Genomic DNA, 134,254 nt, shown 5'->3' with positions numbered 1-134,254 from the left:
AAAACAACACATAATAATTCAAGCCACACCCAAAAAATAAGATCAAAAGCTCATAAAATAAAAACAAAACAGAACAGAACAAAAAAAATCAATTTCTTTCCCATCTCTCATTCTTCTCCCTCCCTCAAACAAACATTCGGATAGTTCTCTTGACTGATTGGTCTATCCAATTTGGCCTCCTTTGTGTGGTGCAGAAATGCTTTGCACATCAAAAGCCTGCTTCTTTTTGGGAGCTCAAACGGATAAGAGTCCTGTGGCTGATTATCCAGCTGGCTGTCTTGTGAAGAGAGACGGTTTGAACTGGATGAATGGAGAGAGAATGAAGAAGAAGAAGAAGAAGAAGAATTTTGATTGTCTTGAGTAACATTGGTATCAGAATCAGAACCAATAACAGACGCTCTATCAAATGAAAAAGAAGGAGAAGGAGAAGGAGACGGAGATGGAGATATTAATGAAGAAGAAGAAGAAGAGAACAGAGGAAGAGATGACAAAGAAGCTGATATGCGCTGGCAGTCGTGGATGAATGTGGATGAGCTGATCAAAGGAAACGGCTGGCCGCTTGTCAAAGGCGAAGACGAAGAGTTTCCACGTGCAGAGAGCGATGACATTCTTTTGTGAGAAGAAGAAGGAGTATTAGCGGAAGAAGAAGAAGTCGAAGATAAAGAAGAAGTGGAAGGAGAAGACGAGGATAATGAGCCCAACGACGAAACATGTGGAGATCCAAGTGGTGAGCGAGACGGCGACTGCTCAATCATCTGCGACTGCATCTGCATCTGAGAGTGCGGATGCTGCTTCTGAATGGCCGAGGCCAGCTGCCTCAGAATTGCTGTCCACTGGCTGAGCCGCGGCGCATCCAGCAGGCAGATGCTGTTAGAGAGCACAATCCCTTCATCTCCATCACTTTCACCATTATTATTATTATTATTATTATTATTATTATCTTTCCTTTCCTTGCTTTTCTTTTCTACGCCCGGAGAATTATTATTCCCTTCCCGCATGGCGCGCCCGTACTCCTTCGCCTCACGGAACCCATTTATCACCACATGCTCTATCTCGTCCTCCATCAGCAAAGGATCTACGAAGAAAAGATATTCCACATGCTTCTTCGCATCCCCTGCATTTGACCCTGCCCCTGCTCCTGTTCCTGTTCCTGCCCCGCCTTCTTCCTTCTCCTCTTCCTCCAGCTGCTTCTGGATATCCCCCACTTTCTGGTCAAACCGCATCCGCAGGTGCTTGTTGTAGATGCGTGTAACAGACGTCACATTCACACTCCGAATCCCAAAGTTCTGTGCAAACCACCCACTTTCTTTCTTCTCTCGCTCTTTCTTCTCCTTCTCCCGCAACAGGTCTCTTTCGCCGTGCTGAGCCTGCTCAAACCGCCGCGTCACCAGCTCCACACACGACTTCACCCACGCGTCGTTCCCTTTGCCTTCCTCCAGCCGAATGTTCCCTCCTGTCTCCAGCTCAATTATCAGATGTCTAATCCTCTCCTTCCGCATCCGCCCCACTTCACTCCCCAACACAGATACTGCTGCACCCACGGCATCCACACGAGGCAACAGAGCATCACTCACCAGCCTATTCAGATCTCGTTGCATTGATAAGCACCGCTGCCGCACCAGCCCCGCTGATGAAGAGGAAGCTGAGGATGTTGATGAAAGTGAGGAGGATGAAGCAGTGGACGATAGAGCATTCCCACCCTGTGCAAACAGAAGCTCATCCCACTCGTCCTTCCACTCTCCTTTCGCCTTCAGAATGTCCTTCACTGTCACAATCCGCCCTTCGCGCTGGCTACGCGTGAGTGCAAAGCGGAGCGGTGTTGATGGTCTTTGGCTTCGTGTTGGTGAAGGAGATGACTGTGGAGTCGGTGACGGAGACGGAGACGGAGATGGAGACGCAGCAGGCTGTGGCTCTCCTGTCTGTGTCTTTGCAGACTGCTCCTCTTCCTTCAAAAGCGATGCGAGGCGAGCCTCTTCCTCGGCTGCTTCTGCAGACAGCTGGCGATCAACAGCGTCAGCCATCCGCCGCTGCATCATCCGCACCACATCCATCACACTCTGTGAGTTCCACTCTGCAGTGCGGTTGGCACAGCCGATGAGATTCGTGGTGTTCCGCTTCAGTGAGTTGATTCTCATGTTGTAGTACATTCGCTTTTTGGCCAAGGTGGACTCGGCAGCTGCATGCTGCTCGGCAGTGACTGGCAGATAATCCATCACGCTCACTTTCTTCCACATGCTGAGAGCACATGTCTGAAAATTCGACAGAAAACACACAGGGCAGCTCCCGTAATGTGGATCAAATAGGTACACTTCTTTCAACACCGGAAGCCTTGAAAGTTTATTGACCTCCAAAAAAGATCCAATTTTGTTTGCTGAAAGGTTAATAATCTCAAGATTGACAAGACTATCAATAACAGTGTCGCTTATAAACTCTATATTATTTTTGGCAAGTGACAAATCTTTCAGTGAAGTCAAGCTTTCAAGACCATTCATAGATGATATTTCTATGTTTAAAACAATTCAATTTTCAACATTCAAAAATGAAAGTCAAAAAGCAAACCGTTCTCCGCAAGCCAAAGGGTTTCTAGCGATGAAAGATTTTCCAAATTTTCAATGACAGATATTCGATTCATGCAACTGATGAAAAATTAATATTAAAAATTGTTCAATATAATGCTGTTATAAAATCTCAGGCATACAGAAACAATTTCTTCAAATTTGACAGTGATGCAAGTCCTTCAATTTTAGTAAGGTGTGGATTGTCGTTGATCCAAAGCGACTCCAAATGAACAAGAGAACTCAAATTCTCAATTCGACGTATATCTTGCTGAATTATAATTAATTCGGTTATATTTGCAAAATAATGAAGACTTTCCATTTTGAAGTATGATCCTTGCATAAAGATCTCCACGCTTTTCATTTGCAAAGCTGCTTTTTGTGCATTTTCATCTGGAGGTATTCCATGAATTTCACAAAGTCGATAAAATGATTCTGGCAAATTTTTCTGTTCTTTATCTTGAATGGAACCTCCTTTTGAAGAATTAAGTGCCATCTTCAAAAAGAAAAACACTCAAAAACAATTTTAAAAGGTGAATGAAAATCTAATGGGTTTCAAAAAAGATCCATCTTTTTTAAGTATTTTAATAAATACTTGTCCAAGTTGATGTATTTTTAATAATAACAAAAAAAAATGATCCATGATGTTCTTTAGGCAATAACTTTTTATTAAAATGAAATGTTCCAGTATTTTAAAGTTCCAAAGTTTCTCCACTATCACCTTTATACTGAAAAAGGCATATAATTTAGCTTAAACAATCATAAAAATAAAAAAAAAAGCAAACCTCAAAATTAACTATTCGCGTACCATCAGGCTGAAGGGTGCTTATGTCATCAATTGATAATACTCTCTTTTTTTGTTTTTTACTGGGATCAAAATTTCCCTTCTTAATGGAAGTTTCCCTCTTTTCTACTTCATTTGCTGTTACAATTCTTGGAAGAGGTTTTTGAGATCTATTTTCTTTACTTTTTTCCTTTGAAATATCCACAGTTTCATCATCTTTTACATGGCGATTGTTCAAAAGCTCAACATCAAGTTCAATTGAAGAGAAAGGTGGAATTCCATCTGGACTTCCCCTTTTCCCATACGCTTTATTTGAAGGAACAATCAAATGCCTTCTTTCGCCTGGGCACATTCCAAGAATTCCCTGATTTCATAATTTCAAATCATCAAATTGTTGACGAGGCAAAAGAAGTCCAAACCTCTTCCAAGCCAGATACAACTTGATTTTTTCCAACTTGCAAAATGAAAGATTCGTCATTCCCTGTTTTAGCAATGAGCTGCTGATTTGCAAAAAGCGAAAGATTATACGCTATCTAACCAATAAACATCATAGAATGCTCTCAAAACATTTTCATTTTAAATGCAAGAAACCTCAATAATATCATTATTCGCAAGCGGATTCTCACACTGTTTAGCCTCGTTAAGATTTGTTATAACCAATTTTGAAGGAGGCTTTCTCTTCAAACCAGCGGAATTTGTTGTTGATTGAGCACACATATGATTGCTTAATAATAAAAACAAAAAAGCATAAAGTAAGTGCATATGTCCTTTATTTGACAAGTTATGCAATTAAGCTAAAAAGATCTTCTCCATAACTCAATTATTATGAAAAATAACTATTTTAATATTCATAAAGATAATTGTAATTTTACAAGTGGCGCTTATCACTTGAAATGGGTGAGTTGGCGTTGCCACTTTTTGCTTCGAAAATAGCAAAAAGTCAATCCGATTGAAGCAGATACATAAAAATGCATAAACAAAAAAATTGATGGAAACTTCATTGGAAATGGTGGAGATAATGAAGGCAATCTGAAGTGAGAAGAGCTCCATGGAATGTATCATTGAATTGCTCAAGAATTTCTTTCGCAGATTTTTTAGTCAACTTTGTGAAAATTTGTTAAATATGTCAAACAAAAGCAAAGAATAATCGTCAAAATGCTATCAATATTATTAATTATGTTGAATCATACCTTTTTCCATATGCACGCAATAAACAGTCCAGTTCGTCCAGTTCCAGAATGACAATGGACGCAAACGCGCTTTCCTTCCTTTATCAACTGAAAAAAAAATATTGTTATAAATCACATTTTCAAATGAAAACAGCACAAAAATAGATGTTTGAAACTTGCAAAAAAATGCTTTTCTTATAAATTGCACACATTTATGATGGCGTTGACAAAACGACCATATTCTTCGTACTCTTGAGGAACGCTCATATCATCCACCACGTAAATATGCATGGGAAAGTTATGACTTTCATAATAAGGCAGAAGTTGCCTATTTGTATGATATTCCAATTCCTAATCAACACGTTAATAATTATGGAAATTGAATAACAAAAATTCATAATAGATAAAAAAATCTTTTAAAGGAGAATATTCAAACTTCTCTATGTGCAAGGCAAGCAATCGTATCAATATGAAGCGATTCAAATTCTTCAAGTATTGATCCAGCTGGGTCAAACATCCGTGACATGGGCATAGGGCAGCGCCATATCGGTTTTTCAATAACGGGCAAAATAATTTCTTGTACTTTTCTTCCAACCTTAAAAATATATTCATTAATAACATGAAAAAAAGAAAATGAAGCAAAATCAAAAGGGAAATGACAACGAATTTTATAAAGTATTTCTTCACAAACTCCCCAATCATCAGTGTTTGGTATCTGACCTTTTTTCAATTCTCTATCTGTTCGAGGTTCCCAGAGAATTGTTTTTGATGGGTCAAAATCATCCAGTACAACATATGTGTATCTAAGATTTGTATCTGGAATCTGCAATTTGATTGTCCAAAGAGCTTTTGCAGTGTAAATCATTCGTCTGAAAAAAACAGCATAAACAAAAGAAAGAGCGAAACGGAAGCAAAAATAAAGTTTACAATGCAGATTCATAAATTTTTAATTTTATAAAAGTATAGAATGAGCCTTTTACTTTAAGAAAATGAGAATGAAATGGTCAAACAATGATGGATTCGGCCGCCAAAATCCAAGTTCCTTTCCTTCTCCTAAAAAAATGAATCAAAAATAAAATATTGTTTTGTTGAAATATAACAGCGAAATGATAATTAAAAATCTTTGGGTAATCGACAATCACTCAAACCAATAACATAGCAATTTTGCCCCCATTTCGATTCAAAACGTAATGAAAACACATATTCTCGCAGCGGTGTTTCCATTTTTATATTTATTGGTGAAGGAAGTTATGAGATAAACTGCCAAGCCCAATGGAAAGCAATGCAAATTGATCTGAAATGTAATTTCTCCATTAAATCATTTCTTCCGAATAGTAATTTTTTTCATCACAAAAATAAAAATCTTTATTATTAAAAAAATTAAAAATATAATTAAATAGGATGTGGTGTGAAAGAAACAACTTCATTCAGTGGAAGAGTAAATTATTTATGTTTGAAAATTTCTAAAGAACCTTAAAGAAGCGAAATGGATGTGTTTGATGTAGAATTTGAGGAAGAAAATGTACAAGAGTTAAAATAAGACTTTAAAAATGTTTAATTAAAAAAAAAAAGAGAGAGAAGTTTAAATGAAGCTCAAAGTTTTTTAAAAGTTTGTCGAAAAACTCAAAAAATATAAAAGAATTACAGATCAATAAAATGATTGTATGAAAATAGCACAATATTCACAAAAAGATTCGTGACATTGCCCCTATTCAATCCTTATTCTCTTCTCTTCTCTTCATCATTCGCAATCTCTTCTTCTTCTTCTTCTCTCTCTCTCTCTCTCTCTCTCTCTTTCTATCTCTTCACTTCTTTGCCTGCTTCCCCTCCTCCTCATTCGCGCCCATCCCTGGCAGATCCAGTGTGAATGACTCGCTGTGCTTCTCTCCTGCCCCTGCTGCCCTTGTAGCCACAGCCTTCGTCGACGGAGACGAAACACGCGGGGCATTCGCACTTGACGGGCTCGGCAGCGGCGCTTTGAGCTGCTGGTCGCTGGAGAGGCGGCGGAGATACGTTGACACTCTCTTCCTTCCGGACGCCAGCACCTCTTCTCCTTCGTCGTCCTCGCCCTTTTTGCCATCAGAGGAGGAGGAAGAAGAGGAAGAAGAAGGAGTGGAAGAAGAAGAAGCACCTCCTTCTTTCTCCTTCGAAGACGAGCCATAAGCCAGCTCCTTCGCTGCCTTCTCAGCTGCCGAGTCGCTCTTCGGCGAAGGCCTTGCCAAGTTCGGCTTGTCCACCTCCATCGCCCTCTGGAACGAGGAAAGCGCTTCTCTAATAGCTGTCTTCCCGCCCAGCAGCAACCCCTTTTGCAGTGTGCCGTCTGAAAAGCCCTTCAAAAGCACAACTGCCTCGTTCTCTTGTCTGAGTGTCTGGAACATGCCACACAGACGAGCAACTGCGTGGATTTTGGTGGTGATCTCCCCACGGCGCGCTGCCAGTGATGTGTCTTTGTCTTCGCCTTCGCCGGGTGCTAAGGGTTAAATAGAAAGATAATGATTTCAATAAAGAAAGAGAAAGAGAAAGAAAATTCAAAATTTATGAGGGAAAGGCATGACGAACAGATATAAGCAAAGAAGAAATTATTGGCATCAAATAATTAAGTCCATTCAAGCAAAGAAATAAACAGTCCATACTTGAGCAGAACTTGAGGATTTCCAGGAGCATAGACGCGATGTTCTCTGCCACGTAAGGGAGAGAGAGATGGAAGACGTCGATGAAGTTGGGCAAGAAATACGGGTGAGGCGAGGCAGAGAACTGTCTGAAGTGGATTTTCTCTTTCTTCACAAGCAGAATGGCAGCCTGGTTTTTGAACGAGTCCACATAATTGGGGCAAGAAAACAGGGTGATGACTGTTGGGAAGGGGTTTGTGCCGGAACGAGGGAACTGCATCTCGAATCCTGTGTCTTTGCATTCGTGGCCACGCACAAGAGCCACAAGAGAGTTGGCTCGGAGAAACTGGCGGACGGCGGTTGCTCTGAAAGACAAAAAAAAAAAAAAAAAAAAAAAAAAGAGAGAGAGAGAGAGAGAGAAAGATGGAAAGGATGAAGAGGAGAAGGATATATTCAATGGATAAATGATTAAACAAGTTAATTTTTAAATAGAAACATTTCAAAATACAAACCCGTAATAATATGAGCAATTTCTTGCAGAATTATCGATGAAAGTGACTGTGTTTGAGGGATCAAGCTCTGCCGGAACTGGATCAGACCACAACATATCTGTCACCATTCCTGTGTCCGGAATCTCTCTGAATCTGTTGATGCCGTTAAGAGCATCAATCTAAAGAAACAAAAGTTAAACGTGAATTGAATAATGTTTAACAAAGAATTATAAAAGAATTCATAAAAAACGCAATCCAACCTTTTTCAACTGAGGTGATATTCCAGCATGAACGCAGAAGAATCTCTTTTCTCCAATTAAAGCAGCAAATGGCATTGTGTCAAACACAGACAAGAAGGCATAGTACACATCACTGTTATATTTGTAAATACCTTGAAAAATAAAAAATAAAAGATTGCAATAAAAATAAATAAGTATAGCAAACATTCACGTTTGAAGTTGAAATGTTCGGTGAGGTGTTTGCTTTCATGGTTCCCCCGAATCATGAAAAAGCTTGTAGGATAGTTAATTTTCAAGGCAAGCATGTGAATAAGAAGTTCACAACCAAAAAATCCACGATCCACATAATCTCCGAGGAATAAATATGAAAACTCAGAAGGATCTCCACCAACTTCAAGCAACTTTAGAAAGTCATAATAAGATCCTTTTAAAACAAATAATAAATTGACAATTTATCATAAGTTTTAAAAAAATAAACACGGCAAAAATAAAATTGCAATTAAGACATGCAGTTGGCAAAGTGAATTGAGTTTTATGAGTAAAGAAGACAGCACAGCTCTGAAAAATACAAAACAAACCATGAAGATCTCCAGCGACTCGGACTTCGCCGCTAATATCAAGCACGTTAGGTTCTGTTCTGAAAATTTGTGCAGCCATATTGACGATAGTTGTAATGTCCGAAATGTTAATTCTACCCTCTCTCACGAAGTGTTCCTTTAATGCAGGGATATTGATTTTATTTGGAGCCATGAACAGGACGGAATGGTCCAAGATATCTTTTGCCGGTTCAGGAACATCCGAGCAAGGACGGCTGATTGTGTCGAATGACTCCCCAATGTCGACTGCAGGAGCAGATATCATGAAAGTTTAAAAAATACAAAAATTATGTACCTATTTTGATCATATAATTAAAAAGAGCAAATGGAAGATGTGGAATTTTTCCAAATGCTTGAAGAGGCTTCAAAAGTTAATAAGTTAGTAAAGTCTGTAATTGCAAGCGCTGAAAGAACTATTGCAGATGGAAGAGAAGGCATCAATCACTTTTTTGAATCTAATTTCTCTAACATTAAATACTTCATAAAAATAGAAATACGAGCTCAAAAAGAATTGTCCCAGCAATTCAAGCCGTTTTTAGGAGAAGGAGCTCAACGAAAACTTCCATCCACAACAAAACACGAACAAATAACTTCTGCCAGTCAAAGGGCAAAGGAGACAGCATCAAGCGATGAAAAGAAGCGGCATCAGAAACAAAAATTTGAGGAATCAAATTTAAGTGATGCTTCATCCTCAGAAGATGCGCTTCCATCGCGATAGATCAAATTTCCATTTCGAACACTTCACAAATCATTTCGCCTAATTCCATAAATGCATCCTCTTCAAATGATGAAAAATATGATTGGATATATTATTATAAAAAATAAAATGAAGAAGCTCTTTTGAAAAGTTCATAAAGAAGAAAGATGAGTGAATATGAATTTTCGAAATGAGGAGATATCAAAAACGATGAGCAACTTCAGTATATGATCATCCTCAAAAGAGAGCACCATCACGAAAAATCATTTCAAAAAAAGCAAATATACGCCTCCTTCTATTTCACTTGCTCAACTGCGAGAATTCTTCCGTTAATAATGATCTGCAGAAATTAATCTTCTTCATTTCTCAACTCATTGTCTCTTTGGTGTCTTCAACTTTCTTTTCTTCGTCAACTTTGCATTTTCTTGTTTTTTATATGTTTCATCTGCTTATTCACCAATGAGGATTATTTTCATAGAAACTGTTAGGGAAACAGCAGCAGAGCAGCCTGGTCGCAGGTGAGGAGATGCATCTTCGCTCGCCCTTTCAATGCCCATCTGATAGAAACTACAGAAATGGATGATAATCATATCCTTCAGCCTCCCAGATACGAATAGGTTACTGTCGTACACAAACTCCAGATCGCATGTTCTGAGGAACGGTCCTCTACCATTGGCAGTGTTGCAACAGAACACCCTCCCTATCATTTCTGGCTCTCTGAAGTATCCATTCACAACAGAGCTTGATTAGATCCGGATTTCACCCACGAGATCTGGTGGTCGCTATGCGTTCGTTGTAGGGTCCACAATCAGAATGGTCCATCCGATTGGGTCAGGTATCCTATTCTGCGCTACAGTAACAGGCCCGCAAATGTATCCAGTTCCAACCAGCTCCGTTGAGTCATCTTCCTCGTCTTCCTCGTCATCATCATCTTCGTCGTCTTCACTCTCATTTTCTTCTGTCTTTTTCTTTTTGTCTGCAACTGCTTTGTCTCCATTGGCCAATGAAACGACTCTATGATCAGAAAGTGCACTTTTGCCGAATATGTAGACTGCCATTCCATGTGATGATGATGCAATAAATGTTGCCTCTATCATCCCAAAGCAAGGTGTAAAGTGCCCTCAAAATCCAAACTTTACAAACCTTTCATTTAAGCGGAACAAAGTCCTTACGATTTCCAGATTTGCTACTATTGAAAAGCATTGTACTAGTTTGAGAGGTTAATTTTCTTCGCTGCGAGCTCCTCGTCTTTCACTTTTCTCAATGCTAAATCGTATCCAAAATTTGGCCCACCGCCAGAATAGGCTTTCGCTACAGAAAGCAGTTTTATCCATCGAATGGGTGCTTTTAAAAAGTCAAGAGACAACATAAGTATGATATAGCCTGCAAAATTTCTGACTGAAAAAATTTTCCAACCAGTCCCATGTCGTGATATTGTGGAAGCCACCCAGCTGTAGAAATTTCAGGATATTCATCGTAAATTTTTTGTTTGAATTTACAAGAGATGTGCCTTTCATTCTCCATTAGATTATCGTAAGTTAATATGACACTTTATGGATCACTTGTTGAACCAGACGTTCATCACGAATATGCAATAGCATGAAAAGTGACAAGAGATTTTTTAAAGTTTCTTTTATGTTTTCTGAAAGTTTGAATTTTTGCATTGTTTTATCATCATCAAACAATATGCAATCATTTACAGAAAAAATGAAAAATAAATAATTTCAGTCATTCTGTTTGTCGAATTTTTAATATTATGAAAAAAAGCAAAAATAATACACTAAGTTCATTTTTTCTGGATAAAAATAATAAATAAATAAATAAATAAACTTAAGAAAACGCCACCAACAACATAAAACATATGTCAGTAGAAATAAAAACGTTGAATCAGCTTTGATTTCTATTGCTGTCTGTTGGAAAAGAATAAGTCTACCAGTCATATAAAAGAGAGGGCTCTTGTCATCAGTAACTTCTTTATGTGACTCCTTTTTTTTTTTTTTCATTTTTCCTCATTTTTTTTTAATTCTGAATGCAACAATATCAAGTTATGCTTGGCTATCATTATGATAAATACCATCAGCAGTTCCTTCATTGTGTATTTCATTTTTTCTGCATCAAGTTTTGCAGCTTCTCTTTCTTTCCTTCTTCTTTTTTTTTTTTATCTTTCTTCCGCATAATTTACCAGAAAGGTTGCACAACGACAAAGAAGTATCTTCATTATCGTTATTGTTACAACCATTTCATTTGTCATTTGATCGATCGCTTTCTTCATTCTGAACCATTTGCATTCTCCTGTCCTCTCTTTGTTGATCAGCTCAAATCATATCCTGACGCTCTTGCTCATTGTCTCCATCTTCTTCTTCCTCTCCTTCTCCTTCTTGATATTCATCTTCCTTCTTTTCCTCTTTCTCTTCATCTTTCTCTTCCATGTCTTCTTCCATGTCTTCTCCATCTCTTCCTTCTTCTTCTTCTCTTTCTCTTTCCCTTACCCTTTCCCTTTCCCTTTCCTCCTGAACATTATTCATTTCATCACGTCTCAAATGGGGGAAATGCTGCCGAATAGCTTGATGATGCACAATAATTCCATGCAGCAAGTTCAGCAGCTGCATCAGCTGGGGAACTCGGTTTCTCCTTTCTGCTTGCCGTTCTCCCAAGTCTTCTTCATCCTCTTGTCCTTCTTCTTGTTCTTCTTCTACTTCTTCTTCTTCAATTGCTTCTTCTTTGTCTTCGTCCTTTAGTTCTCGTTCTTCCACCATTTGCCCTTCTTCCTCGTGTGCTTCCTCAAGTTCGTCTTCTTCCATCTCATCGCCATGAAAGTACTCTCCTTCTCCTTCTCCTTCCATATCTCTTTTAATATCTCTTTCTATATCTCTTTTCATAGCTCTTTCCATAGCTCTTTCCATATCTCCTTCTCTTTCTCTTTCCATATCTCTTTCCATAGCTCTTTCCATGAATCTTTCTCTTTCCTCTTCTGTATACTCTTCTATTTCCTCTTCTCTTTCCATATCTCTTTCCATAGCTCTTTCCTCTTCTCTTTCCTCTTCTCTTTCCTCTTCCATCACATTCTCTGCCCCCACATTCACCATGTCATTCCTTCCCTGTCTATGCTCCGCATGCCTCCAATGCCCTCTCATTCTCCCCCTCTCTTCTTCATCCTCTGCTCTGTTGTTGTTGTCCATCTGGTTGATCACATGCTGCAGCATATCATTCAACACCTGGAACTGCGCCATCATCTGCTCCCCCATCGCCTCCGCCGCATGAAGCTCGGCTTCAATGTTTGCTGCCACATTTCTCACATTGCGTAGAGGCCCTTCAATTCTGGCTCCTCCTCTTTCTCCTCTTTCTCCTCCTCCTCTTTCTCTTTCTCTTTCTCCTCTTTCTCTTTCTTCTTCTTCCCCTTGCCCATCTCCTCCTTCATCTGTAGCTTCCTGCAGCTGCACCATCGGCCGCTGGCACAACGGGCAGCGGATGAAGCCGCTTCGGAACAGTGCGTCTGCACATTTCCGGTGGAAGTAGTGGCCACACGGCGCGCGCCAGCTGGGCTTGCGTGTCGTGAACATGTCTTTGAAGCACACGGGGCAGTTCTTCTTCAGAGCGTCCGGAAGACACGGATGGCCAGCGGCTGTTTCTGCGAACAGGCACACGTTGCATCCGTCGCAGTGGATAACTTCTTCTCGGCTGCCGATTCGGCAAAATCCACCTTAATTTTTTCAAAAACAATATAATAAAACAAAATTTTTTTGAAAATAAAAAAATATCTCTCAGACATTTGTCACAATGAAAAACTTTCATTAATGGATTTCCATTATAAAATCGGCATTTATCACAAAAATGAGTTGCAAATACAATCCCGCAGTGAGCGCATTGCCTTTGGAAAGGTCCAATTTTTTTACATCTATAACACCAAACTTTACTTATTTTATACCGATCTATCTCATGATCAGCAATTTTGTCATGGCAAATTCTGCAAGTGAAAAATCGTTGGCATTCTTCACAGCAAATTTTACATTCTCTGAGGTAATGCTTGCATCCATGAAAAACGCCTCCATCTATTGGATGCCATTCTGATGAAGGCAATCCATGATTATGAGTCAAAGATTCGTTTGAAGGCTCGTTGCTAAGGTGGTTATCATTTTCCGCAGCATCTCCACGCTCATTAGCGTTTTCATCATGAGCTCCTTCATCTTGGATTTGCGCAACATTCTGTGGTTCAATTTCATGAGTTTCTGGATTCGTTTGATGTAACAGCTGAAAACTCTCTTCTGTTTGAAAGTTTTGATCTGCATCTTGTGCTTTCTTGGATGAATCTTCTTTTCCTTCGTGCATTTCCAGCGCAAGTTTTTCTGCAGGCTGATTTGAAGAAGATGCCTTCGCTTCAGCATCAAGAACAAGCTTCACTTCACGAGCTGCATCTTCCTGGGTCAAAAGAGGTTTTCCTTCATCATTTTTAGTTGGTGTTAATTTTGAAATAATATTTCCATTGTCTTTCATCCATGTTACTAGTTTTTTTGAAAAAAAAAAAGAATCATTTTGGAAAGTTAAAAAGTTAATGTGCGCTAAAATAATTTCCAAACATGAAACATATGAAGGTGAAAATTCTTCATTTTCATTATAAGAAAACGATATTGGTGGACGTGAACCTAAAAATGAAGGAGAAATATCAATTGAAAAAAAAGGATTGGACATATAAAAAAAATTATAAAAAGAGATCAAAACAGTCATAAAAAATTCTTTTGTTTGTTTCGAAGTTGTCTGGTGAATCGTTTTTTTGTTAGAAATAAGAAAAAATATCAACAAATAATAATATGAAACTTCCTTTCAAAAAGTATCGTTTCTTATTACAAAACATACTGATTCAAAATAGATTCTTTAAAAAAAAAACAGATTCTGTTTGGGGAAATTTTTTAGCTTCTTTGAAAAAACCACTATTTGTTTCAAACTTTTTATGTAATTAAATCATAATAAGTCTGACATTATAATGGAAATAAATAAAAAACGATTGAATAACAAAAAAACAAAAAAAAAGGAAAAGGAAAAGAAAGGAAAGGAAAAACCGTTCGAAATTATTGACCTTTGCTCAAATTACAATTTGCTATTTATGGGAATAATGATATTGTAACTCAAAAAAGAAAATTAAAAAAAATAGTCAACCAATTCTTTGATAAATAACAGCGTAATAACAATTATATAACAGAATTATCATTAACATTGAATATATTCAAATAGATACGAAAACAATGTGCGCTCTGAAAATTTCAGATAAAAAAAAGAAAGCTAATTCTTCAAAAACTCTTTTAAGCTGAATGTTAATTTCCAATTAATGTTTCGTGAATCCAAAAAATAAGGCTCACATATTACCTGGTGTCAAAAATTAAATGTTGAAGCTCTTCACGTTCGTAGCTTTTTCTGTAATGTATGAAAGTTCCATAATAAATGCTCATTGTCATATCTTCAAATCCTTCTTCCTCAAACATTTCAAATGTCTCTCGTATTAATGTTCTTTTCATTTCTCTGTTTTCTTTAAGACTCTCCAGAAGCAAGCATTTGATAGATGCTATATATTCCAAGCACGTTCGAATTACATTATCATAAAATGAAAATTTCTGGATTTCTCCAATAGCAAAATTGACAGATCCACATCTGATCAAAGCTTCAACATTAACTGATGGAACTCGTGTCATTTCTTCAAAGGTTTGGATGCATCCGATAATTATACTCTTGTTTCTTTCTCTTGCTGCTTTACAAATCTTTGAAAGGCAATCAATCGCCTTGCCATGCTCTTTATTCCATAATTTGTATTGGAAAAAATATATGTAAAGCATATTTACCCATTTGCGAATTACACACTCTTCTTTTGTTTTATTTCCACTTTCTTCAATTTTTTCCCAATCCACGTGCATTGATAATTCTTCCAACTCTTTCACTGCTTCACTTATAAAATTCAGCTCATTCAATATAGCTTTGTCATTTCTCTGACGCCAATGTGCTCTTTCACTAATTAATTCCCAAGCAGATTGATATCCCAGATGTGTCAAATAGCGTTTCCGTTGATGTTGTTTGATAATTTCCTTTATCGGATTTATATGTAGTTCTTCTTCTTCACTCTATAACAAAAGGTCAAGTAATAATAAAAGAAAAGCACAACAGAATATGAATATTCATACATCGTAAATTTTTGTCAAAGCCAACAAAGCCATTTCCACTTCATGTTGTGCTTTTTCACTTTCTTCTTTGTTTGAAGCGGTTTTCAAAATGCATGGTAAGCAAGTTGGGTCTACCTCTGTTGGTATATTATCAATGTAACGAATTAGTAAAATAAAGCACTCACAAAGATCAACCACAAGCTTTTCTTCCTTTTCGTCATTTTTCTTCCATTCCTCGATAACTTTCTTTTTGATTCTTTCTATCAACAAAGATCTATCAAATCTCGCTTTATATACATCGTTCAACGTCTTATAATATCCAATTTGTTTTAGCAATATGATGGCATTTTCCCATGTCAATTTCTTTTCTTCAATCATTGCATCGATTTTGTTAAGCATGTCAATTTTGTAAATAGATTTAAATTCTTCCACATTCATCTTTTTTACCAATGCATTCATTTCTTCGATTTTTGGCTTTTGTTCTTTGATTGAACATTCATTCAGTTCAGAAAGCATTCCTATCCAACGCAAGAAATACAGAAAAAATAAAACTGTTTTTCAAGGAAATAAATCAAACTTGAAAATATTTTTGGTGAATCTATCTTTTGCATTTTGTTTGTGCAAAAAAAAAATAATTCAAAATGGGTCTTCAATACTTGTGAGTATTTTGTTTAGGGACAATTGATTTGATATGCCTAATGAATGTGAAAAGAAAAAACTGATTTATTAAATTGATCATGCCTTTTCTCCAAAATGATTCTGTCATGTTGCTTGTGAAGAATTGTCAAGTAAATATTTTTATTTTGGGTTATTTTTTATCTTTTTTTAATCATGCCTCTTTGTCGAATAACTTTACCTGTCGGAGAGATTTCTTCAAATACAACAATTTTGTATGATTCTGAAACGAGAGATTCGGTTATATTTGATGCAGGTGGAGATATTCGTATGTCGATTTTTGTCAAACTTTTTCTAATTTTGAATCAGCAAAGATTGCCCATGAGATACAGAAAGAGCATTTAAATGTGAAGCACATTTACTGTATGATTGACAACGAATAAAATTTAAATGATTTTTGTTTTATTCTTTATACAACGCAGATACGCATGGACATTATGATCATGTTGACCTCTCTGGACAACTTCAGGAAGTTTGTGGCTGCGAAGTTTCAATACATGAAGCAGATATGTTTTTATATGAGCTATCTCCAAAAATGAAGAAGTCAAGAGGGTTCAGTATTCCAAGCTGTCCTCTACCAAAGGTAATTATTTATTCATTTTGTGTCACTCTTTAAAAATATAATTTCAAATTAGTAGATTTCAACGCACAAAGAAGGTGAAAAAGTTATTGTTGGGGAATACGAAGGGAAAATTATTTTAACTCCTGGGCATAGTCCTGGATCTTGCTGCTTCAGTTTCGATCATTTGCTGATTGCTGGAGATACTTTGTTTAAGAATGGGTTTGATAGCATATTGACATGCCTTTAATATTTATGTGACTTCTTCTCTATGCTTAAATTTCAAAAAAAAAAAAAAAAAGATTTGGTTTGTTGTGATTTCATAGAATAATATTTTTAATTGTTATCAAATGTATTTTTTTCAGGGCGCACAGATCTTCCTGTTTGAAACATTTTAATTTTTTTCGCATATATTTTGTTTTTTTAATGCTGATAATAAATTGGGTTTTATTATCATTATTGCCCAGGGCGGATCAATGGAGCAAATATTTGCATCTCTTCGAAAGTTGTGCACGATCCTTCCTGAAAGCACGGTTGTTGTTACTGGCCATGGAGAGGAGACCACCATTGGAGCAGAAAAGAAAACGCTTGGAATTTTTTGAATTTCTGTCACATTTCACTTGAAGGCCCATTCAGCTTAATGTGTTGCAAAATTGTTGTTTGCATTTTGCGATGCTGAATTTTAGTGCAGATATTTTGAAAATACTAATTCGATTTATCCCTCGAGAAATTTTCTCGATTATGCGCTGTGGTTAATGTTATGAAAAGTATTTCATTTCAATTTTTTTTTTTTTTTCAGTTCATATTTGTTCTTAAACATTTAAATATTTCGTTGTAATGGAAGATCATTCAACTGCATCAGTACCAAAGAATGATCCATTCAATGACAATTTTTGTTTTTTCACAAGCAGACTTTTTCTTTGTTCAGATTATAAAAATTGTAATGTATTTATTTGATTGCATATAACTGTAAATGAGGATAAAATATGGAAAGGAAAAAAACATAAGGTGAAACATAATGATGAAATGGATAGATAACATGAAGTTAAAGAATTACCAAAAAATAAGAGAGAAAGAATAAAAACTTTGAAGAAGAAAATCAACAGAATAGCGAATGGAAGAAAATTAATCACACACATACATAATTTGAAACAAATTCACTTGAAAAATAATTAGCTTCTTTCTTTCTTCTTCCACTTTTCTGTCACTTCCTTCACAGGATCCTTCATCGGCTTGCTCTGCATTGCCAGCAGATATGGCACCCCAACAACCGACGCATCGATCTTCTTCCTCTTCCTCTGCTGCTCCGTCTGCACACGCCGGCCACCCGACGGCGAATGCCCTCTCATTGCCCCTGCTCTCCCTTCACCCCTGAACCCGTCTCCTCCTCCACCTCCGCCTCCTCCTCCTCCACTCCTCTGCTCCTCCTCCATCCTCTCTTCGTCCCATCGCTCGTCCGGCTCCTCTCCATTCATCGCCCGCGAGCGCTTCTGCGTATACGAAATGTCCCTCCCCCACTCGTCATCGTTGTCAATGTCTTTGTTGTTGTCTGCATAATTGCCCATCTCTTCATCGTTCCCGCATTCAACCTCGTCTTCGTCGTCCATACTCACAATCACTGAATCGTATCCATCCAGCTCCGACTCCCGCTCCGCCTTCCACCGCTCAAACAGCTCTTCGTCTCTCCCTTTCGCACTTCTCTTCTTGTCCTCTCTTCTGCCGTATCCTCTCCCTTCCTCCTCTCTCTCTTCATCTCTCATCCCTTCCTTTCTCCTCTCCATCTGCCTCGCTCGTGCAGGCTGCCTCGCTTCATACGCATCCACCGGCTGCAGCCTTCTCCTCACCTCGTCCGCAAACACAATCCCATCCTCCCCATATCCCGACCGAGGCCTCGCCCTCCTCCTTTCTCCCTGCACGCTCTCATACCCCCGCCCACTCCAGTTCCACCCCATCGCTTCTTCTCTCCGCATGCCCGAAACAGCCACAGCCGATCCGCTGGCTGGCCGGCGGTATCCCCTCTCTCCGTACTGATGTGATTGATGTATCTGCTGATGCTGCATTGGAAGATGAGAAGGCGGAGGAAGCTGCTTGTGAAATGAGCCCATCTCAGGCGGCATAGACGACACAGGACCAGCCATTTCCGCTCTCCGTCCTGCAGACACAGCCTTCTGGATCTCCCGTGCAGACCTTTCGACTTCTGCCCTCTCGTCACCACCGCCGAGGATGAGGCGGGACGAGTGCCACCAGCCTGCCCACTCCCACAGATCCAGCAGCTTCAGGCAGTCTCTACTCAGCTCCGCAGCGCGCTGCAGCACACACCCCATCGCGCCCATCCCTGCGCCTTCTGCAGCCATCGACAGCGCCTTCGTCGCCACCACCCGCCGCACCGACAGCAGCCGCAGCAGCTCGCACCGCAGCACAAGCACCTGCCACAGCCACGCCGCCTCGTGCACAAGCGTCTGGTAGCCAAACAGCGTTGGTGCGATCCCAAGCGCTGACTGCGAGTTGCCTGGCTGTTCAGACTCCGCATTGCTCTCAGACCTCTTCTCGTTCTCATTGCTATCACTGTCACTATCACTGCTGCTGCTGCTGCTGCTACTACTACTAGTTTCGGAATCAGAATTAGAATCGCTGCTCTTTTTCGCTTCGTCGTCAAAGTCTTCAGAGTAATCCTGTTTGTTCTCATCGTCATCGCTCTTCTTCTTTTCTTTCTTCGATTTCTTTTCACTTTTTTTGCTGTGCTTCTCCTTTTTCTCCTTCCCTTTCTCTTTCTCTTTCCCGTTCTTCTTCTTCTTCTTCTCTGAAGCAGCAGCCGTGTTAGCCAGCAAGAAGTCAATGTCCAGTGAATTCGGCAGCAGATCTCTCACTCTCTCTCTCCTCCACAGTGGCACCGTCAGCACTGTCCATAGCGCCTTCACCAGCAGCACCACACTGCAGAACTGAGTCTCCAGATACTCCAGCGCCTCAGAGGGAGGGTGGTACACATGCAGCAGAAACAGAGAGAGACGCTGCTGAAGCAGGCTTCGCGTGCATTCAGCGGGGGAGGCGGTGGTGGAGAAGCAGTATGGATCAGGTCGGGAACTGGAGGAGGAGGAGGAAGAAAAAGAAGAAGATGATGATGACGATGAATGACGAGCAGAAGGTGAGGAAATAGTAGGTGATGATGACAATGATGAGGAAGACAAAGAAGAAGGATACATCAGCTCGACTTCTGTGCATTTCTGTTCTGCTGTTTGCTTTGAAGTGTGGCTTTCCTTTGCTCCCTGTTTCTCTTCAGCCTGAGCAGCCTCATCGACTTCCTCAGCCGACGTTACAAAGTCATCAATATCATCCAGCGTTGTCTCCAGCACCCCTTTCCCTTCGTCGTCTCTCTCTTCTCCTTTCCTCTTCTTTCCCGACGCTGACAGCGAGCTACCAGGCCTCCCCCTGCTCTGCCAGCCCATCTCCTCGTCGATCTCTCTGTGTGCCGCACACTCTCTTTCAATCAGCTCTGCCCCGCCTTCCATCCCCTGGATCTCCTTCTCCACAGACGCGGCATTCACAACAGAGTTCTTCAGCACTGCGCTTTGCAGGACAGGGTCAGGAAACACGCCATTGACAATCTCTGGCACGCTGTCCTCCAATGCAGACACCACTGCTTCGAGAGAGCGGTGGCGTGGCGCAGGCGAGTGGGCAGATCGGTCGTTGTGAGAACCAGAGGATGAATAAGAAGACGAGGAAGAAGGAGAAAGTGGAGTGTTGTCTTGTGCTGAATACGGGCGAGCAGTGGCAGACAAGCTGCGTTTTTGTGCCTCGCAGAACGAAGGCAGCACGAACGGCTGCTTCTGCGAGAGGAACGAGAGCACCTGCGCTTTCAGTTGGAGAATCGCCTCTTTGTTCTCTGCGCTGCTCTTTGGCACAGAGTCAAAGGGCAAACTGCACACAACTGTTCCACTTTGCTTTTTGTCTTCTGCTTGTTGTGCTCCGCTTCTCATCTGCGACGGTGAGCCATATGAATGTTGTGAATGCTGTGAATGCTGTGAATATGCCATGCCTCTGCTGTCTTCATCATACCGCTCTCTGCCATCCATCTCACCGTGAGGCAGACGCTGTGCTTGTGACTGTGTCTGCATCGGCTTCTGGACAGGCGAGTACAAATCTCTCCTTCTCATCGATGGCGCAGACTCGTCGCTTCTGTCGCTGATTGAGGGAAGTGTGCTGTATGCATCGCGCTCATAGCCACTCCCTCTGCTGTATCCTCCTCTTTCTCTTTCTCTTTCTCTTTCTCTCTCGTCTGGGTAGATGGGCCGCTCCATCACATTGCTGCCGTACTTCCATCTCTCCTCTCCTCCGTATCTGTCTGAGGGCTCTTCACCTTCCATCATCATGTTGCTGTCTCCATACTCTCTTCTTCCACGTGATCCTCCTCGTCTCCAGTCTCTTTCTCTTTCCATCTCATCCATCATCGCCAGCCGCTGCCTGTATCCATCACGATATCCTTCCCGATACAGCTCCTGTGGCGACATGTTCCTTCTCCCTTCTCCTCCTCCTCCTCCTCTCCCTCCATACCCATTCCCATACCCACCCCCACCACCTCCTCCTCCTCCATAGTACCCTCTCCCCCCCTCCCCCTCTCTCACTCTCTCTGCATACGCCCTCCGCTCGTCCCTGTGGTGGTGTGTGTCTGCCCACCTCGACTGCGCCGTGCCTCTGCTGTCGCCCAGCGCAAACTGCCCGCGCAGCTCCTCGTCTCTCCGTGCCACTGCCTCTCTCCTTCTCTGCATGAGCTCTCTTTGTGAAGGGGACAGGTTATCTCCCATGTTCCGCATCACCGTCCGCTGGAACGACGCCGAGTCGACAAGCGGGCAGTCGTCAGCCTCCAGCGCATTGTACTCCTTCCTCACACGCTCTGACACCGGAGTCACACGGTTGTACCACCCTCCTTCCAGCTTCTTCACTCGCTCTGCTTCTCTGTCCATTCTCCTCTCCTTCTCGCTCTTCACCCGCCCTTCCCCACTTGCTCTTCCTCCGTTGAAGTCTCTGCTTCTCAAGTTTCCTTGCTCCCCTGTTCTGTGTGAAGCACCTGATGTCATCGGGCGCACTTGCGGCTGCCGTGTTGTCATTCTGTGCGAAGACACTGCCCGCCGCTGTGTCTGGACAGCTGAAGAAGGCTGTGAAGAGGTTTGCTGCTTATCTTGTTGCTTATCCTGTTGCTGCTGCTGTGGGTCTTGTTGTGCTGCACTCACTTTCTTTGAAGGAGAGGCAGACTTCTTCTTCTTCTTCTTTATTCCGCCTGGGCGGCTTCCTGCTCGTGACGGCGATCTTCCATATCGTGTTACTCCACCTGCACTCTGACTGGAAGAGCCAGACGCTGTTGAAGAAGAAGAAGAAGAAGAAGAAGCACTTGATGACCCACCAGCAGCTGAAGTTGCAGCTGCAGATGTTTTGGATGCAGCTTTCCCTTTCCCTTTCTTCGCCTTCGGGCGCGGCTTCAGCGGAAACGGGATCTTTTCTGTCTCTTTCTCGTGCTCAAGTGCCTTCTCTGCCTCTTCCTTTGTGCGCGGCGTCTCAAAAAGCGCTGCTTGGCCATCAGCCGCATCGCCACCTCCCTCTTGCTCTGCCTCGTTCTCGTGAATTTCCTCTTCTTTCAGCTGCTCCTGCTTCTCCTTCTCCTGCTGCTGCAGCGCAAGAATCTTCTCTTCTCTCTCTTTCCTCTCTCTTTCCTCTTTCTCTTTCTCTTTCTCTTCTTCTTCCACTTCCTTCGCCCGCTTCCGCGCCTTCTTCTCTTCCTGCAGCTTGCCTATGGACTCTTTGTACTTCGCATCCTTCGCCTTCTTGTTCGCCATAATTGTCGATATCTTCTGCCCTGCCGCTGCATACTCCCTCGTTTTGACCACCATCTCATCCTCTCCTTCTGCGTTTTCGTTGCCTTCTGCCTCAATTTGGCTTCCAACTTGCTCCGCATTCTCACCCGCCGCTTCTTCTGCTTCTGCTTCTGCTTTTTCCTCTTCTGGTGGCTGCTCATAATCGGATCCGTATTCTTGTGCCTCTTGTTCTTGTTCTTGTTCTTGTTCTTGTTCTTGTTCGTTTGCTTGCTCTTCTGGTTGATTCTCTTCGCCTTCGCATCCTTCTTCGGAAGGTGCAACATCTTCTGCTGCTTCTGGTTGTGCTTCTTCTTCAAATGCCTGCTCATCGTATTTTTCTTCTTCATTAGTGGCTTCTCCTTCTGCCTCTCCTTCTCCTCCTCCTTGTTCTTGTTCTTGCTCTGGTTCTTGTTCACCATCAGCCTGTGCTTCTCCTTCTCCTTCTCCTGCTTCTTCAGCCTCAACCACCTCCTCCCCATTCTCTTCTGGCTGTTCTCCTCCTTCCTCTTCATTTGCAATCTCTGCCACTTCTCCTTCTCCTTCTTGTTGTTGTTCTTCTCGTTGTTCTTCTTCTTGCTGTTCTTCTTCTGCCACTTCTTCTGCTGGTGCCTCCTCTTCACCTGAAAATCCCCCAAACGAACGTGTCTTTATTTCGCCTTCTTCGTTTTCGCCTGCCTCTTCTCCTTCCTCTTGTTGTTGTACTTCCTCTTCTTGCTGTTGAACTTCTTCTTCTCCTTCTCCTCCTTCTCCTTCTCCCTCTGCTGCTGCTGGCTCTTCTGTTTCATTTGCCTCGCCTTCCGCTTCTGCCTCGTTTTCAGCTGCTTCTTCTTCAAACTGTTCTTCCTCTCCAACTGCTTCTTCTCCTTCTCCTTCTCCATGTTCTTCTTCTTGTGCTTCAACGTCTTGAACTTCTTCCTCTTGTGCTTCGTACTCCATCTCCTCGTTCCCTCCTGCCCCTTCATTTTCTTCTTGTGGCACGCTTTCTTCTTCTGCAGGCTGCTCCCCTTGTTCTTCTCCACCTCCTTCTTCGTTCTGCTCTTGGACTTCTCCTTCTTCTGCCTGCGCATTTTCTTCATTATCTCCCATCTCTCGTTCTTTCACTTCTTCTTCCTCTTCCACTTGTGTAGGTTCTGCTTCTTGTTCTTCTTCCGGAGTTGCTTCATCATATCCAAACGCATCTCCTTCTCCTTCTTCTCCACCTCCGTCTTCCTGTTCGTTCTGTAAATTTTCTTCATTTTCTTGTGCAGCTGCACCAGATTCGCTTTCTTTTTCTTCTTCTTTTTGATCACTCTCTTCTTGAACCTCTTGCACCTCTTCTGTATTTGTTTCGTTTCCTGAAAATTCAAATGAACGTGTTTTAATTTCTGGTTCCTCATCAACTTCCTCTCTTTCATTCTGCTCTGTTCCTTCATTTATTTCTCCTGTCGAACTTTCAACATTTAATTCAGACATATCTTTTGCAGGACCTTCTTCAACATCTTGCTGCTCGGGAACAGAATCGATTCCATCTTGCACTTCTTCAAGCTGTTCGGTTTGTTCAGGTTGTTGGTCCTGATCTTCAGGTATTTCTGAATTATTTTCCACTATATCGCCTTCAAGATTTGTTTCTTCGGCTTCATGAATTGATCCAGCATCCTGTAAATCTCCAGCTTCTCCTTCGTTTTCTCCACTTATTTGATGATCTTCGTCTGTTTTAGTTTCTTCTTCTCCGGTGCTGTCAGAAATGGCACCATTATTTTCTGCATTCAGATTTTCTTCGTCTTTTCTTTCCATTGAGTCAGACATCTGATAGGCTTCTTCACTTATTTGCTCAACACTGTTATGAAATTGTGTTTCAGCTTCGTTTTCTCCGTTTTCTTCAATTTTTTCTTGTTCCTCATTTAAAATTTCATCACCAATTTTTCCTTCATTCTCCTCTTGTTCAAGCGGTGCATAATCATCTTCTTTCTGTTTTTCCAATTTTTCTTCTTCGTTTTGCTGATCGTTTTCCATCAATATCTTATTTTCTGATTCGTTTTCAGATATTAAACGGTAAAAATGATCATAGAAGCCCATAGCAATATTATATTGTATAAAACAAAAAATCAGTTCAATAATGTTTATTAAAAAAATATCTAAATTGTTGTGTTTCAAATGTTTCATGTCTCTTTTAGGACATATTGCATTTCAGTTATTCCACTTTTTGATGATGTTCGTAATGGTCGAGTGTATCTATTTAGAATTGAAGTTATGTTTTCATCTGGAAGAACAATATCCTGAAGCATTAACCGTAATTCGCTCTCTGACCACTGTGGCTTCATTGAAAATATAAGAGAAAAGCGACGAGAAAGATCAGACGGAAGAGCAGAAATATCGATTCGAAAGATTCGTTTATCCCCTCCAACATCAGAGATTATTGCTTTCCTCTGTAAAGATAAGTTTAGATAGTTTCAAATTATATTAACATTAATATTAATAATTTTATTTTATGAAGAAAAGTGTCTTCTTTTCTCTTGAGCAAACCTTTAAAACTGAGATATCGCTGCAAGCACCGCGCTGCCTCCATCGAGAAAGAAACAACGACAATGAAATTCCCTTTGATTGAAGATTCATTTGTGAATAGCGCAAAGAAAATGGATTGAGACAAGTTTTTTTTTCAAAATAAAAAAAATTGTGAATAGCCAATTCAATTAGAGTTGAGCAAAAAAAGAAAGAAAGATAGAAAGAAAGAAAGAAAGAAAGAAAGAAAGAAAGAAAGAAAGAAGAAAATTTTGATATATCATAATAATAATGGAAAAAATCAAGTAAAATACCCTGAATGGTTGTATTTGCTTCAATATTGCGATTGCGTGTGCAACGTCAATTTTCTCCCAATCCAAAATCCTTTCGTCTTCATTGCTTTCTGAAGGGCTTGAAAAATACAGTATTGTTTGGCGGATTCCAACTTCTGAGATTTCGGGGTTTTCCTAATGATTAATAATTGTTGATTAAATAAATAGGAAAAAAAAACATCAAAAATATCATACTTCAATACATCCCTTGATTGAAATAGATGCTTTTGCATTTCGAATGTTGTTAAAGATTTCGTTTGTTTTATCTCCATCACCAAAATCTGGTTCGAATTCTTCTTCCAATTCTTCCTCTTCTCCTGTTTCTTCAACCGTTTTTGCAACTCCTCTCGCCTCGTCTTCTTCCATTAGCTTATCCTCATATTGTCGCAGCACCATTTCTATTATCATCAGCAATATGGCATAGCGATATTCTTCATCCAGAATTCGCACCTTGCCCCGCAGTTCAAAACATCCCAATCGTTTCATCTCATCCCGAATTTCTTTTTCACTTGCACCGATATCTGTCGAGTCAAATTTAAAAAAAGAAAAGAAAAGAAAAGAAAAGAAAAATCCGTTCAATAAATAAACAAATAATAGAGTGATTTTCAAAAATAGTAACAACAAAATCATTTCCATATGAAATTTAGTGAATACGAAAAGTTGATGGCTAACTTTTAAGAAGAATTTCTTCAGTAATCAAAAGAGCTTCATCAATTTCTGCTTCGAGAAGCTGCTTAGAAGTGGCATATGAAGAAAAAGAAGGCATAAATGGTCGTTTCAACTTCTTGCCAATATTTGTTGTTGATGAAGATGAATGAGGATCATTTAAATAATCAGGAGAGACTTTTCGGAACTGTCCTCGAAAAGCAGTTGGAATAAGAAGTTTAAAAACACTGAAGCATCAATAAATTGAAATAAAAAGCCAAATTATTCAAAGTTTTCAACAATGTGACATTTAAAGCGTACTTTGAAATTGATGGAGCTGTTTTTTTAAGACAAAGATACGATGAATTGGAACCAATTATTGGAAACAGTGGAACTTTCTTTGGATCATCCTGAGTGCATGATTGCAATTTTTCATCATGTGTGGAGTCAGCAAGAAATGATTGATTTGAATGATAAACTTGCTTCATTTCATAAGTCTTTTATGAAACAAAAATGAATATTTATATAAGAAAAATATGACAAATTTCTATCATACGTCAGTTTCTGTGCACATGACTGCCTCTCCTTTCGCATCTTCCTTTATGTAAAATCCGCTGTATTAATGGAAAATAGTTCAAAAATATGTATAATTATACAAAATAAACCCTTCTTTTTCAATCTGTTCCACAATGGAAGGAGTTATTTGTAATAATTTGAATTTCTCTTCACCTTCCGTAAATGATGGATCAAATACCAATGAGTAAGCTTGCTACAAAAAAATGTGAAAATATAAATATTTTTTGTAACTCGTGGATAATTGCTGTTTTTCAAATTTTTAAAGCATACTGATGCTAAAAATGCCATTCCAAATCAAATAAATTTTATTACTATTGGATATATGAAATATTTAACTAAATAATTTTGTATTTGATCACTTTTTCGTATAAAAAATTCATGTGACATCGAATATGATGGTTCAAATTGATCAAAGTATTTATATGCAAAGAATGCTTCCACCAAAAGGTGTTTTGGATTAGTTCTTTTTCTATTATATATTAATTAATTAACGGATGTGTAATGTTTTTTGATATTTTAGACGTTTATTCCACTAACATTACAAACAGTTCTGGTGCTCAAATCACAGCTGTTGTGCAATATGAAGGAATTGATCCAGAACATGCAGAGACCTTAACACTTACAATTCCTGCAGGAGCAACTGTTTCCGCACCAGAAAAATCTGTTAACATGGGTTGGCTTTGTTCATAAAAATATTTTTTTTAACATTTGATATTGTGAATTTTCGACCGAACAGGAACATGGACTGCAGCCAAAGTGATAAAGAAGATCACTGTTGGAGATCGTGTTATTAATGCCCCATTCCCAGGTGTTTCTTCACCGATGAAAGATCTTCCTCTCGTTTTCCCCACAAACTTCTAAATTTGTTGTGAAAGTACCTTGTTACGCGAACATCAGTTCTGTTCAATTGTTACAAAATGAAGAAATATTATTTTTAATTTTAATCAAACATCTAACTTGAGTGAAAACAAATTCCTAAATTTTTATTACATCATTTATCGAATGGCAGAAAATGAATCATTTATAAATCATTAAAGTCTCAGGAACAATATAATCCAATATTTTTTGCAGTTGTAATGTTCATCTTTATAATAAAAATGCAATTAATTTTTCTAATTTTAAACAGAACTCATTTTAAACACATTTTTTATAATTTTTAATTGAAATGAAACTTGAAAAAAAAGTTATTGATAATATTGATAAATTTTCAATTTTTTATGTAAGCAAGGATGGCCGAGTCGGTCTAAGGCGCTAGTTTAAGGTACTAGTATCTTCGGATGCGTGGGTTCGAATCCCACTCCTTGCATTTTAACAAAATTTTTAATATAACCCATATTTTTTTATCACGAAAATGAATAGATGGGGCATAGTTTTTAATTTTGTGAAAAAAACAAAGATATGTTCCATACACAAACTGCTTTCGCTAATTGATGCGTAAGTCATTTTAATTAATTCAAAATGTTGAGCATGCTTCCATTATATTTTTTTTGATCATCAGTTAATAAAAGAATTCAATATTTTAGGATATAACTAAAATGACCTTTCAAAGAATATGAAAAGTTTCAATTTGTTCATGCAGTAACATGAATATGCAGAAAAGTCATGTTTAACCATCATCTGGGAAGCAATTGAAGATTCAACTTTTTTTGATTGCAATTTAAGGAAACTTCATGTTATAGAAACTGATAAATTAATTGAATATTGAGATGTGATATTTTCATTGAATGAACCAGTCACAACCTCTGTTTTTTTTTTTTTTATTGAATTCATTTTCCACGTATTTTCTTTTGTTGTTTCTGTTTCTTATTTCTGGGAATGTTTTTGTTAATTTCTGCATGCATTTTCCTTTTCCGAACTTACACCAACAGTTGCTTCAAGTCAACTTGCTTTTTAGTTTTGCAAAGATCCAACAAGCAAAACAAACTGTTCAAGATCTTTTTATTAGTTCAACAGAAAAAAGCTATCAAACATTGACTTTCAAATTAGAAAAAAATTGAAACAAAAAAGTCATGAGTTCAATTTTTTTATCTTCTATAAAGTATTTGTTAATACATTTAATTACAAAAAAAATAGTGATAAAAATCGAAAAATCTATCAAATGCTTGAAAATTTTTGAATTGTTATAAAATCGAAGCATATAAAGTCTAATTCACTGTTTGCGATTTTCATCTTTTCCACATGCTTAAATATGCCAGAAAAAAATACAATCTATATCATTTTTCTAACTATAACTTGCAATATTTTCATTCTAAAATGCAAAATCGCATTCCAATCTTTCAATTTATAAATTTTTCATCTTTTATCCACTCAAACAGTTTGTTCTTCACTGGCTATTTATAAATCTTCTTCCATTTGAAAATCCTCCTCTTTTTGCAGCATCGTCAAGTGTTCATAAAGCAATGCAAATAATCCTTAATGTTTTTAATCTTCAAAAGTTGATTGATGAAATCTTCGATATGAATTGAGAGATATGGCTTTTTCATTTAACAAATCCTCGACCATGAAAATTCTGTTTCCTTCTTCATCAATTAGAAATGAATAAATGCAATGAACACAAATTGCTCGGCAATTTTCCTCAGGTGCTTGAATAAAAGAACGATGCGACTTTGGATTCTAAAAAGCTTTTTATTCGGTATTTCGCAAATACAAAAGAAAAACTTTCATGTTTTCGTCCATTCTATTAAATAAGTACTTCTATCATATCTTCTTTTCTCATTTCATTTTTCTTTGTCAGTCAATGCGTTTCATTTAATCTTCCAATAAGTTCACTTGAATTTTTGCAAAGGATTATTCATTCGATAGTATTCCTTCCAAACAAAAATTGAGAAATATTCGATTAATCAAAAACTGACAGGCAATCAAATTAACAAATCTGTTCAGATTTCTGTGCTCTTTATGATGTGAGATTGTATCAAAGTTTTCATTTCCAAAAGTTCTCGTTCAGTTTTCTTTTATTGAAAAAGGAGAATGCAATTTATATAGTTAAAAATGAAATTGAAATACACCTTCATCTAATTCAAAGTGACTCAAAGTTGCTTAAGCTTTTTCAACTTCTTCAAAAACTTCATTGTTTTTGTTTTGCTCAATGCAACTTTCACGAAACAGAGAACACTGCCTTACTGTTTTTTCAGGAACACCATCGTCGAGCGAAAGGAAACATTAACCACCAACAACGTGCTGGTTTAATTTTTTTCATATTCATTTTATAATCTTCATCAATCATTTTATCAATTTCATGAAACAATTTTTTTTATTAAAAATATTGAAACTATTTTTTGTTCATTTGATCGAAATATCCATCAATCTCCTCTTTTTTCTGTTTCTGTTCATTTTCATCGAAAGATTCCAGTTAATCAAATATCATGGCAAATGCAGAATATACGCGTACCTAAAGAAAACACTTCATAATCGATACGACAAAGAGTGTTGCTATACTCGATCATTCTATCGTATTTTTATCTTGCGCAAATAGCTTGTTGTATTTTTATGAATAATTTTTTTTTCAAATTTTGAATAAAAAAATGGGAGAAAATATTTTCTGTTTATTTTTTTATTGAAAAAAGTGAATGATATTGTTTAAAAGTATTAATCATCAGACCATTCTGATGCGTCTGCTCCATCATCTGCACCAAAATCAGTGTCTTCATCAGGAAGATCATCCATATCAGGGATTTCTTCCTCTTCGTTCGCCTTTTATGGATCATTTTCGTCTTCCTCATCAACCATTTCGACATTTTCGATGTTCAAATGAATTGCAGATTCAACAAGTTGATTAAAAGTCAGTAATCCCATCGAGCGAACAATGAAAGAAGCAATATATAGTTGAAGAAATCTTGTTCGGATATAAAATCTGTGTAGATACTTCCGAAAGTTTGCCCAAAAACCTTCCACTGTGCTTGCATAGACTGATTTATTTTCCGGATTGACAAAATGTCTCTTATGGCAAACGGTTTTGTAAATAAAACCTTCCTCATCTAGACAATTGTAGGCCTTCCATTCATCGTTGTATATTGTTGTGTGGGGAAAATGTGCTCTTTGATAGCTGCTCGGAGAGTTTCCTTGTTCCTGTTTGGAACAACCACCAAAAAAGATCTTTTGTGACTTTCTTCAGATCTTTCAACACCACCAAAAATCCAAACTTGCTTTTTCCTTTTTCCCCTATTATATTTCCTTCTTCTCCATAACATTTCGTCAATTTCCACCTCCTTCCTCACTCCTCCTATTTTGATGGGATTCTTGAATAGCACATCCACACAAACTTACCTGCAAATATTCTAATAGTATGAAACGGTGTTTCTATCCAGATATAACAAAAGACAAGTTTTCTTAATGCTTAATTACAGCCAAAACAGCAGAAACACATGCATAATCTTATTAATTGTTGTTTTAGCCTTTGATAATGTTGTTCCTTTTAATAAGGATGTTGTTTTTAGGCATTTTTTGCACCTCAAACAATATGCATCGTCTCTTTTGCACAATATTTTTTTCAATTTGCAGTGTTTTCATTCCCCAGTGTCAGGAAGGACCCTATGCTCGAAAATCCACTTCCAAGTGCGTTCCAAATTAGCATACAAGAAATTCATGTTTGAGATCACATCTTTTGTTTCTGGTATCTTTGACATTTTTTTATTTAAGATTTTTGATCTCACCCATTTTTTGAGAAAAAATTGCCAAAATAAAAAATTCATAATTTGTCAACAACTTATTTCCGCAAGGTCAGGTTTGTGTGTATGTTATTTACAATTAATAATAAATCAATTATAAAAGTTTCAGACGAATTTGAGAAGTGCGCGTCTATTCTGCTCATGCCAATATCACCTTAATACACATTCAAACATTGACATTCGAACTTTCAGTTAAACAGTATAAATATTCAAACTTATAAACATTTCTATTGAAAAATCTCATAAATTCGATCATTAGCTTTGCAATCGATAATCATTTGCATATTCACAGCCATGTCAAATAACGAAATTTTGTGAATCATTTTTCGTTAACAAAAAGGAGCAATAAATACAAACGTCTTTGATTAGAATGTAAAAGAAAATGGATATGCAACAACTCATTATTGTTAATTGCTTCACAATTGTTATTGCAAAAGAATGTGTACTGAAACAACTTGGATTGAATGTTAAAAATCAGATAAAGAGTTATCGAGATTCGTTTTGATCTTACCAACAATTTGTTTGAAGATGAAAGTCTTTTTTTCTTTTTCGAAAAAGAATGAGATCCATCAACAGAAATGTTGTTTAATTGATAAGAAAAGAAATGGGGTGAATGAATTTGTAAACGGAAGTATTTTTTCCTTCAAGAAATAAGATGGAGATTGAAAACCAGAACATTTCAAAATCACAAGAAAATTATTGATTGTCGATGATGGAATGTTTATTGAGAATATGTTTTCAGATTCTTCAGAAGTTTATGGACAATAAAATAAATGTTCTTCTGAGAATAAATAATGATTAACAAAAGAAATGAACTTGAGCATGGTCAGCATTCTAGCAGAGTTACAGAAAATCAATACTCAATGCATTGATCGTTTTATAACTTGTTTTATGAAGATATGATTAATAATTCGGAAAAAACTGCAAAGGCCACCTTCAACAGAAAAGAAGGAGATTCAGATGTTTCGTGAAGCTCTCACTTCAGATAATTTTTGAATGCTTCGTTCGGACATATTAAGATTTTTGGTTTCCTAAACAATTAAAATTTCAATAGATAAAAAAGTCAACATTGAATATTGTGAAAGTCACATCTCTTCTGAAACTCTCATTAAAAGTTTTCTTGGATATTTTTTTGACAGCTGAAAACGAAGAAAAAGCAATATTTGAAGCTTCTGTAAAAAAAAATAATAAAGAGATACTCAAATAGTATTATGAAACATTTTCTGAAGATTTATTTGGACGGGCTCAATCTCACATTGAAAATCCACAATCATGTTCATTTGCATTACAAGCATCATTCGAGCACAAAGACAAATAAGTATTGATTGTTCGAGTTCTAGATCACTTGAATCATTTCTTCCTCCTTTAATCAATGTTGCATAAAAAAGAAAGCACTTTTTTACAGTCGTTCATCGAAGCAACTCAATAAGTTGTCTGTATGTTCGGTTTTCTCTGATAAAACTTTTTTCTTTATCAATTTTTCTTTTTCGTTGGTTAATTTTTTTCGGAAAAAAAGTATTGAATGATATCTGTCATGATTTCAACAGACTTATCCAGCACTAATTACCATTCAAATCTGATATCCATGATGGAACAATGAAATCAACACTTTTTTATTATTTGTTTGCACATTTAAACCGAACAGACAATTGTTCAAGATTCAAATCATCAATCTATTGAAACAAATACAATATTTTTTTTTTGAAGATTCCTTCTGTAATTGATGTATGTTCAAATTTTAATAGCTTATTGTTAATTTCTCACTCTTTTCGATTGAAGATCTTTTATAAAAATTGTTCCTTGTTGTTTGTAACTGCGCATGCGTGAGTGAATGATAGTTCAAAAGACAGCGATGAGAAAAGAAGAAAAGTTCGGAGATTCCGATATCGAAAGTTGTATATTTCAGTGATTAATTGTGATAACAAAAATCGGATTGTTGTTGAATATTGTTTTAATTAATATCTTTCATAGGTTGCGTTGAATAGGGTTTTTCATCAAAGTTGATAACAAAACTGTCACTGTTTTATTCAGATAAAAGTTCTGCTTTTCAGTCTGCAATATGGAAGTTTTGTTATTCGAAGTATTTCAAACCCAGTCATTCTTTGCATATCATTTGTTTTCCATTGTATTCACTCTCGCAAAAATAATAGAATATTTCAAGAAAATACATTCGATTATAATTTTATTTGAAATATACCATTATTGATTCATGATTAACACAATTAAAAAAAACGTGTATTCCGACAGGCCTCGCTCAACAAAAAGCAGGCATGCTGCACAGCTGTCAAAAGCTTTGAACGACATGGATTCGGAGGACCCGGAGAGATGCTTAATTCACTTCATCCATCAAGCAAACCTGGAAAACCCTTTCTGGAAGTAATTGAAAGCAATTGCAATAGTGTAAACATTAATTCAAATTGTTGTATTATTATTGTAGAATAACTTCTTTGTTTTTCTGGATTTCTTAATGTATCTGATATTACTGAACAGAAAAAATTAACAAACTACTGGAAAATCTTTCGCAGGTTCTTTCTGTTCTGAATTGGCATGAAAGTGTTTTGGTTCTCGGTTGTGTGTCAAACATTTTTCCCATGGGAAAACTAGAGAAGAGTGATTGGAATGTTACAAAAAGCGAATTCTATTACTCCCAAAAAGCTTTGAAAGATTTTTAAGCGGAAAAAACAGTTTCTTCAAATGAACAAAAAAAGGATAATTGCTTCAATACGAAATAATTGTCTTTTCACTCTCACATTTTTGACTCTTTTCTTGTTTTTTACATACCAAATAAAGCAAGCCAAATTTATATGTTGGCGTGCTGGATGTTGTGCCACAGTTCTTGTTGCAATGGAAACATAAGAAAATGAAAAAATTTGAATGTTCAATTACATTTTTCTGAACAATTCAGAATTTTATCAACATTGTTTTTTTGAACTGACTTAAATCAAAAACTTTTGTATGATAACTTTTTTTGCCTTGAAAAAAAACTCTCGGTGCAACGATCTGAACGAATACCAGTCTTGTGCAATTCCTTATGTGTATGAAAATGATTTTGACTCAAAAAATAAACATGCAGTTGATGTTGATCGAAAAGAAGTCGTCAAAACTTCCTCTCGATCTAAAAATGAAAAGAAAATTATTGAAGATAAAAAAAAGAAACAGTTTTTTCTCCGACAGAGAAAAGACTGATAGAAAAAACAAAAAAGAATTTTTATTCTGAAATGACGAATGAATTAGAAATCAAAATGGCTTATTCTACGTTTCGTAAAAAAAATAAAGAATTTCAAAAAAAAACCAAGAAAAGGACTGATCTTTGTTATATTTGTGAGAGAGGAAATTTTTAAGAGAGGAAAGGGGAAAAAAAATATATTAAAAAGAATAAGAAATGAAATGATGAAGAAAATGAAGAAAAAGAATTAATTGAAAACCATAGAAAAATGGCAAAATGCCAGCGTGATAATTTTTATCACGTGAAAAATAATATGAAACAAAATGAAGTATCCATCATAATGGACTTCAAAGAGAATTGGGCTTTGCCCATGACAAGAAACGAAACTTGCAAAAATTTTTATGAAAAAAAACAAAAATTACACTTGTTTTTTGTTGTTTTAAAAGTTGACAAATTTTATAAACTTGAGAAATTTTGTTTTAATTTCTGAAAAGAAATTTTATCTCATGATTTTTGATTTGTGTTGGAATCATAAAAACAATTTTTAAAATTTGATATTTTCTAAGATGTTTCTTCTTTTCATTTCTTTTGTGATAATGGTCCCCATTTTAGGAACTCACACATATTTCACTTTTTATTATCTAATTCGTCTCCAATTTTTTGCAATAAAATTTGTTCTTTGTCATTTTTCGCAGAGCACCACGGGAAAAGTGAGTGCGATAGTGAATTTGGTCATTTAACTCGTTTTATTTATAATAATTTTAATGATAATGTTTCAATGACTATTGATGATTTAATTTGTTTTTTCAATTCTTATTGCAATTCAAAATATAGTGCCAAATTTTTTATTAATTTTAATATTGATAATATTTCTTTTTCTGATAGTGATACACAGATAACAATGAATGAACAAGATATTCAAACAACTACTCCTGATATGTCATTTCATACCAACTGACAAAGAGAAAATGAAACGAAACATATATTTTTAAGTTTCTGTAAGTTTTTTTTAATTTGATCAATAGTTGGTTGATAACCCGGGAAAAAGTTGACAACCCGGGAAATTTTCTTAATGATCGCCCCCTTAATGTGTTGTAATGAAAAAACAACGAGAGAAATTTAACCTTCGTAGATTTATATCTTTTCTTTCTTCGTCTGAATATAGAAAGTGTTCAACAAGGCAGCAAAGAATCCTGAAAATAATTGAAAAAGAAGGTTTCAGAGCATCAGATGAATTCAAGGCAGGATTGATTTCGAAGAGTGCATACTACAGAGCTGTAAATGCGAAAAATGAACATAGAGACGTCGGAATAAATGGAAGACCCTGGAAAATCAGAAAAAAGTATCGCGATGGAATATAAATGCAAATAAAAAATGATTTACACCATCTTAAAGGAACAACTGCAAAGCAATGTTCAAATGCAGTTTGAATTTTATTATTTCAATTATTTAATTGTTTTTTTAATTATAAATAGGCTAGTTTCATTTCTTCTTCAAAAAAAAACGAAAGTGGAAATAAAAAGGCTGTGAATAAAAAGTGGGGTTATTCTTTTATTTCCAAAATAAAAGGATCTTCATTAAAAAAGCCTACAAAACTTCCAATAAACAGAATCGAACACTCAACAAGGCTCATTTTGCGTCCTTTTTTTGAAGATTTGTAAGATTTATATAAGATGAAGAAATATATTCCTCAATTAATGCTTTATATAGTTGAAACTAATATTTAAAGAGACACAACTGAATCAACGAATATTATTATTCTGCCGGATTGTTCCAGCCCAATTTCTCAAGAAGCACCTCTTCCTCCATCAATTTCTTTGTTTTTACTTATTTCTGCTGACGGGGAGCATTGCAAAACTTCTGTAATTAGCCATTCTACCTTTCTTCCTCAGGAATATGCACAGGCCAACTCCGACAACTTTTTTTCATTTTTTTTTTTAGCTTCAATTAAGAAAGGAATCAATTCTGAATTTTTTTTTGGACTATTCAAATTTGATGTTGTTGATTCAATTGATAGAAGAAGAAAACTGATGGGATTATCAAACTTTCCTGCGTGCCTGCATATGGATGGTTCCACAACCCACACGAGCAAAGATGTTTTGGAGCTGGAATAGGTAAATAGAATCGATATTGTGCTTCCTCCTTCGCACACCTCGCACATTGTCCAGCCATTAGATAAATATGTCAATGCAAACATAAAGATAATTATTTACTCCACTGAAACAGACTTTATGAGAAGCAATGCAGCATCAAACAGATCCAACTTCGTCAAAAAACTCAAAGAAGCATTATCAGAAGCATTAAAGCCATCTACCATCGTTGCATCTTTCAGGGATTCTGGCATTTGGCCCTTAAATCCGGAAATTGTATTGAAAAGCCTCAGTGAAACATCTCTTGTTGAAGGTTGCGAAGCTTCAATCAACAAAACCCACTTTATTGATCACTCGAAGTGCAGAATTTTCACTTTTGATTAATTTATTTCTTTTATTCACACAGAACATTTCAAAATATCCATTTTTTTAACTGTTTGCAATAAAAAAAAATTACACGGGTTATCTACCAACAAAACATTATTTTTTCCAATAAACAAAAATCTTTATTTTAGTTTAAAATTTGATAAATCAAAATAAATCTGAAAGAAACGAAATAGAAGCAAACAATATCTGGGGTGAATTAATCATCTCTGGAATGAAAAAATTTTTATTTTTCACAAAGAAAAATGGAAAAATATAGTCTTCTCCTTAAAGCAGTATTGATTCTCAGAATTAAGGAGAAATAAATTATAGAGAAAGAAAAAGAAAAACCGAAAAGGAAAGGAAAGTTTATTTGGGTAATGGAAAGACCGAAAATTCTTCTTAAATTAAAATGGATAAAAGGACAGGAAAAAGCGTGAAGAAAACAAGAAAGGATAGAATGAATTATTTGTAAGCTTTTCATTATGATTCAACATTATTTAATAATTCTTTTTTTCTGATGACTCTTTAATAGGTGAAGATTCAAACTGCTCCATTGAAAGCGAATCAGGTATGTTAGGTTTGCAAGAAATAATCATTTCTCCAAAGAATTGCTCTATTCATTTTCAAACCATAAATAATTATTCACATTTCAATTCTTTTAATTAAGATAACTCTGAAGGTCAAAATAATACTTCAAATTTGTCTGATTTTTTTATTAATTCAAATTCAGCAATTGACAGCAACTCCACAATGGAGGAAGATTTCTAAATATGGGGAATTATTTTTGAAACCATATTTTCTCTGTCAAAATTTTCGATACAAAAATTTCACTTGAAAAAATTTTATTTTTTCGTTGAAAAGTGAAAAGGCATATTCAAAACATATTATTCTTTATTTTAGCAGATTCATATATTTGATGAAAATTTGTAAAAAATAAATTGTTTGAATTCATTATCTCATCCCAATGACAACCAACTTTTGAAAAATCAACTCCCCTAAAAAAATTATGATTTCAAAAACAATCACCCATATTTATAACTTTTTTTTTAAAAAGTCCATTTTTTAAAGTCTTGCTTTTGCATGATAACTGTTTTTTTCAGTTTGAGGACTAAACCGAATCCTTCCTATTTTTATTCAAATCTTTTTTGGATAAAAATTTGCAGGCCTTGGGTCCAGATTCAGTTTCCCAGTAGACTAACTTAAAATGAATTGTATAAAAAAATACATGTGAATAATTTCACATAATATCAAAACTAAGTGAATATACCAAAAAATTTATCATCACAATTAATTGTTTTTTTTATGATCAAAATTTTTTTTCTATAATTTTTCATTTTCAATTTTTATTTTATTATTATTGTATTTGCTTTTTCGATTTTCTTTATGATTTATCAATTGATTCTTTTCAATTATTTGTTATTTCAATTCTATTCATTAGGCGTAATATTATGGGTGGAACAAAAGTCAGAAAGAGCGAAATACTGTCCCAGATGGGAAGATTTTTTCACATTTGAATTATGTTCTTCTCAGTGTTTTTGAATTTTTCTTTAATTCATGAAATTTTTAAATCAACCTGTAAGGTTTTCATTCATTGGAATTAGAATTATAAATTCTGGATGACTTGAAAAGGGTCATCCAGTTGATTGAACTTTTTTGTTGTTGACACTTATTTGTTTTTGCTTGCTCACGAAATATCTGCGTCACATCGAAAATAGTGACCTTACATCAGTCAGTGAAAGTCACTTCTATTTTGTTTTAATTTTTTTTTTTTTCATTTTTTTTTTGTCAGAAATAAACTTTTTTTAAATTATAATTCAATCCAAATTGAAGATTTCCGATATTTAAGAATTCAACAAAATAAATTAAAAATATCAATTTTCATCACCAAAACTTATTTGAATATTTCTTCATTTCGATTTTATTTTTCCTCTTTGAGAAAATTCACATCATGCACCTCTCATATTCAAACAATTTATTTGTGAATGTTTTTGAAGATAGATTTTCTGTTTCAAATAGTAATAAAAATTCAATTTTAAGATGCAAATAGTTTTCGTGATTTTTTATTGTAAACAAGTTTCTTCTATATTTGATGCAATTTTCATGATTTCAATATTGTTTTTTCATAATATTAACAAAACAAAATTTCTTCTTTTTTATTAACAATAGTTTAATTTAACAAAAAATCATTTTATATATTATGATGAAAATAACAGACTCCGAAGAATTATCATCCATGAGTATGAACAATAACTGTTATTAATTAATATGCTTCAAAAAAAAACCACAGACACAGCAGATATCCTAGCAACCCTCACTCTGTTTCTTCCACTCCTTCCTCTTCATCTTCCACTTCTGCTTCCGCTTCCTCCGCTTTATCTTCCACTTTTTCTTTCCCTTCTCCTCTCCTCCCCCCTCCACCTCTATCTCCTCTCTCTTCTGACCTTTCATCCTCTCCCTTTTTTCTTCATCACTTCCTTCTTTCTCATTGCTTTGATATTTTTCCTCACCTTTTCTTCCTCCTTCCTTTTTTCTTTCATTTCCATCGTGAATCTCCTTTGCTTCCTTACCGCCTTCTTCTCCATCTCTGCCTTCAACACCTTCTCTCTCCGCTTTGCTCTTCCACTCTGTCACTGCTGCCTCCTTGTTCAGTACCAGAGCACTCATCAGCATCACTCACTCTGCCCCCTCTGCACCGCACAATTGCATCCACTAAAGCTCCCACTCCTGCATCTGTCGGTTTTGCCCCAGAACGTTTTCCCCAGACTCCACAAGTCGCTGCACTGCACCCTGCATTCATCACCACCACAATCACACCCACTGTACTCATCTCAATAAACAGGATGATTGGCCACCAACACAGCTCAAGCAGATCTGCCTCCCACCTGCCCCTTCATTTTTCCCCTCCAACATTATCGCTCCTGTGGCGTTGAACCTTCCTCTTCCTCTTCCTCCTCCACTTCTCTCCCTTCTTCACCTTCACCTCATCCCCCCTCCTCCACCTCCTCTTCCACACCTCTCTTCTCCACCACCTCCCGCCCGAACCTCCCATTCCCCCGCAGCTAGGTGATCTGCCCTGTTATATCAAAACATAGTGTCACAATCCGTTCTCCTCTATTGGACCCGCACGCAAGTATTGGGAAGTGCAGACAGTACTGCACAGCTCTCTCCACACGAATTACAGATGCTTCTTTTTCCCACTGATCTACCTTACAGCTCTGCACTGGAAGAAAGGATTCACATGTTGCACCCTGCACTCTTCCCCTTCACACGCCCTCTCGGCCCAGGATCGCATACGGCTCGCTCTTGCTCTGTTCTGCCCACCTCATCACGCACTCCTCAATCATCAACATCAACTTTTTTCGCATCCCTGGCTTTCAGCTTCCATTCGTTAATATCAGAGGACACTCTTCCACATGATAAACCTTCTCCGCTTCGTTGTCCAGATTATCCTCCACAACCACCAGCGTCCCACACGTCCGCAGCTCTATCATGCCATTTGCTGTAGAAGATGCAAACACCTCCTTCCCCCGAACAGCCAACTTCTTCTGACGCTCAGGCTCCAAAATTCAACAACTGTTTATGTTTTGATAAGCATCTCGTTCGTTTGCTGTGCGTTTTTGTGAAAAACCAGCTCTTATAATCCAAATGAATTAGAAAAAAAATATATAAAAAATATATATGGGTGATTGTTTATGAAATCATATATTATTTCGGAGAATGTGTAATTTTCTAATTCGCAGTTATTTGCAAAAGAATTTACAAATTAGCGTTTCATGCTTTCAATTAATTGTCTTTCAAATGCACGTTGTCATAGAAAGACAGAGAAATGCATTTAAGATTTTGAACAAAATGCAAAAATGATTTCTAAAAAGTTACGTCAAATTTTTTATTCGAAATTATTGTTAGAAAAAATATGAAATCAAAAAGAATGAACCACATATAAAAAAATCATATTCAAACAATAATTGTTTGACTTTGAACAGTTTTAAACTTTATAAAAGAATATTTTGCATTTGAAAAAACACAAATTTTTGAAAAAAATAAACAATTAATTTATATTACGTCAGTGTCAGGTGGTGACGTTAGTGCCGTGATATTTATACCACAAAAAATAATCACGACACAACCCATTGTGCAAATAAAATATGAAAATGAATTTCAAATAAATTAAAATTAATATTGTGAAACTCTTAATCATATTTCTTCAATTTTTATAACACATCAATAAATTTTTGTAATTTTTATTTCTGGCAAAAGAAGTATTTAATAAATAAGGAAATAAAAAATTCTCTGTCAAGTTACGTCACTTCAAAAATGTTTACGTTAAAAGGCATGTGACGCAGATGCTTAATAATAACCATAAAAAGGGAAAAATTCCTATTGTGAAATAAAAAGTGGAAAAAAATACTGAATCCATTTTTACAATAAAACGATCACTTGATAAAAACATTCAAAAATTTAATAGCGCATCTTAAACAAAAATTCCAAATACTTATCAAAAAAGTTTTAAACCATCATGGGGATGTAGATCAATTGGTAGATCGTTCGCTTAGCATGCGAGAGGCACTGGGATCAAAGCCCGGCATCTCCAATTTTTTATTAATGAAAAAATGTTTTTTTGATCAAATAAATAAAAATATGAGTGAACAAAAACTGAAATGAGCATGACGTGAAGTTGCAATTAAAGATTTAGCACATGCATATTCATTTTGTTGAATGTGATGAATTTGCTTTCACTTTTCCGGATGTTAGCTGAATTGTATTTAATAAAAAAATTTTAAGAAACATGAATGCTAAAATAATAAATGAAAAAATATTGAACCTTTTCAAATCTTTCTTCTATTGAAGAAAGCATTTTATCAAGGTCTTCCATCATCTTACTTTCTTCATTCAGAAACGTATCATCTGAAGCAATTTTTCTCTTATAAAAACAAAACAAACAAAAAAAAAAAAATAAAATAAAAATTAAATAAAAACATGAAAATCATGATTTCAAAGTTAAAAAATAGAATACTAAATAAAAACCTTTTCATCTTCCGTCATTCTTCCTATCTTTTTTTCGAGTATTCTGTCAAGTTCTTCATCATCCATCATTGAGAAATCAATTTCATTTGTTTCCATCGGATGAGACGCTGCATCTTCAATTTCATTTTCTTTCATTTCAATGGCTGCATCAAATTTCTCTTCAGGCTTCTCTTCGGCTTCCACTTTTTCTTGAAAATTAATTCAATAAAAGTCAACATATTTAAAAGTTTAGAAATACTTATTTCCTTCTCTAATTCACTTTCATCAATATAAGGAAGAACTTCCACTACTCCATCTTCGGGATCTATTACAAGAGAATATGATAGCACTTATAACCAAATCACACGAATTGTTTAATATCATTTTGTTTAAATAACAAATTTGGAAAACATTTTGCGTCTTCTTCTGTTTCACCACTTTCCGATTTAGGGATATACTTAACCATATAACAGTGTTGAGTTGGTGATACTGAAACTTTTTGTTGGACTTTTATTTCATAATCTCTAAAAAATTTGGTCTTTAACTTGCAATATCGAAAAAAAGAAAAGTAACACACAAAAAATCTTTGCCTTTTTCTTTTAGCCATTTTGTAACATATGCTTTAGCGACAGAGTCATTCATTGCGTTTGAATCAAATTATATTTGTATCTTTGATCTCTCACTTAATTTATTTACTGACCTAAGAAAACAAAAAGATATGACATCATTGTCAACAGTCTCAGTTCATCAAGGACCTTCAGAAATTGGATATGAATTTATTGACAAAATAACAAATGAAGAAAAAAGTGTTGATGCTACAGTACACCAGGCAATAATCACAACAGAACTTCAATCAATTTTATCTCAAACACGGAAACTTGCTGAAACTTTTGTTTGAACAATTAACATTTAGCATGACTTTTTTTTATTCACCTTCCTTTTTTAGGATTCAGCATGCAATTCAATTAATGAAAAAATCAATCATATTACACGATTTATTGATTCAGCTGATTTTCGACTTTCAGGTCTTCGCGAAGAAATTCCATTTTACGAAGAATCAATATTTCGAAGTAGTTTTTATGGATTAAGTCATTGCCATGGTATTGTTATTTTATTTTATTTTATTTTTTTTTTCTGGATAGTTGTTTTCCTTTTAAAATTTTTTTCATGTAGTAACAACCATCAAACTTTTGGAAGAGGATAAATCGAATTACTTTAATTCGGCAGATAGATTACCAGAAGTTCAAAATCTTTTGGACGTTGCTGACGCAACACCTGATATTAGTAAATTGAATCGATACGTATCATCATTACCAGATTCAGAAATAAATAATAACATTCGTTCTTTTGCTTTAAATTATACAAATCCTAATTGCTGTATTCAAAGATGGATAAATTCGTTTCGCACACATCTTGGTTCTTCTTTTACTTTTAACAATTCCTCGAACCAAATTGATGCAACCAAAGCAGATTCTGTTTTAAAGTCTTCTTCTTCTTCTACCACTTCTTCTCAATCCAAAAGCGAAGAGAATAACGATATATTTATTTCTACACTCGCAGAAAATCCATTACAATTTTCTGTTATTCCAAAGCCTACCAGAGCATCTGTGTCTTCAGCACTTGTTCAACCTCACGAACTGTATTCTGAATCATCCCTTACATCTTCAACTATTGGCAACCTTTGTAACGCATATCAAAGCACAAAATTGGCTGTTCAAGATGATGATGGGCAACTTCTTTATGAAAAGTAATCAAAAATCGAACTTTGTTATATTTTTCTTTTTTGTTTTATAATAGTATTTTTGGATTTTTCTCACATCATTTTTTTATTACAAAATTTCATAAGTATTTCGTTATAAAATTTTCAATTTATGTTGTCATATATCAAGCTTCTGTGCATTTTTCATAGTATTTTTTTTTTATTTATTGCTTTCATAACACCATGCATTATATGTTTCAATATACAGAATTTTTTTTAAATGCAAATTAATAGTTTAACATATTGTTTGAGCTTAGAATGAAATCAAGATTTATTTATTATCACTCCAACAATCTTATGGGTGTGATTTTACTAAACAAATAAAAAATTTTTTTATTTCAATTTTCCACATCTATCCGTTCTGCTGTATTATTACAAATGAAAATTTTTGTTCATGTTCGCGATAAAGTTATTCTTGTCCAGTGTGGACCAGGAACCCAATCAATCCGCTGGCTTGGAGGTTTTTCACATTATTTTTAAGATTATTGGAAAAAAATTACACTTTAATAAAATCTTGTCGTTCATTTTTAACTGTAATTTGCTGTTGCGCTTTTAATTTGATGTTATAGATGTTGGACGTTTGATAATTATAAGTAAATACTAATTTTAAAAATTGTTGTCTTTTTTTCTGTCCGTGCAAAAAACAGTTGCTCGTTTCGATTCTTCATCGGGAATAGATCTTGGAGTTCCAAGGTTTGCTTGTTGTACAAATTTAGAATTTCTATTTTCTTTTAAGAGGCTTAAAGCGAGATAGTGGAGAGGTGTTAGACCTGAATGGAATCATAAAGGATATTCTGCAGGAAGATGAGCATGTTTGGGTAATATTAAGTGGTTTGTTATTTTCGTAATAACAAATTTATAATTGTGTAAATTTTTTATTTTCTTCTTTAATCTTCACAGAAGACGAGGACAAATGATGAATAAGCTCGTATTTTAACTAAACTTTTACGATTATACAACATTTCGTTTCTTATAAGATTTTTTTCATTTATATTTTGCATTAAATGAAGTGAGAAAGAAGAAAAGATAAGCTAAGGATTTTTCTGTGAATGTGCTATTTGAAAGACTATGCCTTTTATTTACACTTCTCTTTTTTCTGGTCTATAAACTCCCACAACAACAGCATGATCTCTTTCATAAGGTTCCAAAGTGAGTTGTTCAAGAGGTTTAAGACCTCTTTTTGCAAGTTCTTTTCTTTCTCTCTCAAATACAACTGGCGCTGGTGATACAGAATCAATGCATGATGCTTTAATTGATATCACATAGTGTCCTCCATTCTTCAAAAAGTATTGGGCATTAATATCAACAATACGCGCTTGATCTGGCTGTGCAACGTCTGCAAAGATGGTATCAACAACCGGAACAATCATTCTATATTTGTGTGGATGCCTTGCATCTTCAATGATTGGAATAATGTTTGTTCTCTTTTGTGCCAGTCCAAGAAGATCACGTCCAACACGATGTGCAAATTCCACAGCATACACAACACCAGTCTAAATTAAAGTTTTCGAAAAATAGAAAACAAAGTTTACAGATGTATTTCAAAAAGTTAGAGATAGTTAAAAATTAAAGCGTATGTATAAATTCAAATTCAAATTGAAAAGAAATTTGGCAAACTGGTCCAACAAGATCCGAACAATGTGATACAGTTGTTCCTGATGCTGCACCAAGGTATAGTAACTTTGTACCAGGTTCAATAAAAATATTTCCAATTCCTCCAATAATCGCTGCACCAAGCTTTGAACGATAAGGATTCCAAACACGATATTCAACTTTGTCACCAGGCGCTGCCGCTGCATTTTCAACATCCTTTAATTTTATAAAAATAATATTTCAAAATCAGATAAATGCTGACTCCTAAAATTTCATACGTCTGCTGATATTCGTTTTTCACCATAAACAGTTTGACCAGGAAGAAGGTTTTTAGTAACAAGCTGATCTTCTTTTCCACGTGCTATATAAATTCCTTTAAATCTTTCATGTGAAACAACTCTAACTTTTGATCCTCCTCCTCCGCGTGCTCCACCTCTTCCTCCGCCTCTTCCTCCTCCACGTCCCCCTCGAGCCCCTCTCCCACCTCCTCGCCCACCTCCTCTTCCACCGCTTCCACCTCTTCCCCTTCCTCCAAATCCTCCTCCCCGGCCACCACTACCACCACGGCCTCCTCCACCACCAAAGCTAGGCTTTTGGACTCCAAAGCCAGAAGATCCGCCTGTTTCAAAAAAATATTGAATTTCAAAAGATCATATGCATTCATATTAAATAAATAATCATAAGAATAATTCCAAAAAATTATATGAAGCGTACGAGATGACATTTTATGATTTTTCACTCCAATTATGGCATATCTCCCATATAACATAAATAAATTAGAATTAATTTTTATTTCTAAAATAAATAAAAATTGAATTACTATTGAAAATAGCAAACAAATATTGATATAATACTGCTAAAGTGAATGAGCCAAAGGAAATTATTCAATGAATCACTTACAAGAGTTGTTATTGCTGTAATTGCTCAAGGAGCAGGATTTGAAAAAATAGATAAATCGGCTTTAGATGTTATTTCTGCGATTGGGCTACATTGTATATATTTAATTTTTTTTTGCTTTTAAAGTGAAATATTCTCGTTAAACTTTTTTAATATAATTGCTTTCAAAATTTTAAAACAATTTATGATATTTAAAAGACCTATCATTTCTTGGAAGAACCATTGCGAGATTGACAAGTTTTGCTTCTCGACAGCAAAGTAATCTCATGGATGTTGTTGTAGCTTTTAAAGAAATAGGAATTACAATTAGTGATCTAATTCTATTTCGTGCAAAAGCAATTTCAACTGACCTTGTCTTTCCTGCTGGTATATTTACTATTGTGTCCTTATTTTCAAATGCATTCTCTTTTCTCCAGCTCTTCCCCAGATATCACTTTCCACTTCATTTCCAGAATTCAGTTCACAAACAACACCTCATTCATTTCTGTACCCTTTCATTTCACAACAACTTACTTCTAATTCTTCGAACCAAACACCATTTGATCAATTTCCAAGTTCAGTAATTTCATTAATTCATCCTCATCATCCAAGTGTTCCAAAATACTTTCCAGCTTATCCTCCAATATATACTTATGAATGGACAGCCGTTTGATTATTAATATTTTGTGGCGTATTTTTTGAAAATGCATTAATAATGAATATTTTATTATTATTATTATTATTTTGACAAATGACAGACATACCCTAAGCGTCTAACGCGAGCTAAAGATATCAGAAGAGTACACACTGAAACGAAGAGGCAATTAGAGAATTCTCTAAACACACTAACGCAACTTGCAGACAGCGGAGGTTTGCGCAAATTGCAAACTTATTATTCATTCATACATTCATTTATTTCCCCCTATTTGCTTTAACATTTTGAAACAATTTTAATTTTTTGTTTCTTTTATTCTTTTTGATTATCTTTGAAACGATTGAAATGTTAATGATGAAATTTTTATTTCTCACATTTTTTCCCCCTACCAGATCAATTTGACGATGCATTCGCTCCAGTTGGAGACGAAGAGCTGAGCGACGAGGAAGCGATGGGAGGAGGAGAAGAAGAGGATGTCGAGCAACAAGGTCCAAAGGACGAGGAAGATGAAGAAGAAAGGATTCGCATGAGCATGGGGATGGGGGTTGGGGAAGGAGTTGGAGAGGCAGTTGGAGAAGGGATGGGAATGGAGATGGACATTGACATGGGAGAAGAAGGGCGGACTTTTGATGAAGACGACGAGCAGCACGGGAAAGACGGCTCTGCTGCTGATGCAGAGCGGAGAGGGCTGGACGAGCTTCCAACTGCGTCTGACAGGGATCTTGAAGGAGATGGTGAGCAAAGTGCTGATCTTTCTGATGGTGTGAGCTATGAGCCTCCGCGCGTGCAGATGGAGCAACCGGGCGAAGGAGAAGATGAGGATGATGATCTATTTAGCAATCCTTATTCGTTGTGAAAACTTTACGTTTATTTAGTTTTGACAAATACATTTGATGCTTTTATTTGCATTTCAATATTCAAAAAAATAATCAAAATAAAAATTTCAGCCTACCTTTAAATTGAAACTTTCAATTTTCTCCTATTTTAAGTTGTGATTGTGTACCATTCATTTTCCAATGAACAATTACAAAATAAATTGCAATTTTTTGAAAAACGATGTCACCAAGCTTGGTTTGATTGAAAAAGACAAAATTGTTAAAAATAAATTCGATATTCTTTTCTTCTCGACATTTTATTCCTTTCTTTGTTAAACTACACGATATCTTCCAGCTCTTCTGTGTACTTATTTCACGGAAATTTTGTTTCCAGTCAACATTTCGATTTTCTTCTTTTTCTCAAAAGAAAGAAAGAAAGAAAAGAAATAATAATTGTGAATATTTTGTGTACATAAAATTCAAAAGAATAAATATTCGAAAATATATTACACGGAGAAATATCCCCACAACAGTAAAATTGAGTCAAATAACTTTCAACCAATATTATAAGTTAATCAAAATCTCATAGAAGATTAAAAGAACTCAAATAAATCACATAAATTTGAAAAATAATAAAACTATAGAAAATTTTTCATGCTTTCTTATATGAGAAAAAAGAAGAAAAATAAATTTGAATAAAGCCGAAGAAAACATGTGAGGAGTGAATTAAAAAAATGAAAACTCTTGTTATAATTCGGTTCCAAAATACATTAAAGGAAAATATTTATCAATTTTAAAACATTTATTCAAATAACATATACATAGTCAATTGTGGAACCTCACGAAATTTCTTGAAAATAAAGCAAGGTTAAAACAGGATTAAAACATGAACAGAAATTTCAAACATAAGTGCAAAGAATATACTTGCTTCAGATCAATGATTTATATCCTTGATTTCATTGTATCGCATGCGCTTTTTAAATCTAACCATACATATAATCGTCACAGACACCATCACTACAATGACAACAGCAAAAGCGCTCACAGAAACAATAATTGCAATAAGCTGTGCTCTCGTCAATTTCTTTGGATTGTTCTCGTTTGGATTGTCCTTCTTCTGTTTCACCAAAATCGCACTTGCTGTTCGCTTCTTTTCTCCATTAATAATTCCACTTGGATAAGTCAAGCGGCAGACAACTGATGTGTAATCATCAACTTCAAGCAAAGATGGAGGAATCCTCACTTTCATTTCTGTCTCATTCACATATTCATTAACGGGGCAATCTGTCCATCTCATTTCTTCCCCTTTCTTTTTTTTGGTCACTTCAAACGTCAGTTCACAAGGAAACAGATACGATCCATGCACAACTGCTTCGACTTCTTTCTCATTTTCATTTTTGTCTTGACGTTCATTTTTATTGCTCGTTTCCTCTTTTTTCAGCGTAACATTCTTCAATATGGGAGAAAAGAAATATGAATCCATGTTCTCAGCAGCTGTTCCAGTTGCTTTTACATTAGATAGCATTCCAAATGGTTTTCCATCCAATCCATCACTTCCGACAGACAACGATTCCACTCGAATCCATTTATATTCTCTTCCATCGAATCGAATATTATGTTGCAAAGATGGATGCTTCTCCCAATCTGCTTCAATTGGATGGTTGTTTTTGAAACTGCAGTTGTACAAATTCAATATACAAAAAGAAGAAAATATGACTCCATCACTGATGCCAATAAACGAGCTGTCATTTATATCTATTGAATTCGCATTACTAAGAAAAACAAGCCCCGAATCCCACGAACATAACAGATTGTTCTCTTCATTTCTCTGATTCAAATGTTCCTCGTTTGAAACATTCCGAAAAGCTCTGAGGACTTTAGCTGTCTCATCGCTTCCACGCTGACTGTTTTGAGTGGCATTTTTGTTTCTTCCGTAAATAACAAGTTGTGAAAATTTATGAGAAGTGCGTTCATATTCAATTAGCTTATACGGAAGCAACTTTCCTTCCCCTCCAAGCACGTTTTCACCTTTTAAGCCAGTGTACCAAGGTCGAAAAACAACGTCAACAATACGAACATCATTTCTTCCATATAATACACTTAGCGCATCTCCTTCAATGGCATCTGGATATTCAATATCCAAATGAAAAAAGTAATAAAAGGTATTTTTGCCTCCAAGCACTGCACTCGATTTTCCAGCCTTCAAATTTGCGCCAATTCGAAGAGTTCCCCTGCTTTGGTCGCTTGCTTCCAAAAGCATTGAAAAAGAATCATTCATCGAAGAAAAGAAAGTTATTTGACAGCCAGAAAAAGGTTCATTTACAAGTACTTTTCCAATGATATATAAAGACATGCGATTTCTCCACGTTTCATGTTTGGCTATGCCATTCAGTTGAGTACAAGGTTCTTCTTTTCGCCCACACGTTTTCTCATTGCTTGCTTTTTCGCCTCCGACGTAGATGTTTTCTGAATGGTATGGCAATATATTTTCTTTGTCTGCCATTAGGTCAATTATTTTTATATCTTTCCTATCTTCAAGCAATATGTAATTCTGCTTCCCGTAAATCCCTTCCATCTCGAAATAAAACTGATCTTCATTGATCTGCTCTCTTCCTGTTGGAAATGACAAGTAAACAATTTCTCCTTTATCAGCTGTACAATCAGAAAATAATACATTTTTAAACGTTAAATCCAATGATCCTGTTGCTTCGTCAGCTGCTTGAATAAATATTGCTCCTCCTTTTGTCTCATCGTTAAGCTGAAGATACTGAGGATTTGCATTTGCATTTGCATTTGCACTTTTACTGGAACAATTCGAAAAATAAACTTTGCGAAATAAGCAAGTATGCCCGCTGTTCCTAATTTCCAAATATATTGCTCCTCCCAATCTGTGCTCCATCGACCAGCAATTTGAAAATTTGCAATCTTCAAATTTTGCAGATTGGCATCCTCCCGTGACAGTTATTACTGATTGGCTTTCGCTTTTCGTGGAAATTGTATCCATAGTTAATGCTTGTATATCAACTAATTGAGAAGCTTCTGCGAATATCAATGCATTCGAAGATAAAAAATGTGAAATCTCAACGCTCTGAAACATCAATTCACCAGATTTGCATTCAATAAGCACGCAGCTCAGTTCATTCACAGTCTCTAAATTGCTGATATTCGTATTTTCCAATTTCGTTTGTGAACCTTCTCCTTCCACAACAATTAATCCTTGATTTCTTCCGCTTTCTCGTTTTGTATCCACGCAAATATCGGCATAGCCATTGTATAAAAACCCTTTGCCTTTAACGCAAAACAAGGCGTCACCATTTTTCACTTTCTTTTCGTTCAAAGCTGTTTTGATACTAATTATACTTTTGTCTCCATTATCAAGTTTGATGTGACGCCCATCAATTATTATTGGCTCGATATCGAATCTATTGCAATCTTCGGTCGTGTGAATCTGTAACATTCCTTCGGGCTTGCAGTGCTCCACTGCCTTTTTTATTGTTTTACATGGAATATTCCCTGATAGGCCACATTCTTCGCTGTCAATCCCGTTTTCTCCATCCACTTCAACTTTATTTTCACTGTTGCTTTGAATTGCTTTAAATGCAATTTTAGAATGACCTTCAGTAAAACCTTTCTCGTTCTCTTTTCGCCAGCTGAAATCGTTCAAATTATTAAAAGAGTTTGAATTGACCAAGTCTATAAAATCCCTTTTGTTCCTCTGATCCATGCTATCTTCAGCTTCTTTAATAATTTCCTTTTGATCTCGTACACATGCTATGGCATCTGGATTCGGATTATCAATTCCTTCAGGAGCACTGCAAATATTCTCTGCGAAAAACGCATCCTCTTTTGCCCTGATTGCTTGAATTTCTTCGCCTTCTTTCTTATCAATGCAATTAATATCGTAGAAGCAGCAAAGCACGCTCGCAAATAAAAACATAACGCAATACAAGGGAATGAAAATTTTATTTTTCGATCTTAACCATATATTTATTTCTGATGGACAAATTGATAGACTTTTCAAACTTTGCTGTAATACATATAGAGAAACATATCAAAAGAAGGATGAAAAACAAGACAACTATTAACATATGATTTTTGTTATTTTTACGTTGTTTTTTTTATTTCTCAAGTTTTGGACAAAGATTGATAAATAAAAGATTTTGAAATCAATCCAAATTGAAAAATCAGAAATGTGAACAAATCAGTTCGCTTCAACAATGATTTATTATATTTATCCGAATATGTATTCGTGGGTTTCATTTATTTTGAAAAAGTTAGTGTGTCATTTAAAATAAAAGAAAAATTCTTTCTTATGCTGACTTTTTTTGAATTGATGCTTTTTGGTTGTCGTAATCTATTTTGTTGAACAATTTATTCTTTAAATGAAAATCGAAAAGATTGAAAATAACATATTGATTCATTTTAATTCGTTTGTAAAATGGTATTTACAGTTTTGTTTGACAAATTATTAAAAAGTGAGAATCAAAAAAAATTAAATTAAACTAAATTAAATAAAATTAAATAATATGCAATTTTGAGTAAAAACATATAATGAGTTTTATTTTCTCAAACAATCACAAATTAATCAGAAATATTCAATGATAATGAATAATTATTACTTCCTTTAAAAAACTCTAAAGTCTCATGAAAGCTGGAGATGTAATCTTCGTATCCTTCTTCTTCCATCTTTTCACATACTTTTCTTTTCGTTGCCTTTCTTTCTTCTTCTTCCATTTCATCATCTCCCTTTTCTTTCAAATTTTCTGCAACATTCAAAAAGAATAGCAAGTCATCATATGCCATTCTATCATTCACTGTTGGTCTATGAAATCCCTCCAAAAAAGTATCAACAGCTCCACTTTTCAATAAGCCTTCGACACTCACAGCTTTGCAATTAGCTGTATTTGACAATGATTCAATGCATTCCTTGCAAATTCCTCTGGATTTATCCTTTGCCGCTCGAAATACATGAACAATTCTGTTGATAAGTTCAACAGATTCTTCACTCCACAATTTACAGTGGCGAAAATAACGATTCAATATTCTTAGCCATTTCTTGATAATAAACGCTTCTTTCCCTTCTTTTCCTCTTTCTTCTCTTATCTTCCAGTTCACACTTTTTGTCTGCTCACCCAGTTCTCTCACTGATTCTCTCACAAAATGCAGCTCATTCACAATAACTTCGTTCAATTTTTCATTTATGAAAAGCCTGCTAATCAAAAACTTCCAAGCCGATCGAAACGCAAGTCGTGTCAAATTGCGATGCTCCTGATGGTATTTGATTATTTCTGTTATCTTATTCAAATACAGCTCTTGTTCAACATCCTATTGGAAAAAAATGATTGAAAACAATCCAATTACATCAAAAGTGTAACATTAACGCTCAAACATGATATTTATTTATCCAGCTCAAAGCCAACAAAGCCATTTCCACGTCTTTTTGTGCTCCTTTGCTTTCCTCCTTGTTCATCGCAACTGCCAGAAGACAAGTCACACAGAGTGGAAACAATCTCGAATAAATCTTTCCGTTAAGCAAAAGAGTGCATTCGCAAAGATTGATCAAAAGCTTTTCATTCTTTTCTTCTTTTTTCTTCTCTTCTTCAATTATCTTCTTCTCGAATATTTTGATCAACGAAGATTTCTCGAAGCAATCAATCCAAATCCCTTTCAGCGCTTTGCAAAATCCAACATGCTTCAGCAACAAAAATTGCGTTTCCTAATGCAAGTTTCTTTTTTTTTTTTTTATCATATCATAAATTTTGCTGAACATTTCAAGATTGAGAACAAAACGCAACTCAAAACTATTCATTCCATCAGCTATTTCATTCGTTTCTTTGATTTTCTGTTTTTGCTCGGCTTCAGTGAATTGTTCCAACTGCGAGAGTTTCTCTTAAAAATTGATAGAACGCAGTGAGACAGGTTTGCTCCGAAATAATGAGTATTGTTCACGATTAATGGGCGGTTTAAGTGAAAACTTCGCCCTCCCAAAATGACGTGGGAAAAAGGGCGAGATGAAAATATAGACAAAAACATTTAGACAAAAATAAGTGTATTTTGAATTGTCCGCATCACTTCACCGCCGACTTCGCCTTTTTGCCTTGGTCACGAAGACCAGAGGGCAGGGGACATTGCCCCTCGGAGCTTTCTCCTGCAGTCAGTGCAGGGATCCGGTGAGGCGAGTATTCTGATCGGAGCAGAAAGAAAAACCACTCTCGCTTCCGCGAGGCGTGGAAAAGAAAACTGCATGTTATGCGCTCTGCCTCCTGCTCTTCTGCTGCATCAGCAGAGCAACCCCAATCATCACACACTGCATATTAAATATTCAATTCTTCTCTGTAAAAACAATAATAATCTTATAAAGGAGTAGGATCATGCTTGAACTTTTTATTTGTTTCCATGTTTCTCAAAAAAGGTTCTAGGTGCACATTAATATATTCGGGCGGTTGATCTTTTCCTCTATCCTTCTATATCTCGCCCTTTTTCTCGTCATATTCCTCCAAATATGTTTCTCTCTGACGCACCCAGCCGCTCTGAGTCTCTCCATCCGCGTTAGTATTATTTCGGAGCAAATCCTGCCTCACTGCGTTCTATCAATTCGCAAAAGAGCGAATATCCGAACGCAAGGAGCAGGTTTGCTCCTCAATAATGAGTTTTGAAATCCCTTTTTAAATATTTATTCTTACTTAATTTTTTATTTATTTATTTATATATAATGATCTTAAACCCTCCTGCCTAGCACGTCATCGTGCGGCGGATGTGTTGAGAGCCTGCGGATGAAGGTGCGGCCATTGTCTCTGCTCCCTTTATTTCTTGAGGTGTTTCCGAGGTGTTCTCGACCGGGAATTCGTTCCTCTTGAGTTCTTTATTATATAACCTTGACTTCTTTCTCCATTCTTCCTCCTGTCTGTGCCCTTCTTTCTCTGTGAGGCAGTGCGTCTGCTTCCAGTCAGTTCGCTTCCGCTGCTGGGAATTATGAGGGATGTTCTCCGACACTCGAGTGATCGGAATAAGTTGTGTTGTGATTGAGTTCTTTCTCTCAACTTTCTCTCTTCTCAGCTCAGGAAGTCTTGTCTCTTTAAATTCTTCCCTTTTCTCATATCTTCATCTCCCCCAGCTTCTGATATATGTATATATATATATACATATTTGATACAATATTTCATCTCTGAATTTGCATTCTCGATTCACATATCCTTCATTCCTCCACTTATATCCAACTTTTCTTCTTCTCCGCGAGGGGGTTCTTGAAAGTCGATCGTCAACAGGATCCATTTCATATCTTGAACAAGAAAAATGTTTTAAATTTTCTGTCCACTCTTGATCCTTGCTCCCCTCTTGCGTGTATCTTTCTCGCTTTCCAATCTCAACATTTTCTTCTTGATATGTGTATTATAACTTTATGTCTAATCGAGAGCGCGGTCAAATGATCGTGTATTTCATACTCTTTTTGAATAGCTTCTAACTCTTCTTTTATTCTCTGCATATTTGCAGGCTCACCTTCTTTAATATCAACCGCACGTGTTCATCTTTTTAAAATAATCCTGGAAAAATCCAACTCACGTTGGAGCGTTTCTTCTGTATCGATGAGTGAGTTTGAATGTTTGTTAATATCGATTTTTATTGTCTTCCTTAATGTTATCTTTATCTGCACTTCAATTAATGCTGCCTTCTCTTTCAATATAGAACACTACCTTCTCAAACTCTCCAGCTCAGCTGGCTCAAACGTTACAAAATTTCTGTGAGGATAGGGGCTCTCCTCTGTGATGCTTGCGTGTCTATTGAGTTAAATGTGGTGTTTTCCACATTTTGTTAAAATTGTTAATTCCAACATTGATCAATATTGTTTTCCACTTCTCGGCATATCTCTAACGTGAGTTTAGGAGAAGAATCAATATCTTTCTCATTCGTCTCAAATTCTCTGAAAATGTAAATAGACTCGAATACTTTTCGTTCAGCTTTATTGATCTCTCCACTTGAAAAATTCGTATTCGATTGGTTCCCAATAAATTCTGCCATAATTCACTTGGCATCTTTTTCAATGAGGGGGTCAGTATCACCAGAACTTTGCTTGTTCAAGAATTGTAAATCTTCGCAGAGCTCTCCCTGAATCTCTTTCACTATTTGGGTTACTCAATATTACTGCTGATATGTCCTTCGCTCCAACGTATTCTCTCCATGCTTGAAAAGGTTTCCTTCTTATATATTTTCCTCTCCAGTCTAACACTAATTATTTTTCATGGGGGAAAATTCTAGTCATCATTTCTCACCTCTTTAGAGATCAATCCGATGTTTCTCAATAATGGACTAGTTCAATCTCGTAAATAAACAATTCTATCTTTCTCTTCCTTTTTAAAGAGGATAGTTTACAAATAATTCCGCTGGGCACCGGAGCAATGGTGTCTTCAATAATATCTAGTCTTCTCGGTGCTAATGTTTGACATGTCTCTGCGACTTTTTACACTCTCAGTGCATAGTCCCGCTTCTTCTAAGTCTAGCTGAGTGCGTCTATCGGCATTTTTGCTGAGATATGCGAAGTCTTCTTTGATATATTTCAGCTGCACTATTCAGCTTTTTTTCTGTATCCGCCTCTCGCGGTCTTCCGCGGTCACATGCTCTATCTTCTCCTCGCGATTCTTCGCGGATTTCACTTCTTCAATCTTCTGGAAAAGTTTCGCTGTTTCTATATCTGCACATATCTCGTAATTATGCACTGTTTCTTATAGTATTATCAAATCGCCATTTCTCTCAATTTCTTTCTCTCCTTTTCTCACAGCAAACTCGGTTCTCTCTTCATATTAACTCTTTCGATCATCAGTTTTTTGTTGCTCCACTATTATCTCGCGACAATCCACAAATTTCTTTTTTCTCTCAGTCCAGTAATATTTAGCGGTTTCCCTTATGTGATAATTTCTCTTATAATGAAACGTATCATTTCGAATTATAAATTAATAATATTTCACTTATTCAGTTTTAATATTGTTTCGTAATACAGCTTGTCAATATTTCCTTTGCAAAGCCAATCGATTTTCAGAGATTTCTATCTCTATTATCATCTCGCTGCGAAGCGCGGTTCTCTGCTATCTCTCCTCTCATAGTCTTGGTATTGAACGCGGTCTCTCTCTCCTCTCTTAATCTCGTGGTAAAGCACGACTTTCTATTCTCTCTCTTTTCTCATTATCTCAAGATCCAACTCGGTTTGATTCTTTGTTACTCTCTCCCGAATATGCACAGCTTCATTTCAAATAATTATCTTGTAACTGTAATGAAATTATCCTTTTATTAAAACATTGCTGTAATATATGTATCGATTATTACAAATATCCTTGCATTATATAAATATAAATATTTCGTCACTGTATTTATCAGTATCTCGCGTAACTGCGCAGCTCTTTTCACAATAAATCTTCTTTTCATATCAAGCAGATTCTCTATTTATCCCTCTCTCGCTTCAATTCTCTGCACCTCCTTTATTTAATCAAATCATGATCTCGCGGTAAAGTGCGGCTCTCTCTTCTCTCTCTGTCTCGCTGCAAAGCGCGGCTCTCTCTTCTCTCTCTGTCTCGCGGCAAAGCGCGGCTCTCTCTTCTCTCTCTGTCTCGCGGCAAAATGCGGCTCTTTCTTTTCTCTCTGTCTATCTTAGTCTAACGATTAAACACGATTATGTTCATTGTAATTATTTCGATACAATGCTTTGTCTCATTTTAATTATATATATTCAAATTGTAATCAAATTATTATTGCTATATAATCACTTCTGAATTAATTCACATCTCGCGGCTATGCGCGGATCTTCTTCCTTACAAATTCTATCAATATTCTGTTGTTTCTCGTTGGTTTTGTTTAAATTTGAATTCCACAGCATTATATGAATATATCTCTTCTATATTATATATATTTATTATATTGTTTCGAAATTTCATTAGATAGGAAATTCTTTCTCCAAAATAATCTCTCTGCAATTTGTGGATCTATCTCTTAAAATTCTTGCGATGTCAAGCACTTTCTTAATATATAGATATCTTGCTTCAATATATTGTTCTTATTCCTAATAAATAAACAAAATAATGTGTAGTTGTATTCTTTTTTAAAGCCTATAGAATATCATATCTTCATTTTGTTTAAACATCTCTCGATTTTTTATAGTTTCTGTTTGGACAATTGTCTCGCTGCACAATGTGGCTCTAATTCCAATAATTAACTCACAGATTTTTATAGCTTCTGTTCTTGATAAAATCTCTTCACAATGTGCAGCTTGCCGTTCGACATCTTCGGCTGTGCACTCTCTTCCATTCCGGATGATAAATTTCATGCTTACATCCTGGTAAATTTTTCACTAAAATATTCCACTTTGACCAGTGTTAAATTTTGATCTAATTCACTTCCATCGCCGTCTCTGTGTTCTATTGTAACAGGTTGTTGCTTCATTTTCATTCCGGACAATTTGGATCAACTTTGAATTTGAGTATTGGCGAAGTTAGATCTTAAACCGCCCATAAATCGTGAACAATACTCATTATTGAGGAGCAAACCTGCTCCTTGCGTTCGGATATTCGCTCTATTGCGAATTGGGGAAAAAATATCATAAACAATCATCTGCTCGGAAACATAGACAAGCCAACAAAAGTTTGTTCATCTGAAGGTGACTGCGAAATTGCAAAATGAATCCAAAGCAATTAATAAATTCATTTTCAGGATTACCGTGTAATATTCGAATCAAAAGAATTAAAAACACCAAATTAAAAAATTTAAATAACACAGGATTCTAAGCCTCTCTTGTCTTCAATGATTTTTGCATCAAAACAAGAAAATCTTTGAATTAAAAAAACTCCTTTTTGAACAATTAAATAAGGGAGATGAACCTATAATTTTATAAGTGAAGATTTTTTATTGGAGCTGTGCTACAGCCGGAGCATGTTTGAGTTGCTTATGTGCATAGCCACAGGTGCACTCATGCGAGTTATAACGCTGCAAAAGAGCAGGGATTTTTACAACAGATGGAGGAGCGAGTGGCTGTTTGCATTGATTGCTTGTGAAAAGAGAAGTCGTGGAGGAAATTGCATGAAATTTGAACGAAGTGAAAAATTGCAAAATGTGTGGCATATCGTCAAATGCTATATTTTGAATGAAAAATAACTCAAGCAAGATGCAGAAAAAGCGAGCAAAATGCCAGAAAGATTGAATCGCATAGCTTGTTCATTTCGAGGGAAATTTGTTTCACTTGACATACCTTTTGAGCAGGACTTGCATAATATGATTTTTTTGGGGGGGAAGGTTGGTTTCGTGGAAAAGGAAAGGGAATTGAGGGGTTGGACAATGGAGGAAGCGAGTTGAACGAAGCACTCAACAGGCCTCAATTACAATCGCATTTGCATTTCTTTCGAAGTCCATTAGAAAAACTATCAGCAAAGACATGGTATTGAATAAGTCTTTGAAAAGGAGTTAATTTCTTGTTAATTTGGAGAATTTGTATTTTCATATGATATAATGATAGGTTTCACAATGGATTCTGTGCTTTCGATGATGTTCTTTGCCAGCTATTTATAATCCAGTTGTCCGTTTATTAATGTGGCGAGATGCAATTTTGGAGAACAAGAAAGCCAGATGAGTTGATAATTACCAATCAATTGGTGATGTGAAAATATTTCTAGTCGAAAAAGAAGGTTTGACTTTTTTTGTTTCGTCCATTTTTCTTTAAAGGTGCTCTTTCGATGAATACAAATTGGCTATGAACAGGAATGCCACGGAGAAAGAGAAGCCTTCTTGACATTTTTCAAAAGAACCGGAAGTTTTGAGATTATTCTTGATTGGATCGCATTCAACCATGATATTCGTGATATCTACCGTCTGTCTTGAATGATGCATTGCATGACAATGCTTGACATGATCTTGAAAAAGAAGAAGCAGTTTGTTTGGAATATTTGTTGAGAGTGTCTTGTTGAAGCAACTTTTTTGTCGGGGCTGATGATCTGGCTGGGCATTCAAATTAAGAAATCATCTGACTTTTCGTGTTTCTTATCTTTTTTCTTTGTCACTTCTATGAATTGTTTGATGGAAACAGCCGTTTTGATACCTTTATGGAAAAATTCGCAATTTCTGGTGAAGTCACAGAATTTGAGTTGGAGTTGGAGTGCTTCAAAGAGGAGAAGAGAAAGGTGGGAAGATACAAAGATGGACTGGAATACAAGGGAAAATCGTTGTGTAAAAGGAAAGCAGACTGAAGAAAAAGAAAAGAAAGAGAAGAAAGAGAAGAAAGAGAAGAAAGAAGAGAAAGAAGAGAAAGAAGAGAAAGAGAAGAAAGAAGAGAAAGAGAAGAAAGAGAAGAAAATGTTTGGATAAATTTTTGTATTCCAATTACCAAAAGAGATCAACGAAACCGAGAATTTGAATTGAGAAAAAATGAAGAAATCGATATGAAGAAAAAGAAGCAGAAGATAAAACTAAAGCATGGAAAACAAAGCGAAGAGGGATATTTCTCCGTTGCCTCTAATTCTCCGGAGATGTTTTTGGATGTTAACACGTGGGATTTTGAGGATATCAGCAGAAGAAGCATGAAAGATGAAGGAAAATGAGAAGTTAATATTATTTTATCAGTAATATGTGCAAAGAGGGATAGAATTTTGACAGAGAAAAGAGAGATGGAAAAAAGATTATCCTTTAAAAGAGGAGGAAAGAAGGAGGGAAAATGAATGGAGAAGAGTGAAAGGAAGAAAGAAAAGAAAATTGAATTGAAAAATTAAAAGAGAAAAACTAGCAAAACGTTTTTGCATATTTCTATCAACAAAACAACGACTATTTTCACATTAAATTGCATTGCTTCTAACTTTTCTTCTTCGTCATCTTTGCCATCTTCTTCTTCTTTTTCCTCTTCCTCCTCCTCCTAAATCTTCTTGTTCTCCTTCTCTTCTTCATCGCCTTCTTTGATGAACAGCAAAAATAATGTTGATCTTTTCATTTCGTTCAACCAACTTCGAATTCAGCGTCAGACCTTGTCTTTCGTTCCCATTCGGAAGCACAAAAGGAATGTTTGTTCAATCACAGAATATCAGCTGAAATCAAATGAAAACGGAAGCGATTCTTCATTTTGAGCGAAGAAAAGCCGATCGGCTTGAGTGCAACAAAAAAGAAGATTGATTTCCCCCTTTTCATTTTGAGGTTGAAGGAATCGCAGATCCAAACAGAAAGAGCGTTGAAGGTATTGTTTTGTGAAATGGATGGATTCAAAAATAACCATTGGCAGATTTCAGGATGCTATGTGCTTTGAACGGGGTGTCGAGGATGAAAAGAGGATGAAAAGAGGATGAAAAGAGAAAATTCATATTTGAAGGGGAATTGTGTGAGATTACAACACTTATCGGCACAGGCGAGTTGGAATGGAACAGCTGATGAAATGGATGTCTTTGAAGAATATCTGCTGATATGATAGAAGAAAATGCTCTTTGAAGAGACAAAAGCAATGAATGTTTTATTCTCTTGAGCATAGTTTGTATTGGATGAAGAAGTCGAATAAGATGACGAAGTTTTGAAGAAACATTTAATTTGAATCAATGCTGTGATACTTGAAATACAAGTTGTGGCATTTATGCCAGTTGAAAAGAGGATGAAAGCACATGGATTTAACAATGATATGGAAAATATACGAATATAAATAGAAGAAATAATTGTGGAAGTTATTAAAAAATCAGAAAAACAACATCATTTCTGTTGGTTTTTGTGAAAGTTGAATTGAAGGTGAGAGTCTTGGTGGGAGCAAAAGTGGAGCTGAGGAGGGAAACGAAGCCGTTGAGAGGTTATTCGATGGTGGCAGATGGGGTCTGTTGAGACTTGCCACAGGCATCAGCATCACTTCCATCACTTGCAACGATTTTGTTCTGGTTGATGGTTGAAAGCCAATTGCTGCATTCCACGCTCTATTTGACGGAGTTGTTGATCCACGTTGATTGAATGGGGATTGGGTGATGTTGCAATTGAAGAAAACATTATTTTTCCAGCCGTTTATATCACTTTTTCCATCGTAAAATCAGGAGAAAAGCAAATTGTGATCTTTCTTTTTGTTTTGCTGCTTTTATCACACTTTTTTTCCCAAAAGAATTCTATTTGATATTCTTATTGTTTTCATTTCATTTGAGCAATAAAGCGAATTGAGATTCATATTTTCTTTTTTTCAGATTGTTGATGAGGATTTGTATTTCATTTTGGTTTTTTCTTGAAATGAAAAAATGTATCATTATTGCTTCATGACTTCGTTTATTTGCTAAAAAAGAAATCCGTTTTTAATTTCGATGAAACCATAAGCATTTTTCGTGATTTCAATGATTTTTCAAAAAATGCTTTTTTCTCACCAGTTTCGTGATCAAAAAGCGAAACAAAAGAATTACAAAATGAAAACAGTTTGATTATTTAGGCATTGAGACTAACTTTGCGAAAATTCATTTTCGAGGTTGAAAAAGAATGAACATATAATTCATTCTGGAAGAAACACTCTTGAATCTGAATGAACAAAAAATTATAAAAGGAAGACAGCAGCAATGTTAAAATAGTATGTTTCATTTTTTGCTCGACTTTCATTGGGGAATTTTCAGGAATGACTGAAATCAGAAGAAATGAAAAGAACAAAGAAAAAACCTCAAAGGAAGCAAGTGAAGGAGAAAGAAATGCACGAATGACCTTCGTTCTTTCCCTTTTTATTTTTCTTTCCCACGCTTTTCTGCGCAACACAGGATTCACTGCAAAGAAGTTGTGAGGAAGTGCCAAAAGAGCATTTCGGTTCAGAACATTCACGATGCGTTTCTGGAAGCCGCCAAGCCAAAAGATGGTGGTACCAATTGAACAACGTTCCCTCTCCGTGCAGTTAAAATGACAAAGATTGGTTTTACAAGGATATATTCTCACTCGCTGGGTGCTTTTGGAGCTGTTGGCTCTGGAGAGAGTGGAGGAATGGGTGCAGGATAGTGGAAAAGCACAGGAGATGAAGAGGGACGGGAAAGGAAAGAGATGATTGGAATGAGAGGAACGCATTGGACAGGGCGAGAACAGCAGCTAAAGCGAGACAATAACCTTGTTCCACAGCAACAGAAGAATGGGGATGATTATTCTGCCAAGGCAGCCAGAAAAGCAGTTGAAGGAGCTTGCTTTGGGGGAAGAGGTCGAGAACATGAGACGAGCACGAGGGTTGGAGGTCGAGCGAATGATGGGAAACATGGAGGGGACGAAAGAGGCCGAGATCATGTTGAATCAAGTGGAGCGGAGAAAAGCAGAAGAAGAAAAGAAAGGAGCAGATGGATTGGAGAGGAAAAAGGAAGAGTAGTGAGCGAGCGCAAAACCAATGAACAGGAAAGCACGAAAAAGCAGAATAAATAAATGGCGAAAAGGAAAGGAAATGAGGAGATACAGGTTGAAGGTGCTGAAGAGATTTTTGAAGATGAAGAAAGCGAGACAGAATTGATGGCAGACATCAAATATCTGGGAAGAATGAATGATCTGTCTTATGGCCAATGGAGGTTGCAGGGAGAAAGAAAGAAAGAAAGAAAAAAGGCAAAAGATGAAGTTGGTGAATGAATGTCTGGAGATATGAGCGATGAAAATTATTCTCGAATATCCCAGCCTCTTTATCTTGCGTCTTCTCATTCGACTCATCCACAGGGAAACACTTCATAGGCCTCACCATTCATTGAATCGGAACATCTTCCCACAATCAACTGCTCTTCTCAGCCACCAAATCCATCGTTTCAATCACCTTGGTCAAATGAGCAAACCAACTGATTCTTCTCTTTTTGTGAGCTCATCATCGTCATCATCTTCTTCTTCTTCCATTTCAAATTTGAAGAAGGAAAACAATAAAGTTTCTCAGCTGGCTTCTCCATCAAACAGTCATCTCACCCCCTCATCTATTCATTCCACCACCTTGGCATCAATTATTCAATCCTTTTCCGCATCGCCAGCAATAACCTCTATCAAATTCTTTTTTTGGATTGCCTCACAATTTCACGTTTCAGTCTCCTCAAAGGAATTGTGAGAAATTTGAGATGGATGGAAACACGGACTGACAAACACAACTGAATGCTTCATGATGGCCAAATGTGCATCCAAAAAAAAAAAAAAAAAAAAAAAAAAAAAACAAATGAAGTGGGAAGGAAAAAACCGAAGACAAAGAAGGCAGAATTTGCAGCTCATTCATTTTCAGTTGGTTGGCCTGTTTTGCTTTGGGAAGGGAAATCTGGGTAACTGAAGCAAACAAAATGAAGATTGCTGAGAAAGACGAGCCGGTGCATGTTTCTATGATTTGAGAATGCCTCACAAGCACCAGTGTGCTTGAAGAACTGCACGATTCAACGAAATGACTGAAGACAAAGATGAGTTTTAATGAAGTGAGCTGACTGTGCTGAAGAGGCATTGAGGAGGAACTTCATCTTTATGAGGTGACAGAAATCGTCCAACATCATTGGGAACATCGAAACCTCATTCGACTTGCATTTCAATATTCTTGGAAGAAGTTGTTGCAAATGGACTTCCTTTTTACAGAAAGAAAAGAAGAGAATATGAAGAGCAATCAAAATCTGTGGAGCAAACGAGTAAAGAGGAAAAGAAAAAAAGGAAGATTTTTTTTCCAACGAGATGGCTCATATCCTTGGAGTTTTATTTTCGCGACTGTCAATCGATGAACAAAGAATTTGTTTTGCTTTTGGAAAGCAATGAAATGGTGTTCAGAGCAGCAAAGGACAGAAGAAGAGAAAATTGAAGACTTGCTGAACAGCGAAACAGCGGATGCTGTTTTGGAGGAAAATATCCAATTTGATGTAATCAATTGCCTGATTGAAAATTTCCATTTGTGTTTTCAAAGAATATGCATAAGAGTGAAAGAAAAGGTTGTTGATGAAATGGGCAAAGCAAAGCGAAGACAGGCAACAAGAAAGAAAGGCAAAAAGATGGGAGAAGGAAAAGAGGAAGGATTTATGGAATTGGACGATCAAACAATGCTCAAAGAAAGAGAGAAGAAAAGCAGTGTTCACCAAAAAAGTGTTCAAAAGGATTTTTTTTTGCAATTGATGCGTTTGAAGAGATGAATGGCAGAAATGAGGGGAAATGAACATTTTTATTGTTTGGATCGCCTTTGGCAAAAATATATCAGGAGGTTTGAGGAGGGCAATTATTCTTCATTGGGGAATGCTTGAAACAATTCTGAAGAAAACGAGTGATGCGATAAATATACAAATTGTTGTTGATTGATAACTACATACACATTTGAAAAAAGCATGGAAAGGGTGATATGATTTCAAAAGATAAGGAATAAGAAACAAAAAACACCAACATTGAAAATGAAACAACCATTTCAGACATATCATCAATTGCAACACAAGTCCGACTTCCCCAACCCGCATTAATTCAGCCATCAACAAGAATCGTCACAATGGTTGGCATTGACAAACCATTCTATTTCTCCTTTTCCTTCTCATTCTCCTTCGCTTCAACCAAAATATCAGCATAACTTCATCCGCACATTTTTCTTCCCTCAAACGATCATAATCGGCTTTGCTGTGAGTCAAGCGATTCGTCTTCTTCTCCGCTCTTTGCAGCACTTTCGTTGCCTTCCTCTTCGCCTGACTCTTCAAGAGCAATTGCATCAGTCATTGTCAGGATGGCAGCGCCTGGCGGAAAGCACTGAATGAACTCCCTTTTCAGAGCATTGAGGGACATCCTCTCAGAGGCTTTGTCACTCCAGCAAGAGTTCACCACCAAGCTCAAATGAGACTGCTCAATAATCTCTCCTCTTGGCCTCTCTCCATTCACAATTTTCTGTCCAGCAACTTCCGCTTCGTATTCTCCAAACGGAACCTTCAGAGTCAGGCACTCCCACAGCATCATCCCAATCGAGAATGAAACTGTTTCCTTTGTTGCGCCCATCTTCTTGTTGATCAGCAGCTCTGGTGCCTTCCACCTCAGACACTCTTTTTTGTAATAATCATCATCCTCAAAGGCAGATGAGGGCAGGGAATCATCGTCATCGTCATCATCACTGGCAGAAGTGACAACAGTTGATGAAGAAATCAACGATGAATCTGAGTCATCAGACAAAAGCAAATCAGAATGCATCACAATGCAGATGACCATGTGCTCTGAGAACAGAACGATATGAGGACTCAGATTGGAAAGAGAAGAAAGAGGTTTTTCCATCTCGTCAAATGAGTGGAGGGCGAGATTGTCTACCCAAAACAGGATCTGAGCAGCCGTTTGCTCCCTCTCCTCAAAAGTTCCAATTGCCATCTCCTTCTTGGCATTCCTTCCGTGCAACAGCATGAACAGCGAATCACGCAGGTCCACAATCAGTTTCTCGTGAGGGGATGAGCAGGCCATTGCATCCACCAGATTCGACATGGATGAGGTGGTGGGGCACAGATCCTCTCCCCGAACAAAAGTGGATTCAGTGTCTGAAGTGTCTGTGGTTGAAGTGGATGAGATGGATGGTGATGGTGTTCTCTTCCTTGTTTCCTCCTCTTCTTCTTCTTTCTCATCCACCTTCTCCAGCATCCATTTGGGAATCTTGTCTGAGTCTTGGCCAAGGATGTATTCAGTGGAGCCACTCTCACTCAATAAATGCTCTGATGACTCCGAGTGTCCCAAGCTATTCTCATACACCCTCTTCTTTATCCTCTCTTCATTCTTCTTCTCAGCCTCCCTCTCAGCCCTCCTCCACTGCGCCTCAGGCGACATCTCCATCGTCACCATCTCAAATGCCTTCGGATCCTTCTTCACAGTATCTTCCACAATTATCTCCAACTCCTTTGTTCGTCTTTTTTGTTTTCTCCATCGAACAATAAAGGCAACAGCAACAATAAGAACAATCAAGAACAGAACAACAAATATTACTGCGATTATAAGAGCCCAGGACAGATTTGATCCTTTTCCACTTTCAGCAAGTTTTTCATTTCCGCTTGACTGAGATTCACTTTTGTTCTTCAGAATGAATGAATCTGTTGATGAAGGCGAATCGGCTTTTCCAAACAGAAGGCACATTCTCACTTCTGTTTTGTTCTCCATCACTTTCAGCAGTTCCGATGAAATCATTGAATGCACCTCGTTCTCTGATATATAACCATCTTCTGTGATGGTGCTCGAATATGGAAGTTCAACATCCCCTTCTTTCATGTTTAATCTCAGCGATAAACCACACGGAAGAAGCAGTTTCCCAAGGATGACCAATTCCATCTCTCCATTTGGCTGAGTTGAATTCTTGACTTCTTCCAGAACCGGGATGAAAAATGACGATCCTCTTTCACCGGCGATTCCTCCAAATTGGCATCCTTCGTCCAATATCCACAACGATGTGTTTGGCAACATTCCATCTCCCCCTTTCACACTCACAACATCCAATTCACCATTCCCTTCACAAATCGCATTCCTTCTGGCTGATGGATATCCCTCAATCTCAGGGTTGTTGTTCTCAAATTCTCCTTTCTCAATCTTCACACTCCCTCCACTCACCCGCAATCCACCTTCCTTACTCTTCATAGCCGTTGTTTCCCTCATCTCCACATTGCTCTTCTCAACATCAATCAATGACCCATTCCATTTGCATAATCCCTCTTCTTTCATTCTTTCAACTTCTTCATTGATTATCTCTTCATCTTTTTCTCCATCAAACACACATGTCTCAATTCTCGCATCCTTGGATCGTCTTATCTGCATCATTCTTCCCTTTTCCACCGAATTCACACATTTTTCTAACGAGCAGTTCAACACACTCACCTCTTGCTCAGCATCTTCCATCGCAATTACACACCCATTTGACAACAGAGTCACATTCTCAACCACCATTTCTTTTATCTCCACTTTCGCTTTCCCTCCAACACTCACAACATCTCCCTCACATTCGATATTCCATATTCTTGTTTCATCAATTGTCACATTCGATTCTTTATTAAAGAAAAGCAGTGCTGATGTTGAGCGCAAATCCCTGAATGATGTTTCTGATATCTTCAGCTCTCCACTTTCAACACTCATAACTGAATTGTTCAATTTCAGTTCATCGATAGAGGAGATGAATTCACATTTATGGATCTCCATTGACCCGTTCTTCACTTTGATGAGATAACTGTGAGTTGATTCAAATCCATCTTCAAACTGGAAAGAGCATCTCTCCACGAAACATTCATTCACAAACTCCATGATGCAATCCTTCTCAAATGATTTCTCAATCTTGGATTTCAACCTCACAATCGCCTGTGTCTTTTTGAATGGGTTCACAATCAGATCTCCAATCACACATTCCTTTGTCACAGCTCCTTCCCCATCAATTAGAATCGCATTCATCACGCCTTGCTCAATGTGATCAACCACACAATTGATGCTGGAACAAGGATTGGTCTGAGATCCACATCGCCTGTCATCACTCCCTCTCCCACTCACAAACACCTGTGCCGAATAATAGAATGTTGTCAGCGGAATCAGATCAACATCTCCCTCGCTCTCAACATCCCTCCCGCAGATGGAGTTGTTTGAGTTCAACGACTCCTGGTTGTAGTTCAACGCAAACAGCGTTTCGTTGATCTGATGGGCAATCGAGAAGCATTTGATGAATATGTCTTTCCCCACATGTGCCTCATTCATCACAAACAGGATGTTCACAATCTTGAATTTCAGAGGCGGAATCTGAGTTTCATTTCCATAATTGGCATTTGGATCATATCCATCAATATACAGCCCTCCTCCACACCCCGAACCAGTCGAGCACTTGCACATCGAAAATGAGCTGCCATTCACTTTCAAAACTGATTCTTCCCTCTTCAGTGCCACTCTCATTCCTCCACCTTCTGCACTCGAAGCGCTCTTGCAGTTTGTGATTGAGCACTCATCCATCACACACTCCACTCCATGCTCAAACGATCCCACATCAATAACACTCGCTCCAATCCCTTCGTTTGTGATGTTGGCAAATGAACACCCAACAACCCTCAAAACTGGTCTGTTGCCATTTGCATTTGAATGATTATTCACCTTTTCATTCATCTGATTTTCCTCTTCCATCATCGAAATCAAGCTTCTTTCCTTTACATCGGCAAATGAAATGTTCACATTTTGAAGAGTCATCTGGCAAACACTTGGGCTGAAACAGATGAATCCTTTCAACTCAGAGATCAAGCTTAATGAACTCCTTTCAATCACAACACTCCCTCCATTCGCTTTCATCAGGCAATATCCTGCTGTCTCTGTCAATCCTGTCAATGAACCAAATGAACAATCAGCAACCGACAATAATGAACTTGTTCCTGAGGATTCAATAAATACTTCATGATGGGTGGTGATGCTGGGTTTTGTGAATGACACATTCACAAATGACAGACTCACATTCGATGAGATCATTGAACCATCATCCAATTCATTTTCATCTTCATCACTTATCATCACACCTGTTCCTTTCTTTGCTCCATCAACCACCACTTTTGGCTTCTCTAAAATTGATGATGAAGAAGACAAAAATGAAAATGAAATGGAACGTCTCAGCAACCCTGATCCCACAATGACAATATGTGTTTCGCCTTCTTCAAGTGTTGAATATCTCATTGAAATCAGATGATCAATTGATGTGCATGGTGCTTCTGAATACCCACACCCACTGAAGTCTCCTCCTTTCTCTCGAGAAACAAACCCATCCCCACTCCAGTTCCTCCACAAATACACAACCAATGGAATCACATGTCCCTCCTCTCCTGTTGTCTTCCTCTCCCATCCACACAGCTCATCCAACGACCCCAACTCCTCTTCCTTTATCTCCCATTTGAAGTGCTCCTCATTCACAATCTCACTCAGATTCCATCCTGAAACAAACACATTCTTCCCTTTCCAGGCATCGCATCCTTCAAATGTCATTTGTTCAAGCATAAATGATCCCATTTCATCTGGTAGCTTCACAAACATTCCTCCTCCCATTCCTCTCCCCACCTCATCACTCTCGCCTGATGGCACTTCACATCCTTCAAACTTCACTTCCTTCATCTTCAAGCTCCCTCCACTTCCAACAGTTATCATCATCCCTCCTCCTTTCGTCCCACTCCCCCCTGAACACACTGATGACAAATTGCATTCTTCAATATTCACATCCACTCCTTCCTTCATCTTAACATTCAAACATCCTCCTCCAATTCCTCCTTTCACTTCCACTCCACTCATTCGGTTGTTCTTCATTTCGAATTCAACTCCATTTGTGATCACTATTGGAGACTTCCCATTCATTCTCACTCCTCCTTCCATCACAAATCCATTCGCAATCAGCCCTCCTCCCTCAATATTGATCACATTGTATCCAATCATTTCATCATTTGCAAATGTGACTGAACATCTGGTGATTGTGACGATTGCTGATGAGGAATGGATAAATCCACTTCTCCTCCCATTCATTTCTTCATTCAACACAAATGCCAAATTTATCATTTCAAATGGTTTTGTGCACTCAATAAGATTATTTTGATTCATTGATCCTTCATCTCTCACAATCACCTTCATCCATTCTTCTTTCCCAGAAAGACTCACATCAAATGAAGCCACTTTCATTTCATTTTTTATCGATGATTCAGAGGCAACTTCGATTTCATGAATGGTGTTGTTCGCCCTCTTGCTCACACAATAGTCAATCGTCACACACCCAAACTTCTCGAATCCGCAATGGCTGTGATCCAGTGCCCTCTCTCCGCTCCCGTCGACAGTCAGCTTTGAGCCAATTGAGCACAAATACACAAACAGCGGAATCACCTCCTCTTCTTTTCCATTCTCACTCCCACACAACTCCAAAACATCTGAGGGAATGGATGCTGAGTCAAAAAAACCGAATGAGCTTTCATTCACCTTTGATTCCAGCAATATCCCAGAGCTGCAACAAACAAACACATCCTTCCCATATTTTGCTCTGTTTGCAGCATCAACTGAAAAGTGAACGCCAGATTCAATTTTCAGTAAGCTCAGCGTGCTTCCCATCACAATCATCATTCCTCCTCCTCTGCCTCCACTTCCATCCAAACTCATTGCCTCGCATCCATCAATCACACTCGTTCCATTCACAACAGCACTTCCTTCTCCTTTCACACTCACACACACACTCCCTCCTCCTCCACTTCCGCCAAGGCAACTGCACCTCTTTGCAACACACGATTCAATCACAACAATCCCATTCAACCCTTCGCCTCTTTCTGCACCAACCACTCCACTCAGCCATCCTCCGTCTCCATTTCTCTTCTCAACGTTGCTCACATTGCATCCAGTGAAATACACAACATCCACACCTTCGGCAAACTCGATCAGTGAGTGCTCCCCGAATCGCAATGTTTCTTTGACTTCAAATCGCACCAACCTCAGACTCCCTCTCTCCACCTTCGCAAAGGAGTATCCGATCGAGCCGCTCACAGCATTCTCTGACAAATGTGCAACTGAACAGTCAGTGAGTGTGAGGAGTGTGGAGTTGGATGAAATCATAGATGATGCGCCAGACAGAAGACTTGGAATGCAAAACTTGATGTTTTTCATTGAGAATTTGCTCTGCACCTCAATCAGACAAGAAGACTCAAAATTCTCTGGTTTCTTCACCCCAACTTCCATCCCTTTTGTGGCACATGAAATCTCCCATTCAAAGGCATCAGCCATGGCAACCTCTTCAGCAAGCTCATATCCTGAATCCAGCTGGATCTTCTTGTTTGTGTCTGGAAATCGCATCTGGGCAGCATGGGTGATGGTGGCACATGGATAATAATCAAACCCACAAAACCAAGAGTTGTATCCACCCAGCCCATCATTTTCCTTCCCCACATGTGCTGATCCTTCATGTTCATCCAAAAACACATTCAAAGGAAACAGCCCCATTATTGTGTCGCTCCGATCATATCCCACAATCTCATTGTATTTTGAATTGTCATACTGGACATTCAGCTTTTCTGTTGTTATTCCCCAGTTCATTGAATTGCTCCCATTCACAAACAGATAATTACCTCCTAATGATGCTGTACATCCTTCAAAGTCAACTGTATATATTGAGAAGTCGTGTGAGCCATCAGCCAGATACAGCATCATCCCTCCTCCATATCCGCTGCATTTGCATCTGTTGATTGTTGTTGTTGCTTCCATCTGAAACTTGCTTGAAGGTGACGATAAATCAACCTTGATTCCTCCACCACTTCCATTCTTGCACATGCAATCTTCAATTGTTATGTTCGTCACCACAAATGTTTCTCCTTCCTTCACACTCTTTTCCACAACCACTCCATCTCCACTCGTCAACTTCACATTCTTCACAGACAAGTTCGCAAGCACACTCTCTTCTGATGTTGTGGCTGTCAAAAACAATGCAGATGAAGAAGAAGAAGAAGATATATCCGACTCAGAGAACAAGGATTTTGAGATATTCATATTTATGATCTCCACACTAACCATCGACAGCTGTGACAGCGGAACCACAAACACTGATGATGATTGCACATATTCTCCTGTATTTCTCGTGGTTATCACAACATCCTCCAATGAAAGTGACCCACTCCCATCAGATATCACAACCACGCTCAGAGAAGGATTTTCATTTGAGTAGCAATCAACTTTCATGTGCAATAAACCAAGATGACCTGTTGACACGCTGAACAGCGATCCGGTTGATGAAAGGGCTCCTGTTCCAATCGAACTCTCCGTCCTCCCTTTCCCAATGACAGAAATCTTCTTTGTCTCAATCTCGATCGTTGTTGTCTCTCTTGTGTGATCTCCTTCCAGCAGCGTGATTATCAAGCTAATCTGCACCTCACACATATCAAACGCCTTCTTCACTGTCAGACAAGGATATGATTCATTTGCTCCACACAGCTCATATTCATCATTCCCATTCACGGATACATAAATCGTCTTATCTTTCAGCCAATCCTTTTTTGATGTTTGATCATATGTCCAGTCACCTGCATTCACATAATTATATCCGTAACATACTCTCTTGTTATCCGTGTTTGTAGTGTAACAATCATATAACGGATTTTTGGAACTCAAAAAATCATTGTTATAATCCGCATAAACCATGTCGTGACCATATGGATTGGACTCAGTTCTGCATTTGCATTCATGAAACAACAGGAAATAACAATACATTGTTTCATTTTGTGTTGTTGCTCGATTTGGATTAAAATATAATCCTCCACCATATGCAGTTGCTGTGCACGAAATAAATTGAATGCTCCTCATTTTGTATAGTGTTGCAGGAATGTTAGCACAGCGCATACCCCCACCATCATTTCCAGTAACCGAGCATGAAGTGAAAATGCAGTCAAACACACACGCACCCTCCCCTCCTCCATTTTCTGCTCCAATGCATCCTTGCACTGAAACCTGAAAATAATCGAGATCAAGACCTCCTCCAGCACCATTTGCTTTGCAATTTTGGAATTCACATCCACTGATCCGAACACATGTAGAAATCGTCACAGCATATAATCCTCCTCCGTAACGGTTTTGTGCTGAACACGCATTGAACACATCGTTTTCGATATGCACAGATTTGATTGTGTTGCACATGATTCCGCCTCCACGGCTGTATGCAAAGCAATTATTAAACAGACAATTCGAAACTGAAAGTTCTCCAGAATTGAGATTGTGCATGCAGATAGCCCCGCCACTCGATATCCCGTCTGTATTAGAGTCAATTTCTCCAGTCGTCTTCGATTCATTCCACTCACACCAAGTGAACGTATTCGCTATGTTTTCTGTAATGCTTTGTCTCTCTGGCTTCAATGGTGCCTCTGCAGTTCCTTCACAAACAACATTCCTTGTTCGACAACACCCAATGAATGAGATGTTTGAAGCAGACAAGGAAGATGAGGGATTGTTGAGGGAATGAACAATCCCTCCATCATATGCATCGCAAACAGACGTAAATGAGCAGCTGCTCATAAAACAAGTGGTTTGGGTTGACATTGTGGTTGAAGGTAAACATGCCTCATTTGCTGTTGAGATGTTGAAAAAAGTGAGTTTGGAGAGGGATACAAGGGGAATAGAAGGTGAAGAAAGGAATGGGGCTGATGAGACACAAAAAGAAGAGAAGTGGGATTCACTCAAGGAAATAATGGAAGATTTCGAAACACTGTTTTCGGTTTGTTTGGAAGTGAAAAGAGGAGGAAATGTGTTCAATCCTTCTGCATTTGGCATCAGAGAAATGTTCGCAAATGACCCAAAACTCCCTTCCAGTTCAATTGGCTGGGAATGCTGCCCAACAAAAAGGATGCATTCTCTCATTGAAACAACGCTTCCTCCTCTTGCAATAAGCATCCGTTTTGCACCTTTTTCTTTCAACAACAAGCACTTCAGCACAATCGAGGAATTGGAGGATTTCACGCAACACTCAATTTCACTTTCCTGGTTGATATATGTCTTCTTCCCCATTTCCCCTTCATTTTCTGTTTCTTCGTTTTTTTCTTTTTGTTTTTGATCATCTCTTCCAACTGTTTCACTCCTTTTCACTTCATCAACAATTTCAATGCCTTCCATTGCAAATTCGTTCAGAACATCATTTGGAGTGTTTTTGCTGATTTGAAGTGGATTGCTGTTCGTTTCAGTCATTTTTTCATCTTTCATGTTTTCTCCAATCAACTTTGAGTACTCTTTTGTGGCAGCAAGATTCATGCAATGCAAGCAAACCCCGAAAACAAACACTCTCCTTCCAAACAGTATTTTCATTTTGCAACAACGATAACAAGAATTCTTTGATTTTTTTCTGTAGATTATTTAATAATGTGGGTGTATTTTTCTACAGTTTCCCATTATTGTTTTTGATGAATTGCTTTCTTTATTGAATATGGATTCAATAAATTGCCTCTTGAGCGTGTTTAAATATTGAAGAAATCTTTGGATTTGCAATTATTTTTCTGTTCTTTGTTTGTATATAATTATTGCTAATCGATGATAATTGTTCTTTGTGAAAATGTTGTTGAATTATAATTTTGGTGCAAATGAAAACTTGTATTTATCTTTATAATATGTGCGCAACATTTATCTGAACAATTTTTTGAAAAAAAAGTCAAAAACAACTTACCATCGTTCTAAAACCCGGTACTTTTTCTAATACCCGGACTGAACAAAAATATATCACATTTTTATTTCGCAATCATTCCTGAAATTTGTTCATCCATATTCAGATAATCGTTCTCTAAATTCAAACAGTTGGATTTCATTGTATTTTTTCATTTTATGTCAATGATTGCCTAAAAATTGAAGAAACAACGAAATATTTCAAAGAAGACAAACAACAACGTTGCAAATTGTGAAACATGAAGAAATATACTAAGATTGATTATATGGAATTTATTTATGATGAAACATATTTGATCGAATGAATTTCATTTCCTTTTTTAAAATTTCATTATTTTAGTCGAAAGATCAAAACCATAAAGATGACAAACCATTGCGAACTTTCTGCATCAGACCTTCAAAAAAAATTGGCATGTGCTGAAATTAGGAAATTGGGCAGCATTTCAAAGAAAATTTTTGAAATCAAAAAGAATAATGTTGTGTCACCTCATGTGGCAATCGGATCTGGAATAATTTCAAAAGGCTCTTGGTATCGAGGAGTGAATGCACAGAAGAATAACAGAGAAGTGGGAATCAATGGAAGACCTTCCATTATTATAGACTCAATGATTGAAACAATAGAAAACAAAACGCTTGTTATGCTGTCAGAAGGGAAAATTGTTCGAGTAAAAGATATCTACAAAATGGTTTGAAATTAAAATTTCTTATTTCTTTTAATTTTTTTTTATTATTTAGATGAAAGATTATTATGAAGAAAACTCTAAGGAAAAAACAAAAATAAAATTTCCATGTATTTCAGCTGCATATTATTTGATCGATCATAACAAAATACTCAAATCTGCATTATCCAAACCGATGGAACGATCCAAAATGTTGGCACAGTCACCAGATGGTATCCGTAAATGGTTTGATCGATTCAAAAATGTTTTGGATACATTCAATATAGGTGAAAATGGTATATTTAATTTCGATGAAACATCTTTGAGATGCGGAGAAAGCTCATGCAAGCTGTGCGTGTGTTTGAGAAATCAAATTCCTCCGTCACATCCAATTCCCAACAAAACAACAAATTCGACTCTTTGTGTTTGTGTTTGTGCTGATGGATCGTCTTTGCCTTCTTTTCTTCTGTATTCCAGTCGAAAGCTTCCAGTAGAATTTCGAACCCTAACGTCATTCAACATACGTTTTATCTCATCATCTTCGGGATGGATAAATTCATCAATCTTTGAAACGATCATGATTTCCCATTGGATTCCTTCGATTAAAACAAAAATGAAACTCTTAAATATGCCAAAAGCTGTTTTCCTTCTTGATAACCATCCTTCTCACATCAATGAAAAAGTTGAGAAATGCGCAGATAAACAAGGAATAATAATGATGAGATTTCCTCCAAATCTCACTCATCTTCTTCAGCCATGCGACAGCAGCATATTTGCAAGATTTAAAAAGACTTTTAATGACAATTTCAACCCACCGCAACCACATTCTTCCTCTTCGTTTCGAAGTGAATTAGCAAAAGTTCTTCCTGAAGCACTCACTTCTTCAACATCTCCATCAACAATAAAAAGCGCGTTTCAGAAAACTGGTATTTGGCCTGTGATGGTAGCACCTGTTCTGTCAAGAGTTTCTGGTTCACCCATTTCGCAGAGAACAGAAGAAAAATCAAACTGGGACTCGGAGTTGTATGGAAAATTTTCTCCCACAAACAAAAGGATAAAAACAAGAACAAGCCATATGGATCGCAGCAACATGAATCCAGTAGAAAGTGAGGAAACATCTGTTTCAAATTTTCAAGACAGAAAGGATGACAGCATTTCTGTGAAAATTCGCACGAAAAAAGTGAAGCAATCAAGAAATCAGTTAAGGAAATTGCTGAGCAACATAAATGAGCCAAATGAAAAGAGTATGAATTATGAGAAATCATCAAACAAATATGAATTGAGAGAAAGAAAAGTTAAGAAAAAGCGACTTTTAATTTCGTACGATGATGATGCAAACTTTGTGAAGAATTTCAGTACTATTTAGATTTTTACTGTTCAATCCAATTCAATTAACTTCTTGAAAAAGTGTGTGTGTTTTGGCTTTTTCATGATTAAATATAAAGATTGTTATTAATCAGGATGTTTTGATTTTTTATTCTAAAAAGATAATCAAAATTCACTTTAAACTTGAAGAAATTTTGTGTGAATAATCATAGAAGAATATTCCCTAGTTTTAGAAAAAGTACCGGGTTTTAGAACGATGGTATGTAAATACAAAATTCATAAGGTGAGTAATTTATCAAAACACCTTATTTTTTATCGGGATATAAATTTCTGGCCTCAAGAGCACTTTCAGAAAAAAAATAAATAAAAGGAAACATTCAAAATGTTAATACGTGCTATTCCTGAAATTATTTCTTTATTTTTAAATTTCTGTAAATAGATCTAATTTTTTTTCCGTTTATTTTATGATCAAAGATTTGCTCATATTTCAACGAGCTTATTGTTTTGAATGTTCTGAGAATTGTTATTGTTGTTAAACTTAACTTCTTTATGTCATTGATAATAATCATGATCATGAAAAACAATAAGCTCGTTGAAATATGAGCAAATCTTTGATCATAAAATAAACGGAAAAAAAATTAGATCTATTTACAGAAATTTAAAAATAAAGAAATAATTTCAGGAATAGCACGTATTAACATTTTGAATGTTTCCTTTTATTTATTTTTTTTCTGAAAGTGCTCTTGAGGCCAGAAATTTATATCCCGATAAAAAATAAGGTGTTTTGATAAATTACTCACCCTATCACAAGCTTTCACAAAATATTGAATATTCGTTTTTGAAATTTCAATGAAGACTAATCGTTAAATGTTTCTGATTATTTTGGAAATGCTTGAAGAATTTTGACACATCTCACTTTTTTTCTCAAAGTTTTATGCATTTCTTTCTTTTCTTTATTTATTATTGTTGACCGTGAGCAACAAGCCAGGTCATTGAGTCTCATTGGACCAGTAAATGTTTCAATATATAACCAAAATTGCCATTTAGTACGATTTTTTTGTTTCATCTCCAATTGTCAACATTTTATTATTTGCAAAAATATTATTAAAGCAAACTTTCTTTCAAAGAAATTCTCCTTAAATCTCGTTGCTGTTTTTCACTTTTGCTCATCTGTTCGAGTGTGTGTGAGGATCATTTTTTTTTCCATTTTGGGAATACAAAAGTATTTCCTTTTTTGAATATTTGTGTAAAAAGAATTTCCATAATGAAAATTATTCTGAATATTTTTTCTTTTATTTTATTATTTTAATGAATGATAAAAGTACGAATTTAAACGAGGTTTCTTATGCTTTATTCTAATAAATTTATTTATATATAAGAATATATGTGTTGTTTAAATGCCAAAACTTTTTTCTAATTAATATTTTCTTTATTGCAGTTAATACAAAACAATTCACTTCGTTTACGTTATCAAACCTTGAAAATAAATGAACATCAAAATAATGAAGCATTTCATTTTGGAAAATCTTCTTGCTTAGATAATATTATGCAATCAACAACAATTTCGCACAATACTGCATTATCCTTTTCATCACTTCCGTTCAAAATTTCATCGGGGCTTTTACCCAAATCTCCAGATGAATCTTCACCTCCACCTTCATGGTATCAATCTAGAAGTTTTAAAGAAGCCGATGACAACATGCATTCAGGAATAAATGATTTAAAGGCATTTCAGCCTGGAGAAGCAAGTTACGGATCTTCGCAATTGACTCCAATGAGCCCATATATGAAAAGAAAAAATAAAGAACTCCATTCGTCTTGCATATTTGAGGAGCAAATCTCTTACGCATTATTGAATGAGCAGCAACCTAAGTGCTCAAAACGATGCGAGGAGAAGCGTTATTTACAAGATAATTTGCATTCCATACTTAGCTTCAAAAAAGGAAATTTAAAAAATACAGTCAAGCAGCAATCTCATTTCGAAAAATTTTCAAATATTTGTTTTCGTCATATTTCAGAGAAAGACACAAAGCAGAATAAAAGTACTGAGTTACATATTCTTCAAGAAATTAGAGAGGAATTAGCAAATATTATAGATTTTTCTCACAAGCGAAGCACACAATACCATGAACAGAATTTACTTTCTTCAATCTCAAAAAATGATGAAACTCTTATTGAAGAGCTCAAAAACAAAATCGATGGATCTAATGAAAAAAAATCTTTATTTGGAACGTTTCAGCCAAGTTCAGAACGTGGAGAATTAGACTCCTTGACGTCTTCTTCTTCTTCTTCTTCTTCTTCTTCAATTTCTTCACGTTTCTGCGAATCAGTCACAACAGAAGATACAAATTCCTCTTCAGACGCAGTTTCTTCAGAGTTGTCTGAGCCGCAACGAATTATCGAAACGATTTCGAGTTGGAAGCCTGGAACGGTGAAATGCGTGCAGCTTTCAAATGACGTAGAAGTGGAAGTGGATGGGAAAAGACAGTCGAACTGTACCGAAACAAGGAGGCTTTTGATGGAGAATGAGTGGAAGAGGGAGGATGCGATGCTGGTTAATATGAATATGAGTTTGCCTTCTGTTGCTGCTTCGCAAAAGGAAGGAAGCGAAGCAAGCGAAGTAAGCACCTCGAACAGAGAGCATGAAAACGATTGTGAAGGACGAACAGAGCATTCACAGGCAGGAGCAGAGGCGAACAATCCCACTGCTTTCAGGCAAAAAGTGCGGAAAATGCATCGCGAGCTTGCAAGGCATCAAGTGAAAGATGCGAAGAGCTACTTTAAAATATTTGGATTGTGGGTTCGGAAGGCTTGGCTCACTGACGAAGATGAGAAAAGAGTTTGGGACGAGGCAGAAAGGAAACTTAAAATCGGAGTGAGTGAGCAAGGCATTGTGGTGAATGAAAGAAAGAAGGATACACTGGAAGAGCTGAAAGGAGAGTTGGAGAAAGCAGAAGCAGAAGCAGAAGCAGGAGGAGGAAGAGGAGAAGGAGAAGGAGAAGGAGAAGGAGAAGGAGGAAGAGGAGGAGAAAAGAAGATTGGAAAAGAAGAAATAGAAGAGTTAAAGATGAAGATTTTGAGAAAGGAAAAGAAAATTGAGAAGAGCCGGCAATTTGAAGGGTATTCGGACATTGAACGGATGATAATCCATTTGGAACGCGATTTGGAGAAAAAACATCAGCAAAGTTTAGCATGCCGGCAAAAACAGATGGAAACCGAAGATAAAATGGGAGAAAAAGAAAGTTGGATCAAACATGATGATTTCAATAGAGAAATGCAACATTCATTGAATGCTTCAAATTTTGATGGCTTTCATCATTCAAGTGCTTTATGTTCATTTTATGCTTCAGATACTGCTTCTTCCTTGCCAACTAAGAATTCAGATCAAAAGCAAAGCCAAGTTTTCTCTTCCACTTTGCCACAGAATTCTTTGGAAGCATCTTTATATTTGCCATCTTTTCATTCTTTTCCTCCATTTGCGTCAACAAAAATGAGCTTTCATAGCAAAATACATGAAAATCAACAAAATTCCTCGATATTTCCATCATCTTCTGCACATCGCACTGTTGATGAAAGCTTCGCAACGCCTTTGACAGCATATGAGCCATATGCTCCAATACAAACTGGACAATTATTCCCTTTTCATAAAAGCAGTCAATGTAAATCGCAAAGGTTATCTTTATCCACTTTCCATCAGAGGCTGAATATTTCTGAATCAAATCTGCTCTCATTTCCTTTCAGTTCATCGCTTGCAGAGAGCAACGTGCTATTTGAAAAGGAAACTGGATCAAATACAGAAAAACAAAACACACATGATGGTAAACAAAAAATATCAAGTTATTTTTCAAGAGATGTTGAATATGAAAGCAGTAATCTTTCTCCTTCTCCTGTGCTGCTCAATGCGCTTGTGCCAGCTCCGAGTCTGAAAGTGGATAACATCATCAGCGATGCAGCTGAAGTGCTGCCTCGGTTTTATGATTCAGCAACACAAGAAAGGAAGATAAGGAGATATAAAAAGTTCGGAAATGATGTACATAAATTGCTATCTGAGCTAAATCGACCGTTTGATGAAGTGAGAAATTCTGAGAATGTGGTTGTTGGTATTTGCCCAATTTTCTCTTTCTTAAAAGTGAAATCAAAAGAAACTCACTTTGTTTGAAATTTCAAAACGAAATGTAAGTTTATAATTTATTATTTATTGTTGAAATTTAAAAATGTGAATCTTTGTAACTGTTATTCTTGAAATAAAATACGGAGTTTCATTTTTCATTTCTTAATGTTACAATTTAATCGATTTTTTCTTGGAATTTTACGAAATAAATCACATCTGAAAAGATGATTTTTTTGCATTCTTCATTTAGCTAACTCTGTATGTTATTTCTTATAGTTTTCATTCAAATATTCTCAAAATCCAATAATGCCAAAATATTGTATTTACTGAAACATAATAAGCATAGCTAGTCTCGAATTTTTGTGCATACCGGCTTTGATTATTGATTTATTTAGATTAAAAGACAAAAATAAAATATTATGGCTAATGTTGATCGACAATAATTAAAAAATTCACATTCTCTTAAAAGGAGGATTACAACAAAGCAAGCATAAGAGATTCAACTGTGAATTAATAAGAAAACATGAGCATACAAGCTCTTATTCGGTCAAAAGTCTCTGGAAGCAGAGTGAGATATATTACTGATAAATACAATCTTGACTTGACATACATTACAAATCGCATTATTGGTATTGCTAAAATATAAACTTTATTTTTTCTAGTTGTAATATATGATGATATTGTTCTTTTATTTCTTTAACAAAAATTTTTTATGAACAACAATCAATATTCATTCAGCGATGGGTCTGCCTTCAGAAGGAATCGAAGGAATTTACAGAAATAGACTTAGTGAAGTTGCGGAGCTGTTGGAAGAAAAGCATAAAGATCACTATATGGTTATTAATTTATCTCAAAAAGAGTATGATTATTCAAAATTCCAAAACAGAGTTCAAGACTGTGGATTTCCGGATCATCATCCACCGCAATTGCATCAACTATTTATTGTATGCAAAAACATTCATGCATGGATGGAAGGTGATCCAGCAAATGTTATTGCGGTTCATTGCCAGGTATTATCCATTATTTTGTTTAAAACTCGATATTTAATTGTTTTATCATAAACTCAGGCGGGAAAGGGGCGCACTGGAGTTGTAATTTGTTGTTATTTATTGTACTCTGGTGTGTTTTCTTCTGCTCGAGAGGCAATGTATTACTTTGCAATGAAAAGAGCACAAAAACCGATGGGTGGAGTGGCTGTGCCTTCTCAAAGAAGATATGTTGAATACTTCGGAAAGATCATTAACAGGGACGCATATCCGTCTCAGCAGCCAATAAAGGTTCGATTTTGTTTTTGCCAATTTCTTTTTATATTTGAAAAATAATTTTTTGACATGGCTTAAATATTTGAAACATTTAAATTGTGATGCTGACTTAATCTATTTGCCTTTGAACAGATAGCGTCCATCATGTTTGTGACCGTTCCGCTGGCAGATTCGTCTGGCGGGATCTGCCCTTTTTACACAATCAAAGTGCAGAACAAAGTTGTATATGACTCGCGTTTCGATCCAGTGACAAGGCATCCTCTTCCGCAGCCCCCGAGATACTACCAGAAAGGAGACGAAGTGATTAACCTGCACTGCAACGTGGTTGTCAGCGGAGATGTGCTCATCACATTCTATCACTTGCCAAATACTGTGCAAAGCTCATCGTCATCATCTTCTTCTTCGTCTTCGTCGTCTTCTTCTTCTTCTTCATATTCAACGTCATTACAGTCTTCATCTTCTACCCAGCATCCGTCTTTGCCGGCAAACCTCCCATCATATTTCAAGCGAAAAGGCGTCTATCTGTTCCGCTATGGGTTCCATGCCGGAATGCACCACCCACATTCAGTGCTGTCTCTGAAGATGACTGAAGTGGACTGTGCAAAACACATCAAGTTCAAAAAGGGCTTCAGATTGGACACTCTCTTCACACACGTGGGAAAAGAAGATTACGTCCCGAATTACCCGCGCTTTGATTGGGATGTGTGTTGGCATTGTTACTTTAGATTATTTATTTATTTATTGATTTATTTATTTATTTTGGATATTTCTTTTGTGGTTTCTTTTTTACACTTTTAAACCTTTTTTATTTGATCTTTATTTTTCTTTTCTTTTTGAAAAAATCATATTTTGTAAATTGCCTTTTCTGATTAATTCCAATAACAGGTTCTCATCCCTCCAATTTCCTCTGTTTCTTCTCTTTCTTCGCTTCCTTTTGCCAATCAATCAATGCCCTCTTCTCTCATCCCAGTTGCTCCTCCAATCTTCTCATCAACAACATCTTCTTCTTCTTCTGCCTTACAATCTTCTTCTCCAACTTCTTCCACTTCTTCTTCTTCTTCTTCTTCTTCTATTTCCTCTCCTTTATCATCATCTTCTTCTTTCACTTCTTCTTCTTCTTCTTCTTCTTCTTCTATCATCACCACCTCCTCTTCCTCTTCCACCACTCTTTCTCCTTATCTCCCATCCCACACCGTCCTCAAGCCCTTTCCTTCCCACAGAGCCCCCCACTCCTCCCTCGAATTCTTCCCTCTTCCTCTCTCTTCCCTTCTCCTCTCTTCCCTCTCCTTCGCCACGCTTTCTGCCTCTCTCCGCTCGCCCGTCGCGTCGGCTGCTGTTTCTACCTCGTTTGTGGCGGCTGGCTCTGTCTTTGGCGAGGTTGTGGTGGTTGATGCAAAGAACGACGAGACGCTGTTCAGAACAAAGACACACGATAAGTCCAGCATCACTGCACTGGTGTGGGTGGAGAGAGAGGAAGAAGAGGGAGAAAAGGAAGAAACGGAAGGAGAAAGGGAAGGAGAAGGAGAGAAAGAGGAGGAAGATGCAAAAAAAGAAGAGAAATTGCAAAGAGAATATGAAAAGGAAGAATTCAACAAGCAGATGAAGAGCATTTATGAGCTTGCGGCGAAGTTGAAAGAGCCCTTTTCTCCTTCTGTCTCATCTGCACTCACTCCTACCTCTTCTCCCAGTGCATCTCAGTTCTCTTCTTCTTCTTCTTCTCCATCTATTTCTTCTTCTGATTCTTCTTCTGATTCTTCTCCAGCCACAAACAGATTTGAACAGCTTTCTCCGTCTCTTCGTGATGCAAGCCATTCTTCCAATCAGCAAGACACACAAAATTCTTCTTCTGAATCTTCTTCGTTGTCATTGCAGAGCTCTCAAACAAGTTCAGATTCATCTTCAAATGCAACAAATGCGAATGGAAATCAATCACTTCAGTTTTCTTTTCCGGTTCTTCCTTCTGCATCATCATCATCAGAATCATCATCATCATCTTCTTCTTCTTCTTCTTCTTCTCTTTCGCCATCGCTATCATCTCTTTCATTGATATCATCTTCTGTTCCTTCTTCATTTCACTCCACAGACGATTCTGTGACTTCTTCTGAGAATAACATCAACAACCCTCCTCTTTCCTCTTCTTCACATGCACTTCATTCATTTCATCAGCCCTCTTCCACATCAGACATTTCAACTGCTTCCACTTCAGTTTCTCCTTCCACTTCTTCTCCTTCTTCTGGTTATTTTTCATCTTCTTCATACTCTTCTTCCTCTTCCTCTTCTTCCTCTTCCTCTTCTTCCTCTTCTTCCTCTTCTTCCTCTTCTTCCTCTTCTTCCTCTTCTTCCTCTTCTTCCTCCTCCTCCTCCTCCTCTCCAACCTCCAAACAATCTCACCATCTCCACTTTGCCCCCTCAAAGCATCGTCCTCATCTGCTTCTGGTGGGAACAGCCTCAGGTGTTGTGTCTGTGTTTGCATTCCCTTCCTTCACACTCATCCACAGCTGCACTGTCTCTCTCTCGTCTGTCACGTCCCTCAGATGGATAAGAAGAAAGAAGGAGAAGAAGAATGGAAGTGGGGAGGATAAGAAAGAGAAGAAGAAAGGTGGGGAAGAAGAGAAGAATTATAAGATAACAGCCACAGGTGCAGATGATACAGTTGCTGATGCTGATGCTAATGCAAGTGCAGTTGATGCCAGGATCAATTCAAATTCTATGCTCAAAGAAAAATCCGAAGAAGGAGATGAAAAAGAAGAAAAAGGAAATAATGCAAAACAACCGAACGAGAACTCTAACGATTCTGAATCGTCTACCTCTTCTTCAAACAAGCGCCTTGAAGAAGAATTAAAAGCAGCAGAAGAAGGAAGTGACGATGTTATTGTCGTTGGGTGTGATGATGGCGAGGTTATCATTTGGTCTCTGCAGAAAGGAGAGATTCATCAGTTCAGCGCCTCTTCTGAGGCTGTCACAGACATTGCGCTTTCGTCTTCTCCATTTATTGTGGATGAAGCCAATGAAGATGCTGGTAATGTGTGCAATGGGCTGAATGAAGGAAGAAATAGAGAAGGAAATAAATCTATTGCTGCAACTGTAGCTGCAATCAACCAGAATGTCAATGGGAACTGTGGAGTGAATGTGTCTGTAATATCTTCTTTGTCTTCCTTGTCTGCTTTGTCTGATGAGTCTGTTATTTCGCAGATCAGCTCAGCCACTCGGCAGAACATCCTCCCCAGCAGAACAAGCAGCTTTGTCGCAGTCACGCCACACTCAACAGCAAGCGCAGGGTTGAATGCAGATGTCAATTCGAATGAGTTGAGAGTGTCGCGACTGCGAGTGAACAATAACAAGATAGAAGAAGAAGAAGAAAGAGAAGGAGATGTTGGAGATTCACATTCTATTTCTCCTTTTGAGGAAGACGATGAGTATGGCACGTATGAGTGTGTGGATGAGAGCGATGCAGTAATCAAAGAGAGCATTCTGATTGACGAAGATGGCTACAGACTGCTTTCAAGGGACGACTTTGCAGATAGGAGAAGCGTGAAAGTGGAGGTTGAGGAGGAAGAGGAAGAGAAGGAAGAGAAGGAGGAAGGTAAAAAGGAAGGTGATGCAAGTGAAGGGAAGGTGAAAGGAAAAGGAAAAGTAGATGACAAAAGCCATATACCAAAACAAAAGAATGATGAAGATGTGCAAAAAGAAATAAAAAGTGAACGAAACGATGCGAAAGCAGTAAAAGAAGCAAAAGATGCTGAAAATGGAATAAAAGAGAAGGAGATAGAGGAAGAAGGTGAGGAAGAGGAAGAGGAAAGTGAAGAAGTTGAAGAAAGTGAAGAGGAAGAAGAGGAAGAGGAGAAAGAAGAAGAAGAAGATAAAGGTGATGCCGACGAAGGTGAAGACGACGAATATGAAAAGCTGAATGCAGAAGATGGAGAAGAAGAAGAGGAAGACGAAGAAGGAGAATGGGGTGAGGACAACATCAGCTTCGACGGGTGTGACATTGACGATCTGATAGGGATTGTGCAGCTGATGAGCAAGAAGAGCAAGAAAAGAGAGGAGAAAAGAAAGGAGATGGAGCAGAAGCTGAACGAGTCGAAAATCAAAGAGCAGCCTTTGAAGAGAAGCACCTCCAAGCACAAAGATCTGTTTCCTGAGGCTGTTTTCTTTGCGCCGTTTGCTGTGAACACACTGGAGAATGAGAAAGAAGGAGAGAAAGAGAGAGAGAAATGGAAAGGAAAGGGAGAAGGAAAGGGAAAGGAAAGTGGCATTGAAGGCTTCTCTTCATTTAGTCACTACTCTCCTCTTCACCGCTCTGTTTCTCCTTATTCGGCAGCCCATCCATTTCTTGCTCCGCCAGCTGATCCTCAATCATCACTGCCTTCTTTCTTAACATCCTCGCTGCTCGAAAGCAAACCACCACCGCCTCTCAACATTGCTCATCTGATGCACTCATCATCATCATCTTCTTCTTCTTCTTCTTTGTCATCATCATCATTATCGTTGTCTAATGCGATTCCTGTTCCTCCTGTCTCGATGGATTCACCTGCTTCATGTTCTTCTTCCTCCTCCTCCTCATTATCTTCTGCTACTGCTGCTTCTGCTACTGCTTCTGCTTGCTCAATTTCTGTCTCTCCATCATCATCATCATCATCATCTTTTTCTTCTCAGTCTCATCCTCTTCCTCCTCCTCCACTAACCACGCCTGACACATTGACTGATTCATCGTCATCATCATCTTCTTCTTCTTCTTCTCTTAGCTCTTCTTCTCTGTCTTCTTCAACATCCTCAGAATCCTCTTCACTTCAGCATTTTCATTCACAGTCAGCTTCTTCACCTCATTTTAATCCAATTTATCTCCTTTCCATTTCCTCCTCTGGCACAATCTCTCATTTTGCCTTGGACTCTTCTTCTTCTTCTTCTTCTTCTTCTTCTTCCACCAAAATCTCCTCCTCCTCTTCCTCCTCCTCTGCACCTTCTCTTCTTTCCTCCTATTCTCTTATGAATTCCCCTCATCTTCTGTCTCTCGCTGCCTCTTCCACACGCATTGTAGTTGCCTCTGACGATGGCACCCTCCGCTTTCTGAGCAATGAAAAGCTGAAGAAGATAAAGACAGTCCAGACAGAGAACAGAAGCAGCGTGCACTCCATGTTCTGGATCGGAGAAAATCAGTGCTCGGAGAATTATAAGCTTTCGGAGAATTTCGAAAGAGGGAAATCTCGATTGAATTCTCCGGGATCTGCAGATTCGAATGTGTTGTCCTCTCCATCTTCGTCTGTCAGTCACAACTCATTTGACATTCCTGCTCTTCTGTCTTTCAATAAGCCATTGTCGTTTCCACCTGCAAAGATTGAATCAGCATCTACCAATTTGCTTGTGAATTCATCATCTTCTTCTTCTCCGTCTTCTTCTTCTTCTTCTTCGTCTTCGTCTTCTTCCTCGTCTTCTTCTCCAACTACGAATCCTCCTCCTTTATCTTCTCCGTACTCATCTCCTTCTTCTTCTTCTTCTTCTTCTTCTTCTTCTTCTTCTTCTTCTTCTTCTTCTATTTCATCAACAATCTCACCTTCTTCTCTCCTTCTCACAGCCTTTTCTGACGGTATCGGAAGCGGTAAAGCCTCTCTTGTTTTGTGGGATCCACAAGACGGCACGCAGCTCTGTTGGTTTTCTCTGCCTTCCACTGCTGCTTCTTGCTCGTCCTCTTCTCTTTTTGCCCTGGGCGACAAGAGAGGAAAGCTTCATATAATTGATTTCTCCCGTTTTGTCCCTCTTTTCTGTGTTGCAAAGGATTTGTTTCCCCATTGCTTGCCTCAAAGACATGGGAAAATACCTTGTCCTCCTCCTTCTCGTGCTATGTCTCCACCAGTTGTTCGTAAATTGTAAGTTAATAATTGATTAGGACTTCTTTCTTTTGTATATGATTAAGACATTATTTAATGATATATGAGTTGTCTGTAAATATTTTCCAAACTTTTCTGTTTTCTGTTGTGTGTTTATTATTATTGAATTTTTGAAATTTTTGCTGATTTATTCCTGTTGTTTGTTCTCTATTGTAGATGTTCCGTCGGTGAAATCTTTATTAATTAAAAATTTTCAATTTCATTATTTAGTTTTCATTTTTAATAAAAATAATTACAATTCAATTCAGTTTGAAAAAACGCAAGTAAAAAAACATTTTACAAAATTAAAGTTCTTCCTTTTTTGTATCATCATGAAAACATTGAACTCCAACTTTTTTCTTCATCATTGCAATATCTTTCAATTCTCCTGTTTGGTAATACCTTTGAACCTCTTTTGTGGCAATTTATAAATAATAGCACGTTTAAAAATAGATAAAGCAGAAATTTCATTAAACAAAACTAATCTCGAACCTCTAAGACCACCTATGTAACGAGCCTCGCATATAACAGCAGGATACACTTGCCAAACCCCATAGTGTGGTTCCCAATTTTGAAGGAGAGAGCGCAATGTGTATTGAGTGTGCCCCTGAACGACAATATTTATTAAAATCAAACAAAATAAATGCAAACAAGAGATTCAGGATCAACAATCTCGGCCTTCGCTTGAACTTGTTGAAAAAAAGACTTCATAATTTGAACATCTGCTCCCATCGGATTTCCAATAATAAGTGTGTGCTCTTCCATAACCATGTCATCGAATGTTTTATTACCAGTGAACACTAGAGCACAAAAGCAGCTTTGTAGCAAAATGAATATCAAAGAAAACATTTATCCAGAAATTTTTAATAAATTTATGGGTTCAAAAAATTTAAATTAACAATTATCTTCATAGAATCGGCTATTTGTTGCCATAAATGCTGATTCGGGGAACGTTTGTTGCTTGGCTACTCATATTTTATTTAGCACTCGGATCAATTCATGAAAAACTTGATGAAACGGCTGAATTACGATGTTTAAAGACTTTGCAGGAATTGTCATTTTGCAAAGTCCAATTAAATTCAGAAAAATTAAACAAATGCGCGCATGTTGCTCCCTCATTTTATAATTGCATCTCCCCTGATGGACACTCAGAACTTCGTTCGCTGTTTAAAATAAGCAATTCTTCGATTGAACTGAAATATCTCGAGATCAGAGCATCCGCAGCAAAAGCGATAGCTATTACACACACAGACTCCATTCTTTCTATTGTTTCGTCAGTCATTGTTCCTTCAGGAAAAGGACAAGAATCGTTGTTTTGTTCTTCTAGTGGATGCTTTCAGCTGAGAAATATAAGTCTCGAATTTTCAATGGGACCTCGTCTTGCTCCAACTTTTATGTCATCGTCTCCTTCTTCTTGTCCTTCTGCCGAACTTTGTCATAACTTAATTTTTGTGGCTCAATCTTCGTTTTCGTCTTTTTCGTTTTCATCCTCTTCTCCTCTTCTTGGAAATTTTTTGGGGCAACGTGTTTCAATGGATTCGTGCGATTTTCAAAATGTTTCATCTTGCATTGAAAGCGATAACCATTTTATTTCTCCTCCAAGTTTTATGAAGATGCATAATTGCATTTTCAATGAGGTTACAGCTCCGTTTGACGGTGGATTAACAGATGGAATACATTCAACGGACGGATTTATTGCTCAAAATTGCACTTTTTCTCATTATTATGAAGCAGGGTATGCTCAAACATTCACAGATCCACAAATTTTAACTGCAAACAACACAATTCAATTTGAAGATTGCTTATTTTCAGTTACTGGGGCAATTGCACTAAACATATTCAATTCAACAAATGTTACGATTGATAAGTGTACGTTTGTTAATTGTTCAAATGTACCAATAAACATAGAGAGAGTTTTGAATTTTTCAGTCACTGAATCGAATTTTGATAATTGTTTTGATCTTTCGCGCTGTGGTGGGTCAATTTGCTGCAATAGAATATCCAATGATTTAATAACGAAATGCACCTTTCACAATTCGACTGCGTATCGTGACGGAGGAGCATTGCACTTAAATTATGGTTCTCCAAGCAAAATATTTCAGTGCTTCTTTCATAATTGTTCAGAAATTGGTTCATCCGGCGTATATGGCGGGGGTGCAATATGGATCGGTGACTCGGAAATAATAGCCATATCTGATTGCGAATTCTTGAATTGCTCAACGAGTCAAAAAGGAGGCGCAGTTCTCTTTTCGAGTGATGGTGGAAATCACACATTTGATTCAGCATCTATCAAATTCTGTTTCTTTGACAACAACACAGCAACGCTTGGAGCACACGACGTTGGAATTCTCCAAAATTGGACCAAGATATTTGCTCCTGAATGGTTTGTTGAGTGTCGGACAATGACAGACAAAGCACAAAGAATAATGAATGACACGAGCGATGTGAGCGGATGGGTGAAATTCGGATATTTTGAAGAAATAAAAGTGAATTACGAAGAAGGAATCGACAAACGTGCGTGCGGATTGAACCTGAGAAAGTGCCAAACAATTTCTTTCACAAGAAATGTCATTGATCTTACAAAAAACTCTCCTACAGTTATTTCAGTTGACCCCTCATCGTATTCTGTGAACAATTACGAAATCGAATCAGCAAGAATTGAATTTAATAATGCTGGAAATGGTAAGGTCACAGTCGTTTCATCGATATCTTCTGGCGCTTTGTTTGCTGTTTCTACAGGATCTCTGAAAATCTCTTCTTTCGACATTGTCCATGACACAGAAAAATCGTCGAAGACAATTTCTCTTTTTTTGCTCTCTTCGACAGGAACAATGACTTTGCAAAATTGCAATATTTCTGTTGACTCTGGAAACACGGAATCAAACCCACTTAAAGAGTCGCTTTTTGTGTTGAGAGGAGGAAGTGCAAATATTGAGGGGACAACCATTAATCCTATCGTCTTTGCCTCAAAAGCAGCTATCACTTTCTCAGAAGGATGCGATTTAGTGATCGATAACTCGACATTTTTGAATGTGCTGAGGCAAAGTGGGAGCGGAGGAGGAATCGAAGGTGTTGTTGGTACAGGGAAAAGCTTGCAAATTAAAGGAGGATCGATGAATGGATGCGTCACAGGCAGCGGAAACGGTGGGGGAATGGCACTGAGAACGAAAGCAGATTCTTCGATTAAGATAATTCAGACCGAGAACGGGGGAGTTGGAACTTCATTAATTTCATGCACATCTCAAACAGGGGGAGGAAGCGGAGGATTAGGCGGGGGTATTTATTTGTATGTTGAGGATATCAATGGAGCAGATCTTGGACTTAAGGGAACAACTTTTTCTGAATGTTCTGCTTCAAAAGGAAACAACATTTTTGTGGACGGATATAATCTATCGCAAATTGTTACGAAGGAAAATTTTGAAATTGACTTCAACGAATCAGACTTTCGGGCAATGGAAGGATTCGAACGATCAACAACTGCAGAGTCGTTTTCTATTCCTTTAGTCACATATCTTAGAGCATTTAATGGAACTGTATATGTTGCTGGAAGTGATGGTCATGATTACTCTGGCTGTGGTTTTTCGGATAGCGCTTGTGCTTCCATGGAATATGCGATTCCGCTTCGATTTGGAAACAGAGAAAGGCAGTTTTATCTTCTTCCACCGTTTGCATTTGAACGAGCACTTGTAATTGATGAACAACCAACCACATTTATGGTGGAGCAGATAGGCACTCAAGTTAAGATTTGCGAAGATATTAGCAGCACAGGCGAGAGCATCATCAGAACAAGCAAAGACTGCTCGTTTAGTGGGATGTGCTTTTTGCTTCCTTCATCATCTGCTGTTGATTGTAAATCTGTTTTTCATTGTTGTGAGAAGAACCTGACATTGACAGATTGCTCTTTTGCCTCTGAGTCGAATCTAATTGGCATATCAATTTGCATTGTATCGAAAGGCTGCATGAGTTTTAGACAATTTGCGCTGAATGGATTGACGTTCAGCACTCGTTCATTGCTTGTAATTGAAGGAAGCGAAGCGAGCTGCATCTGCGAAAATTTAGATTGGATGAACATCTCAACGCAATCTGTGAATGCAGCAATTAAAGCGTGCGAAGGAGCATTGTTAGAAATAAGGAATTCGCAGGTTAACGGAATGACGCAAGAAGAAAGCAGCTTTATTGAGGTTATCGGTTCAGCAATAATAAACGTGAATAGTTCGACATTCAAAAGCGTACAGAGAAATCATGGGAACGGAGGGTCATTTGAGGGAGTGATAAAAGGAGGAAAAACCATGAATGTGTGGAACTGCACATTGGAGCAATGTGTTTGCAAAGAGACAGAGAATGCATTCGGTGGAGGATTGAATATGGATGTGGAAACTGGTGGGACGTTAATCATGTCGAATAACACTGTGAAAGGATGTTGCGTGAATGAAAATGTTGGAGTTGGAGGGGGGATTTATTTGAAGCTCGGAGAAAGTGGGGTGAAGTATGCAATGAAGCAGATCTTGTTTGAGGGAAACAAAGCTTGGTGGGGAAAGGATGTATTTCTTGTGTGCCCTTCACCACGGGATGCTATAACGAACCAGCAGTGGGAAGGATCTGCATTTGAAGACGAGGAAGAAGCGAACAAATGGGTGGTGGATTCTGAGACAAATGCTGTAATCAATCGCTCAGTGCTTTATTATCTGTTTCCTCCAATTCTGAATACAGTGTACATTTCGAGTGGAGGAAGCAGTGATGGGAGATGTGGAGATGATCAAGAACCGTGCATGGACCTAATGTTTGGATTCAATAAGATGAGAACGGATCAGACAACGATCCGCGTTGTTGACTCGTGCTGTTTGAGAGAGATTTTGGATCGAAACGGATTTTCTCTGACGATACGCGGGCAGTCTTTTACGAGCAAATCCTTGTTTTTGGTTGAAGCAGATGGAGGACTTGTTTTGAAAATGGAGACAAGCTCTGTATCGCTGATGCTCTCGTGCTTGAAGTTCGGTTTGCCATTAACATCAAGCGTTGAAGAATTGATATCAGTTGATGGAGGAAAGCTGTATATCGATAACTGCCAGCTCGGCGGAACATCTGCGGAGGAAGAACAGACAAACATGTGGATCATCAGAGGGAAAGAGGGATACATTCAAGTGACGAAAGTGCTACTCAGCAACGTTGCGTTTTCTGGTGGTAGCGGGATAATCTCTTTGAGCGGAGGGAGTGTGCAAATTGAAAGCTCCGAATTGACATTTGTAAAGGCAGATAGCTCTCTGGTGAATGTTACTAATTGCGAAAAAGTTGAGGTTGCTGATGGATGTATTTTCGATAACTGCAAGTCAGGAGCAAGTGAAGGAGGAGCTGTGAGGTGCAGTCTCACTGTAACTGGACGATTTTCAGTGACAAATGCGAGCATCACGAACAGCGGAATGAATGAAAACACTGGAAAAGGTGGAGGGGTTTATCTTTTGCTACCAGAAGGAACGAGTAGCGATTGCCTCTTTGGAGATATTACATTCATTAGCAATTCAGCAGAGCTTGGAAAGGATATGTTTTTGGTTTGTGACAATCTGAATGTGACAGTTACCACAACCACTTTTCAGATGAAGCTGATAAACGAGACAGGAGAGAGGGTGGCTGAGATGATGGGATATGATCGGAATTATTTCTGTGAGTCTGTGCATGATCTTTATTTGTTTTTGGTTCAATATCATTCACCAACTGTGCAAGTGTCCCCAAGTGGGTACGATATGACTGGATGTGGAAACGAACATTATCCTTGTAGCTCATTTTGGAGAGGCTTTCGGAACATCCAGGTGGATGCTTTTCAAAAGAGGATATGTATTTCTGAAGGAGCGCGTGTAGACCATTTGTATGATTTATCATCGTTTTCGATTACTTCACCTGACATTAGTAAAAAAAGCACACTCTCCATTTCTTCATCAATTTCTGAGAACTTTTCTGAAGCTGTTTTTGTGAGTTGTGATAACTTGGATTTTGAGCGTATCGTTTTCTCTCTTCCATCTTTCTTCAGTTCTGGGCAAGCTGGGCTGCTTTTGTCGACTCCTTCTTCAGAAAAAGGTCTTTCTATTAATAACTGTTCCTTCGCTTTTGATTCTTCTTCTGCTGCTGTTGCTCATCCTTCAAGTTCAAATGTTGAATGCCAGTATTATCTGATTCATTCTGTTGGAGGATTTGTACACCTGAGTTTGTGCATTGTGGATGCGAAGAGCTTTGCTGCTGTACCATTTTTGATAAAGTCATCGTTTTCTGCAACAGAATGCACGTTCAGCGGAATAGAAACTCCAAATAACTTAGAAGGAGGTGCTGTTGCATGTTATCTTTCATCAACTCAGACACTTTCTTTGCAGAAATGTGAAATGACAATATGTGCTTGTTCAGAATCCTCTGGATTTGGAGGCTTTATGTTTATTGACAGCCTTTCAGCAAGCAGTATCCAGCCATTTACACTGAAGGACGCAACGTTTTTCGATAACAGAGCGTTTGCTGGATCGAATCTTTTTATTAGAGCGGAGGAATTTAACGAATCTGTAACAAATACAACATTTTGCTTTAATTATTTGCCGTTTGCAGATGATGGAAATGCATTTGTTGGGACAGATAGCAGGTTTGAAAATACTGACTTGCTGAGGTTTTTGATCAAGTACAGTTCGAATATGATTTATGTATCGAGTAGAGGAAGCGATGTGAAGCGATGCGGAAAGGAAAACGATCCATGTGAAACATTCTGGAAAGGAATGAAGCAAATAGACACGAATGCAGAAACGAAGGAATTGTTTATTGAACATTCGTCAATTTTGGAAAACGCCTTTGAGCTATCTAACTTTTCTATTGCAGCCGTTCAAACAGACTTAGAAGAATTGGAAAAGGCCAAACTTATCCTGAAGAAACCATATATTGAAGAGATTACAGAAGGATACTTCTCAACTTCTTGGAGTTTGTCATTCACATCTATTGATATATTTCTTGACTCAACGCTGGCAGATACCGTATGCACTGTCATGTGCAGCAAAAGCGGAGCTTTGTCAATATCAGACTGTTCTCTAAGTTCGTCCAATTCAGCACACTTCTCTGATATGATATTTGCAACAATTAAGAGCGGATCTTTGGAAATTTGTGGTTTCGATATGTGTAGCTCAGTTTTTGAGGCTGTTCTATTTGAAATCTGGAGCGGATGCTGCTGTGTGTTGAAGGACATCTCTATGGAGAATGTGACAGCCAACGGAGGGATAATTCAATATGTGGATGGAAGTACATCAGAAAGGAATGAACAGCCAACAATTGAGATGAATGGGAGTGTTTTTAAAAGAGTAACTGCATCGTTCAATGGAGCAAGCGTATTTGGAAGCTGTTTTATGAGCTCGTGGGTGCTGGCGATAAATGGCTCGGAGTTTGACATGTGCCGATCGGAGATGTCAGAAAAAGGAGGAGTTGTGCTGATGATGCTGGGGAGCAGCGGGAGGTTTGAAATGAACAACAGCAAAATTACTAATTGTGGCTGCTCCCCCACGATTGGAAGAGGCGGCGGAGTGTATGTGAAGGCTGAGGGGCAAGCGTCGCTGAATTTTATATTCAAAGGATGCGAATTCAGAGGGAATGGTGCATGGAAAGGAAGAGATGTGTTTGTGGAGTGCTGGAAGATTGCAGAGCAAATCAATGAAACTCAATTTTTGCTAGATCTGCGCCCGGAGGTATACAACAGATTTGACGCGATCTACGGGATTGACGAGAAAAATTATGTTCCGGTGGATCTGATAGAGTTTGTGACAATATACCAGCAGAGCACAATCATTGTGTCATCTTTGGCAGAGAAGAACGGAACAAATGGACGGCAATGCGGGAAAGTGGATCATCCATGCGTGACTGTGGGACAAGGGCTGGAGCATATGATAATTGATTATGCAGCACGACTACTGATTGATGGATGCAGTGAGATCGAGCGGGAGTGCGACTTTGCGAAGATGGAGGTGAAATCACTTGGAAGAGAGAAGGTCAACGTGACATTTGGACAATCTCTGAGCAAGACTCGCGAATACGTAATTTTCATTGTGGATAATGTTCTGATAGAAAGTGTGAGCTTCAAATTGGCAGCTGACTCCACATTGCTGCATTCATCCCTATTTTTCATCACTTCTGGGCAAGTTTCACTTGTTTCGTGTGAATTCTGCGGGGAAGCAGATAGAGCACCAGTTGTTCCGAAACTTATTTCAGCTACACATGGAGTGCTCATTTTGGAGGAAATAAAGATGAAGAATCTGAATTGCACGAGAACCGTTGAGTGTGAAGGAGGAAGGATTCAACTACAACAGCTCTGGATGGAAAAAATACACACTGCGATAAGTTCAATATATCTGAAGAAGATGAATGGATCAATCGAGAAAGTGGAAGCATCAGATTGCGTTGTGCAGAGCGGTTCTTTCATTGAGATGGAACATGATTATCTATTGGATCCAACAATTGACGAATGTTCCATCAAACTCTCTCTCGTCAATTTAACCAAAATAACTTCATCAGATTTGACCTCTTGTCTCAATTGCCGCTTGCCTAATTACCAACTCAGTTTGTCAAACTGCACGTTTTCTGATTGTCTTTCAAGTGAAATGAAGCTTGGGGAAATGGTTGTGCTCTCAAACTGTTCTAAAGTTAATATTAAATCATGTCAGTTTGAGGGGAAGGCATCCAACAACAGCTCTCACAATTTATTCAAATTCAATAGTAGAGATGAAATCTGCAAATGGAATGGCTCGTTAATTGACTCAGAAAACAGCTCCATTTCCATTGACGAGTCTTTTATATCAAAATCACCAAATGGAGGCCTATCCATTTTTGGTGGCAATGCGTCAGTTGAAAAGGGAGAGTTTTACAATAACAATCCCTCAATCAATAAATATCCTTCCTCCAGAAGAAATATAATCTGTGCCAATTCTGGGCTGTTGGATGTTGTCAGCCTGAAAGGCGGTGATGGATTGAAGGACAACACGTCTCTTTGGATCCTCAGCGACGGATGCACTCTGTCTGGCCTGGCTGCTGAAAGGCCATCTCCGTTTTTCATGCCAACCCTCCAAGCGATCGACACAAACATAGAAGGCAATGAAGCTGTGCTGACCTTCACAGGAACCCTGCTCCTCCCCTGCAATCTGTCCTTCCGCATCATCACAGCCATCGGCGATGTGGAGCTGATCGACAGACACTATTTCCACGAAGACGGCTTTGTGTCTGAGAACAGCACAATCGCCAAAATACCAGCAGCTGTGATTTCAGATGCACCAGACACTGCAGATGTGTACGGCTGCATTCTATTTGGGGATGCCATTAATCCATCTTCAACTGAGCTTGTTATTCTGAAGAACAAAACAGAATCGAAGACTGGAAATGATAATTTGGCTGAAGGAGGAAAAGAAGTGAAATCATCATGGGCTCTAATAATCGCAGTAATATTTGTTGTTCTGTTCTTGATTGTTCTTGTTGTTGCTGTTGCCTTTATTGTTCGATGGAGAAAACAAAAAAGACGAACAAAGGAGTTGGAGATAATTGTGGAAGATACTGTTAAAAAGGATCCAAAGGCATTTGAGATGGTGACGATGGAGATGTCACCTGAGGCGCAGTGGAGGAGGGGTGAGAGGGAGGCAGAGAAGAAGAACGAAGAGAGGATAAAGAAGAGGGTGTATGAGAATAGCTTGGGACATTCGGAGTCATCAGAGCATTTGTTGAGTGAGAGTGGCTCAACAGAATATATTTTGGGAAGAGATTCAGACAAGATCCCTCAATGGATGCTGGAGAAAGCGGATGAGAAGGAGGAAGAAGAAGAGACAAGAAAGAGATCGCCTTCACCTTCCATCTCATCCACCTCAACCATATCAACAACTGATTCAGATTCAACATTTGTTCGAGGGGAAGATCTGTGCCCCACCACTTCATCCATGTCGAATCTGGTGGATGCCATGGCATGTTCATCTCCTCATGAGAAGCTGATTGTGGATTTGAGGGATTCGCTGTTCATGCTGCTGCACGGAAGGAATAAGACAAAGGAGATGGCAATTGGAAGTTTTCAACAAAGAGAGCAGACAGCTGCTCAGATCCTGTTCTGGGTGGCTAATCTCGCGCTCCACTCATTTGAAGAAATGGAAAACGGATTATCTTCGCTGGCTAATCTGAGTCCACATATTGTATTGTTCTCAGAGCACATGGTGATCTGCATTGCCCTCCACTCCGACTGCTCGTCAGATGATTCAGACACTTCATCCATCTCTTCATCGACTGTTGTAACATCTGCCAATGATGATGACGATGACGATGATTCCCTGCCATCATCTGCCTTTGAAGATGAGGATGATTTCAAAAAAGAGTGTCTGAGGTGGAAGGCACCAGAGCTGCTGATCAACAAAAAGATGATGGCCACAAAGGAGTCAGTAGCATTCTCGATCGGGATGATGTTGTGGGAATGCTTAACGCTGCAAATTCCATTTGGGGAATACGAAGCAGAAGTTGCCGGACAGAAAATTGTGAATGGAGAGAGACCGAGCATTCATGCAACTAAGGAAAGTTCGATGGTGGGGATTTTGAAAGGATGCTTATCTGCAGAAGGGAACGTCAGGCCGACTCTTTTGTGTCTGAAGAGGGAGTTTATCCAGCGCTTTCCAGCCGGGGCTGCTATGATAACAATATCAGATGCTATTGACTATGAGATGGTGGAGTCAAGTTCCCAATCTGAAAAGGAAAAGAAAACAAACGAAAAAGAAAACAATAAATGATACAAATGCAATACATTTGAAGTATTCTTCAAATTCTGTTTATTCAACAAAATTTTGCTATGTGTGTAACTAATTATAATTTTTATTTTTCCTTTATCTGTTCATAGGGTTGTTTGTCAGAATATGGATGTGTATATTTGTTAATAAGGTTTTCTGTGTGCTATTTTATGATTTTTCTTGAATAAAAAAATTAATGTTAATGATTTGAATTCCTTCATTGTAAATCCACATTTTCTTTTTGGGTTTTGAAGTTATTTGAATCGCACATGAACTTTTGAAAAGTTTCTTTTGTTTTTTGAAAAGAAAGATCCTTTTGTGTCTTTGAACTTACTTTGAAGTCTATTACTAGATTGAAAACACCATTAATCATTCTTAATTGCATATATTCATACGTATTTTTTTTTCACATTTTGAGTTTCTAACTTTGAGAAAGAAATTTATGGTTCAAACAAATTTTTCTTGAAATTTTTATCTTTTTGTAATTTTTTATATCTTTTTCACATAAATGATATGATAAATTTTTATTAATAAAAATCTAACTTCGACATGATCATTTTTATTTCTTGGTAATTATTTTTTTCCAGCAAATTGCAATTAATATATCATTTGTTGGTGATAAAATAATCATTATTCATAAGTCCCAAAAATCTTGAAATATTGAGATCACAAAAATTAAAAAAAAAGAAAATATTTCCACAAGACCGATTGAAGTGAAAATTAAAGTATCGCTTTTTTTTTTTTTTTTTTTTTTTTTTTTTTTTTTTTTTTTTTTTTTTTGAAAAGTCGCAAATGAAAAATCATTGGGTGTATTGAAATCACGCTTTATCGTGATAATTCTTGCAATTAATACGTGATACATCACCCTCAAACAAATTAAAACGATTGATAATTTTCAATAGGCAATTATTTGAAGTACAATCAAATTTGATCGATGATATTATAGAATTAAAGAAGAAATGAAATACAGTCAAATTTGGATAGGGTCATATTTTTATTAGTACACATTTTTTTATTAGTACCTAAATTTTTCGAAATGAAAAGTTCAAAAAAAAAATACAAAAAAATACAAAACTCGAATCTAATTTGCGTATGACTTTTCTTTTTCACTTTCCTCTTTCAATTTCATCAGATGATTCTTTCTCAATGTCGTTCTCATCTTGAAGTATTTTGAATTTTCTTTTCAGCTTTTAAGTGAAATTCATTATTTCTTATTTTCTTTATAGGAAATGTTTACTTCATATTTTTTCGTTTCAATATTTTTTTCAAATAATCATCCCACTCATTTAGTACATTTTCTTCCGTTATTTCTTTGCCGTGGAAGTCAAATCGATTTTAATGTGAATGAAGAGGATAAGTCGATGATTGAGGAAGCTTCATCAGGACTGACCCCGAGGAGTCTTTCAGCTCTCCGCTGCATTTGAATGCTCTTTTGATGGTAGAAGGTGATAGCGCTGAATGAATTGATTGTTGTAGAGCTTCAACAAGAGCTGTTCTTTTCGCTGCTGAAGAAGACGACGAAGGTGCTTCGTACTGTGAACTCAGCTCTGATTTGAGAACTGCAAATACTCCTCGGTCAAGTGGCTGGCAGATGTGTGTGCTGTGATGGACGAATGTCACAACATCCACATTTTCTTTTTTAAACTCTCTCCAGATTGTTGGATCTGCTCGAGAAATGTGGGAGTTGATTAGAAGCAAGCAGTGCGATTTGTCGAGTGACATGTGTTGCCTTCTTTCTTTGATTGAAGGGAGAAGAATTGTGAGTGCATATTTTCTGAACGTTGAAGATTCCATCCATACGCATTTGTTCAGCCAAATCTCAAGATTTGAAGACTGAAGAGGCTTCAATTCAACAGGAACTTTGAGCCTCAGCCACAGAATCACTAAAGGAAGTGATTGACCATCAGCTGCAACCGCCGCAATCAGTGTTGAATTCGCCATTCGTACAACAGATTCAGCGAAACCATGTTTTGCATTTCCCAGATGAACAACATTCCGATTGGAGCTATCGGGAACCCTGAGCGATGACTCCTCCACGTTGAAAATCAGTGCGTTGTTGTAACTGTTGTTCTGATGAAATCCATTGAGTATATCATTAAAGGGTTTAGAACTTGTTGGCATGATACCGCAAGCCTGTTTGCATCAACAATTTTCGGCTTTGATGTCTTCAGCTCGGGATGTTTTTTGATGAAATCGTAGGCAACTGACGCAAAATCTGCAACATCTGGAGTGTTTTCTGGCTTCAAATCATTAACAACATTTTCAATCTAATTAATATTTATAAATCCATTTCAAAGAATTGGTGTGCAAACCAGTTCACACATTTTCTTGATGGTTAAGCTTGCTCCAGACAGTGATTCTATTTTTATTTCGTACAGCACTGTTTGCTCTTTTTCGCCAATGACCACAGCAGGTCTTCCAATTTTAGAAACTAGTGGGCCTTGCCGAACAGTCTTCACCGCACGCTTGATTCGAATTTTGCTGAATTTTTTGCTGTTGTATGCATCCACAATACGCACAGCTCCATCGTTAACAATATGCGCCATTCGCTCCAGTGGATTCCGAAATTGCCGATATTTGAATGATAGCATCGCCTCACGCAGCTTCAGTTGACCCGCAGTTGATTTCCTTGCAACTTCCTTTTTCATTTTTTATTTTTTGGGTTATGATCATTAAGCCAATTTATTTATTTTTTTATATATTTCAATTTTCATAGAAATTTTATTTTTTGCACATTAAATGCGTATTTTTTTTGAATTTAATACTTTTAAACCAACCTGTAACTGATAGGATTTCAACGGGAGGCTTTAACCCCCCCCCCCCCCTCACCTTATTTCCCCCCCATAAGAAACAGGTTATGCATTCAAATGTATTTATTCAGTTGCTGATATTTTTCTTATATACCAAAAATACCATTAATAAATCGAAATGTGGGTGGCTGAATAATTGTCAAAATTTTTTTGTAAAGTTCCTTTTTTTTAATTTTCAAATAAAATAAAAATTTCATATTTCGATCAAATTTTTGTTCCCACTCACGAAACTTCACTCAGATGGAAATAATAACATTGTCAATATTATGTTGACATGACAGCAAAAATTTGTGAGTGGGAACAAAAATTTGATCGAAATACGAAATTTTTATTTTCTTTGAAAATTAAACAAAAGGAACTTTTCAGAAAAATATGGAAAATTGAAATTTTTTGTCATGATGTTCGGAATGAAAATTATGTATTGTGTATTTGTTTTTGAACACTGAAAAGTGACAACCACATTAATAAATAATAATCACATATTTTCATTTCAAACATCGACTTCAGAAAAAATAGTTATTCTTCAACGATTTTTGGAAAAAAAAACAAGTGGTTTATTATGAAAATACTATGACAAAAATCATCAAAGAAAAATAAATTAACTTGATCAATTCATGTGGGAAAATACTGACTTTCAAGCTTTTTTTGTACAAGGCATATAAAAATTGTTTCACTCATAACTTTTCTCAACTTTCTCAGATTTCAAAATATTTATGATTCTCATATCAGAAAACAGGTCTCGTTGAAATCAAACATCAAAATTTCCAACATTTCACTAATATCAATAAATAAACCCATTGTTATTGTGTTTTTTGGTTTGTAAAAGTTAATGAAAAGTACATTATTTTTTTTATGGAAGAGCTTGAAGTTTCATATTTTTTCCCATATGGGTGATTATTTTTGAAATCATATCTTTTTTCGGTGTGTTGATTTTTCAAAGATTGTTTGTTTTTTGAAAGTAAATTTTTATTCAAAAGAGAAAAAGCATGACAATTGTTTTTTAAAATAAATAGTTTTTCCGAATCAAAGATTAAAATGCATTCAATACGCCTTTTCACTTTTCAATATTCATTTGATAATATTCAAGATAAGTTTTTGAACCAAAAATTTTGTTTGAAAAAAATATGATTACCACAATAATCACCCATATCATTCTTTTTTTTTTTCTTTTTCTTTTTTTTTCTTTTTCTTTTCTTTTCTTTTTTTTTTTGAAATACAACCACTATCTTTTATTCTATTATCATCCAATAATTCACTTCAAAAATACATGATATTATATTCTGTCTGTAATTTTTAAATAAGTGGTTGAACAAAAAACTCAAAATATCTATTCAAAACTTTGATGAAACAATATAAAGAAATATTGGCTTTAAAAAAAACAAAAATTGTTACACCGTTTGTTTTGCAAATTTGGTCAACTTATTTATTCGAAATTGGTAAACTTCTCTTTAAAAATTTATAAAATGCAGTATTTTTTAAAAAATAAATTTTTTTTGTAAAAAATTGGTTTTTTGCTGAATGTTAGAAAGTGATAAAAATATTATATCATTTTTTAATTCAAAAAAAGGAAGAGAAATAGAACCTTTGATATTATTATTTGTCGAAAAACATGAAGTTTTTTGATTTTTCAGAAAAAATAATCATCATTGAAATCGGATAATTTTCGAATTAATTCTCCTCACGTTGTCAAATTATGAATAATTCAATCATGAAAGTTTTTTTGTGTCAATTTTTTTAACTGGAAAAAACAAATATCACAACAGCATAAATCAGTTAATGAATCTTCAAAATTCTTCAATTGCTTTTTATTATTCATATGACTAAACTTCATTATAAATAACATTTGTTGGTTGGTTATTTCATTTTCAAACAATGTGAAAAGAATTCATTTAAAAAATATTCGACAGAAATGATGTGAATTTTTATCAAAAAAAATCAGATATTTATATGTTTTTCGACAAATAATAATATGAGAGGTTCAATTTCTCATCAATATTTCAAGTATTAACTGAACATAATATTTTCTCACTTTCCCACATTCAGACAAAAACCAATTTTTCACAAAAACAATTTTTTTTTTAAAAAATTCTCAATTTTATTCATTATAAATAATAAGTTTACCAATTTCGAATAAAAAGTTTAACAATTTCTAATAATAAATGGAGTATTTTTATTTTCATTTTGTGGCTTTCTATTTTTGTGCAACAAGGCAATATTTTCCAAAAAAAATAAAAACACATTCAATTTAAATTTCCATTGAAAAAAGAAATGACGAAAAAAATTTGACTTTCTTTTATTTTGCACATACCGATAATGAATTTTTTATTTATTTTATTTTATTTTTATTATTACTATTTTTTTTAATGTTTCATATTTTTTTTTGCAACTCAAGATCTATCCCACCACCCTATTCTTTTCCATAACTTTGATGTGTTGCTCCGGAAATACTCTTCTATCCAGATTGATCAATGTATTTCTGAGCTTAATACTATTTGTAGTATCTATATTCTGTATTATCAAATCCGCAACTTTTGTTTCATCTTTATCTATCATTTGGCTGTTTCTTGGAGTATTTTCAATATATACAATTTAAATGCACAATACAATTTTTATTTTTGTTTCTCATTTTTTAGGTTGGAGTTTTTCTTCTATTGACTTCTATTTTCTCAATGATTGCAACGTGTACATGCAATCCTCAAAAACGATCAAATTGCATCATATTCACTTCTCAATTCTTGACTGTGCTTATGACATTTTTAACCCCTGTTTTTGTAATTATTTCTTTTGTTTCTTCTGGAATTCTTTATGCTGGTTTGAAAACTTATAATAAAGAAAAGATATTTAATTAAAAAATGAAATTGTAGTGAATGGAACTGACAGAGGCTTGGCGGCAATTGCTCAACATCTACAATACGAATGCGTAATGAATAATCTGAATTGCGTTGAAGAGGTCTGGATGCATTTGTGTTCATCAGTTTTGATTTTGAATTTTGAATTTAAATTACTATGAAGATACATCATCTTCTTCTCCGCCAACTTATATATTTCCCTATCACAATGATCATCTCCTTTCTGCTTCTAATTATATTATTTATTCTTGCATGTTTGACAATTTGAATATTTTTAAAAAATAATTTCCATTTCTTGTGCTTCTCTTATAATGATTAAAAGTTCAACTTTATGGAAGATTTAATATCGAGACATTGGTGATGAGGTTTATGTCCATCGTTATAGGCATTATTAGTGCGGGATTTGTTTGCACATGTATTGTGCTTCATGCAATTATGGTTTTTCTTTCTATCTTTTTTAATTCATTTATGATTTTTATTCTTTAATTTATATTTTATTTCAAACACATTATTTTTTATTTGATCTTCAAAGGGAACGAAGCAACTTGACAATGTTTGAGCTTCTTGCTTCATCATTTCTATTTCTCCCTTTCTTTCGCTTCTATTCAATTTCCCCGTTTCCTTTCCAATTCAGCTCTTGGTTAGCGGCTCAGTGATGTTTGCTGTAACGTTTCTGATATCCATCTTTGGTGTCATCTCAACCTGCTGCTGCCGCGGTGTATCTGCCTCAGCGCCCTCCTCTTCCTCCTCTTCCTCCCCCTCTCCCTCTTACTCTTATTCCTCTTCCTCTTCCTCTTCCTCTTACTCCTCCTCCCCCTCTTCTTCCTCTGCCACCGCCCCTGCCCCTGCCCCTGTTCAGATTATCCGCACTGGGGCAACACTGGCTGTCCATCAGACAAACATGGAAGAGTTCGACTTTGGCCCGCCTCCACACGAACTCGACGGCGGGTCTCCGCATCTGTCGCTGGGAGAAAGCCAGTTTTGCGGGCTTTCTTCGATTTCTTCTGTGAATTCTGTAAATTCTTCTTCTTCTGTTAATTCTTCTGTTAATTCTTCTTCTGTTTCAGTCAGGTTTCCTCCTTCCACCTCTCCTTCAGGGCAGCGTCCAGCAGACAAGAGCAGAGAAACACAGAGGAAGAAGAAAGCAGTGCTTTTGTATCATTACATAGCAACATCAACATTTGGGTGTATTTGTTTATTGGCTTTTGCCATCATCTGCTGGTCAGCGGATCAGAGAATAGCGGAGAAGATAGAGGAAGATGAGGAGGTGTGGATGATGATTGCGTATATGTTGTGATGTGGAGTGTATCGTATCGTATTGGAGTTGGGGATTATGGGTTGTGAATGGATGGATGGATGAATATCTTGATAGATTTTTTGTGATGTTAATGCTCAAATGAAATCTTCCTTTTTTTTTCCTTAACAATTGTTTATGCACATCTTATGTAAATATGTATTTATCTTTCTTTCTCTTTCTCTCTCTCCTTCCCTATCCTTTTTCCAAATTGAATACCCTTTCAGTCTCTCAAGTCCTTCCTGAGGACATTCACTGTTGTCAGCCACTTCACTCGAGAAGAGCGCTTCGTGTTTCTGAATGAGATTGTCACTGGCCTCATCACACTCACCGGCTCTGTCAGTATGCTTCTGTTTATTGTTCTATTCATTTTATATCGTCGATGTATCTTTGTGTGTTTATGCGTTTTCCTCTTTTTCTCTTTCTTCTTGCCTTTCTATCTATTTTTTTCCTTTTCATTTCTCTCTATCTCTATCTCTATCTCTCTTTCTCTCTCAACATTTCCTTCTCCTCTCTCTCTCTCTCTCTCTCTCCATCTCCCCAGCCCTCATCATCTTCTTCTACATGGCGCTGTCCATCATTCCCCCCATCATCATCCTCCGCCGCCGTGTCACTGTCTACACACCTGCCTTTGACGAACAGAGAGAAATCGAGTTTGGCTCTGGAATAATTCCTAATTCTTCTTCTTCTTCTTCTTCTTCTTCTTCCTTTCCTTCATTTCCTTCTTTTTCTCCTTCTTCCTCTTCCTCTTCCTCTTCCAATTCATTTTCTCCTTCTTTTGCATCTGGACGTAGAACTGGCTCTGCCAGCAAGCCACCCTTCATTCCCACCCCATTCCCACCCACAAATGCACTGCAACCGCCTCATCTGATTGAGCTCGAAGAAGAAGAAGAAGAAGAAGATGATGATGATGATGAAGACAATGATGGAGTGTTTGGAATATCTCCTTATTCTTCGCCTGCTCTGTGCTCTCCGGTGACTCATCCACCTTCTCCTCTTGGTTCTTCTTCTTCTTCCTCTTCCTCTTCCTCTTTTTCTTTTGCTTCTTCCACAACAACCACATCATCATCATCATCATCATCAGTCTTGTCATCTCCATCAAACAAATCATCTTCCTCTTCTTCTCCTTCATCTTTATCTTCCAATGTTTATTCCATCACTCCACATCCTTCTTCTTCTTCTCCTCCGCCTTCTCCTTTCTCTTCCACTTCAGTCGCTGTCGAGTTCTCTTCTTCTTCTTCTTCTTCTCACCCACCAAGCTCACAATTAACACAACATTATTCATCATCATCATCATCATCATCATCATCATCTTCTTCTTCTTCTCCCTCTTCTTCCTCTTCTTCAACTCCTTTGTCTTCCTCTCGTACCAGTCAGCTTCGCTACTCTTCTCATGTCACTGACACTTCAATCACTTCTTCTTCTTCTTCTTCTTCTTCCCCCTTTCCTGCTTTTGCAACTGCAACAACATCTTCTTCCCCTCATACATCATTTCAATCTCAACAAACTTCTTCTTCTTCTTCTTCCTCTCCCTCTTCTTCCTCCTCTTCTCCCTCTCCCTCTTCCTCTTCCTCTTCTTCATATCCACCCAACCCCTCTCATCCATACCTCTCTCGTTATTCCCCTTCTTCCCATCTGCCTCACACAGACACCCAACAACCGCATTCATTTCACTCATCCTGTCGCTCTCATTCAAATGCTCACACACACCCTGCTTCTTATCCATACACCCAACAATCAGCTTCTCCTTTGCCTTCGTCTTATTCTCCTGCATTGTATGCCTCTTCTTCTTCTTCCTCCTCCTCCTCCTCTTCTTCTTACTCTTACCCATCGATTTCTAACGATCCTATTGCAAGCTTTATGCTTTCCTCTTCTTTTCCTTATTCTTCTGCTTCAAACATCCCTTCATTCTCTTCTTCTTCCTCAGCTTCTTCATCTTCTTCGTCTTTTTCAAATCAACGTCTGTATTCTGTTTCGTCCGCACTGCAAGTGGACGATGCTGTTAACATGTATTCATTTTGACGTATTTGAAAAGAAGAAAAAAGAAGAAAAAAGAAGAAAGAAGGAAGATAAAAAAAGAAACAAAGAAAAAAAGTTTGATCTTTAAAAAAGATAGAAATGAAGGAGATAAATGAAAACAGGAGAATAAAAGTCAATATTTATAATTTTTCGATATAATTGGGCTTTTTCTGTTTCGCTTGGAATTATAATTTGATATGTAAAATTTTCATTTTAGAGTGTGTTCTAGTATGTTTCTCTCTCGTTTTAAATTTTCAACTGATTTTAAACAAAATTTATTTTTACCTTTGGTTTTATTTAATTTTATTTTTGAAATAATTTATCTTTTCATTTTTATGTTACCATTCAACATGCATAATCTGAGTTAACATTTTATCATTTTCTCGCTCTTGGCTTTTCTGATGATGTTATTGACATTTGTTCAGAGATGAGCTAATGCTATTTTGTAGAAGATAATTCTGTTTTTTTTTCCCACTTAATTTTGAAATATTATTAGGTTTTCGTGTTTAATTTGATTATGTTAAATTTTTTATATTATAAAAAAATAAATGATACGCTCTTTTTTTACTAAGATTTTGTTGCACAGAAAGTTTTGCATGACAAACAACAATCCTAATATTACAATAACAAATAAATTAAATAAAAAATAACTGTAAGGAAAATTTTATTTTTATATCATCTACAAATATCTGCAACTGATAATCATCAAAAAATAAGAAAAATAAAACAATTTACATGAGAATTAAGTTATATATAAACATTTCAACAAATTTAAATATTTCGTTAGTTATTTTAAACGTAATGCCCAATCAAAGAAATGTGAGTGCGAAGTAAACAACTGTAATTATCAAAATATATATTTTACGTTTTCAAATTTTCATATTCAAAACGTCTCCATGCAAATGCTAATTTTCACAAAACATTCAAAATCATTGATGCAAAAACATTAACAAAATCACGTTCAAGGGCTCAATTCATAAAAAGGAAAACAGTCTTTGTATCGAAATGTTTCCATATATGGGCACAGATCACAATTTTTCTTCAGATCAGAAATTGATGGAATAGGGGATGTGATCAAATCGATCTCTCAAATACAAATCGTTATGTCTCGTTCATTTACTCCAACGCACACAGTTATTGCAAACTATGCTTCGAAGGATGTATGCAAAATGCTTTGGACTTGATTTTTTGACATTTAAATTGCTTTTTAATATTTTCAGCCTGCAAAGTTTCTTTCTGCAACTAAAGGCGATAGCGTTCAATTTGTAAAGGAGCAATCAAAAGGATGGGCAGTATGTATTAGCAAAGAAGGGAAGCAAGGTTTTTTAGCTTTTATTTATTTATATTTGTGGTTATTTTGCATTCTCTTGTGTTGATTATTTTCCACAACCATAGGTTATTTGCCAATGACATATTTAAAAGCTCTTCCTGCTCAAGCATCCGGAGAACCAGAATTTTGTGATGCAATTGCAAATTATAAAAACCCTTCTGGTGATCCCAAATTCTTAGTTCTCACAAAAGGAGAAAGAGTGAAGTTGATTCAAAAGCAAGGAGGATGGTGGACCTGCGAAAATGCAAGTGGTCAAAAAGGTCTCTGCCCTGGTTCATATCTTCGAATGGCACCAGCTGGATCAGGGTTTGTTGCACCACCTGCAAGTCCATCTACTCCAGCCAAAAGTTCTCCTTCACCAAAGCCAGCATCACCATCTGCAAAAGAAGACGATAGCGAAGACAGCTCTGACAGCGAGGAGGAAAAACGTAAAGCAGCTGAGGAAGAGAAAAAGAAAGCTGAAGAGGAAAAGAGAAGAAAGGAAGAAGAAGAAGAAAGAGAAAGGGAAGAAGAAAGAAAGAGGGAAGAAGAAAAGAGAAAAGAGGAAGAAAGGCGAAGAAAAGAAGAGGAAGAGCGAGAAAGAGAAGAAGAACGAAGAAGAGAAGAAGAGAGAAGAGAAGAAGAAAGAAGAAGAGAAGAAGAGAAAAGAAGAGAGGAGGAAAAGAGAAGAGAGGAAGAGGAAAAGAGAAGAGAAGAAGAAAAGAAGAGAGAAGAGGAGGAAGAAAAGCGCCGAAGAGAAGAAGAGAACAAAGAAAGTGCAACTGCAGTTGTTGAAGAGGTCAAATCACCCGTTGATGATATGGTGACTGTGGAGATTGTCGAAGAAGATTCTGATGAATATTGTGTAGCATTGTATGACTTCCAGCCAACAGACGGAGGAAAGAAGCAGATTGCAATGAAAGCGAAAGAGAAGTTGAAGGTTCTGAAGCAGAAGTCGAACTGGAGCACCTGCGAGAACAGCAAAGGAGCAACCGGTATTGTGCCCACAAACTACGTGAAGATACTGCCGAAGGAGAAGAAGACTGTGCTGGTGAAGAAGAAGCGTAGCGAAGTGCTGCCGGGAGAGCGAATTGTGGAAGATGGAGCGTCGTCTTCAGGAGCAGGCTCTTCGCCCTCGTCTGCGTCTGGAAAAGGAGGATTTGCAGCTAGCAGTGGAGATATGCATGCGCTGTTGAAGCAGATGGAGATGCTGGTGGAGATCAACAAGGCGCTGAGGGCGCAGAACGAGCAGCTGCTGGCAGAGATCAAGAGAAGCAACGAAGAAGCAACGAAGGAGAGAAAGGAGCTGTTGGAGGTGATGAAAAGAATGGCGAATTAAAGAGGGAAGGAAGGGAGGTGAAGAAGATGATGGAGGAGAGAAGAAAAAGGCAAATTGAAGAGAGAGTGAAGAAGAAGAAGAAGAGGAGGATGAATAAAATCGGTTGAATATCTTTTGTGATTTGAGTAGAGCTATCTGAACAGAATTATAACAGGAATAAAAGAAATTAAACTAAAAGAGAAAAGAAAAGAAAATGTAGATAAACAAAAATGTTTATTGACAAATCATTATGAAAACACGGCTGTTATAATTTTGTTCAATTTCCAATGGAACAGTTTTGGGTTGCATCGGAGTGAACTTAGAAATGCTCCGGAGAGAAAGAGCGAAGGAATAATTAGCTATTAAAGAGAAAAGGAGAGTTAATGAATGTGATAATGTTGCTGGTATTTTTTTAACTTTGCCAGCAAAAAATGTCTGGAAAGACACGGAATGACATGGCAAAGAAAATAAAAAAGACTAGCTTATGAGACATCTAAGCATTCAGCTTTCTTATCTTGCATTTATTCCTTTTCGCTCTTTCTTTCGTTTTTGTTTTATATGACGCTTCCTGAATTCTTTCTTCTGCCACTTTATCTATTTATTTATTTAATTTCTTTCTTTCTTTGTCTTTTCTTTTCTTTTCTTTTCTTTTCTTTTATTTTTTTAATTTTCCAATTTGTTATTCTTTCTCAGTCTTTTTATATCTCTCTATCTCGTTGTGTGCCTGTGCCCCCCATCTGCTTGTAGCATTTGTAATCCAATCGAATCTGCTGTTGCATTGTGCATCATTCATTCTGATTGGATATTTATGTTCTTTGTTTTTATTTGTTTATTTTTCAATTTTTTTCATTTTTTTTTTTTCATTTTATTATCTTTCTATTCTGATTCATATCCCAATATTTTCCTTCTTCTTTTTTTTTATTGTGTAAAAGATGAAGTAATACAGCTTTTATGTGCTATCTTGTTGTATTGCTTTGTTTTTATGTGTTCCACTATTCTTGTTATCTTGTGCTTTTCTACAAATGAATTATCGAATATTTTGTTATCCTTTCTATTTTGACGTGTTTTTCTTGGATTTCTCACATCGCTTCAATTCTAAATATGATTATTAAAGTATTTGTTTCATTCAACTCAATCTTTTGTATTCATTAATTTTTGGAATTTGCATGCAAAAATGAAAATAAAAGTTTTTTCATCAAAAAAGTTATGTTGTTTCTTCTTCTAAAAATTCAAAAATAAATAATAATTGAGCGACTTCAAGGGAAAAGAATAACTTACTAATAAACAAGAACACACAAAAGAAAAGAAAATACTATGTGAATCTTTTGATAATGAACCAAATCTAAAACTGAATTTTGAATTTATGTTATGGGATATTTATTGGGGATTTTTCAATACAATTTTTCATCCAAATATAGAATATTTACAAAAATGACAGATGCTCATGATATAAATGGGCTTGGGGTTATTTTAGAAGGAATAATTAGGCCTGTTTTCCTTCCAGAAGAAGGTGACAAGCCAACTAATGCTTTGAAAGCAAAGCCAAAGGCACCTGCACCATCGAGTTTGATTTCATATTATTTTATACAAATGATATAAAATTTATTTTGGTGTAACTCTGAAAAGAAACTTTTTGGTCAAAAGGTAGAATTATCTTTATTTTTAATATTTCAAAGAAATCATTTTTGTAAAGGAACTGGGTATGGTTCAAACGCGCTCAATCAGCACGGAGATTTCAGTGCAATGGATGAGCAAACAAAAAAGGAAGAAAAAGCCCGTCAGGACAAATTCGAAGCATTGAACGAACTTTACGCATATTTACTTGAAGCTCCAAATGAACTTTATGAACAAATGTCAGACGTTATTGGAAATTCAAAACTTGTTTACATCTTATGCGAGCTATTTGCCGATGATTCTTTCATTTCGATGAATCGTTCTTCGCAAGTATTTTTACCTGCAATTGAAATATTATACTTTTTTTGCACGGACAAATATCTGAGCAAGTTATTCTTCCAGCATGAGAAAAAAGATGATACGTCTCTTTACCTTCGCCTCCAAAAGCTTCATGTCGCAGCAGACAATTACTTGAAATTGTCAAATGCAGCGAAAGAGAGCAAAAAGCATCCAATTGCTCCAGTTAATTTACCAGCTCCAAAAATCTCTCCGGAGCTTGTCATCGGATACCACCCTTATTACCACAGAAACGCACAACCAGTGCAAGTGAAGGAAGAAGGAACGGATTATGGAGAACTGTTGGCAAACAGCATTTGCGTTCTATGGAAACTTGTTGAAGCCAAAAAGGAGGAAAAAGAAAATGAAGAGAAAATGTTGAAAGAAAAAGAAAAAGAAGAAGGAAAGAAGAAAGAAAGCGAAGAGTCGAGTGCCAAAGATGAAAATCCTGCTCCATCTTCTTCGTCATCTTCATCTTCATCTTCGTCTTCTTCAGCCGAGGAGCACTATAAAACCCGCCTTAAGCCTCTGCAATTTAAGATGTCTGAAGACTCAGCGCTTTTCCGGCAGCGCCATTGCTTCTCTGCTCAGCTTCTGCAGCAGAAGACGCATCCGAACATGAGGCGGATTCTCAATGAGCTGTCCACACTCACCACTTCTCTGCCGCTTTCACTCGATTCGTCTGTGTTTGTGGCAGCAGATCCAGCCTCCTCGCAGCTTGTGAAGGCGCTCATCAGCGGTCCGAAGGACACGCCGTATGAAGGCGGGCTGTTTGAATTTGATATGTGTGCAAACTTACATTACATTCAATATTTATGATTATTATTATTAATCTTTTGTTAATATTCTTATTCCAAATATGAATGCTAACCTAATCATGAAACATGCCTCTATTAACACACAGAATGTATCCTCAGAACTACCCCAACTCTCCTCCGTCTGTCCTCATCGTCACGACGGGCGGGGGCAGCTTCCGGTTCAATCCCAATTTGTATGCGAACGGCAAAGTCTGCCTGTCGCTGCTGGGGACGTGGTCGGGAGACGCGGGGGAGTCGTGGAATCCGACGCATTCGACGCTGCTGCAGGTGCTTGTGTCGATCCAGGCGCTGATTCTGGTTGAGGAGCCGTACTACAATGAGCCGGGATATGAGACGCATATGAATGACGAGAGAGGGAAAGTGAGCAGCAAGAACTACAATAGAGAAGTCAGGAAGGTATGGGGAATTTTATGGAGGGATATTAGAAAATTAAAGAAACTTAGATAAAAATCTATATTAGTATTGTTTCTCCTATACAAAAAAGACTAACCTGATGAATTGAGAATGAGCGTTTTCCTTTCTGTTTTCTTCTTTTTTTTAAAAAAATCGAATAATTCTTATTTGTTTCTCAATGTGAATGTTTCAGCACACAATCAGATTGGCCATTGTCGATCAAATCCACAAAGCGCAGGCCAACCAGACAGAATTTGCAGATGTCATTTTGGCTCATTTTGCAGAGAAGAAGGAAAGAATACTCGAAGTGGCACAGAAGTGGAAGAACGATACAGGAATAGACGATGCTGATATGCTGAATCTGAGACAGGCACTGGACTCAATTAAATAGAAGATGCTCATTTGGCATGAACATTTTTTTTAAAAATTTGGAATGTTTTTTCAGATTTTTTTTTAATTTTTTTCTTATTTGATTTATTTTTGTTGACTTTTAAAATGTTGCGAAATCAAATGGAAGATTTGTGATTGTGATGAATTTTTTTCATGGTGCGATTTTAATTCTTTCGTGTTTTACGGTTCCTTTTTAAGAGTCTGTTTGTCAAATTGGATTATCCTTAAAGCATGTTTAAGCAAAGTTGTGAAAGTTCATTGTTTTTCGCCTTTGAAATTTAGACTGTCAAGTTTATTTTATTCTTATTGAGGATCATTCTCTTTCCTTTTTTTTTTACCAAATTATTGTTTACAATTTCATTTTTAACATTTTTAACTTCGTTTTGATTGAGCTTTTTAAATAAAAAACTTTTCCCCAGCAAATTCGATATGAATTTCTTTTAAAAAATAAAATTTTTATTTATTTATTTTCTTTTTTTGAGAAAAATTATCTAAGTTGAAATGAACTGCGTTGAAAACTTGTAAAAAAGACATAATATTTGAAACTACCTTTCGAGAAAATGCCATCCATTCAATTCAAAAAAGCAGTGAAAGGGTGAAATGATTTTTTTCAACGCAACAAAGGCGGTGTAAGTAAAATGAAACTAACAATAAAGAAAACAAAATCCACATTTCAAAATGTTTCTTTCTCCCATTCTTTCTATCATGCAACTGACATTTTCCAAAAAAATAATAATCTTCCCACTAATAATTGTACCATAAAAAAAAACATTAAAAAATGTGTAGTTTGTAAAATTTTCAAGCTTGAAGGATAATAAAATGTTTGACAATTTTGCTATTCTTCCAAATTCTCCATTCTTTTAAATGAGAAAGCTTCATCCAAGAAGTATCGCTTCTTCAGTCTAATGATAAACCACATATACAGGCATAGGTACTCCATAACCTCCGCCATAGTGCACTCCATAATCTTCGATTCCTGCGTCGTCATAGTCATCGTCGTCATCGTCATCGTCTCTTCCCCTTCCCCTTCTTTTGTCGTCTCTTCGCTTCTTAACACTGCTCAACAGCCTTTGACGTTCTCTTCTCTTCTCTTCATCATTAGGTGGATCGACTGCACGACGCATATGGCATTCACTTCCTTTAATCGAAACACTCGGTCTTTCTCGAAGCATTTTATCCAGCTCTTCCTCATCCACCATTTCAATAAAACCATGTCCAGCATTCAAAAACACATCGCCTCTTTGTGGTGGAAGATATATATCTTTAATTCTGTATTCCCTCAATACATACGATAGCCCTTCACGTGTCATTTTTAGAGGAAGGTTGTGAATATACGCAACTGTTTTTGAAGGAACTTTTGTTTCAGAATCTTTCTTTGATTCTCCTTCGCCAGCTTCTCCTTGATATTCTGAACTATCCTTTCCGTAACTTCTGTCTCTTCGTGGCCATCCATAGCCCCTGCCACCACGACGCGGTCCGCCTCTTCTTGGAAGACCAAACGGACCTCTTGGCGTATAACGAGCAGTAAACGGTTGAGTAGAGCTACTGTCTTCTTTCTTCTCTGCTTCTTGTTGCTCTTGTTCTTCTGTATAGAATTCCACTACTATTTCTCTTCCATCAACTTCCGCCCCTGAAAATTTCTCAAAAGCTTCTTTTGCTTTTTCATGATCTTCCATTGTTATATATCCATATCCTCTTGAAACAGTACCATTCATAGCGATTGAAGCTTTCTTCCTAAAAGCAAAAGTTTCGAAATATAAATAATTTGTTTCAAAACATGAAATAACTTTGTATTTTTAAAAGTGAAAAAAAAATATGCAAACACAATCCCAACTTGTTCAAATAACTTCCCAATTGTCTCTGCGCTTGTATCCTTCGAAAGGTTTCCTATGTATAGCGTTGAAGACATCTACTCAATTGAAACTTTCACAATAGAAGCTTCACGGAAAAGTAAATTGATATCCACGATCTACAAAAACCATAAGATTGCAATGTGAATTTGTTGAGAGATGAAGAACCTCTTTGAATTTGTTTCTTTAACAAAAAACACACTTATACATTCTTTATCGTTTTGAGTCTTGGAAAACATGGATACAACCATTTTTTAATTTATTAACTATTTGAAAAACAAGAAATGGAGGATATTCAACAGCAAGAAAAAATTGAAGTCTCAAACGAAGAACAAGAAGAACAACAAGCTTCTCAAAAGGTTTATTTGTATTACCTTCTGATTTTAATGGAATGAACGAATATTACAACCCCAAATTAATAAATTATTGTTTAGCCAATTCAATTTGCTCAAGCACTTATTCGAAGGCTTATGAAGCAAAATCCTGATGTAAAGCTTGTTCAGAAAAGTGCAATTGCACTTGTTGGAAAAATTACGGTTTGATGATAAACTGTTAAATCGATTTAAAACTTGGCTTTGATTTTCAAAAAGGAGAAATTTTTGGAGTACACAACAAGGGAAGCATTGGAGTCATGCAAAGCTGATGGGAGAAGAATAATACAACCCAAGGATATCGGTATTGAATTTTTTATTTTTATTTTTTAGAAAAATAAATTAATTTTTTTTTTTTAATAAAAAATTCTAACAGGTAATGTTGTTTATGCAAACCCAGAGTACGATTTTCTTATACGTTTGCAACTATTTTTTGTTAGTAATTAATTAAATTACAAAAAAAATTTTAAAGATGTTGTTCCTGAACCCGATTTTTCAAATGAGAAAAAGACGTCACGCGCTAAAACTGTCAGTAATGCATCAAAATTGAAGAGAACAACTGCAGGATGAACAAATTACTTTTCATTCTGAAATATTTCTGATTATATTATCAATTTTCTCATTTGTTCAATGGCTAAAAGAGTTCAATAGTTCATGCTATTGTCCTTTCCCCAATACTTTTCCGTTTATTGTTGTATTTGAGAGTTGCTCCTTCATTTTCTCGATTTTTCCTTCAGAACATTGAATGCTAATGCAATAGAATGAATTGATCTTCTTATTAACTCTTAATTTAAAAAAAAAAATAATACGAAATAAAAAGGATTTGCGAAAAATAATACATTTCAACTGAAAATCCAATTTTTGAATAAATGAATAAATGTCAGACACCAAAAAAGATGCAACACAGAGAGTAATATTTCTGTTCCATTTACAATTTTCAAAATCTACTTGGCTTCATTCTTTTTCCCTCTTTTCCTTTTCTTCCTCAGCACCATCCTCTTCCCTGTTTCAGGGTGTATAAAGCTTACCTCCACAATCTCCTTCTCTTCTCTGTTTTGCTCCTGCTGCTGCCGTTGGATGTGCTCGATCTCTGAGCCGAGCCCCAAGCGCACCAAGTCAGCGCGGGTCAGCGTTGTCGGGTAGGAAGGCAGAGACACAGGAGTCGATACTTGCATGTGCTGCGGGCTGAACGAGGTGACATCCTGATGAGCCTCTTCCTTCGCAAAATACATCGAAGAGCTGGAAGAGCGAGAAGAGCGGGGAGAAAGGGAAGAGCGTGGAGAAAGAGAAGAATCTGATTCTTGTGGAGAAGAAAGAGAAGAGGACGTGTTTAGCGATGACTTGCGCACAGGGCGCGGAGAGGCATAGCGCACCTGGTTCAGAGGCGAGTGGAGGCTGTTTGTGGTGTTTTGGAGAGGAGAATGGATCGAAAGAAAGGTCGATGTGGTGCTGAGCGGATGTGTTGACTGTGTCGAGGAAAGAGAAGAAGACAAACCGTTTGTGTTGGTCAGCGGAGAAGAAAAGTGTGCTTTGTTTTGAGACTGCGAAAGAGGAGATGCACGGAGGAAGGGAGATTGGCTGGGGTTGACGCTATTTGAGCTGAGAGTGGACGAAGCAATGGGGAACTTTGAGGAAGCAGTGACGGGTGAGGACGAAAAGGAGTTTGGCTCAAATTCTATCGAGTTCACCTGATTTGAGTGGTATGTCAGAGAAGAAAGAGTTGATTCAGGAACTGAAGGGGAAGGGACAGATGAGGAAGAAGAAGAAGAAGATGATGATGACGATGATGAAGCAGAAGAGTTGGAAGGGCGAGTTAAGATTGATCGGTGTGGAGGCGAATCTTCGATTGAAGTGCGAAGGATTTCAGGGGAGAGATGATGACGAAGTGGATGAAGTGCATGAGAAGAAGAGGAGGAGGAGGAAGAAGAAGAGAATCCATCAATTGGAGAAATTTGATGAGAGGAAGGAAAATGAGATGATGATACTGAAGATGACTGAATTGAAGATTCCGCTGCTTGAGGAGAAGAAGAAGATGATGAAATGTAATCACCTTCATCTGGATGTGAGTAGCGATACGGTTTATGCTCTGGTGTAGAAAGAGAAGAAGAAGAAGAGGAGGAGGAGGAAGAAGTTGATCGACTTTGAGGAGTGGAGTGATAAAGCGGGGGCTCAGAGATTGAAGCATTCAACAAGGAAATTTTGTGAGTTGGTGTGTTTAATGAAGAAGATTCCTGCTGAATGTTGTCTGGCTGATAGGAAAAGGACGAAGCGAAGGAAGAATTTGATAAAAAGGACGAGTTGTTAGGGGAAGAAGGAGAAACTGAGCGATGCGGAGAGGAAGAAGCTGATGATCCATGCGAAGGTGTGGAAGAAGAGGAAGAGGAAGAGGAAGAGGAAGAGGAAGAGGAAGAGGAAGAGGAAGAAGAAGTGAATGAATGCGAAGGAGTTGAAGCAGACAAAGCTGGATTTTGGGAGATGTTGAGTGACATGGTGACTGGCGCCTGGTGGGAGCGGGCGATGAGTTCGTGATTCAAGTTGAGAAGAGGAATGGCTGGGTATTTGCGCTGGGAAGGCTGCTTGGTGTGTTGAGGAGAGGTTTCTGTTTGATCGGGAAAGGACTGCTGATATGGCTTTTCTGAAGAGAGAGAGGGGTTTATTTGTTCTGGGAAAATTGGTTTTGATTGATTTGAGGGCTGAATTGGATAAGAAGAAGGAGGAATTGTGGAGGAAGAGGAAGAGGTAGATAAATAATTTGATGAGGACGAGTTAGGGGCAGTGCGCATAGCATCGTTTGAAGAAGATTGGAAAGACATTTGTTCAGAACATTGAGAAGGGTTATGATTTCTTGCTGATTGTTGATCTGCAACAGAAAAGTTGTTCTGTTTGTCTGTTTCATTAAAAGGTTGATGTGGTTGAGTGTGTTTGTCATTCATTGAAGAAATTGAGTCTGAAGCTGAAAAGGAAGGAGAGAGTTTCGAAGTTGAATGAAAAGTATTCGAAGAAGAAGAAGAAGAAGAAGAAGAGGAGGAGGAAGAAGATGAAGAACGAGAGGAATTGGATGAATGTGCAGCGAAAGAAGAAACTGATTCGTTTTGTCGAGAATCCAATGAATGAATACGAGACTGCTCAGGCAATTGCTGAGATGATGTGATGTTGCTTGAAACAGAAGATGTGGAAGAGCGGAGAGAAGAAGGAATCGAACTGAACAGAGTCGGATGGGTTGGGAACATCGGGCTTTCTTCTTGGCGCGGTGGGCGGCGGAGAAGAGAGGAAGAGGAAGAGGAAGAGGAGGAGGAGGAGGAAGATGAAGAAGAAAGAGGACGAGGAAGAGGTGTTGAAGAAGTAGGAATGACAGAAGAAGAAGAAGAAGATGAAGAAGGAAACAGTGACGATGAATGTGAAGATGACGTGGATGAAGATAAATGTGTTCCATTTATTGGCTTGTCTTCTTTCGTCATTGAAAATGAACTTCTATCAGCAATCCTTTCTGTGCTATTTCTAACATCAGCATCGAATTGCGGCCTTTCATTCAGCGCAGCATAAGGCTGAGTGAGTTGAGGAGGGCGTCTTTGAAAGGGAGAGGACTGAAGAGGAGGAGGAGTGACAAGACGAGAAGGATGAGAAGAACGAATCAAAGGCTGCTCTTCGGATTTGCGAAGATTGATGTCGGGTTTCAGTGAAGATGGAATGGAAGAAGAAGGAAAAGAAGAAGAAGAAGAAGGCGAAGAAGAAGCAGACAATGAATGGAAGGGTCTGTTCTGGCTGAACATCGACATCTTCGTGCTCTGCTGATAGCTTGGCGGTTCGAGAGACTGTCTGAATGAATGCTGCTGCTGTTGTTTTTGATATTGCTGCATCATCAGAAACTGTTGTTGGTTATTATTGTTATTATTCATTTGTGAATGAATCATTTCTCTTGCTGATTGGCTTCGGAATGAAGGATCAGCCTGAGCAGATGGGGTGGAGGATGAGAACGCTGATGGAGAAGAAGAAGAAGGAGAAAGAGAAGAAGAAGGAACTGCACCAAATGAACGAGTGGATGTCTGAGCTTTTGAGTCTGATGATGTGAAAGAAGAGGAAGATGAAGGAGAAGGAAGAGAAGAAGAAGAAGAAGATGATGATGATGATCTTGAATGAGAAGGTGATTGATATTTCTGAGGTGAGATATCAACTCCATTTTTGAGTGCCAATTGTCTGATTGAAGGCTTTTTTGGTGATTTGTGCTGAGGCCTTCGAATCGGCGAAGGAGAAAACGGAGAAATAGAACGAAACTTTGTATTGTTTTTCTTAGGGGACGGAGAATTACGCTTGTCAGAAGAGCGCATGGAAGAAGAAGTGGAAGAAGAACGCATATAATTTGGCTGAGAAGAGTGACGATGGAGTGATTTGTGAGGAGAGGAGGAGGAGGAAGAAGAAGGAGAAGAAATGGAAGAAGAAGATGAAGAAGCTGGTGTTCTTGTTGATTTTGCAGAGGGTGGAGAAAAAGAAGGGTTGGAAGAAAGGAACTTTTCAAAGACGGAACGGAAGAAAGAAGGCGAAGGCATTTTCATCTTCATCTTCGAAGGAGATTTGGATTTCTTCGCTTTCCCTTCGTCATTCACAAAAGAAGAAGAAGAATATGAAGAAGAAGAATGCAATGGAGATTTCGTCAATTTCAATGGGAAATTGAACTTTCCCATGTTTTCATCTGCTTTTTGACGAGTAAAACTCGAACGTGTGTCAAAAATATCAGCTTCTTTTGCATTTTGTTTGCTTAAAACGGGACCATAGTTTTTATTAGCATTATTATTTGTATCAACATTATTATTAAACATCTCTTTTCCTTCTCTTGGCCCAAATTCTTTGTTTATTGCATGTTCAAACGCTTTCTCTTCGCTGCTTTCTCCTTCTCTTTCTGTTTTCCCATCAACATTTCCATTTCTCACTGAAAAAAAGTGATCTTTTTCTTCATTGAATTCAACCTCTCTTCTTCTCATTCTTTGCGAAGGTGATTGATCTTGTTCAAAAAACCCGAATTTTGTGTCTTCTTTGGCATCTTTCAAGTTTGATTGAGAAGAAGAAGAAGAAGAAGAAGAAGAAGAAGAAGAAGAAGAGTTGAAGAGAAAAGAAGACATCTGAGGTTGTAAAAGGGGTAGAGAGAGAAGATAAGGAGGAATTTGAAATGTTGAAGGTGTGTTAGAAGAAGAAGAAGATTGAGAAGGAGAAAGAGAAGAAGAAGAAGAAGGTGATGATGATGATGATGAATTTGATGAATTTGATGTGAAAACAGGAGATGGTGTGGAAGTGGAAAGAGGAAATGAAATGAGAGGATGAACAGCAGAAAGAACATGTGAAGGAGAAGTTGAAATGGAAGAAGAAGAAGAAGAGGAGGAAGAGGAGGAAGGTGAAGAAGAAACAGAAGAAGAAGGGAAAGAAGAAAGTGGAGAAGCAGAAGAAGCAGAAGAAGGAGAAGCAGAGAAAGGAATTTGAATTTGAGAAAATTTGTTCGAGATAACTGCAAGTTCAGATGGCTGAGTATTTTGAGATGATTCTGACTCAAAAATTTTGCTTGCTTGTTGTTGTGGTTCTGATGGGGCATTGAACATCTTCTCTTCTTCTTTCTGAGAGATTGGAAGTGCATCAACAGAAAGAGGCGGAGGAGGAGGAAGAAAAGAAAGAGAAGGAGGAATTTGAGCAGAAGTCGTATCAATTGATTGAAGTGAATAAGAAGAATAAGAAGAATTAGACGAAGAAGATGGGGTTGCGAAGGGCTCTGTGAAAACAGGCTCTGTTTTGTGGGTGAGAGGAGGAGAAACATCTCTTAGCAATGCTGCTTGTGATGATATCTCTCTTTTGGGCTCGGGTGTGGCAGTCTGCGAAGCTGTGGGCAATTCAATTGGCTTCGACACCAAAGCTAATGGGGATGAAGGAGGAGGTACAGAAGAAGAGCTACTTTCAGTTGCAGTCTGAGTTGAAGAAGAAAGTGGTTCAGCTGTTTTGCTTTCTATTACGGTTTCTGGTTCGGTTTCTTCTTTGGCCTGCTTGGCAGAAGTTGTTGGAGATGAAGAAAGAGAAGACGTGTCTGATGATGATGCTGAAGAAATAGGTGAAGATGATAAAAAGTCGAAACGAACTCGATTATCCAAAGCATTCAGATGGCTTGCCTTGCTTTGCAAATTGCTTGTAAGAGGCGGAGGAGGCGGAAGGTGAAAGAAGGGAGGAAAAATAGGCGGGGAAGGAGGAGGCGGTAGTTCATTCAAAGAAAATGGCGGAGCAGAAACTGGAGAAGAAGTTTGATTTTTCAAGCTTGAAAGGGAGGAATGCGACTCCATGCTACTTTCTTGATTTTCTTTGTAAGCGAAAGAACTGTTGTTCTGTTCTGGAGACTTTGATTGTTCTTCATTTATGCTTTTCACATTCTTTTCAATTGTGTTGTCGTCTAACTTTTGTTGATTTTCAACGCGAATGCTAAAGTAACCATCATGCGCTATTGAAGCAGATGAAGTTACAGGCATAAAAGAATCATTTGAGGATGAAGTTGAAAGTGATGAAGAGGGAGATAATCTTATGTTTTTGGTAAGATTTTGCATTGAATCGGATGATTCCGAAATATTTTCGATTTCATTATATTTTTTTTGAGGTGCACATTGGTAACTTGATTCTTGTGGCGAGCTTTTGCTCAAATCATCTAATCCAGAACATTTTTCTGTATTTTGCACTTTTTTTTCATTCCTTTTATCATGCATTTTTTCTGCAATCTTTGCTTCATTAAAAGATGGTGAATTTTTTAGTATCCTGTTTCCAAAAAAAGAATTAATTACTTATTTATTCAATAATTATTAAAACATACGCTTTGATATTCGCAAGAGCATTTTCATACTGCTCAATTGTATCTTTAAAACTACTAGTCTTTGTCTTTGTTTGCGAAATAATGTCTGTGCGTCCGTTTAATGAAGTTGCCATTTCAAAAATAGCAATAATTAATATTTTTGATTGAAAAATTTTTACACTTATGGTTAATAATTTCGAATATTTCGAAAAAGAAGTTGCAAAAGTGAGTTACTGTTTTGGAATGCGAAAAAGATATCATATTAATAAATAATTATAACCCATTATAACATAATATTGAAGTTGAAGATGTCGATCCAAGGTTTCATTTTCAATTTCATTTTTTGCGCATTTATTTCAAATCAATAGTTCCAACCGAAGCACAGGTAATCGAAGCAGCAGGTTTTATTAAATCGAAAAATCCAGATTTCAAGGCTTCAATTGGTTCGATATAATTTTAATTGAACAATTTTTTTCATTCTTAACTTTACAATTTATTTCTGTGCGCCTTTAAATGTTAGCTGTTGTTTTGGGAAGTGGATTTGGAGAAATTGGAGATCACATGGATGTTTCTCCTTCGCCAATGATAATTCCTTTCACAACAATTCCGAATTTTTTGAAATGCACAGTTGAAGGACACTTAGGAAACCTTATTTTAGCTTCTCTTGGAGGTGTTCCAATTTTCTGCATGCAAGGACGCTTCCATTTTTATGAAGGATATTCAATGCAGCAAATTACTTTTTATGTTCGAGTCCTTGCAAAATTGGGAGTGAAAGGAATCGTTTTTACAAATGCAGCAGGGTTTGATTTTTGTTTTGTTTTGATGTTGGTTTTAAATGAAAATTTAGTTGCCTTGTTCCTGGATGGAATCTTGGAGAAATTTCACTAATAACCGATCATATTAATTTCATGGGATCAAATCCTCTCATTGGTCCAAATCTTGATATGTTTCCACCTTTCTCAACAAGATTTCCAGATATGTCAAATTGTTATGATAAAGAAATGAGAGAGATGATTCGAAAAGGAGCAGAGGATATTGGCGTCAAGCTTAAGGAAGGAGTTTATTTTGGAATGGCTGGCCCTGCGTATGAAAGCGGTATGGAAAGAATGGAGGCTCCTTGTTCGTTGCTTTCAGTTAATTCTATGAATGATTTTGAAGCATTGAGAGAGAATGTGCAAAAGTGATTTATTTGATTTATTTATTTTTAGATTATATTTTTGGTTGAAATAGATCGATGGAATTCAAGCTTTTCATTTGAATTTTTTGTGCTCATTTTATAAATGAATTTTGATAGATGCTGAAAAGAAAATGATGCAGATATCAGGCGCCCAAGTTGTGGGAATGTCAACAGTTCCAGAAGTGATTGTTGCACGTCATTCGTATGTGTTTTTTATTTGAAGGCTATCATTTAATATCAATTTTATTATTATTATTATTATTATTTTTATAGCGGTATTCGATGTGCTTGCTTGAGCGTTGTGACAGATATGTGCACTCCGGAAGCCACTCCAACACATGAAGAAATTCTGGAAGTCAGCCATAAAGCTGCTGCAACAGTTGGAAAAGTTCTTGAACACACATTGCCAATGCTGATCAAAATTATAAACTGAATTGAAATTTAAATTTTTTCAATTTATTTGAGAAGATTTATAATCTTGAAGAGTTCTTATTTTTGAAAGGGATTTTACTGTTCAGTTTTTTATTTTAATTTCTATATTAATTTTCGTCTCTAGAAATTATTATTTACAAGCAATCGCGAATTGCAATTAAAATATTTCATGAGTCTTTTAGAATTAATTCTAAAGATTAAATGCCAAATAATGATTTTGAATTGAAAAAGAAATGAAAAGAAGGTTCTGGCATTCACCACAAAAATAAATAAATAAATAAATAAATAAATAAATAAATGAAATAATAAAAAATTAAAAAAAAATAAAAAAAAAAAAGAAGATTTTTGAATTTCACCAAAATTGAAAATAAAATTTTATGAAAGTTTCCTCAAACAATCGACAGATAAAAACTTATGTGCACGAAATGTTATCATCATAGCTGCAACATATAACAATTTTGTTTCCTGTCGTATCCTGTGCATTGATCAATCACAATATTACGTTCAGAATTTGATATTATATTAAAAGATGTGAACAGCAATAACCAATTTTAAAATTTTATGATCAAATATATAATAAAACTTTTACAGATAGAAAAATTTGAATATCATGACTACAGATGAATATTGAGGTTTATTATTTTATGGCGTGCATTAAAATCCCGAATGTAATCTAAAAACATACTAAAGAGCGCTCTTGATAATTTTCTCTTCAAATTATGACGATAAAGTTTTTTTTATTGCGAAGTGCTTGTGATTTGGTGATAACAAGTTGCAAATTGGATAAAGGCGATTTGTTTTTATTTTATTTTTTGTTCATGTTTCTGAGACAGCAACTTCAAATTCTTTGCATGAATTTACACGTGTGTTTATTTTGTTTAAAGATGGAGTGACAAAATGAAAATGATGATCATTGGGTTGAGTCTCCGTTGTGGACAACCGCTATTTATTTTATTTAAAAAATTTTCTTTCTTTCTTTTTTTTTCTTTTTCATTTCATTTCATTTTTTTTTTTTTTGTTTTGGAATTATGCTATATCCATTCCATGTTTTTGTATATTCAGAAAACGATCGATCCAACCCCATTGTAAAGATTGAGAATCGTCTTAGCATGTTTTCTTCATATTCTTGTGTAATGCTAATGTCTTCTTTCACAAATGCATGCGAGTCAAAAGTGATTTTTCATCATCCTCAATCTGGTGATGGTCAACGGATCTTTTTGCATGGCTGACTCCGCTTGAACTGCATTTGGCATAGTATTGCGTGTCTTGCTCGAAGTCGATTGCATCTGCAACAGTCAAGATTGCCATTCCCTTTGGAAAGTGAGATATGAACCCCCTCTTAAGATTGACCAGACTTGGTCTGCCAGAGGGATTGTGGGAAAGACAGGCCTTTATTGTTTTTTCTTCATTTCCCTCCTCCACGGAAGACATATCAGGCCTTTCTCCTTTCACAATCTTCTGTCCGGCAACTTCCGCTTCGTATTCTCCAAATGGGATCTGAAGTGTCAAGCACTCCCACAGCATCATCCCAATCGAAAATGAAACTGCTTCCTTTGTTGCCATCATCTTCTTGTTGATCAGTAATTCAGGCGCCTTCCACCTCAGGCACTCTTTTTTGAAATCATCCTCATCCTCAAAGGCAGATGAGGGCAGGGAATCATCATCATCATCATCACTGGCAGATGTTACAACAGTTGATGAAGAGATGGAAGAGGTATCTGAGTCTGATGAGCAATCAGAGTGAAGAGCGATACAGATGACCATGTGCTCTGAGAACAGAATGATATGAGGACTCAGATTTGCCAAAGAAGATAATTCATTTTCCATTTCATCAAATGAGTGAAGCGCGAGATTAGCCACCCAGAACAGGATCTGGGCAGCTGTCATCTCCCTTTCTTGAAGACTTCCAATTGCCATCTCCTTTGTCTTATTCCTTCCATGAAGCAGCATGAACAGCGAATCCCTCAAGTCCACAATCAGCTTCTCATGAGGTGATGAGCATGCCATTGCATCCACCAAGTTCGACATCGACGAGGTTGTCGGACACAGATCCTCTCCCCGAACAAAAGTGGAATCTGAATCAGTCGTTGAAGTGGTTGAAGTGGATGAGATGGATGGTGATGGTGTTCGCTTTCTGGCCTCTTCCTCCTCCTCTTCTTTCTCATCCACCTTCTCCAGCATCCATTCAGGAATCTTGTCTGAGTCTTGGCCAAAAATGTATTCTGTGGAGCCACTCTCGGACAGAAGATGCTCAGATGACTCTGAATGTCCCAAGCTATTCTCAAACGCCCTCTTCTTTATCCTCTCTTCATTCTTCTTCTCAGCCTCCCTCTCAGCCCTCCTCCACTGCGCCTCAGGCGACATCTCCATCGTCACCATCTCAAACACCTTCGGATCCTTCTTCACTGTATCTTCCACAATTATCTCCAACTCCTTTGTTCGTCTTTTTTGTTTTCTCCATCGAACGGTGACAATAATTGAAACAACAAGAACAATCAAGAACAGAACAACAAATATTACTGCAATTATAAGAGCCCATGATGATTTTCCTTCTTTTCCTCCTTTAACCAAATTATCATTTCCAGTCTTCGATTCTGTTTTGTTCTTCAGAATAGCAAGCTCAGTTGAAGATGGATTAATGGCATCCCCAAATAGAATGCAGCCGTACACATCTGCAGTGTCTGGCGCATCTGAAATCACAGCTGCTGGTATTTTGGAGATTGTGCTGTTCTCAGACACAAAGCCGTCTTCGTGGAAATCGTGCCTGTCGATCAGCTCCACATCGCCGATGGCTGTGATGATGCGGAAGGACAGATTGCAGGGGAGGAGCAGGGCTCCTGTGAAGGTCAGCACAGCTTCATTGCCTTCTATGTTTGTGTCGATCGCTTGGAGGGTTGGCATGAAAAACGGAGATGGCCTTTCAGCAGCCAGGCCAGACAGAGCGCATCCGTCGCTGAGGATCCAAAGAGAGGTATTGTCCTTCAATCCATCACCGCCTTTCAGGCTGACAACATCCAACAGCCCAGAATTGGTACAGATTATATTTCTTCTGGAGGAAGGATACTTATTGATTTGCTTCCTGATATCCGTGAAATTTACAGCTTGCAAGGAGACACAACCTCCATTTACGCTCAATCCTCCGGCATCACAAGTGGAAAAGGAAGCGTCCATGACGATTGCTGAGCAATTAATTAAATGGAGCATTGATCCATTCCAAACACAAACATCGTCAAACAGAACGCTTTCATTTTCGTTTTTTTCTCGTTGCGTGTTATTTGAGAATAAGCAAGAATCCATTATTACGTTTGTTGAATGCATAAGAGTGGCTGAAATTCCTTTTTTGAAAGAGACGAACTTTTATCAAACGTACAATTGTCAATATGCATTTTCTCATTGCTTGAAATAACCAATACAATAGCAGATGTGTCAGAAGTTACATCCACTCCAACGAAATTTGAAGATGTAACATCTAATTCTGTATCCTTTGCAATGATGCAACTCTGTTCACTTTTAACATTATCCAAATTAACTTCTTGCAACAGTAAAAAGCCACCACTTGCAGTTGCAATTGACTTGCATGCCAAATTATTAATATTCACATCTCTAAATGAACAAACTGCTGAATCAACAGAAATTAGAATGTTGACGGATGATGGCGATGAGCAATCAAATGAAGTGAAAGTGCAAATGGCCATTGCAAGAGAACAGTTTTTCGCATGAAACACTGAGCCTTGAGTGATCTGCTGAAAAGAAGAAAACGAAAACGAAATTCTCTCAATCAACACATCATTCAGTGCATCAATGATATAATCTCGTGATTTTTCCAAGGGGTCATCAAAACGAATTGTTGCTTTTTGTTTATTCAGCGATTTAAGTATCAGATTCTCCAATTCCATTTCCTTGCTGATCGTACTTTCTTCATCAATTATTAGCATTCTCAGCAAATCTCCATAAACATGATCCACTCCATATGAAACTGTTTTACAAGGCAATTTGACTGGTCCGCATTGTCTGCTATCTTCGCCTCGCATTTCTTGCCCAGATGAGACAAAAATAGTGCTTTGCTGATAAATTGTAATGAAATCCATCAAATCAGTTGGGTTGTTGTGGATTGCATCAATTCCGTAAATGGCATTTATTCGATTGTATCTTCCATCTTGAATGTCAAATTTGAATTGCGTTTCGTTTATTTGAGATTCAATATTCCGACATTCTACGAAAACATCTTTTCCCCTCCACGCGATATTTCCATCAAAGTCACATTTTATGAAGGCAAAATCAAGTTTCCCGAATAACTCTGAAAAAATGTACACTCCTCCTCCTTTTCCTTTTGTATTGGAGCATCCGCATTGCAAAATTTTGCACTGTGAAATCTTCATCGAACTCTCTTCGGTTAAGACGAAAAATCCCATTCCTCCTTTTTCTGAATCGCCTGCTTTGATCGACTCGAATACTGAATTGTTCACCTGAAGTTCAATGGACTGATTTGTTTTTACAGATAACCAACTTGGTCCATTATCCAATCTTGTTATAGTGTTAAAACTGGATCCATTGCATATTAAAGAAGCAGAATTACCATTTATTTTTGTTTCTTCTTCAAAAAAAAAGAGACTTCCTGATACTATTCTCACAGAAATAGATGTCACTTCTGAAACTAAACATTTACAATTCCATTCCAGAACGAAAATTGACTGAATCGCATTGATGTCCTGGATTAAAAGTTTATCTGCTTTGATAATTCCACTTCTAGAAATCACAAATGAATAATCCCCTGGCTGCTGTGTCGATGCATATGAAGAAAGAGCACAATTGCTAAATTGAAGCTCACCTATTTCATTCAAAATTACAGCCTTTTCTGCATTTACAAAAGAAGCCAAAGTGAAAATAGAAATTGATTCAAGAAGCAAAAAATGTTGATTCTTGATCATAGAATTCAGCTCCATATTTAGTGCAGGCTTAACTTCCTCTTCAATTTCACTTTTTTGTGATTCGATAGAGAAATTTGACAAATCAAACATGTCTCTAATGATTGTTGATCTGTCAATAATCATTTTCTTTCGCGAAGCTTCTCCACCCACTTGCATCATCCCTTTCCAAAAGCTTTCACATGGATCTGCCTCGCTTCCGCACCGCTTAACATCGCACCCAGCTGAAGATAGATAAACTGCATCAGATTGATACCAAATTAGATATCGAAATAGATCCACATCGATTGACCTTCCATCGCTTCCGGTAAATGCATTTGAGTCATCAGCAAATATCAAATAATCAAATGCAAAAGAAAGCTCTGACACAGTTTGGTTCAAGTCAGAACTAATAATGAACGCATTCTTACCCGTAAATGCGTTATTCTCTTCAAATATTGTCGAGCTAAATATAAAAGGTAATTTCTGATTTGCTGATGAGCAGTTGATGAATACAGCTCCTCCTCTTCCATTGCTCAATGAACAAGAGCACAGCTTCATCGAGCTGTTTTCAATTATCATTTTATTATCTTCACTCAATGCAACTTTCATAATTCCTCCTTCTTCACAATTCGGAGATGAAACATTCAAAAAATTGCTTTCATTGAATGTTGAAGAACACATTAATTGCAGCGGTGCCTCAGAAAATGAAAGCATTTCGACAGCACATCTCTTCAACAGAACAAAGTTGCCTATTGCAGTTATCAATGTATAGTCTAATGAAGATGAGGAGGAGGAGGAGGAGAATGAAACGTTAATCAACGAAAGATCGCTTTCAGAATTTGATGAAAACAAATTTCGATGACTAGAAGCGAAGCCAGAAGGAATTTGAAATGCTATTCGTTGAAAACTTGTTTCTGACGAGGATGAAAAAACAGCTAATGAAGATGATGAAGAAGGCAAAGACGAAGAAATTGTTGAATCCACAAAAATCGAACAATATAACAATTCATCAGATGAACGTACAGTGAATCCTGACAAGTCAAAAGCATCTGTCACCTTTGTTGATTGTATGACGTTCAGTGTCTTTTTAGAAAGCATAAAATTAATGTTCATATAACCCCTCCAGAATGAATTACAAGGATATTCTTCTGTTCCACAGCCCAATATATCAAATCCAAGATCTGAAATGATATTTTCTGATGCTTTTCTCTGGTTCAAAAGAAAAGACAAATCTATTGGAGAATCACAAAAAACGAATCCATCCATTCCTTCCATTTCAGTTGATGTTCCCATTCGGTCTCCAACGAGTGTTTCAAATCTCGATGAGCTTACGCTTTTGTTCAAATCGACGCAGGAAAGGAACACATCATTCCCGTGCTGAGCAGTATTTTTTGAAAAGATTATATTGGTGAACTGATAGTTGCAATTTGCTTCAGATAATAGATGCAAGAAAATTCCTCCTCCCCTTCCGCTTAACGTTGAAACGGAGCACAATAGAATCTTTGAGTCTTTAATACTCAATTCTCCTTCATCGCTCGTTTCACAATGCAGGAATCCTCCGTCTTTTATCACAGATTGGCATCCTTCAAAAATGCATCCTTCTGATATTTCAATCTGAGAGGCATTTATGGATTTCAAGAAATGCCCATTTCCATTTACGCTTGTCTTTACAAGAATATTTTTCAAAGACACTATGCTTCCTGCTTCACCTATCATTAATCCTTCTCCGTCACTTGAAACAGAAGTCACATTACAATTTTCCATCAAAATTCTTCCACCACTTGTGTGTGTGATCCCACTTTCTCCAGAAAATTTTAGTTTTGATAATGAAACTGAATCAAAACCGATGAATCCTCCAATCACCGACGAAATCAACATGTCAGTTTCAACGCCTAATTCATCGTCTGCTCCAAAGAGACAATTAACAACAGAGAAGCGACCAGTACTAACAAAAATCATCGAGTTAACCAAGCTTTCTGTTCCATGTTGCGGCTGGGGAAGAACAAAAATAAGCTGAGAAAGCGTGAATGTTGTTGCAGCTGTTCCTGAGTTCAAAGAAAAGCACCCAAATTCATAGATCTTCAACTCTGATCTATCTGCCCTTTCTCCTTCAATCGTGAGTGGAAGTCCATTTCTGTCAATTGTTTCATTCAGCTCATTTTCGTTGTTCAAATGAACAATCTTTTTGTTTTCGTTCAATGCATCGACTCCAATTGGAATGCTCAAACAGGGATACACTTTGCTACCGCACTCCTGAAAAGTCTCCACTCCACTTTCCACATAAATAATCTCGGTTGAAGGAGGAAACAGATAAAACAGAATTGATATATTTGCTCCTTGTGGAACTGAATCGTCAAACACCCATTTTGTGTTTGTTGCGTCATTTTCTTTTGCCGATCCTTCCCAATAAATTGCATTAACCATAACCTGAGGACTTGGACACAGCAAATACACATCTTTCCCAAGCTTTGCATCGTTTGATTCAAAGTGATTGCTTTTCATTGAGTATTTGACAGATGCCTCCGCAAATCGAAGATACATTCCTCCTCCAAAACCGTGCAATCCATCGACTGTGCAGTCCTTCACGTTATTCTTCTCAAATTCCCATTCTCCATCCCTCTTCACCTCCGCAACAATTCCTCCTCCTTTTATATTTCCATTTTCGATGCAATAACTCTTTTCTATCGAACAGTTAGCAATTGAATATTTCCTCCCTCCTCCCACAGCTCCAACAAGTAATGCGCCATTCCCGCTTCTTCTTTCAATATTCCTGAATGAAGAATTTTTCAGTTGCATTGCGGTTGTCAGTTGTGAGCGGATGACTTCACTTGAAATCATTGAACTGTCAGTTATTTGAGAATTTTCTACAGACAAAGAAGCACCAGAATCAACTCGAATTAACCCATTTTCTGCTTCTGTTGTCACATTTTGGAAGTCAATTTGAATGAATGATCCTTTTGTTCCATCTCCTCTGAAAATAAATCCAGATGTTGTTTCAAAGGCTGTGTTGCATATTTTGAGTTTATTCTGGATAATTGTACCATTTGATGCAACAAGAAAAGAATACATCAATGAAAATGATGGAACAGATATTGAGCAACCAGAAAAAGAAAGCGAGGATGCGCTGCAACTGAATAATGCTGTTCTTGTACTTGGCGAAAAAGTTGAAGGTAGTACAAAGCATATTCCAGAAATGTTAACTTCAATGCTTGTTTCAATTAGCGCGTTCCCTTCTCCCTTTCCACTAGACTCCACAAGTATCTGCGCTTCATCTTTTATAGAATCAATGTAAAGTGCTTGCGAATCCAGATTTAATCTATCTTTGAACGAGAATGTTGGAAGAAGGCGTATTAGCGCTTTAGATGCACCAAAGCGATATGCTCCTGCATATAAAATTGTTTGGCACGAATAATCTTCAAATCCACAAAGGAAGTCATCAATTCCGTTTTCACCTCCGACAAAGCATGAACCCGAAAAATTCCTCAAGAGAAGAACGAGAGGTATCATATAATTGGTATTTCCATTCTCCACTCCGCTAAGCTCATCTAAATCAGGTGTTTCACTTGTTTCAACATCAAATGTGAAATTCATAGTCTTTTTTGTCACTTTGCTTGACAGAGAATCTGCTCTTAAAAATATATTCTTCCCTTTCCATGCAACACATGATTCAAATGATATGTTGCAAAACTGGAAGCGTGAAGATGTTCCAATGAAATCAAGATACATGCCCCCACCTAACCCTCTTCCAAATGATTCATCATCTGGAACTCTGCATGAATTGAATGATGAATCATTCACTTCAACAAAAGCGCCATCTGCAATGCTCCCAAGAAGTGCTCCTCCAGCTCCTTCCTTTGCTGTTGCAAAACATTCTGAAAATGTGCAGTTGCTAATGATGAGTTTTGCAGAGGTTAATAGATTTTCAACTTCAATGCACGATCCATTACCTTGCATATGATTGACATTTTCAAATGAGCAGCTCATGAAACTTGCCAAATCAGTAACTTGAATTACAATCAATGGAGTAGTTGTTGATATCGCTATTTCAGATGAGATGGATCCAATGTACATTTGACTCGCAAAAAATGTTCCTCCTTCAATCAAAATCAGAGAATAAGTCAATCCATTTCCTTCTCTCAATTCAAGTGAACAGTTAAAGAAAGAAAGTGATTTATTCGAAGAAACAAGCCAAGATCTTGTTTCATTCAAAGAAGGTGGAAGTGAAAAGGTGAGATTCATGAGGGGCAACTCAATGGATGAGTGCAATAACGAAGCTTGGTCAACTGATTTCTCATCAAAAATAGATAATTTCGTTCCACATGAATTGCCTTTAATGATAAGTGATGGAAGTGATGAAAAAGGTGGAGAAGATGTTAATGAAATGTCAAATGCCATGTGAATTGAAGCCTCACTTAATATTGTGATTGTATTATGTTCTGCAGGAAATGGCGTCAAACGAGTTAATATCAAATGATTAACCGTTTTACAAGGAACTTCAGAAAATCCGCATTTGCCGAAATCTCCTCCTTCCGATTCGCTTGCAAAGCCATTTGAAGTGAAGTTGTTCCATAGAAACACCACAAGTGGAATATAATATGATGTATCAGTTGTACATTTTTCGAATCCAACAAATTTTGAAAAGTCTGTGAGAGTTGGATGAAACGCAAAACTATCTTCATTTATTATAGCAGACAGGTTGTATCCATAAACAAATAAATCATTTCCTTTCTCTGCTGTGCACCCGATGAAAGAAATTTCCTTGAGAACAAAATTCTTTGCATTTTCTTCCGCATGTAAATATATTCCTCCTCCAAAAGCAGTGTTTTCTTCAGTCTTTTTTGATGCGGAGCATGATGAAAAACTGACAACGTCTTCGGCTGTTGATGTATTTCCAATACAAAAGCGACTTTGAGCATCCATTTTAATACTCAGTGCCCCACCATTCCCTCCAACGATTTTGCAATTATTAAAAGATCCCCCAATCACAGATAGGAATGCACCATCAGTTAAGGTGCATTCAAAGCAACCGCCATTGAAACCGTTTCTTTCAAAATTAGAAAGAGTGTTGTTCACAAGCTCAATTGTGCTTGCTGTTGATATTTTAAGAAAGGCATTTGTCGATGGAGTCTCCGATGAAGTTATCAAAGAATTACTCATCTTCAATGTGC

At 37.1% G+C, this 134,254-nt stretch overlaps 35 protein-coding genes across 35 annotated transcripts in view; 16 read left to right on the top strand and 19 right to left on the bottom strand.

The window, feature by feature from the left end:
* The window catches only part of MONOS_4361 (putative Leucine-rich repeat-containing protein 9), a gene marked incomplete at both ends in the record, with an annotated part of 8,581 nt that extends 5,704 nt beyond the window's left edge, over window positions 1–2,877 (bottom strand). The window contains 4 exons of the mRNA XM_067874427.1: window positions 135–2,503; window positions 2,560–2,636; window positions 2,699–2,822; window positions 2,871–2,877. Coding sequence (XP_067722921.1) covers window positions 135–2,503; window positions 2,560–2,636; window positions 2,699–2,822; window positions 2,871–2,877 — 2,577 coding nt within the window. The remainder of the gene's footprint in view (window positions 1–134; window positions 2,504–2,559; window positions 2,637–2,698; window positions 2,823–2,870) is intronic.
* A 325-nt stretch (window positions 2,878–3,202) lies between these two features.
* On the bottom strand, window positions 3,203–4,138 carry MONOS_4362 (putative FKBP-type peptidyl-prolyl cis-trans isomerase). The gene is made up of 4 exons (XM_067874428.1): window positions 3,931–4,138; window positions 3,759–3,872; window positions 3,341–3,703; window positions 3,203–3,283 (listed from the first exon to the last, which is right to left on the bottom strand). Exons 1-4 carry the CDS (start codon window positions 4,099–4,101, stop codon window positions 3,248–3,250), a joined length of 684 nt encoding a protein of 227 aa, XP_067722920.1. The 5' UTR covers window positions 4,102–4,138; the 3' UTR covers window positions 3,203–3,247.
* Window positions 4,139–4,162: 24 nt separating this feature from the next.
* On the bottom strand, window positions 4,163–5,732 carry MONOS_4363 (uncharacterized protein; the record flags this gene model as incomplete). Its single annotated transcript, XM_067874429.1, has 7 exons — window positions 4,163–4,441; window positions 4,530–4,616; window positions 4,719–4,859; window positions 4,945–5,103; window positions 5,200–5,377; window positions 5,519–5,561; window positions 5,657–5,732. The coding sequence occupies 7 exons, from the start codon at window positions 5,730–5,732 to the stop codon at window positions 4,337–4,339; spliced, it is 789 nt and encodes a 262-aa protein (XP_067722919.1). The 3' UTR covers window positions 4,163–4,336.
* Window positions 5,733–5,910: 178 nt separating this feature from the next.
* On the bottom strand, window positions 5,911–8,708 carry MONOS_4364 (putative calcineurin A; the record flags this gene model as incomplete). Its single annotated transcript, XM_067874430.1, has 6 exons — window positions 5,911–6,978; window positions 7,142–7,482; window positions 7,630–7,787; window positions 7,869–7,999; window positions 8,053–8,271; window positions 8,426–8,708. 6 exons carry the CDS (start codon window positions 8,706–8,708, stop codon window positions 6,314–6,316), a joined length of 1,797 nt encoding a protein of 598 aa, XP_067722918.1. The 3' UTR covers window positions 5,911–6,313.
* A 30-nt stretch (window positions 8,709–8,738) lies between these two features.
* Window positions 8,739–9,248, top strand: MONOS_17953 (uncharacterized protein). Its single transcript, XM_067870925.1, has 2 exons — window positions 8,739–8,877; window positions 8,935–9,248. The coding sequence occupies exons 1-2, from the start codon at window positions 8,769–8,771 to the stop codon at window positions 9,159–9,161; spliced, it is 336 nt and encodes a 111-aa protein (XP_067722917.1). The 5' UTR covers window positions 8,739–8,768; the 3' UTR covers window positions 9,162–9,248.
* A 674-nt stretch (window positions 9,249–9,922) lies between these two features.
* Window positions 9,923–10,237, bottom strand: MONOS_4365 (uncharacterized protein; the record flags this gene model as incomplete). Its single annotated transcript, XM_067874431.1, has 1 exon — window positions 9,923–10,237. One exon carries the CDS (start codon window positions 10,235–10,237, stop codon window positions 9,923–9,925), a length of 315 nt encoding a protein of 104 aa, XP_067722916.1.
* A 618-nt stretch (window positions 10,238–10,855) lies between these two features.
* MONOS_4366 (putative RING finger and CHY zinc finger domain-containing protein 1) lies at window positions 10,856–13,835 on the bottom strand. Its single transcript, XM_067874432.1, has 3 exons — window positions 13,715–13,835; window positions 12,908–13,639; window positions 10,856–12,840 (listed from the first exon to the last, which is right to left on the bottom strand). Exons 1-3 carry the CDS (start codon window positions 13,824–13,826, stop codon window positions 11,456–11,458), a joined length of 2,229 nt encoding a protein of 742 aa, XP_067722915.1. The 5' UTR covers window positions 13,827–13,835; the 3' UTR covers window positions 10,856–11,455.
* Window positions 13,836–14,357: 522 nt separating this feature from the next.
* Window positions 14,358–15,799, bottom strand: MONOS_17952 (uncharacterized protein; the record flags this gene model as incomplete). The annotated part of the gene is made up of 2 exons (XM_067870924.1): window positions 14,358–15,244; window positions 15,305–15,799. The coding sequence occupies 2 exons, from the start codon at window positions 15,797–15,799 to the stop codon at window positions 14,495–14,497; spliced, it is 1,245 nt and encodes a 414-aa protein (XP_067722914.1). The 3' UTR covers window positions 14,358–14,494.
* A 295-nt stretch (window positions 15,800–16,094) lies between these two features.
* On the top strand, window positions 16,095–17,420 carry MONOS_4367 (putative beta-lactamase domain protein). Its single transcript, XM_067874433.1, has 7 exons — window positions 16,095–16,226; window positions 16,268–16,321; window positions 16,381–16,541; window positions 16,597–16,739; window positions 16,820–16,824; window positions 16,883–16,899; window positions 16,985–17,420. Exons 1-7 carry the CDS (start codon window positions 16,115–16,117, stop codon window positions 17,117–17,119), a joined length of 627 nt encoding a protein of 208 aa, XP_067722913.1. The 5' UTR covers window positions 16,095–16,114; the 3' UTR covers window positions 17,120–17,420.
* A 10-nt stretch (window positions 17,421–17,430) lies between these two features.
* MONOS_4368 (uncharacterized protein) lies at window positions 17,431–24,402 on the bottom strand. The gene is made up of 2 exons (XM_067874434.1): window positions 23,155–24,402; window positions 17,431–22,794 (listed from the first exon to the last, which is right to left on the bottom strand). Exons 1-2 carry the CDS (start codon window positions 24,350–24,352, stop codon window positions 17,690–17,692), a joined length of 6,303 nt encoding a protein of 2,100 aa, XP_067722912.1. The 5' UTR covers window positions 24,353–24,402; the 3' UTR covers window positions 17,431–17,689.
* A 10-nt stretch (window positions 24,403–24,412) lies between these two features.
* On the bottom strand, window positions 24,413–26,747 carry MONOS_18662 (putative sister chromatid cohesion protein DCC1). Its single transcript, XM_067871702.1, has 9 exons — window positions 26,662–26,747; window positions 26,481–26,584; window positions 26,372–26,429; window positions 26,137–26,312; window positions 25,843–26,063; window positions 25,366–25,691; window positions 25,153–25,305; window positions 24,863–24,934; window positions 24,413–24,765 (listed from the first exon to the last, which is right to left on the bottom strand). The coding sequence occupies exons 1-9, from the start codon at window positions 26,677–26,679 to the stop codon at window positions 24,499–24,501; spliced, it is 1,395 nt and encodes a 464-aa protein (XP_067722911.1). The 5' UTR covers window positions 26,680–26,747; the 3' UTR covers window positions 24,413–24,498.
* A 36-nt stretch (window positions 26,748–26,783) lies between these two features.
* On the top strand, window positions 26,784–27,595 carry MONOS_4369 (uncharacterized protein; the record flags this gene model as incomplete). The annotated part of the gene is made up of 3 exons (XM_067874435.1): window positions 26,784–26,838; window positions 26,912–27,064; window positions 27,128–27,595. The coding sequence occupies 3 exons, from the start codon at window positions 26,784–26,786 to the stop codon at window positions 27,250–27,252; spliced, it is 333 nt and encodes a 110-aa protein (XP_067722910.1). The 3' UTR covers window positions 27,253–27,595.
* Window positions 27,596–38,978: 11,383 nt separating this feature from the next.
* Window positions 38,979–39,341, bottom strand: MONOS_4370 (uncharacterized protein; the record flags this gene model as incomplete). Its single annotated transcript, XM_067874437.1, has 1 exon — window positions 38,979–39,341. One exon carries the CDS (start codon window positions 39,339–39,341, stop codon window positions 38,979–38,981), a length of 363 nt encoding a protein of 120 aa, XP_067722909.1.
* A 1,928-nt stretch (window positions 39,342–41,269) lies between these two features.
* Window positions 41,270–42,323, bottom strand: MONOS_4371 (uncharacterized protein; the record flags this gene model as incomplete). The annotated part of the gene is made up of 6 exons (XM_067874438.1): window positions 41,270–41,429; window positions 41,500–41,598; window positions 41,703–41,890; window positions 41,941–42,030; window positions 42,093–42,205; window positions 42,259–42,323. The coding sequence occupies 6 exons, from the start codon at window positions 42,321–42,323 to the stop codon at window positions 41,382–41,384; spliced, it is 603 nt and encodes a 200-aa protein (XP_067722908.1). The 3' UTR covers window positions 41,270–41,381.
* A 50-nt stretch (window positions 42,324–42,373) lies between these two features.
* Window positions 42,374–43,641, top strand: MONOS_4372 (uncharacterized protein). Its single transcript, XM_067874439.1, has 3 exons — window positions 42,374–42,573; window positions 42,628–42,781; window positions 42,855–43,641. The coding sequence occupies exons 1-3, from the start codon at window positions 42,400–42,402 to the stop codon at window positions 43,430–43,432; spliced, it is 906 nt and encodes a 301-aa protein (XP_067722907.1). The 5' UTR covers window positions 42,374–42,399; the 3' UTR covers window positions 43,433–43,641.
* Window positions 43,642–43,818: 177 nt separating this feature from the next.
* On the top strand, window positions 43,819–44,357 carry MONOS_4373 (uncharacterized protein; the record flags this gene model as incomplete). The annotated part of the gene is made up of 4 exons (XM_067874440.1): window positions 43,819–43,900; window positions 44,088–44,133; window positions 44,177–44,271; window positions 44,341–44,357. The coding sequence occupies 4 exons, from the start codon at window positions 43,819–43,821 to the stop codon at window positions 44,355–44,357; spliced, it is 240 nt and encodes a 79-aa protein (XP_067722906.1).
* Window positions 44,358–44,401: 44 nt separating this feature from the next.
* MONOS_4374 (putative rRNA 2'-O-methyltransferase fibrillarin 2) lies at window positions 44,402–45,802 on the bottom strand (the record flags this gene model as incomplete). Its single annotated transcript, XM_067874441.1, has 4 exons — window positions 44,402–44,933; window positions 45,058–45,249; window positions 45,312–45,652; window positions 45,748–45,802. 4 exons carry the CDS (start codon window positions 45,800–45,802, stop codon window positions 44,520–44,522), a joined length of 1,002 nt encoding a protein of 333 aa, XP_067722905.1. The 3' UTR covers window positions 44,402–44,519.
* On the top strand, window positions 45,796–47,523 carry MONOS_4375 (putative Transcription factor TFIID complex subunit 8 C-term). Its single transcript, XM_067874442.1, has 5 exons — window positions 45,796–46,025; window positions 46,129–46,296; window positions 46,347–46,576; window positions 46,668–46,779; window positions 46,957–47,523. The coding sequence occupies exons 1-5, from the start codon at window positions 45,899–45,901 to the stop codon at window positions 47,418–47,420; spliced, it is 1,101 nt and encodes a 366-aa protein (XP_067722904.1). The 5' UTR covers window positions 45,796–45,898; the 3' UTR covers window positions 47,421–47,523.
* Window positions 47,524–47,823: 300 nt separating this feature from the next.
* Window positions 47,824–51,316, bottom strand: MONOS_4376 (uncharacterized protein; the record flags this gene model as incomplete). Its single annotated transcript, XM_067874443.1, has 1 exon — window positions 47,824–51,316. One exon carries the CDS (start codon window positions 51,314–51,316, stop codon window positions 48,314–48,316), a length of 3,003 nt encoding a protein of 1,000 aa, XP_067722903.1. The 3' UTR covers window positions 47,824–48,313.
* A 7,013-nt stretch (window positions 51,317–58,329) lies between these two features.
* On the top strand, window positions 58,330–59,232 carry MONOS_17951 (uncharacterized protein; the record flags this gene model as incomplete). The annotated part of the gene is made up of 5 exons (XM_067870923.1): window positions 58,330–58,408; window positions 58,651–58,792; window positions 58,871–58,934; window positions 59,028–59,039; window positions 59,113–59,232. The coding sequence occupies 5 exons, from the start codon at window positions 58,330–58,332 to the stop codon at window positions 59,230–59,232; spliced, it is 417 nt and encodes a 138-aa protein (XP_067722902.1).
* A 3,223-nt stretch (window positions 59,233–62,455) lies between these two features.
* On the top strand, window positions 62,456–62,683 carry MONOS_4377 (uncharacterized protein; the record flags this gene model as incomplete). The annotated part of the gene is made up of 1 exon (XM_067874444.1): window positions 62,456–62,683. The coding sequence occupies one exon, from the start codon at window positions 62,456–62,458 to the stop codon at window positions 62,681–62,683; it is 228 nt and encodes a 75-aa protein (XP_067722901.1).
* Window positions 62,684–64,893: 2,210 nt separating this feature from the next.
* On the bottom strand, window positions 64,894–74,061 carry MONOS_4378 (uncharacterized protein; the record flags this gene model as incomplete). The annotated part of the gene is made up of 1 exon (XM_067874445.1): window positions 64,894–74,061. The coding sequence occupies one exon, from the start codon at window positions 74,059–74,061 to the stop codon at window positions 64,894–64,896; it is 9,168 nt and encodes a 3,055-aa protein (XP_067722900.1).
* Window positions 74,062–77,943: 3,882 nt separating this feature from the next.
* On the top strand, window positions 77,944–79,772 carry MONOS_10536 (uncharacterized protein; the record flags this gene model as incomplete). Its single annotated transcript, XM_067862994.1, has 3 exons — window positions 77,944–78,073; window positions 78,416–79,517; window positions 79,748–79,772. The coding sequence occupies 3 exons, from the start codon at window positions 77,944–77,946 to the stop codon at window positions 79,770–79,772; spliced, it is 1,257 nt and encodes a 418-aa protein (XP_067722899.1).
* Window positions 79,773–81,031: 1,259 nt separating this feature from the next.
* On the top strand, window positions 81,032–87,940 carry MONOS_10537 (putative Phosphatidylinositol 3,4,5-trisphosphate 3-phosphatase; the record flags this gene model as incomplete). The annotated part of the gene is made up of 5 exons (XM_067862995.1): window positions 81,032–81,137; window positions 81,247–81,518; window positions 81,576–81,785; window positions 81,903–82,472; window positions 82,656–87,940. The coding sequence occupies 5 exons, from the start codon at window positions 81,032–81,034 to the stop codon at window positions 87,636–87,638; spliced, it is 6,141 nt and encodes a 2,046-aa protein (XP_067722898.1). The 3' UTR covers window positions 87,639–87,940.
* On the bottom strand, window positions 87,940–88,405 carry MONOS_10538 (uncharacterized protein; the record flags this gene model as incomplete). Its single annotated transcript, XM_067862996.1, has 3 exons — window positions 87,940–88,046; window positions 88,127–88,241; window positions 88,286–88,405. 3 exons carry the CDS (start codon window positions 88,403–88,405, stop codon window positions 87,940–87,942), a joined length of 342 nt encoding a protein of 113 aa, XP_067722897.1.
* A 1,631-nt stretch (window positions 88,406–90,036) lies between these two features.
* MONOS_10539 (uncharacterized protein) lies at window positions 90,037–98,943 on the top strand (the record flags this gene model as incomplete). The annotated part of the gene is made up of 1 exon (XM_067862997.1): window positions 90,037–98,943. The coding sequence occupies one exon, from the start codon at window positions 90,037–90,039 to the stop codon at window positions 98,392–98,394; it is 8,358 nt and encodes a 2,785-aa protein (XP_067722896.1). The 3' UTR covers window positions 98,395–98,943.
* A 783-nt stretch (window positions 98,944–99,726) lies between these two features.
* Window positions 99,727–101,039, bottom strand: MONOS_10540 (putative DDE superfamily endonuclease; the record flags this gene model as incomplete). The annotated part of the gene is made up of 3 exons (XM_067862999.1): window positions 99,727–100,461; window positions 100,518–100,658; window positions 100,704–101,039. The coding sequence occupies 3 exons, from the start codon at window positions 101,037–101,039 to the stop codon at window positions 99,727–99,729; spliced, it is 1,212 nt and encodes a 403-aa protein (XP_067722895.1).
* Window positions 101,040–103,870: 2,831 nt separating this feature from the next.
* On the top strand, window positions 103,871–108,303 carry MONOS_10541 (uncharacterized protein; the record flags this gene model as incomplete). Its single annotated transcript, XM_067863000.1, has 8 exons — window positions 103,871–104,012; window positions 104,066–104,151; window positions 104,214–104,304; window positions 104,373–104,488; window positions 104,583–104,603; window positions 104,685–105,317; window positions 105,572–105,686; window positions 105,889–108,303. 8 exons carry the CDS (start codon window positions 103,871–103,873, stop codon window positions 107,364–107,366), a joined length of 2,682 nt encoding a protein of 893 aa, XP_067722894.1. The 3' UTR covers window positions 107,367–108,303.
* A 130-nt stretch (window positions 108,304–108,433) lies between these two features.
* MONOS_10542 (uncharacterized protein) lies at window positions 108,434–111,115 on the top strand. The gene is made up of 3 exons (XM_067863001.1): window positions 108,434–108,523; window positions 108,584–108,683; window positions 108,759–111,115. The coding sequence occupies exons 1-3, from the start codon at window positions 108,467–108,469 to the stop codon at window positions 110,009–110,011; spliced, it is 1,410 nt and encodes a 469-aa protein (XP_067722893.1). The 5' UTR covers window positions 108,434–108,466; the 3' UTR covers window positions 110,012–111,115.
* A 254-nt stretch (window positions 111,116–111,369) lies between these two features.
* Window positions 111,370–114,004, top strand: MONOS_10543 (putative Ubiquitin-conjugating BIR-domain enzyme). The gene is made up of 5 exons (XM_067863002.1): window positions 111,370–111,554; window positions 111,617–111,634; window positions 111,684–112,725; window positions 112,845–113,154; window positions 113,345–114,004. Exons 1-5 carry the CDS (start codon window positions 111,422–111,424, stop codon window positions 113,540–113,542), a joined length of 1,701 nt encoding a protein of 566 aa, XP_067722892.1. The 5' UTR covers window positions 111,370–111,421; the 3' UTR covers window positions 113,543–114,004.
* On the bottom strand, window positions 113,995–115,514 carry MONOS_10544 (putative RNA recognition motif protein). Its single transcript, XM_067863003.1, has 2 exons — window positions 115,365–115,514; window positions 113,995–115,275 (listed from the first exon to the last, which is right to left on the bottom strand). The coding sequence occupies exons 1-2, from the start codon at window positions 115,448–115,450 to the stop codon at window positions 114,444–114,446; spliced, it is 918 nt and encodes a 305-aa protein (XP_067722891.1). The 5' UTR covers window positions 115,451–115,514; the 3' UTR covers window positions 113,995–114,443.
* Window positions 115,515–115,647: 133 nt separating this feature from the next.
* MONOS_10545 (putative chromatin accessibility complex protein 1) lies at window positions 115,648–116,540 on the top strand. Its single transcript, XM_067863004.1, has 5 exons — window positions 115,648–115,750; window positions 115,826–115,927; window positions 115,982–116,066; window positions 116,139–116,180; window positions 116,235–116,540. The coding sequence occupies exons 1-5, from the start codon at window positions 115,676–115,678 to the stop codon at window positions 116,330–116,332; spliced, it is 402 nt and encodes a 133-aa protein (XP_067722890.1). The 5' UTR covers window positions 115,648–115,675; the 3' UTR covers window positions 116,333–116,540.
* A 166-nt stretch (window positions 116,541–116,706) lies between these two features.
* Window positions 116,707–122,256, bottom strand: MONOS_10546 (uncharacterized protein; the record flags this gene model as incomplete). Its single annotated transcript, XM_067863005.1, has 1 exon — window positions 116,707–122,256. The coding sequence occupies one exon, from the start codon at window positions 122,254–122,256 to the stop codon at window positions 116,707–116,709; it is 5,550 nt and encodes a 1,849-aa protein (XP_067722889.1).
* Window positions 122,257–122,855: 599 nt separating this feature from the next.
* On the top strand, window positions 122,856–124,469 carry MONOS_10547 (purine nucleoside phosphorylase). Its single transcript, XM_067863006.1, has 6 exons — window positions 122,856–122,891; window positions 122,939–123,013; window positions 123,091–123,370; window positions 123,418–123,665; window positions 123,865–123,949; window positions 124,021–124,469. The coding sequence occupies exons 1-6, from the start codon at window positions 122,879–122,881 to the stop codon at window positions 124,178–124,180; spliced, it is 861 nt and encodes a 286-aa protein (XP_067722888.1). The 5' UTR covers window positions 122,856–122,878; the 3' UTR covers window positions 124,181–124,469.
* A 713-nt stretch (window positions 124,470–125,182) lies between these two features.
* The window catches only part of MONOS_17950 (uncharacterized protein), a gene marked incomplete at its 5' end in the record, with an annotated part of 10,705 nt that continues 1,633 nt past the window's right edge, over window positions 125,183–134,254 (bottom strand). Inside the window, 2 exons of the mRNA XM_067870922.1 lie at window positions 125,183–127,358; window positions 127,550–134,254. The exon at window positions 127,550–134,254 is cut by the window's right edge and continues 1,633 nt beyond it. Coding sequence (XP_067722887.1) covers window positions 125,329–127,358; window positions 127,550–134,254 — 8,735 coding nt within the window. The 3' untranslated portion in view covers window positions 125,183–125,328. The remainder of the gene's footprint in view (window positions 127,359–127,549) is intronic.

This window comes from Monocercomonoides exilis (assembly GCF_001643675.1).
Source record: "Monocercomonoides exilis strain PA203 chromosome Unknown scaffold39-1025343, whole genome shotgun sequence".
Taxonomy (NCBI): Eukaryota; Preaxostyla; order Oxymonadida; family Polymastigidae; genus Monocercomonoides; species Monocercomonoides exilis.
Note: the sequence above shows the minus strand (reverse complement) of the source record. Positions and strands in the feature narration are given on the sequence as shown.

What these genes read in the sequence shown, in the direction of transcription:
- MONOS_4362 (XM_067874428.1), bottom strand. Translation starts at nt 4,101, where the DNA reads ATGCACTTACTTTATGCTTTTTTGTTTTTATTATTAAGCAATCATATG. An exon ending in TTGTATCTGGCTTGGAAGAG is followed by an intron (nt 3,704 to 3,758) that starts GTTTGGACTTCT and finishes TTATGAAATCAG; the next exon opens with GGAATTCTTGGAATGTGCCC. An exon ending in CGCGAATAGTTAATTTTGAG is followed by an intron (nt 3,284 to 3,340) that starts GTTTGCTTTTTT and finishes TGCCTTTTTCAG; the next exon opens with TATAAAGGTGATAGTGGAGA.
- MONOS_17953 (XM_067870925.1), top strand. Translation starts at nt 8,769, where the DNA reads ATGGAAGATGTGGAATTTTTCCAAATGCTTGAAGAGGCTTCAAAAGTT. An exon ending in TATTGCAGATGGAAGAGAAG is followed by an intron (nt 8,878 to 8,934) that starts GCATCAATCACT and finishes TCATAAAAATAG; the next exon opens with AAATACGAGCTCAAAAAGAA.
- MONOS_4366 (XM_067874432.1), bottom strand. Translation starts at nt 13,826, where the DNA reads ATGTCCAATCCTTTTTTTTCAATTGATATTTCTCCTTCATTTTTAGGT. An exon ending in TTCACCTTCATATGTTTCAT is followed by an intron (nt 13,640 to 13,714) that starts GTTTGGAAATTA and finishes CAAAAAAACTAG; the next exon opens with TAACATGGATGAAAGACAAT. An exon ending in AGTTTTTCATTGTGACAAAT is followed by an intron (nt 12,841 to 12,907) that starts GTCTGAGAGATA and finishes GAAAAAATTAAG; the next exon opens with GTGGATTTTGCCGAATCGGC.
- MONOS_4367 (XM_067874433.1), top strand. Translation starts at nt 16,115, where the DNA reads ATGCCTCTTTGTCGAATAACTTTACCTGTCGGAGAGATTTCTTCAAAT. An exon ending in TGATGCAGGTGGAGATATTC is followed by an intron (nt 16,227 to 16,267) that starts GTATGTCGATTT and finishes ATTTTGAATCAG; the next exon opens with CAAAGATTGCCCATGAGATA. An exon ending in CAAGCTGTCCTCTACCAAAG is followed by an intron (nt 16,542 to 16,596) that starts GTAATTATTTAT and finishes TCAAATTAGTAG; the next exon opens with ATTTCAACGCACAAAGAAGG.
- MONOS_4368 (XM_067874434.1), bottom strand. Translation starts at nt 24,352, where the DNA reads ATGGAAAACGATCAGCAAAACGAAGAAGAAAAATTGGAAAAACAGAAA. An exon ending in AAACGAGGCAGAAGCGGAAG is followed by an intron (nt 22,795 to 23,154) that starts GCGAGGCAAATG and finishes GAGAAGGAGAAG; the next exon opens with GAGAAGCACAGGCTGATGGT.
- MONOS_18662 (XM_067871702.1), bottom strand. An exon ending in GAACAGATTGAAAAAGAAGG is followed by an intron (nt 26,430 to 26,480) that starts GTTTATTTTGTA and finishes CCATTAATACAG; the next exon opens with CGGATTTTACATAAAGGAAG. An exon ending in TGAAGAAATTCTTCTTAAAA is followed by an intron (nt 25,692 to 25,842) that starts GTTAGCCATCAA and finishes TTGACTCGACAG; the next exon opens with ATATCGGTGCAAGTGAAAAA.
- MONOS_4372 (XM_067874439.1), top strand. Translation starts at nt 42,400, where the DNA reads ATGACATCATTGTCAACAGTCTCAGTTCATCAAGGACCTTCAGAAATT. An exon ending in GGAAACTTGCTGAAACTTTT is followed by an intron (nt 42,574 to 42,627) that starts GTTTGAACAATT and finishes TTCCTTTTTTAG; the next exon opens with GATTCAGCATGCAATTCAAT. An exon ending in TGGATTAAGTCATTGCCATG is followed by an intron (nt 42,782 to 42,854) that starts GTATTGTTATTT and finishes TTTTTCATGTAG; the next exon opens with TAACAACCATCAAACTTTTG.
- MONOS_4375 (XM_067874442.1), top strand. Translation starts at nt 45,899, where the DNA reads ATGAGCCAAAGGAAATTATTCAATGAATCACTTACAAGAGTTGTTATT. An exon ending in TTCTGCGATTGGGCTACATT is followed by an intron (nt 46,026 to 46,128) that starts GTATATATTTAA and finishes GATATTTAAAAG; the next exon opens with ACCTATCATTTCTTGGAAGA. An exon ending in TGACCTTGTCTTTCCTGCTG is followed by an intron (nt 46,297 to 46,346) that starts GTATATTTACTA and finishes TCTTTTCTCCAG; the next exon opens with CTCTTCCCCAGATATCACTT.
- MONOS_10542 (XM_067863001.1), top strand. Translation starts at nt 108,467, where the DNA reads ATGTCTCGTTCATTTACTCCAACGCACACAGTTATTGCAAACTATGCT. An exon ending in CAAACTATGCTTCGAAGGAT is followed by an intron (nt 108,524 to 108,583) that starts GTATGCAAAATG and finishes TAATATTTTCAG; the next exon opens with CCTGCAAAGTTTCTTTCTGC. An exon ending in TAGCAAAGAAGGGAAGCAAG is followed by an intron (nt 108,684 to 108,758) that starts GTTTTTTAGCTT and finishes CCACAACCATAG; the next exon opens with GTTATTTGCCAATGACATAT.
- MONOS_10543 (XM_067863002.1), top strand. Translation starts at nt 111,422, where the DNA reads ATGACAGATGCTCATGATATAAATGGGCTTGGGGTTATTTTAGAAGGA. An exon ending in GGGCTGTTTGAATTTGATAT is followed by an intron (nt 112,726 to 112,844) that starts GTGTGCAAACTT and finishes ATTAACACACAG; the next exon opens with AATGTATCCTCAGAACTACC. An exon ending in ACAATAGAGAAGTCAGGAAG is followed by an intron (nt 113,155 to 113,344) that starts GTATGGGGAATT and finishes TGAATGTTTCAG; the next exon opens with CACACAATCAGATTGGCCAT.
- MONOS_10544 (XM_067863003.1), bottom strand. Translation starts at nt 115,450, where the DNA reads ATGTCTTCAACGCTATACATAGGAAACCTTTCGAAGGATACAAGCGCA. An exon ending in TTTGAACAAGTTGGGATTGT is followed by an intron (nt 115,276 to 115,364) that starts GTTTGCATATTT and finishes TTTTGCTTTTAG; the next exon opens with GAAGAAAGCTTCAATCGCTA.
- MONOS_10545 (XM_067863004.1), top strand. Translation starts at nt 115,676, where the DNA reads ATGGAGGATATTCAACAGCAAGAAAAAATTGAAGTCTCAAACGAAGAA. An exon ending in AATACAACCCAAGGATATCG is followed by an intron (nt 116,067 to 116,138) that starts GTATTGAATTTT and finishes AAATTCTAACAG; the next exon opens with GTAATGTTGTTTATGCAAAC. An exon ending in AGAGTACGATTTTCTTATAC is followed by an intron (nt 116,181 to 116,234) that starts GTTTGCAACTAT and finishes AAAATTTTAAAG; the next exon opens with ATGTTGTTCCTGAACCCGAT.
- MONOS_10547 (XM_067863006.1), top strand. An exon ending in GTTTTTACAAATGCAGCAGG is followed by an intron (nt 123,371 to 123,417) that starts GTTTGATTTTTG and finishes ATGAAAATTTAG; the next exon opens with TTGCCTTGTTCCTGGATGGA. An exon ending in GTGATTGTTGCACGTCATTC is followed by an intron (nt 123,950 to 124,020) that starts GTATGTGTTTTT and finishes TTATTTTTATAG; the next exon opens with CGGTATTCGATGTGCTTGCT.